Below are 134288 nucleotides of genomic sequence, written 5' to 3' on the forward strand. Positions count from 1 at the left end.
TTCTTCTTTCTTCCTTTGAAGGGATTATCTGGAAAGTACAAGAAAGTCCTTTCATATATCGCCAAATGCGAGAAATTTCGTAGAATTTTACATCTTCCAGATAACTTCTTTTTGTTCCTTTCTCTTTGTTCTTATTTCGATTCACTCGGTTCTTGTAATTAGTGAAGAAACATCGTGCTCCGAAACCTTTATAAACTCGTGGAATAGCGAAATTCATTTAAAATTCCGACAGAAGAAACGGCTTCAAATCATCTTCTTCATCTTTTTCGTCTTCCTCCTTTTTCTTAAGGCAGTTTATTACCATTCGTTCAAAGTGTGTATCACTTCAATAACTGGTATGGATAAAATATGAACTATAAGTGGAAGCAGGTAACACTGTCACTATCATGCGTCTATCGTATTAATTTATAAGCTTTATGACAACACTTGCACGTAACATAATGATCATAGATAAATGTTTAATATAAGTTAGAAAGGATAAATATAAGTTAGAATAGCAATTATAATTAAGTCATGAACTCGCAATTTTCATTTTTCTACATTTATATTCTTCTATAATGGTACCTTGTCTATCCCAATAAACCATGATAGATACCAAGCAGCATCGATATACATTTATTTTATGATATAAATGCATAAAAGATAATAAATATAATTAATACGAAAATTAATGATTACTTATCTGGTACAAAATAATATTTAATATATAAGTATACATATATACATACATACATGTGTATATTTTTTTCTATTTTTTCTTGTTTAGAAGATTAGACTAATGAATGAACGAACAAACGAACCGATGACTGACGCCTTAACTTCTTTATATATTATATACACCCATTGAGTACGCATTGGAATGAGTCATTTTCCACATGTGATGCTGTACACGTTGCTCTGTATACGCATCCACTAGCCTTGAGTGTATAGTCTTATGCTTTATTGTCATTTCCTATACGCATAGTCGATTTTGGATATGGATATGGATTTATACATATAACCTAATGCTCTATGTATCATTCTGCACGTACGTTTGCTGACCTTGGATAAAGTATATTCTGACGTTCCATGTGTCAAATTGACGCACACGTGCTTAATATAACAGTTAATTTACTAAGTTCAATAATAATTCACTATATGATTATAATAAATTCATTAAAAGTCTGTAATTTACGAGATATTTCTAAATGGAATGAAGTTAAATATACACAATTACACGACGACGTGCAATATATATTCACTAATTATTATTTTGAATTAAATAATAAAAAAAATCATGATTTTAGTCGCAAATTAGCAATTTATGTCTTAGTACTTTAATCAAAATTTGATCGAAGAAATTTTGAAAATACAATGAAATATGCAACTATTCATCCGGTAGTACATGTGTTACATGATTTATAACTAGATTTCAATATATTTCGATATACCCCTCGATATACCAGATTTTATTACGTGGAGGTTGCTGAATACGGGGACTCATGGGCTGTCGATGATTCGCGCAAGAAATGCTGTAAAATTCTTGATACCAAAGTGATATGCCATTTACCAAAAATTTTGGTCACAACTTTAATTGGAAGAGGATCAATTCTCTCTTATAGATAACAAGATTGTCACAACATCAATAACTTCATACATCACTCTTTGACACGATCGATCTTTTTATTCGAAATTTGAAATGATAGAGCATAATCCATGGTAGCGTGGGTGTCCTTGTTCTGCCCGTATAGAAGAAAAGAAGAGAAAGAGAAAGAGGGAATGAGAGATAGAGAAGGGAGAAAGAAGAAAAAAGAAAAATCTATCCAATGACTCACACCTAAGGGTTCTACTCATAGGTCTGATCCGAGAGAAAGTGAGATAATTATTCTAAAATAATTGTTTAAACTATTATATGGCTATGCGTTTCAATAAACAGAGATGGCTTATTTATTCCTGGATATACGGAAGACCGTTCCTGTTAAGTACACCCGATTTCATTACTTAATTTCCGGCCTAAGTTTGGTCCCAAACGTGCCAATCCACGCGAGTATCTTACCTAGTCTATCCAAACGTGCGAAGAGAATCATGTCAAGGTTGTTCATCACCTTTCGTTTGAAGTATGTGTCACTGCAACGATAGGTATGGACAAAACATGAACTATGAAACGAACGGTGAACATTATTCTTACTATACGTTTATCGTATTGGTGTATAAGCTTGTGTTGATTATTCTCCTCTCACGCGTACATAACAACTGGTTTTGTGTGGGCTAGAATAAGTAGTGTTAGTAGACTGTGAACTTACACTTTTCATATGTATATTTTTCTCATATGTATATCATTTTTTGATAATACCGTGCATCTCGCAGTGATTCGTGCTGAATACGACTTCAGTAGGCATTTATATCATAATAAATGCATAGAAAATAATGAATATAATTGACGCATATAAGAACTAGTATATAAATTTGCCACAAAAATAAGATTTTGCAGAATGTTTTCTTAAAAATAATTAGTAAATACTTATATATTATTTTAATAAACATTAAAACAAGTTTATTTCCATACTACCTATGAAGTAAAACTCCTAGTGCTTTTTTTTACGTGGTTTCCCCTGCTATCATTTTATTTCTAGTGATAACAATTACTACTACTGACTGTAATAATAATAATAATAATAATAATAATAATAATATAATATAACATAGTAATAATAAAAACGTACTTAAATATTATATACATATGTATTTTATATTATAATAATAAAGACAATAATGGCATGTTACTAGGTTTAATCATCATAAGCACCTTGTATTTCTAAAATATACGCTAATTCTCGAATCGAAAGATTACGAGCTTTACGGGAATCAATAATTTCAGGTCAAAAGGCTTTCGTTATAAAAAGCCGTAAGCTACTCTTCCATTTTATAAGACCAAAAGCGATCATCTTTTTTTATTTTATCAACAATCATTCCTTGTAGTGTCCAAAGAACAAAATAACATCATTGTTTTTGAATAACATGTAAAAGACCCTACACTTGATACATGTACTTGTCAGAGTATTTTAATTTCGGCGCTCCATTTCAAAGGTGCATGAACGTAATCTTTTTACTTTCAATACCTTCCATTGGTGTTAAATTCTTCATTGAAACTGGGAATTTGACTTCAATGAGAGTATTAGTATTAATTAGCCTGTAGGGAGAAGCTGCTAAGAATGATTGATATTTATCAATAGTCAGGCTCGAAATTTCAATATCGAGTCTGTATTCAGTAGAGAATTGTCTAATTATCAATAGCTCTTTGTCAATTTCCCATCTGGTATTATTATTTCCTTTGAAGCAGGGATAGATTTTACTAATTTTGATCAAAGAGAAAGTCAGGCTTTCTTTTATATATTACACCGAATATTGATATAGTTAGTCGTTTAGATGCTGCTCAATACACTCAAAAGAAGTTACTTGTCCATGAGTATCGCGTTCGATTTTTTTTAAAAGGTCTTTTTTTTTTAAATTCTATAAATCTATTTTTGGTATGCTTTAAGTCCTCATAACATAAATTGGATGGTTGAGAACAAGCCGCATAGTTCGTATTTACCGTCGACATTTTGAATACGAATTTTTTTCGTGGGACGTTGAAGCTTTCTTTCTTTTTGCGAATCACGAATTCAACGGTTTTTATTGACTTATTTCAAAGTAAAGTTGCCTATATCTTTAGTTAACAATTTATTTATTTCACGATCGGTATTTATACTAATAACAGTACCTTTGCGTCTAGTTTAATATGAGCCGCATAGGATAAAATTGATTTGTTTGCTACCTATCAGTTTTGCTATATAGGAATTATACAACTAAGCCACATTATTGTCGACATCCCATATCAAATTAGACGCGTTAACTGCAACATGGTACATTGCCGATAGTATTTCGTTAAAAATACCAATAATTTGCGTTCCCTGTAAATGATTTATCTCACTAGGTTTTCTTTCATCTCTGCAATAATATTCGCTACATTTTCGCGATGAGCAAAAACATGGTACAGCCCGTTGCAAATATCTTCTTGCAATTCCTTCATGTTTCTAGACACAGGCTGATTGTTTTACCTTTTACAATATTTCATAGCGGTCGTAACAGCAATTCGCAAATGTTTCAGATTTTGCTGCAAGATACTTCGTTGTATGACGGTGCCGTGATTTTTATTTATGCAAAGAGTCTACAAAGGGCTACTGTAATTGCATAATAAATGATTACGACATTCAATATTTTTTATTAGTAATTCTAATTCGTATAGCAATGCATATATGAGTTTTCGATGTATGCTGTTATCCCCATTCCCGATTAATATTGTATATTTCAAACCGTGCATTTTGATACTACAAAAAAAAAAGAAAACAAAAAGAAAACCCTTTCCTACTGCATCTGACTCTATTCGAGTTGTCGGCCCATAAAAAATTTTAAAGCGTATATGATCGCGAGAAGTTACTTTTATCGATCACAGATAGAACAATATTTATTATGGATCTCAATATATAAAATCTATTTTGTTATAAAATCGACGATTGCGAATTACTACGCCCGATAACGAATTATATTGATTATTATACGATCTTTTGGTCCATGATCCATACGCGATGAAGGCGATATAGCAAATACTATCGTAATCGAATTTTCCTTGTTCCTTTTATGAGATTAATCACTTCCTGCTTTGCAGCTTTAGTAGTCTGTATGTCGTATAATGGAAAGCTTCAAATAAATATCATGACATAAAATAACAAAATTTCCTTCATTTGTTATCATAAATTACCATCATCGTATGTGTTATAATGTACATAATATAAATATATTCTTCTATTTCTTTTTTTTATTATTGTTCTTATTACTATATTATTATATTACATATTACTATTATAGTAATAGTAGTAGTAATAGTTATAATATGAACTGAATTTTATTACTGTTTTTATCATTATATTGTTATATTACATATTATAATTATAGTATAGTAATATATGATTATATTAGTAATAGTAGTAGTAATAGTTATAACATGAAATGAACTCGTACAAAAAAAATCATAACAAAATGAGAGAAAAATCTCATAGATAATATAGAAAAATCTCATAGATAATATAGAAACAAATTCGTGTTTTGATTTTTATTAAAAATAATATATAATGTATATGATCATTAATTATTAATTCTGAAAAAATAATCGATAAATGTATATATTTTATACGCATTTGTTATGAAACAAAATTATACTGTTATTGTGTACTATCTAGCAAATCACCGCGAAAATCACGTTAGCCATCAGTGGAGGAAATAAATATAAAAGTCTGGATAGTAACACTTTACTATACTATTCCTTTTTACTATACTATTAAATAAGGAAAAAAGGAATAAATTGGTTCATTATTTTTGTTTACGTCGATACAGTAAAAAAACAAAAAAAAGAAAACCGGAATAATTTAACCTCGAACTTATGATTTCTAAATTACGAATCTAGATGCTTGCCAATATGCTACACATTGCTTATATAATATCTATCTTTTTAATTTATAAATTCTAAAAGAAATTACAAATTTTCCAAAAGTTGAACAATATTTTAGAGATTTTGATCCATTGACATGAACGATTGGGCATGTATTTCCTTATTTTTGCCATAGAATTGTTTCTCCAAAGCTCATTAAAATGACCGAGTGAATTACTATAGCTTCTCGGTGCGAGTATCGTGAAACGCATTTCTTTGCGTTTGGATGCGTTCAGAAAATCTGAATATCAGTTATTTACCAACAAGGAGTACGAGCTTCTCTTTGCTGTAAATTTCGAGGAACATCACAGTACTTTGAGACAAATGTCGAAAATAACATTTATGCCAACGATGAAAACAGGCGCAATTCTTCACCGATTTTTATGAAGGTCTCATTCTAAAGACGAAGGTTTACTTTATCAGTTCTACTTATCAAATTTTTGAAACAGTTTTATATTTGTGAATAAACTATTTTCGAAAAAATATCATTTTTTAAGATGATTTTTTTCCAAGAAAAGACAGCTTTTCTTTCTGCTTTCTAAAGGCAAGAAAAAGAAACAAGCAAGAGAAAACTAGTAATTTTTTGTTGATGTCGTAAATAAGTAAGTAAGTTCTATTTAAATACTAATTTAATTTTATTTTATATTTAATCCGTGCTTCAAATCATGAAATGTTTAAATATGCTATTATTTAAATATTAGTTTAAATATTAGCTTATACTATTTTGATTTAGGTATTTTTAATTAAGATTTTTGTGATGTTTATTGCGTATTACGAGCTATGTATTGTTTAAACGAATATACTTTCGTTTAAATATTAGCTTATTACACTCTGTGTACTTATACATTGTTTAAATAATTAGAAAATTAGTGGAATTATAAATTTTCTATACTTGCCTTATAGAGAGGAAGAATTTTAATATTTACTCATCGGAGTGTAAAAGAAACAACCAAAGTCAGTTGAATGTTCGTTTCAGTTGATATTGATATTAAATCAGTCAAAATTTAACTGTACTGTAATATTAAATTAAAATTATTTTACGTTGAACGCATGCTATGATATATTATTTATGCGAACGTATTATTGCTTTAATAGAGAAATTCGAGGTTCATTCGTTGGATGCAAAAGAAAATTATTTCAATTACTACCAAAGTTAGACGAATGTTTGTTTCTCTTAATATTACATGTAAGCAACGACCTCGTATTTGAAATAAAAGTGAATTGAAACATTGAATTAAAATTATTCTGCTAAATGTATCTTATAAGTTTTTTATGTCTTTAATCTATAAAATATAACGAAAACCAATCTTTTTTCTAAAATTTAACAATATCTCAAAAACTAAGACCCATTGACATGAATGGCTGAAGACGTAGTTCAATATTTTTACCATCGAATTATCTTTCGAAAGCTCATTAAAATGCTGAAGCATCAAATATGAATATATGCATATTAATTTTACAAAGCTCTACGACCTACGATAAGTCACGTAAGCTACTATGTGGAGCATTATGGCGTATGGTTCAACATAGTAGATGGTAATACAATGGACGCTATATTTTTGTTACTCTCATTAGATTAAGTCGGTAAATCCAGTTTCGGAGGAATCGGATAAGACTCACTTTTCATGACTGATGGCCGCAGATACAAAAACAGACGTAAAGCGACACAAAAGGATCTTCAAAATCTCGAATCTGTTTCAATCAAGATTTTTTTCTTATGTAATTCAATCTACAGAATTGATTGGTAATATTTCCAGAACTGTAGTATAATTTTTGTCGGAGTTATTGCGATCTTTAGTGACTTAATCCAGAATCGCATGGGTTTGTGAAACATCGTAAATTCTCCTGTCGCAATTCAAATAATGTTTTCGCAAGAATATTATATTTCTGTTAATCTCGTTATGTTAGGGGTCTCAAAAATATATATTTTCACAAGAAATTTGTATACAATGTGGCGATAATACGACGGAGTTGATTCTTTTTACCTGCGCGTCGTGTTTTTGGCATGGAAATAAAAAAGAACCCTTATTGTAATGAAACGATGAAAAGCGTCTGAATTACAAGCAAATATTGAAGTATCACTCGTGTAGGCAGTCCTCACTGATTCCCTTTGCATGATCTTTACAATGGATATTGGTCGGGTGTACTACGAATATGTAAGCAGTCCTCACTGGACGCAGTAATAACACATGCAATAGTTATATTCCGTGAATTGATTATATTTGTGCGCTTTGTGCTTGTAGTTCTCATTGAAATGCATAAAATAAGTTGAATTCACAGATTCGCTCACGATTAAATAGTATTAGGAAAATTGTAGAGTTATGACAAAGATTTCATAGAGAAAATGCTAGATTAAATAACAATAATCATACACACACACACATTCTATACAGTTTTTATACAGGTGAGTTACAGGAATATATCTTAAAACTCGAAAAGTTAGATTTAGGATTACAAGTAGTAGATTTTAGAGAATGCAATAGTTTTTGATATGAGACAATCACGAATGAATTAATAATTACGTCTGTATTAGATTTTATAATAAAGATTTGACGAGTAGATTTTGATTGAATCTATGAGATCGGGCTGTCTTTAATCGCCTTGTAACAACAATTGGCTAGCGATCATACTAACTACTGACACAGGTTACCTGTAACTGACTCAAAGAGCGTTGTGCTGCTACTTATAAAGGGCTTGGCCCCATTTCGATCCCTATGTGAAGACGTTGATCCTAGCGTTCGTTCTTCCGTATTTATTATGTATATTCTACTAGATGACGCTTGAACTATGCACCGTGATGATCTCATCTAATGGCCTATGTTACTTATTGTAAATCGTGGAGGGTTATAGGCTGCGTAGTATGTGCATCCATGTATACGTGACTGGCTGCATATGTGGAACGTCGTATGAGTTGCGTATCATGTGCGTTGGCTGCGTTGCTGATAGGTTTGAGCAAAGCTACTTTCGATGTTTATATTCTATGTACAATATTTAAAAAATTATATATATTATATATATGTTCTTTATTAATTACAATAATATCTTCTTACGTTTATAATAATAGATTATTTGTATAGTGGATACCGGGTGAATGTATAATAGTGTTAGTTATTAATAAATGACTTATAGGATGGGTACAGGATAATTACTTTATAATGTTATTTAAATATGTGTGATAGTGGTGGAAGGCGTAACATCAGTCAAAATGTGAAGGATTGAAATTTCATTTGATTCTTCCAAAATGGGATTTTATCGACACAGTTTAACGAGAATAACAAAAATATAATTTTTTTGCGAAAATATTATTCACATTGCAATGGAGAATTGGAGCCGTTTCATAAATCTGTGCCAGTTGCTAAAGATCATAATAACTCCGACAGTAGTAATGCTGCACTTCTGGAAATATTACCAGTCAATTCGACGGAACCAATTACACATGAAAAAGTGTAGGTTTTGAAAATTGTTTCATATCACAACGATTTTTGCATGTGTGGCCGACGATCGAAAACATTACGTATTAAAATATAGCTCAATTCTATCGACGCAGTTTCACGAGAATGACAAGAATGGCGTGTTCTTGCATGGATCATTTTTTAATTGCAATGGAGAATTGGTCTCATTTTGCAGATCCATATGATTCTCGACCGTCTCGTTAAAGTCTCAATAGCTCTTACAGAAATTATGCCACAGCTCTGGAAATGTTATTAATCAATTCGTCTAATCGAATTACAGCAGAAACAAACCTTGGTTACAACAGTTTAGAGATTTTGAAGATTCTTTTATTTGGTTCTACCGACATAGTTTAATGAGAGGAATAAGAATATAAGATATTTACGGATACTCTTTGAATAGCAAAGAATAATTGGCATTTTTTTATAGACTAGGTCTATTATCTATCGTTACGATATCGATGGTAATAACTCCTACATAATTTGTATTACATTCCTAGAAATGTTACCAATCAATTCATCGAACCGAAGTACATAGGAAACAAGCCTTGGTTAAAACGAATAGAAGTTTTGAATATTCTTTTATCTCGGTTCGTCAGTTTTTGCGTACGCTGCCGTTTGATCAAAACACGAAAACTTGAAATCTCGTTCGATTCTTTCGAAATCGGTTTCAATCGAAGGAATTTAATGAGAATAACAAAAATGTAAAGTATTTTTTAGATATCTTTTAAATTGCAAAGATGAATTGGCACCGTTTCTCAGATACATGACTTTCTATTATTTCGCTATCAATGGCAATAATTCCTACAGATTTCACCAGATTTTATCAAATTTTACCGGATTTCATCAGATTTCCCCACATTTTTCGAAAATTTTCTAAAATTTTACCATATTTCCTCGGTTTCACATAGATTTTAGAATACTTTCAAAGATTTCCAAGATTTTTCCAGATTTTGCCAAATTTCACCAACTTTGGTAGATTTCCCCATATTTCACTAGATTCCTACAGATTTTTCCCAGATTTTCACAGATTTCACCATATTCCCATGATTTTACTCAGATTTCAATATATTGCATAAAATTTCTCTTCCCTAATTTTCGCTACATTTTACTAAATTCCACTTGATTTTTATAGGTTCCTCTCTGATATCTTCAGATTATTTCAGATTTCATATAGATTTCCGCAAATTTTCGTAGATTTCCCCAGGTTCTACCATATTTCATCTGATTTCACTATATATCATCATATTTATCTAAGGTTACCCAGATTACACTAGATTTTATCATATCTTCCGAAATTTCTTAGAATTTTTCCTGACTGCATCAGATTTCTCTTAATTTCCCTTAATGTCAATAGACATCAACAAAGTTCTCCATATTTCATCAAATTTCATTATAATTCACCAGATTTCCTCAAATTTCACCAGGATTCATTAAAGTTCTCCAGATTTTTCCCAGATTACACTAGATTTCAATAAATTTTTCCAAATTTCCTAAAATTCCCCAGATTTGATCAGATTCCCACAGATTTTACTTATAAATATCATTATAGATACTTACTAATATCAACACATTTATAAGTATCTTTCTTATTCTTCTTAATACTAGTATAAGATACTTACTAAATCAATACATTAATTTAGATTTCCATATATTTCACAATCATCAGATTCACATAAAATCTCCCATAGTTTCATCAAATTTCAACAAATTATCTAGATTTCCTTTTATTTCTCCTCATTTTTCAGATCTCATAAGATTTCATTAGGTTTCTTAAAATATCTCAAAATTTTCCTCTGATCCCAAGATTTGGGTAAATTTTACCAGATCTACAAAGATTTCATCTGATTGCATCAGATTGCATCTGATTTCGCTTGATTTTCACTGATTTCATCAGATATTAGAGGAGTTTTCGTTAGATTTCGTTAGATGTAACCAGATTTCACAAGATTCTTCCCAGATTTTATCAGATTTCATCAGACTTCGCCAGAATTCTCTATATATCCTCAGATTTAACTAAACTTCACCAGAATACCCCATATATCTTCAGATTTCTTCGAAATTCACCATTTTTCTCGAAATTTTAACAACTGATATCCATAGTTTTCACCAGATTTTTTTAGATTTTTCCAAATTACCAAAGATTTTACCGGATTTCCCCAGATATCTCCAGATTTTTAACTGGTATTCATAGATTTTCACAAATTGTCCTAAATTTCTTCAGATTTCACTCGATTTCATTAGTTTTTACCAAATTTCTCCATGTTTCTTTGATTTCCATTATGTTCCCTAGAATTTACAAGATTTTAACGAATATCGGTAGATTTTTCCAGATTACAGCAGGATTCACCATATATCACATTTCACCGGATACTACCATATTCTATTAGATATTATCATATTTCAGTAAATTTCACCATATTCCACAAAATTTCCTAAGATTTCATCAGATTTCTCCAGATTCCATCCAGATTTCTACAGGTTTCACGAGATAATACCCAGATTTTATCCAGTTTACTCATATTTTCTCTGATTGCATTAAATTTTACCAGATATCCAAATTTCCGCGGATATTATTAATTTTGACCATATATTCCAAGATTTGTATAGATATGCTCAGATTTCGTAAAATTTACGTCAATAAAATAGAATTTGCTCGAATTTGCCTGAATTTGAATAGATATTTCCAGATTTCGCCAAATTTATACGGATTTGTACGTATTTGTATACATTTGACTAGAGTAGCTCGAATTTGCTGAGATATTTCCATATTTTGCTAAATTTGCCCGTATTTGTTTAGATTCGTCGGAATTTGCCCAGATTTGCTCGAATTTTTTGAAATTTGTTTAAATAATCTCAGATTACATTAAATTTGTCTGAATTTACTCGAATTTACTTAGATATTCCCAGATTTAGCCAAATTTGCCCAAATTTGTATGAATTTGAGCTAATTTGACAGATGTTGCTGAATTAGCCAGGAGGTATTTAAATTTGCCCTGATTTACGCGAATTTACACGAATTTATCAGAATTTGCTTGAAAGTGTTTAAATTTGTCCGAATTTGTCCGAATTTAACTGAATTTACACGAATTTACCCAAATTTGTGAAAATTTACTCGAATTTATCGAAATTTGCTCGAATTTATACGAATTTAACCAAATTTACGAAGATTTACTGGAATTTATCTAAATTTGCCCGAATTTGTCTGAATTTCTTAAATACGCCTGGATTCAATTGAATTTAATCTAATTTATCAGAATTTGTTTGAAATTGCTTTAATTTGCCAGGACTTACCTGAAAATCCGTAAAATGCCCGGATTTACCCGAATCTAACCGAATATACCCGAATTTGTACGAAATTATATACACTTGCCTGGATTTACCTGTATTTACCTGAATTTTCTAGAATTTATCTCAAATAGCTGAAATACCCCCGGATTCAACCGAATTCATTGAAATTTGACTAAAATTTTTAAATGTGTACAGATTTAACAGTGTTTATCTGAATTTGTTTACAATCCTTAAATCTGCGTGGTTTCAAACGGATTCAATCAAATGTACCCGAATTCGTTCGAAATTGTTTAAATTTGCCAGATTCACCCGAAAATATTTAAATTTGCCAAAATTTAATCTAATTTAACTGAATTTGCTCGAAATTCTTAAAACTGCCCGGATTCATGTGAATTTATCTGAATCTGTCTGAATTTGTTAAGGAATGACTAGATTTCGTTAAATTTGCCCGGATTTGCCCGCATTTTTGAATATGTCCGGATTAAGTCATATTTAGTCGAATTTACCCGAATTTGTCCGAAATGTTTAAATATGCTCTTATTTAATTAAATTTATCCGAAAGTGTTTGAATTTGTCAGGATTCAACTGAAAATGCTTAAAACTGTATGAATTCTCCCGAATTTAACCGAATTAACCTGAATTTGCCCGAAATTTTTTAATACTCTCGGATTTAACAAAATTTACCTGAATTTGCTTGAAATTTTTAAATACGCCCGAATATTCCCGAATTTAACAGATTTTATCTGAATTTGTCTAAAAGACGTTAGATTTACCAGGATTCACAGTAATTAAAACTATCGGAATATATTCGCATTATACTGAGTTGAACATAATTTGCCCAAAACAAATAAATACGTTCAAATTTCATTAAAATAATCAAATTTACTCTAACTTTATCCAAATTGCTTAAATTTGATCGGATATAGCCGAAAATGAATAAAAGCACCAGAATAAAACCGAATTTAATCGAATTTATCCGAATTTGCGAGAAAGACTTTAAATTCGGTCAGATAAATCCGAAAATGCATAAAAATATTCGGATAAACCGGAATTTAATTGAATTTACCCGAATAAATACCAAATTAATAAATAAGCCAAGATAAAATCGAATTTAATAGAAATTTATCTGTTTCTGCCAGAAATTGTTTCATTTCGATCGAATATATCTGAAAATGCTCAAAACCACCGGGATATATACGAATTTAGTCGAATTTACCCAAACCTATCCGAAATTAATAAAGAAGCTTGGACACAGCCATATTTAACAGTATATACCCGAATGTTTCCGAAATTGATTAAATTCATTCGGATACACCCGAAAATGCTTAAAACCAACCGGATATACACAAATTTAGCCATGAATGTCCGAAATTAATAAATAAACTAGAAGACTATTGAATTTAATCGAATATTCCCAAACTAGACTTAAATTGTTTTAATTCAGACGTTTAAAACCACCTTAAAATGTTTAAAACCACTCGTATACGATCGAAATTAGTCTAGTTTACTCAAAAATGTCCGAAATGAATAAAAGAGTCCGGAAACAACCGAATTTATCCGACTGTACCTGAATCTGTCCAAAATTTAAATTCGATCGGATATACTCGAAAATGTTAAAAACCATTAGGAAGCACACGAATTTAACTGACTTTACTTCAACCTGTCCGAAATTAACGAAAAAGCCTGTATGCAACCGAGTATAATTAAATGTAACCGAACTTATGCGTAATTAATGAATAAAACTGGGCACAAGCGAATTTCACCAGGAAACACCCCATCTCTCGAAAATCACTCGAACGTAATCACTCGAAAATGTCCGGAATTAATAAATAAGAACGGATAAACTCAAATTTATCCTATTGTATACGATCTTATCTGAAATTAATAAATTAGACAGATAATATCTGAATTTAACAGAATTTACCCGAACTTGTCCGAAATTGCTTAAAGCCATTCGGATAAACACGAAGTTACCCGAATTTACCCTAACATCTCCGCAATTAATAAATATGTATCGAGAATTTTGGCTGAATTGAGCCAGACTCTCCGAAATATTTAACTTAGATCGGATATTCCCGAAAATGCACAAAACCATCCGGAAACATCCGAACTTAGCTGAATTTACTCGGACTTGTCTAGAATTAGTAAATTTGCCTGGAAGAACTCGAATCTAGTTGAATTGAGCCGAAATGTTTTAATTAGATTGGGTACACCGAAAATGGATAAAACCACCCAGGAACATGCGAACTTGTGCGAAATTTACTCGAACTTGTCCTGTATCAATAAATATTCGTGAAAACTTTCGAATTTTAACCGAATTGAGCAACATCTGTCGGAAATTGTTAAATTACTTCGGATATACCCGAAAATACATAAAATTACCTAAAAATATTCGAACATAGCTGGATTTACACGAATTTATCCAAATGTATAGATTTGCTTGAAATTACCCGCTTTGAATTACCGGAAATGAGACGACTTGTCCGAAATTTTTAAATTAGATCACGTAAACGTGAAAATGCAAACCAACCCAGAAACACTCGAACTTAACCGTAATTTCCTGAACTTTTCTGGAAATAATAAATTTATTTGGAAGCATCTGAATTTTGGCCGAATATAACTAGCCTTTTCTGAAATTTTTTAATTAGAACTAGTATACCAGAAAATGCATCAAACCACATGGAAAAAGTCGAACTTAGCCCTATGTACGTGAACTTTCCAGCATTAGTAAATATGACTAAAACTACTTGAATTTAGCCGAATTGAGCTGAGTCTACCCGAAATGTTTAAATTCCATCACGTACAACCGAAAATGTATAAAACCACTCGGGCATAGCCGAATTTACCAGGATTTGTTCTGAGTTAAAAAATACGTATAGTAGGAAAACCAGCTATTAGAAGCAAAAAGGAGAATTTACGAAAAGGAAAAGAATATAGAAAAAATTCCGGAGGAAGAGACGAAACAGATAGAACAAAGCTTCTTAAAAAGAATCATCAAGATGTTTTTATAAAATCTTTTGATATAGGGAGACGTAATGTTAGGTAGACGCAGGTGACCTTCTGCCATTAAACATATACCTAGAAGATTACAAATTCATTAGCAGTAGGAGAAACAGCACTTAATATTGATATAAAGGTATAAGAAGTTTTAGAAAAAACTACAGGGTCAAGCATTTTGATTTCGAAGAAGGATAGATCAACGAGATTTTCTGGGGGCTAATAAAAAGTTGAACAGCATTACAAAGAAGCATTCTTATCTGTTTTTTTATTAAATAAATTTGTTATTATTAGTATATGATTAAAAGAAATACAATATTATTAAAAAATTAGTTATAATAAATCATTTACAATAATAATTGTATTATTACCAGTTTATGATTATTGTTAGCATGACATTTTAATTTAGAAAACATGAATTTATAAAAATTAATATTTTGTTACAAATCGTTAACAAAAATGATAAAACTGTATAATGGTTTTTATATATACATATACATACATACATATATATATATATATATATATATATATATATATATGTATGTATACTATCATTTTCTTTTTATTAAATTATACTTTTTTAAAGAATATGTAATGCAGGTGTGTATTTATTTTAGTTTCTATGGGAACTACATTGTTAGAAATATTTTGTTTATTTATATTAAATATTATTAAAAAATAATTAAAAGTTCACTTGATTATGATATTTGAAACATGGCACGGCGCGTAATCATCTTTGAATTATTTGAAATATTTTCACCTTGAAAATATGCAACAGTAATTTGTTTCTTCTTTATCTTTTTAAGAGATAAGAATTTGTTCAGTGAATATAATGCTACGGATCCATTTAACACTCGTTTGCGTATAAAATTATCGGTAAAGAGGACTCGTCAAACAAATATTAGATCTATTTATAAAGTATTATACGTTACATGGTTAATCGAAAATTGAATTTCAATCGGAAGATCGATTTCTACAAGCAGATTCGTTCATCACGTAAGTAATAATTAATGATTGGATAAATACCGATACTATTAATATAATTGATATACTTCAATAAATCGATATCAAATCGAAAAGTGTTTCGATCAATCAATCTCCGATCGGATCAGTCTCCGATCGGATCAATCTCCGTTTGATGATACTTAATAATTTTGAATCAATTTCTGTTTGATGATACCTAATGAAAGTATTGATACTCGTTTGATACTTTTGGTTAGGTATCGATACAGAAACAAACGAATAGCGACTTTTTGAACTGATGATTGAAAATCTGAAAGACGAAAGACAGAAAGACAAATCGTGTTTATATTTTCATAGAAGTATTGATACTTCTACAGATGTATCAATACCCGTATAAATATTGTTTCCAAAAGTATACAAACTTTCTCTCGTCTGTACAATATCAATACTCGGTCATATTCAACTATTCTATTATACTCTCTTGTATTTTCTACTTTGTTCTCTATTCTCTGTTCTGAGCTCTTGTACTCTCTGCTCTCTCTGCACTGATGCCTAGTTCCTTATCCCCCGGTTATCGCTTCTTTTTTTGTTCCCTCATTATCACTTTCTTCCATTCAGGTATATTTTTTAGAACTTTTCAGACAAAGTCCTAGACATCGTGTAATCTTTTCACGTGCATAAACATTGATCTCTATCGCTCATATACTCTCGCTCACATATCGCTTATATCATTTATATTACTAAGTTACGTTCTATCTTATAAACACTATTCCTAGACTCTTTCGACATACACACACGCGCGCGCGTATACGTGAATATTTTCGTAACTTACAATACTTACGACTTAGAATTAGTATTCGATGCATCATATTGTAATTTGTAAGCTGGTATCGATAGTATTGATTTGTTATCGATCTAATCGCTAGTGACATTAATCGATGGATTGATTTTTAAACTATCCTTGGAGATTAATTGACAGAAATGAATGGGTTAATCGAAAGATTATCACGAATAGGAATTTGATATTTTCGTGCAATCAATATAAATGCAAATTAGAATATGCGACGTGCCCTGACAGGCTTCTTCATTAAAAAATGTAATGAAGGAAAAAGGGAAGAAAGGAAAGAAGCAGTGGATAAATGATAATTGACGGGAGGTGATACAGTGCGTGCTGAAGTCTTGCAGTAAATCTCCTTTCAACGAAGCCAACGACGATGATGTACAAAAGGATTTATATTCAGAATAAGCTGTTTAGTTGATGATAAAAAGCTTCGTCTTGTGTTATGAAATATTAATTACGTATCGTAACATACCGTAAATCGTTCGAATCGAATAAATTAAATCATCCATCCGTTCTCATTATTATCGACTTCACTTTTGAGAAATACAAAATGTTAAGGCTATTCATCACTTTTCCCTAGACACGTATGAGACTTTAGCGACAGATATATACGTAACATTAGATGTAATAAATTACAAACGCAAACGAGGAATACACTGTCGATGTATCGGTTTATAAGCTTGAGTAGATTATACCCTTTTTACACGTAACGAAAAAATTAGGTTCATATGGCTTAGAATAGTTAGTATTAGTAGACTGAGAGCTTATATTTTTTAGTTTCTCATATTTTTATCTTCCTTCCATAGCGACGTATATTTCGTAGTAATTCCTGCTAGATACGACATTGATATATATATATTTTGTTTATTAATATATAGAAAGTAATACAAAAAGCAAGATCTTATGAATGTTCTGTAAAGAATAATTAGTAAATATTTATACATTACATTTTTATAATATAAATTAAAACATGAAACGTATATATTGATGAATGGTGGTCATACGTCAATATTATCAAGAATACAATTTATTGATAGTTGCAAATAATGCTATAATGTACTTATAAAATCTTTGCGTCTCTAGTGTACAAATATAAAAGGAATTACATATTGTTCTGTATAAAAACTTTATTTTTATACATAAATTATTCTCGAAAAAATACCATTATTTAACATGATTTTTTGCAAAGGAAGTAATGATTTCTCAATAATTCGATAATTCGTGGTCTTATCTTAAATCTTCGTCTTTAAAATGAGAGCTTATTCATCAATATTGAACAAGAATGTTTCATCGTTGTTACAAACCATTATAGAATTCCTATCATTATTATAATATTAATTATAAATATCCTAAATTCCTATATTTATATTGGATTCGTCCTTACATTTTGTAATAAGAATAACACAATAAAATCTACAAATCTACAAACGTAATGTATTTATTCCAATATGAACACGTAGCATAAAGGATCGGTGGTATAGAGAATGGTATAGAATGTTTATATTAACGAACAGTTTTGGAAAATACACTCTAATATCAGTACTGTTTTCTCGTTTTCAAGCACAGATAGAATTCACTTTTCGAAGTGCCCGACTGCTACTTCGTCGCATTATGTTTAGAAGAAATATTATGTTAATGACTTCCGACATTTACTGAACCGCGCACTGAATTAACAAAATATTTTTACGCTTTTGAAATTGGAAAAATGTTTATAACCAACAACTTTTGAAATAAAGTATAAAAAGTAAGAAGTGTTTATTTTAATCTGATAAATATAATTCTCAAATTATCTCCATACTATTGATTACGAAACAGAAAGTCTTTAAGTATCGTCTGTATTATTTATTACATCAAATGCAAATGTTAGTACATATAGGGGGAACGTGAAGATTAGAGCGTATTAATAAATTGGTCTAAAAAAATTGCTAACGATTGACGATTGTAAGTTTCTTTGAATATTTTTTATCCTGCATTCTCCACATAAACTGTGAGATAAACTAAAAACTGTGAGATATTTTGTTAAATATCTTGGAAAATTCTACATGAATAGAAAGATATCTCAGGCAAAAGTTATTATATTTTATGTAAAATAAACTGTTTCTCGTTATGTAAAATATGCGCAAAGAGTAAGGGCGAATGAGTCTTGAACATGTAAAGTGAGTGGTGAGGTTGGAGCGAAATAGGCAATTAGCAAGCGTTAGATGGAAGCCTCAACGTACATATATATGAAAGAAATGAATTTATGAATTCGGAGGAGCACATAAGAAAACAAAAGAAAACAAAATTTGTAATTTTGTGAGTGAACTGTGGAAATGTTTAGTTCATATTGTTTTCTAATATATTATAAAAAATGTAGGATCTTTTTTTATGCAAAAAAAAGTTGAGCTTTAAATGACTAAAATTTCACAAAAAAAAAAACAATAAATTCGATTGTTATATCTATTGGATTCGTAAGAAATATTTCGTCAAAGAAAAGATTTTTTGTTAAGAAAAGAAATCTATTGTCGAGAAATGACTCTTGTGTGTTTTTCTCTGTTCCATTACAATCAGTTAAATATCGGATAAAAGCAATGAAAATTATATAATATTAATAATTTATAACTTCTATAAGTAATACATAGTCACACATACACACACATACATGTACAAATTGATAAAAATAGGATATACATATCTATAAAAATATATATATGTACGTACGTACACACACACACACACACACACACACACACATTTAATTGTAATAATATATGAATTTACTGTGGATAGAATGGAATTTTCAAATTTCTTTAGTGCAACCAATATTGTAAAAAAGTTCTTCAACAAAAAAATATCAGAGAACGGTGACGGAATTAATTTGGCCAGAAGTATCCTCAAATGAAATTTACTCGACTTCGGATCTTTGATGGTTTGTATCTTTCTGTCTATTTTGGCCCTATTGTTTTGTCAACAGGACCATGACAGTCATCTATATGTATATTTTACTAGTATAACTAAGCAAAATTTTCCAATTAATTACTTCTAATAATTATTATAAGTAAAATATAAACAAAATTAAAAACTTTTCAATAACAGAAAGAACTACATAACAGTGCAAAATAAAGATCGTGGCCAATAATTAATTGTTGCTATTAATAATTTTCGTTTCTATTAACAAACAGAATAAATAAACTTTATATAGAGAAGATTTATATTAATTCATTTCTATGTATATGTTAATTATTATATCGAATATTATCGATGAGTTCATTTGTTTTCGTTGGTTTCGAAATTAACAAATAGAATATTAGATAAAAATTAAATTTTCTGAGATACTGTTTTAAAACAGCATGAAGAAAAGTAAGACTTATTATCGCAGTCCCTACAATTTTCTATTATTATTTTGTACAATTTTCATACCGAAAACATCGCTGAAACATAACCGACTAGCGAGTTGTTCCATAAGCAATTGAATATTTAATTCGAGGCTGTATATTCATACAAAGCCGTAATAATTTACCATTGTAAGCTAATACGAATCAATTATTATTCAATTATTATTCAATTCAATTATTATTCCTAGGATAAAATTTATAAAAGTCCTATACATTTCAATAAAAGTGTTAGAAATAAATAATACATTTAGAAGTTATTCGTGAAAATAAATCGAAATATTTCGAAAGAAATTCTCTCTTCTTCATTTTTTCTCTTCTCTTCATTTTCTCTCCCTTCTTTCTCTCGATTACGTATGTATACTATTCACATATCCACGTACATATATGTATATATGTTACTCATAAGTGAATTCTTGTTATCTTTGCAGAAATAAATAGAAACTTGTATTATACTTTGAAGACTTTCGCAAAAATAGTACTGGACTGTAAAAGGAATGTCTTCTCCGCTGCATAAATGATAGCAAACGTGTTAAAAATTTTCAAGCGACCTGTTTAAGATTTTAATTTGAATCCGTCTTCCTCCCAATATCTCTAATAATATCCTATACGATATTCTTGGATATCTTTAAAAGATTCGCGACTTCCTGTATTGCCTTTTTTTCATAATAAAACATTTTGTATAATAAAACATTATTTTTTCATAATAAAACATTAATGTATGTTGAATCATGTACTATTTTTATTTCCATAATTAATTTCGTGTCAGATGCCGACTAAGTCTAATTATGAGAAATATTCAACACATATTTCTATAATTTAATATCCTGGATGTTAACCTAGGATATTTATAAATATACTACAGTTATCATATACTACATTTTAATTTTACAATACTGATAAAATCATTGCTGGATTTTAAAACTGCTACATATCCGCGATTGCACAAGAAAAAGAAACATTCACTTCTATTTAAATAATACTGTTTATTGAGTATAAAATGTGTTACTCGATGCCCTGACAATTGAAATGAATTTTTATCTAAGAGAAGATGGAAAGAAATTAAAAATATACGTGCTTATCTATAAAGATTCAAAAATATATTCTGTGAATTTCCACTTCGTGTGTCCGACGAACTGCATAGATCTCCTATTTTTTTTCTTGAAATACTGATATTTCTCTTTTCTTCTTCCTCTAATATTTTTTTAAGGCTAATGTATTGCCCTTATTTTTTCTTCTTGTCATATTACTTTCCCTTGCTGGCATTTTTAAATCATTCACCAGACAAAATTATTAAGCCTACAAACCGTGATGCTTTGACTGATCGTGAGTAAGAAATAATATAAAAACAAATGTTACGAATAAGTACGATCACGAGATGGAAAGACAAAGTAAAACGATGAAAAAAAAGGCAAACATTTCGTACTTATCATAGATCGTTAATATTATATGTATCTATCGACGGGTAGTTATGTGTTGAGATAATAAAAAACAAGATTTGTTGAGAGTTCCGCGAAAAGCCATCAGGTGAAATGATCACATGGTTCTTTTTTTGTTACCATAAATTACCATCATATATGTACATGATGCATATAGGCATATTCTTCTACTTCTTCTTTTTATTATTGTTCTTATTACTATATTATTATATTATATATTATTATTATAGTAATAGTAGTAGTAATAATAGTAGTACGATGTAAAATGAATGAATAATAGAAGTTATATGAAGCTGTAAAATAGCGCTAGAAAAAACAGTAGGTAATGTTTTTATTTTTAGGTCATGTTTTAATTTTTATCAAAATGGTATATAATATATATATATATATAATATATATATATATATATATATATATATATATATATATATATATATTATATAAGTGTATAATCACTAATTTTTATTTTTGAAAAAAATGTCTATACTTTATAAGGATTTGTCAACAAACCAAATCATATGGCTACTATATCTTATCTATTACAAAACGCCACAAAATTTACATCAACCATCATTGGAGAAAATAAATATAAGAGATTCAATCGTAATACTTCACTAAATTATTAGATAAGGAAAGAAAAAGAATACATTATTTGATTATTTTATATAATAACAATGAAAAAACGCAAGAGATCATTAAGCTTCTGATTCCTATATTATGAATCTTTTTTTTTATAAAAATATAAATAATCTTTGTTTGAAAACATACAATAGTAGAAAAATCTATGTAACGGAATTACGAAGCTAGTATGCCTGCCTATGTGCTACGCACTTCTTCTAAGAAGTTCGCATTTTTATATAAAATCTAGAAGAAAAATACAAATTTTTCTAAATTTTAATAATATCTTAGAAATAGATGTATTGACATGAACTACTGGACTCATATATTTTTATTTTTGTCTTTAGAAAAAAAATTATTTATTAATTTATGTAAACAATGATAATAGGCGTAGTTCCTGACTGATTTTGCTGAACAAGACCTTATTTTAAAGACGAACGTTTAATAAAAGATCGCGCTATTTTGAAATTTCGAGAAGGCTTTATATTTCTGTATGATATATTCTCGAAGACACATTATTTTATAGTGAGATTAGTTTTCTGTTCGTGTTTAATAGAAATGAAAAATAAAGTTTAAAAGTACTTGTAATTGGAAATCTTGAAAATCTTGAAAAAATAATTTATATTATTCCATAATAATATTTAATATATACTTGATTGAATTTTAATAGCAATGACGATCAGTACAATTTTTATGATGTTATTATTAGTACATATAAAACATTTTTTCATGAACCAGGATTTTAGAGTAATAATACAGAGTTCAATCTCTATCATTTAAACTTATTCTTGAAAATGTTCAATATTTTAGAATTTAAGCAGCTTTTTCAGTTTTAATATTTTCAGAATTTTTCAAACATGGAACTTTTTAAAAAAACCTTTCTAATAAATGATTATAATTAGGATATCAAGAAGCAATACCTTTTATATTCACAGATATTTAAATAGTCTGACCTGCGATACTGAACTACAAGTTTTTAGAAATTATATGCGGTATCCAGCTAAGCGTCTTATTTGACGAATATCGACGTGTCTGTGTTAAAGAATCTGGAAAAAAAGAGGAGACACGAGAAGAAAAAGAAACAGCACTACTGTGGATTTCTGATAAACTAAGATCTCTGTTGTAATGATGCTGGCCAAATAATTCTTCTGTTTGTTAATATTAAATCATATCATTTTAACATGAAAAGAACTTGGAAGCGCCAGAACTTAACCGATTTTACACGAAATTTAGGAAAATAATAAATTTCTTTTTAAGCATCCTAATTCACTTCATATTAAACTGGACTTGACCGAAATTTTTATAAGAGATCCGGTACTCCATAAAATTAAAAAAACAACCTGAAAAACCCTGAACTAACCCCATTTAATTGAAATATTAAAAATTAAATAATTTTCTTCTATAAGTCCTAAATCACTTCTAACTGAAGCAGACCTGTTCAAAATTTTTATAATAGATCTGCTACATCCTAAAATTAATAAAACCTCCCTAAAAACCCCGAACTTATCCGATTTTAATTGAACTATTTACAACTAAGGAATTTCTTTAAACACTCCAAATCACCCCAAACTGAGCGGGACATGTCCGAAATATTTTTAATATATCCGGTACCTCCTCAAATTAATAAAACCACCCTGAAACTTGTAACTTAGCTTATTTAAGTTGAAATATTAAAATTAAAAAAATTTTCTTTTAAACACTCCAAATATCCCTTTATTGTGCCGAACCTATACGACATTTTTGTAATAGATTCTAAATTAATAAAACCATCTTAAAAACCCAGAATTTAGTATATTATAATTGAAATATTAAAAAAAATTTTTTTTTCACTCTGAATAACCACTAATTCAGACGGAACTGATCTATATTTTTATAATAGATCCGGTATATCCTAAAATTAATAAAACCACCCTGATACCTCCAACTTACTCTCTCTTAGCTGAAATAATAAAAATTAAAAAAATTTCTTTTAGCACAATAAATCACCACCAATTGAGTCGGATCTCTCCGCAATTTTTATAATAAACCCGCTATACCATAAAATTAATAAAACCACCCTGGAACCCATATATTTAGCTGATTTCAATTGAAATATTAAAAATTAAATAATTTTCTTTAAGCAAAAATTTTATAATAGATTTTATACGCCGTAAAATTAATGAAACCAGTCAGAAACCATAATGCTTTACCGATTTTAATTAAAATATTAAAAATAAAGAAATTTTTATTAAGCATTCTAAATCACGTATAATTGAGCCGGACCTCTCCGAAACTTTTGCAATAAATTCTGTGCACCGTAAAATTAATAAATTCTGAAACCCCGGGACTTGGCCGATTTTAATTGAAATATTAAAAATTCAGAAGTTTTTCTTCAAGTAACAAAATTCAACTTTAATTAAGCCGGATCTGTCCGAAGTTTTTATGATAGATTCTGTATACCATAAAATTAATAAATCTACCTAGGAACATTGGTATTTTGCTGATTTTAATTGTGACATTAATATTTAAGAAACATTTTATTAAGCATCCTAAATCGCTCTTAATTTATTTGTCCGATTTGTCCGAAACTTTTATAATAGATCCTGTGCACCGTAAAATTAATAAAAGCACCCTTAAATTCCAGAGCTTTGCTGAATTTAATTGAAATATTAAAATATAAATAATTTTTTTATTAAACACCCTAAATCGTCCTTAATTGAGCCGACCCTCTCCTAAACTGTGACAATAATTCTATGCACCGTAAAATTAATAAAACCATCCTTAAACCCTGGTGCTTTTCTGAATTTAGTTGGAACATTAAAATTCATTGTAATTTAAGGTGTTTAATAAATAATTTTATTAGGCACTTTAAATCGCGCCTAATTGAGTTAGCCCTGTCTGAAGCTTGTATAATAAATTCTGTGCAACATAAAATTAATAAAACGACCCTTAGACATCGATGATTTGCCGAATTTAATTGAAATATTAAAATTTAAAGATATTTTCATTAAGCACCCTAAATCGTCCTTAATTGAGCCGATCCTTTTCGAAATATTTATAATAAATTCTGGGCACTGTAAAATTAATAAAGCCAACCTTAAACCCCGGCGCTTTTGAAATATTGAAGTTTAAAGAATTTTTTATTAAGTATCCTAAATCCCCTCTAATCGAGCCAACCAACAAGCATTTATTTATTACAGATTCCGAACAACGTAATGTTAATAAAGACAATCTTAAACCTCGCAACTTTGCCGAATTTTTTGAAATATTAAAATTTAAATAATTTTATATTAATTACTCTAAATCGAATTTAATTGAGCCAGCCTACACACTATTGATCCTGTCTTACACAAATTTTTTTCACATATAGAGCGCAATAAAGCTACTTAATGCCACCCTTAAGCCCTGGCTGAAGGTCACAGTTCAGTAGGAAAAATTTTTTTTAATTTTACAAAATGCATCCTATATCGTCTCCTATTGAACTGATCCTGTCCAAACTATTGTCACATATAGAACGCAAAGAGAGCTATCTAATGCCACCCTTAGGCCAGATCTGAAGGATATAGTTTAGAAGAAAAAAATTTCTCATAAATATTATATAGAGCTTCAACAATCGGTCCCTATAGAACGACCCTGCCCGAACTTTTTTCACATATAGATCGCAACGAGAGCTTTGCAATGCCAACCTTAGGACCAATCTCAAATACATAATTTAGGAGAAAAGAATTTATTAAGAATTTTACAAAAATCACCCTTTTTCGCCATTCATTTATTCAGACCTGCATAAACTTTTTCTACATATAGATCACAACAATAGCTATCTAATGACACCCTAAGGCCCTGGTTCAAGGTTTAGTTTACGAAAGGTAATAGTTTACGAAATAAAAAATTTTAAATAATTTTACAAAAAGCAAACCTAATTCGCCCTTTATTGATCCGACCCTGCTTTCACTTTTTTCCATATATAGAACTCAGCGAAAGGTATCTAATAACATGCTTAGGCCCTGGCTCAAAGTCATAGTTTAGGTGAAGAAAATTTTTTCAGAATTTTACTCAAAGCACCCTATTTTGCCTCTTATTTATTCGGCCCAGCCGAAACTTTTTTCAGATATGAAGCGGAACGAGAGCTATCTAATGACTCACTTAGGTCTTGGCTAAAGGTCATAGTTTAGGGGATAAAAAATTCTAAATAATTTGTTAAAGAATTTTACAAAAACTGCTCTATCTCGCCCCCTGATCTGCTCAAGTTTTTTTCACACATAGAGGGCAGCGAGAGCTATCTATTGATTCCCTTAGGTCCTAGCTCACGGTCATAGTTTAGGAGATAATTTTTTTTTAATTTTTAGTAATTTTACAGAAAGCACACTCTCTTGCCCCCTATTGTTTCGCCCCTGCCTCACGTATAGAACAAAGTGAGAACTATCTAATGCACTCTTAAGCCCCGGTTCAAGGTCTTTATAAGAATTGTTCGAAATTGTTTGCTATAATATCAACAACATGTACTAATAAAATATTCGTAATGTTTAATAATATTATAAATATTCATAATATTAATGTTTAATATAAGTATAATTATTCAAAAATATAGGAACTTATACTGATTAATTCGCAGCGTACCGCGAATTCCGTTGTCAATAAGTTCGAATAGGGATTCAATGAAATTTCGTATGTGTGATATATATTGTGGTACCCTATGTATTGCCGGATACTTTTATTAGTTATCATTCATTTTGTTATAATCCTTCTCCCTCTACGTATGCATTTGTACGTGTATGTATGCGCCCTGTCTAGCATTGCGGGACGAGACTGTGTGCGCACACGTGTGCGCGCGTCTGTGTATATTGCCTGTTTTGATAATGAGAAAGGTATTTTTTCACTCGTTTTCCTCCTATTAAACCATAGCAGACAACTGGATAATACGACTGGTTTTATCTAATTATTTAATTACCCGTTCGTTTCTTTCTCAGTTACAGTTTTTACCACGTTATCGCTAATTTACTTCTTTCGTACGAACGACTACATTTTCCTAAATATTTACTCCCCATTGGAGAATTTAAAAAAATGATCGAACCATACTTCCAGTTCATTAATAATTGATACTGTACTAGTTCAAATCTAACTAGTTAGTTCCTAGGAAATACTATTTTTTATCTAAACGTTTATTTCTTATTTTCATTATGCGCACAGCATGGATTTTATTATATCTCTAGCGGTATAACATTTGGGATTACATTGTATGAATGATTAAATGTTCTCAAAAAGCAGTCGAATAAAACTTCCCCTATCATTTACTTATGATTATTCCTCAAGGTAATGGTAGATATTTATTACGCTATTTTCTCGATCCACTTTTTTCTTTATCCGATCAACCGATCAACTCAGACTCAAAATGTAAGTCATGAATGGGGTAGAAAGATAGATTTTCCATGAAATAACCAACGTTCCTTTCTAAATATAATCCTTTAAATTCTATTTTCTATACAAGGTCGATGTTCACTTCGTGAAAAATAAATACATATGAAAAAAAAAAAAATTCCCTCCCCGGAAAGAAGATAAATGAAATCCAGTTCTTAAATAGTAAAATGATCAAAGGGTTACGGATATGGGAAACGATCGATAGGGAGAATCAAAGGGAGGAGAGATAATCAAAAAGAGAGAATGAAGTTGAAAAGAAAAGAAAATTTCCCCTAATAACTGTACCGATCGAAACTCGTTTGAAACATTTTGATGAGATTTTATCTCGGGAATCTCGGGGATATGCTCATTAGGATGTGAATAACAGCAGGGGGAACTGGATAGCACATGATCGACTGGATTGCGTCTGGGTGTTGGAGGTTGTCTGGCTCTTGACGAAAGTTCTACCAGCGAGGGGTATTCCAAATCGAGACACCAATGTGACCAGTGCTAACAAGTTCCAAAAGAGGAAAGACGATCTAAAGAGGAAGACGAGCGTATAAACGGAAGTACGAAGATGAGAAATATCCAAAAATTTGAAATTGATTTGTTGTTGAGAATCGCCGATGTTCTACGCTTCATGGTCTCGATAAGATAAATTATGTTTAAATATTATACCAACGTTTAATACCCAATGCAACGATTTATTTTCATAGACTTTTAAATTCTTCATACGCCATGCTATAGAGAATTGCATAATTCTATATACGTATCCGTGAGTTATATCAGAGACGCTACGTTATACACCATTTTATATTTTGTGTCCAATACTACAATATACCGTATTATAACGTACTATAGAAGATCGCATAGTCCTTTATTATTATTTTACATTATATTTTTACATTTTATATTATATTTCACGTGTAATTTGCCTTTGACGTATTATTGTATAATATTAAACAGAAGGGAAAATATAATTAGAGTTATCTGAATTAGGATGTCTCTGTTTAGACATTTATATGTCGTATTAGAATAATCGTAGATAGGATCAACTGTTGCGTAACTCTATCCTGTTCCGTAATCCACGATGAAAATATCCGTTGTGGAGTCCACGATACTAGTTAATTTGCTTGTTTGACGCAAGTTGAATCGTCTCTTCGGATTTGTGATTAAATCTTTTAATTTTGGTGGTTTCAATTATTAAACGGATATTTTGTAACGTTTGCACGATACGAAAAAGTTCCTGCAATTTTGAAAAAGTTTCAAAGAGATTCTGACATTTTCTTTATATAAAGTTAAAATAAAATTCTGAATGTTGGCCCAAATTTTTTAATAAATAATTGGAACGTTTAGAAAGTATATCGAAAGATTGATTGAACATTTCGAAAGACTTCGAAGTATTTTTAATGAAGATAAAACACCGAAATGATCAATATCTTTTAACAGAGTTTTTTATACATGCTCTGTCAACGATTAGATCGTTTAATTGGAATAATTACCAACTATTCGGAACGAGTAATCTAAAAGTGTTCGACCATTTTAATATGTCCTATTAATATTATTAATTTTTTTAAGTGACGCGTCTTACATCGAAATACAATTTATAAGAAACTTATTATTTATTATTTATTATTTATTCTCAGGAAAATTAATGAGCCAGATCGATTGAAATAATAATATTGATATTCATTTGTATATGTAAATACGTATTTATTTATAATTTTTCTTCCTAGACGACTGTGTTAATGGTGTCTCACACGATCGTGCCGATGGGAGAAACTATTAAAAGTTTTCATAACAACTAAAACACGGAATAAAGACCTAACACGAAATAAAAATGTTTGATAGAGCATTAAAAGTATCTTTCCTCGACTACCGTGAGCATCCTTGATTGATCCACATAGTAAAGAATAATAATGTTTTATTTTCAATGAAACCAATTTTTAAGGAAAGAAATGAAATTAAGTAAGAAGTTAATATTTCGTTTAATGCCCAGAACGTAACGCGATGCTCATGTTTAAACACATATGTAATATAAGCAAGAACGAGCATGGATTCCTGGCAATACCATAAGTAATTTTTAATTTTTTCCTTTAGTAACAACGAGTGATGACGATAGCGAAGAAATTTGTAAAGATTCTGCTATAAATTCCTATTTTTATCATATTATAATTTCGTTGCTGCGGAAGCAATAACTATACATATTAGTTTTCGGCAAATCTATCCCACATTCCTGTTATATCAAGTTGCACAAAATCAGAAAATCGTAACACTTTTGAACCTAACGATATATACATTAGGGTATTCTTAAGGAAATTTAGTAAAATATTTATAATAATATAAGAATACCTTGCAATGGTAATAATTAACAGTCTCCTTTTGCAATTAATTAGAGTAGTTACAAAAGTAAATTTCATTCGATCAATCGTGATATAATATTAATAGCTAAAATTTATTTTGAATACCATTCTGCAAAATTATTATTAAATGATAACTTGCTTAATTACAATTATTAATAGAACGAGAGATAATTATTTTCGCTAACTCGTCCTAAGATCACTACATTTTATTTACAATCAGCTCAAAGATAAAATTATGCAATATTTTTCCTTACACATATGTACCTCAATGTAATTTTCTTTATTCTTTTCAGAGGACACCAAGATTAAATAAAAATAAATACTCAATTATATCTAAAATTACGTCTAAATCATTACGCTTTATCGTTTAACGACGCGAATGTGTCTACATAAAGGAATGTACATTTGTATCTTCACCTTCTATTTCTATTTATCTTTATACCTGTGAATGTGTGAATCAGATTAATTAACCCTATATATACACACATACATACGTATATATACATATATATGTATATATATACACATACAGAACATTCGTTGATATTTTTTAACGATTATCATTGTTTAAACGAAAAACCTCTCTATATGTAGGATATATATAGGGTTAATACATGTATATATGTATAAGTGTGTATAATCATAAAAATACATATACACACACACGTGTGTGTGTGTGTGTGTGTGTGTGTGTGTGTGTGTGTGTGTGTGTGTGTGTGTGTGTGTGTGTGTGTGTGTGCGTACGTACGTACGTACGTACGTACGTACGTATTAATATTTATGTATAACTATAATTTGCCTGTATCCATCTGAACATATGTAGATATTTAGAAAAAGTTAAAATTAACCCCTTGCTTTCGGTGTCCTCTCGAACGTTCAGAGCTTCAATTGATTTATTTATATTTGATTTAGACGAATTTGCAAACATTGAAGAAATATTCTTTTGCAAAAAAATCAATATTTTGTTCCTTATAATATTCTCGGTAGTACGATAAGTTTTGAAGGAATTCGATTACGTCAGTTTCATTGATATCTTGTGTTACTTGTAAGAATTTCTGTTTTTCTGATGGGGAGCTCTGTGGGGACGTCTGGGTGCGAAGGGATAAAGAAAGATTAAAAAATAAATTAAAATAAAAAGAAAAGGAAGAAAAATTAGAATTGAAAAAGAAAAAAAAGAAATTAATACTAAAAAGGAGAAAACGCAAAAAATTAAAAAAGAAATTAGAATCGAAAAAAAGATTAAAATTCAAAAAAAGGAAAAAAGGTGGAAAAAGAATTAGAATAATCAAATAAGGAAAATCAGAAAAAAGGATTAAAATGGAGAAAAGAATTCAAGGAAAAAAAAATGAAGAAGACAAAAAAGAAAAATATTACAAACAAATGCGTATTGGAAAATTGTACGGATATATTTCATATTTATATCGAGTGATATCTGTATCTAATTTCTGTGAGTCGTTGTAATAACGATGTCGCAAATGTAAATTCAACTTTTAACCGAATATTTGCTATTTCTTTAATTATTCACAATATTTGAATATTTTTAATCGGCTGTACGATTTGATTTTAATTTCATTAGCTTGATTAAAAAACTTGATTGAGAATGCGAATTAATGGAATATTTCAGGTTAATTCTCTAAGCAGTACGAGGCACAAAAATATAGAATCGAGTAAATTTGTTAGAAATTCGACTAAAAATTCGAGTAAAATTTATTAAATCATATATCGAAATATACTTATTACTATTATATTGTTTAATCAGATATAGTTGATTAGGTGTAAGATAATTTTTATATGATATAACAATCAAATTAGTAATGTTAATCATTCGTTAAACGTGATACATTTAATTACATCATTGTAATAAATAGAGTTAATTTTCATAAAAGAGTGATATTAATTATCGACATTACTGATTAAGATATTAAGTCAGGGAAAAAAGTTTCTTTTTATTTTCCTATTTTGCATTTTAATGCAAAAGCGGTTACGATTTACGATTGTTTAGAGTATAGATCATAATTAATAGTTTGAACGGACAGCAACGGTTGAATCTCCCCTTCCATAGGTCATGATCAATTTCACCCAGAATTGTGCTTCATGGATCCTTTCAAGAATGCTTCAGTTCCGTTCCGTTCCGTTTTAGTAACGATTCGCAAATAAAAATATGATCCATTAAATGTTTCATTAATTAATCATGCGGCACACAAACATTGGATTTTTATTCTTCTTCAATGATTTATGTCTGTTTTGTGTACAGTTGGTTCCTTGACAGCATCATTTGCATCACTTACATGATACCATCTATATTGGAAACGTTTGATACAGCTTTGTGCAACGTCCATTGATAACGGATTGGTCAATAAATGTCAGAAATTTCTTTAAGAGCCGGAGTGGCATCATTATCTCTCTTGTAATAAAATATTCAAATGTATCTTCTTCGTTCTTCGATTCGACCTTGCTCGAAATACTTGATGGAAGCTCGCCTTTCGATAATCGCGCGGCACTATTGCCAAATTAATTGTTTAACATTAACAAAATTATATCGGATGTCATTATTCATTAGCCGGTAGAATGCTAGGAAACATTTGAATAAGGAATGTGACGCAAAAGGGTAGAAGAACTAGGTTTCAACAATTATTGTCAGTTATAATCTTACATAACTGGGATGGTTGCTTTTGTACTGATTTCTACTGTTAATTTTATTATTGTTTTTTCTCGCGACTATTATTTATGTATATAATTTAAGATTAGAAACTAGTGCGATTTAATGTTAATATTGTCATCTGCCGACAAGTTGAAAGATATGGAAGATAAGTGTAACTCCGGGGAATCGCACGGTGCAAAAACCAAAGAACTGGACTTTCTTTTAACAAGCAACACTTACAAATCTATTAAAGGTTAGTTAATTTTTATATTATTACACATTACTTTACATATTTATAACCTCTATTAATTTCTTTTTATTATAAAAGGAAAAGTTGCTACTGAGAATTTGGGATAATTCTGAAGAATAAGAAAGTCTTCCTGATATCTGTTATTATATTTTGTTACAGACAGTTATTAAACAAGGAAGAAAAAGAAGCTATAGGCGAAGCGTATATACGCACCGAAAGAATAAAAAAATGATGATGCTGTGACAGATGAATATCTAGAAAGTAGAGCGTCTTTTGTAGGACCAAGTCTTTCTGTAACAATTAGAGTATCTAAGCCTCCAAAAATTATCGGTATTTTTCCTTCGAATTTATTTCCATTTTAAACTATTCATTAACTTTTGTAAATCAAATATACCTACGTTACTTGTTAGGTGTTGCCGGAGGTTTGACAAACTTGCTTTTTCAAAAGTGACGAACACAATCAACCACTTGTACGGCAATGGTGTAATGTATATTCGCAATTGAATTATTTCAGGATTTACAAAGAGAAACGGCAAGACTTGCCAAAGATGCATCAACTCCTGTAGTGATATCGATGCTTCTCAGAAAGGTACGAATGATAACATTGATATAATATTGAATAAAGAACCAGGGGAACAATTATTAGAAATGTTCCAACTATTAGAGAAAGATGTATAAAAGCTACAAAAGCAACTCTACTTTCTAGATATTAATTATTTCAGATTCTCCATTTTTTTTTATTCCTCTGGCACATCACGCGTTTCGCATATAGCTTCTTTTCTTCTACGCATAATAACTCCGCTAGTGAGCATATATAATGACAAAATGAAATAGATGATAACCTTGAATTGTATACACGAGGAATAGTCCCGCGTAGACACAGTAATAACCGTAAGAGTAGAGTAGTCGGTGGAAAAGCAACGATGTCAGATACGCATAATTGTAATTTAAAAAAATGGGTGAAACCTAATTGTCATTCCATTTTATATGTTCCTACCTTATTTAGGTCGAGTTAATTCGGGAAAAATGTTTCTTCGTATTCCTATATTGGCTGATGACATTATTCCGGGTCCATAACTTTAGTAATGTCCAACAATCAATTTGGTAATCAAACGCCGCGCGTTTGAAAGTTGAGTTTTTGTGGAATATTTTTCGAGAGGTTTTTTCGAATTCGTGTATTTGTTTAAAAGTTATCACGCCTTATAAGTGAGATAGAACAAAGAAGTTGTATTTTGAAATTTTATTACGAGGAAAAGAATAATGCCACTCCAACTCTTGAAAAAATTTAGAATCAATGCGTTATAAATGGACATCGCACATGGTTACATCAAAGGTTTCCAATATGGAAAATATGATGTAGTGGTGGAAGACATAGACTAGGAACCAACCATCGGTCACAAAACAGTTCTACATCATTTGAAGAATGCTGGATGTAAAAAGATATCCAATGTTCATGTTCCATATGATCAAATAGTGAAGCGTTTAATGGATTTCTGTCTGCGAATCGTTATTAGGACCTAACGAAACCGATGCACTCTTGAAACGGGCCATTATGTACGATAATCTATGAAAAGGATCATGATCCATGGAAGGAGAATCAACCGTTGTCGCGCCGTTCAAACTATTGATCATAATCTCTTCTCTAAACAATCGGAAAATGATTTGCTTTTGCATTGAAATACGAAGAAACCTTTTCCTCTAACTTAATATCTTGATTAGTAATGTCATTGATTGATATCATTCCTTTATGGAAATTAACTCGAATTATTTCAGTAATATAGTCAAAGGTATTTATCTTGCTTAACAATGTGAATGAATGACATTACTGATAGGATCATTATATTACATATAGATTATACACGTATATCATACACGTAATTAATTATATCTAATTAAATGTTATAATAATAATAAATATATTTCAATATACGATTTATCGATATTCTGTGTAGCAAAACTGACTAGAGAATTAACCTGAGGTATCAGGTTAATTCGAGCTTTTAATCAAGATTTTTGAGTCAATAAAATTAAGATCAAATTCTGTGGCAGATTGAAAATATTCAAATGTCGTTGATAATTGAAGGAATAGCAAATATCAACTAACATTTCAGTTTGCAGTTATAACATCGACATCGCGTAGATTTACGCCCGTTACAGACAGATATCACTCACTCGGAATAAATATGAAATGGATCGTTACAATTTCCCAATGCATGTTTATTTGTTTTTTCCTTCTTTGTCTTTTTTCTCCCTTTAATCTCTTTCTTTTAATTCTTTTTCTGTTTTCCTTTGTTCTGATTTTAATTTTTTTTAATTTTCTTTTCCTCTTTTAGATTTTAATCTTTCTTTTGATTCTAATTTATTTTATAATCTTTTTCGTTTTTTTCTTTTTGGTAGTAATTTCTTTTTCTTCTTCTTCAATTCTAACTTTTCTTTCTTTTCTTTTTATTTTAATTTATTTTTTAATTTTTCTTTAACCCTTCGCACTCGGATGATGCAACCCAGAACGATCAGAAAACGAGGAATTTTTATAAATAACGATATCAATGTAAATGATATAAACAAATTCCTTCAAAACTTATCGTATTATCGAGAATATTATAAGGAACAAAATATTGATTTTTTTGCAAAAGAATATGTTCTACAACGTTTGCAAATTCGTCTAAATTAAATATGAGTAAATCATTCGAAACTCCGAATGTCCGAGTGGGCGCCGAATGCAAAGGGTTAATTTAAACTTTTTGCTAAATATTTACATCTGTATTATAGACGTTATGGGTACAGGCCCGTTATAGTTATTCATTAATATTAATACATACAAACATATACAACTACATGTACATATGTATGACCATCCAATGTAGCCAAACTTTATAATGTCGAAACTAAAGGTGCTAATTTTGTTTCTTACGTATCCACTTATATGTGAGTACTTACACGTAATTTAAAAAATGTTTTAAACCAAACTCCTTCAACATGTGAGTAAGGGTCGAAGTGAAACAAAAATAAAATGAAAGAAAAAAACGAATACGAGAAAGTATACGGAAATAGTATGAGAATAAGTGAGATGGATCGTTAACTTCACTTATTTCATTACGTTTTCGTTCTTCCAGTTCATAGAAGAAAAAGAAAGAGCGAAAGAGATACAGCAGAGTATAGAGAAAATCAAAATTAATAGTATTCAATAAATGTTTTCATTAGTATTTGTAGTTAAATATCAGTACGTGGTATAAATGGTTAATATATAATAAATAGTAAAATGTCGTGTCAGTGTTGCGTCAGGATTTATTGTAAATTCTCATCTACCTTTTTAGAATAATAATAAATTATTACGCCCACAATTGTTTCAATTAAAATTCTTATAGTTTTTGTATCAATCGGTTTAATACCTACCACTTATACCACGTATTGATAATTCATTATTAATGATGACCATTAATTTATTTAAATTACCGATTAAAAATGTTGAAAAATATTCATCTAATAATTAGAAACTTTAATTAAAATAGAAATAGAACTTTGCTTTTGTCGTGTGATATCGTGTGATACGCACGATCAGGTTTATTTTCTTTTTTGTGAAATGAATGAACGTCTTTTGATTTTTTAATTACCTACCTCCTGCTCTAGAAATATCACATATTTCGTTTGAATCGTAAACGATACAATATCATGAATTCTTTTGATATCAATATTTAACGTGAAACCGTAAAGTACTGATACAAGCGACGATTAATTCCATAAATGCTTGTAGGTGTCGTTATCTGATTGTTTGCGTCTTTGAACTTATGCGTAAAGAAAGCAGTGCTTTTGTATAAAAACAATTTTGCAAATATGGAGAGAAAAGGAATAGAAAGCTTCTTGCGGAAAGGACGATATTTTAAAATCTTGTTTAATCCCTTCGATCATTTCGAGACTATACGAATTTGTAGATATTAGAGTTTAGTCGTTCAGTAAATCCTCCGACCAACTTAAAACGTCATACGTCGAGTTTGTGATGTATCAGACGATTCGTAGGACACGTAGGATACGAGGTAATTCGCGCTTTATCAATGGTTAAGCTAACTCGAAATGATTTTCCGCGTAACAAAAGAAAAAATCTTTTGCGTTTGATTTCTGAAGAAAGGAAGATAAGGCTACGCCACGCGGAGATGACATATCGTTTGACAAAAACAAACGAACGAATACGTATCAGGAAATTCTACCGACCTGGTTTGTATTCATTCTCAGTGATATCTGCGTGTGATGTCCGTAAATCTATGTGATGGTGTTACAAGTGTAAACTGAAATTATAGTTGACATTTCCCATTCCTTCAATTCACAACATTTGAATATTTTTAGTGCGCCACAGGATTTCAAATTAATTTCGTTAACTTAAAAATCTTGATTAAAAGTACGAATTAACCTGATACCTCAGGTTAATTCTCCATTCAGTATTAAGACACATAAATATACATTCCAGGCAAATTTATTAAAAGTTCGACTAAAATTTTGTGTAAAATTTATTATATCGAATATTGAAATATATTTATTATTGTATTCTTTAATTGCTAATAGTTAATTGCGTATAACTCAATTTTTAGATAATATAATAATCATATCAGTAATGTCATTCACTCGTTAAACGATATACTTTACTGGCTACATTATCGCAATAATTCGAGTCAATTTCCGTAAAAGATTGATATTAATCAATGACATTACTAATCGAGATGTTAAGTTAGGGGAAAAGGTTTCTTCGTATTTCAATGCAAAAGCGAATCATTGTCCGATTGTATAGAGTAGAGATTATGATCAATAGTTGGAACGGGTGGCAACGATCGATTCTGGTTCCATCGATCATGATACTTTCCGTACATTATTGAACATAATTGGCGGTTTCAAGGATGCTTTGGTTTCGTCAGGTGTTGGTAATGATTCGCTGACAGAGATACGATCCATTAAATGCTTCACGATTTAATCACGCGAAACACAAACATTGGATCGTTTTTATATCCAACCTTCTTCAAACGATATAAAACTGTTTTGTGATCGATGGTTAGTTCCTTGTCGACATCAGTCGCACCACTTACATCATACCTTCCATATAGAAAACGTTTGATGTAGCTATGTACGACGTCCATTGTTAACGCATCGGTCGATAAATATTACAAATATTTTTAATAGCTGGAGCGGCATTATTATCCTCCTTGTAATAAAATTTCAAAATATGTCTACTTTATTCTACCTTATTTATAAGGCATAATAACTTTTAAACATATAAACACATACAAATCATGACCTTTCTAAAGATATGAAAACTCTATGAAAACTCTATGAAAATTCAACTTTCGAACGCGCGGTACGATCGACAAATGGATTGTTTGACATTGCTAAAGTTATGGGGCCGATAGAAAACGAAGAAACATTTTTACCTCGATCTAAATATGAAAGTGATACGTAAAATGGAATGACAACTACGTTTCACCGATTTTTGTAAATTACAATTTTACGTATCTGAAATTGTTGCCTTTCTACTGACCTCTACCATTAACTTTATTACTGCGTTTTCGTGTAACTCTTATTTGTCTATACAATTTAAAGTTAAAAATTAGTAATGTTTAATATTAATATTGTCACCAGCCGACGAGTTCGAAGATTTAGAACATAAGTTCAACTACAATCGGATGGTGGAAGAACCAGAGAACCGGACTTTCCTTCATCAAACACTTCCAAATCTTACATTGTAATGTATATCTAGCTTGTGATATAGTATAATATAGTATTGTATATACATATATGTATATATATATGTCTATAATACATTTATTATTTAATCAAAAAAAGAATACAACAGTATCGAAGAAAGAAGATAAAAAATGATGAATTAAACCAAATAATAAATTCGACTTTAAAATCTGTTCATTAAACTTGTTAACAAATATTTATAACGACATTGATCCATAAATCACGAAGATACGAAAATATAGTTGTTTAGTGATTATAAATGCACATATGTTGCCAATATCTTGATCCTTTAACAAGATTATGAAAAATATTTGAACGTACAGTTGAACACTATCGAGTTAGATAACGATCGATTAGTTGGATTATCGATGATCACAAAATTTATCAAAAATTATATCACAAACGACGTTAGAATAAAAATTGGATGACAATCGAGAGGAATATTTTCGAACGTTAAATTCGGCATTCATTGGATCCTACATGGGTGTTCGTTTTCAACGAATATGGAATCGAACGGTACTCATGACAGGGCATTTAATTAAAAGGCCGATAGCCAGGATCTCCTCTCATACATATACATATACATATATATATATATATATATATATATATATATATTTGCATATGCATTTAATGTTTGCGTTTGGAATTTGATGTTTTCTGTGTTTCTCTTTTTACTCATTACATTCTATTGATGTATTCACCGGCAATCACCTGAAAAGTTTTATCGAGAGCTGTCAACAGTATAGCGACAACATGCTGTTCTCTAGATACTCGAGTATGTTCGTAGCATGGTATATCCGGTTCATAAAAAACAGCGATGCGTTTTGCTTCCCCTTGTCGTGTAAACTGAACTTCCCATTGCAAATAAAGAAAGAGAAAAAGAGAGAGAAAGAGAGAGAGAGAGAGAGAGAGAAAGAGAGAAAAAGAGAGAGAAAAGAAGATAGGAAATATGTATTTTCAAGCAAAATGAATCTAATATTTTCTCTTTTTCTTTCTTGTTTTTTCTTTTCTTTTTTTAAAAATATTTTATTTATCTTTTTCTTTTTCTCAAAAGAATAAAACAATCATGAACGAATAACTCTCATGTTATTAATAATTAATTGCTGATTTTAAGCGACGACTACTGAGTTCTCTTTTGAATCATCGCCAAAGATGACGGAACAACGAGTAACGATGCATTTAATCGAAGATTTATGGTTGTCGACGTCGAGAAATGATTCTACGAAATCGTCGGGCACGATTCTCCATTTCTGATCTATACATATATAAACGCATATATATGTACGTGAGTATATATATATATACATATATCATCTATATATATATATATATATATATATATATATATATATATATATTCAAATTGGCTTTTCACTGCGACTTTTGCGTTACGTTGATAAAAGAGAAGATTCAGAATGAACAAGCACTCTACGATTTATTTACATATATACAAAGACTTATATAGTATATAGGTATACACACACACACATACGCACACATGTATATATTGGGATAAATGATATTAATTTGCATCGTTACTATTGTTTCTACTTTTTTAACAATTTTATTTACTAAACTTCAATTTTATTAAAAAATAGATATACATTGACACGAATTGAAAATCATTCTCATATACATATATACATACACACATAAATACACATACACAATGAGAAACGAATTTAATTTGTATCGTTACTATTGTAATTACTTTTGTAAAGATTTTATTTAATGAAATATATATATATTGCCACGAATCGAAGATCGTTTTCTATATATATATATATATATATACACACACAATAATATATATACATACAATAAGAAACAAAGTAAATTCGTATCATTATTAATATTACTACTTTTCTTTTAAATAATACTTAAAATCGTATAACGTGAATTGTTATACACATATTTTATTTATTGAGATAACACAGAAAAAATGTTTTATAAAAGAGAGAATAAACTTTATTATTCCCACTCGCTATGAACAATTATAATTCTATTTCACATTGATCTTTAATTTCTTAGACTATATTGTACCATCATTAAAACGTTTGAAATCATCGTGGACTATGACAAATTTTTTCAACTCGAATTTGTTAGATCGAGGAGAAAACTATTGGAACAAGAACTACGTATATTGTTATTATAACTTTAACCTCGTTTGACCCGGAAAACGAGGTTCACAGAGTGAGAGCTCTTCTGTCTCTGGTTTGACATCATAGAGGAAGTATAACAGGATGGAGCACCGACCGAAACCATTTACAACCCTCTCTTTTAATTTAACGCCATTCTCAGACATAGACACATATATACACAATACATGTATGTAATAAAGATATGTTGGTTCCATGTAACAATAGAGAATTTTTTAATAAATTTTCCATCGAGAGAAAAAAAAAGAAATAACTCTCATAGATTTTTAATCTACAAAACGTTGCATTGAAATTAATGTGCGATTTATTTTATCATTTCTTTTTTTTCTTTATTGTATTATTAAGAATTAATGATTAATTAATTTGTTGATTCATCGTCGTTGTAAAAATTTAACAATAAATCAAGCCAAATTTATGAACACTTTCGAATTTCTATGTTTTTATTAGAATAAATTGCGTGACATGCTTTCTCAAGTAAAAAAAATATTAAGATACAAGTTTTAGATGAACAGTATTAAAAAAAATACGAAAAGATAAATAAAAAATAATATAAAGAATAAAATGCAAAAGGATAAATATGTACGTGTAAATAAAGAATTATCTTTCAAAAAATAATCACAGTAAAAGAAAACAAGAAAAAAGGAAATTTTTATAATTTTATTTTTTTAAAGAGAATCATTAAAGTTTTAGTTTGTCGAATGTTTAATCTTTATCGGGAGTTTTATCTTTATCGCGACGAGCTTTAAATCATTTCGCTTATAATTCCTATTAGTTGAACGATATAGAGAACGAGAAAGACAGAGAGCGAGCTATATCGTGCCAATTCTCAACGGGATCGTTATACCTCTTTGCAATATGTATATTCCGAAATTATTTCGAATATACACGAAGGACGGTCGAGATAAGCTTACAAAAGCTATTGTCTTTAAGGTTAAAGCCACTTCGAATTTCCTTTCAGCGATCGTAATGAACATGCGAGTTTGTCTATCGATAACTTAGTATAACGGATTAGTTAATTATCCTCAGTGATGATCATAATTAATTATTTCTACAATTAGAACACGAGATTAAAGGCATTATTAACTATTGATAAGTATCGAATATCGATATCGATGAATATTTTCAATTGAATGAGAATTAAATGTATTTTTATCTTTTATTGTTTTGTTTTCTTTCATTCCTGTTTTCTCTTTTTCTTTCTTTCTTTCTTTTTTTTTTTTAATTTAATGGAATTTGAGAATTCGTAAGATTTGTTTATACGTATATCTTTGTAAAGGATTATTATATATATAATAATACTAGTAATAGTACTAGTAATAATACATTCTGTATATTCTTATATAGTTATAATTATATATATTATATAATTATAATTATATATCATAATTATATATAATATAAATGTATATACTATATAATAGTATCGTTATTTCTCAAATACATATACTTCATACTATATAGATATATTGAGTGTACATACATACAAACATATATATATAATATCCATATATGTACGTGTGTGTACATGTGTTTATTGAGGGAGAGGTGGAGAGGGTGAAAGCAGGGAGAATAATCGATATACGAATGAGAATTGGAGAAATCGATGGAAATTATGTGTACTAAAGGATTTCCAAATTATATAAATCGTGTGTAGACTGCACTCGTTATTTTTATTGGTCCGATCTGGACGAAAAAAATATGCGTGTAGAGGGCGCAACGAGAGCTCACTAATGACCCCAGTCGCGTTCTTCTAGGTGCTATAGTTTCAGTAACCCGCTGTAACGTCCGTAAGAGTGTCGTAACCTCACTCGACCATCCGTAACGTCCATAAGGGTGCCGTAACGACCGTAACACGCCGTAACGTCTGTAAGGATGCAGTAATGACCGTAACCCGCTGTAACGTCCGTAAGAGTGCCGTAACCTTATTCGAACATCCGTAACGTCTGTCGAACGTCCGTCGAACGTCCGTAACGTCCGTAACATCGCCGTAACGACCGTAACAAGCCGTAAGGTCCATAAGGGTACCGTAACGACCGTAACACGCCGCAACGTCCGTAACGTCCGTAACATCGCCGTAACGACCGTAACAAGCCGTAAGGTCCATAAGGGTGCCGTAACAACCGTAACAAGCCATAAGGTCCATAAGGGTGCAGTAACGACCGTAACACGCCGTAACGTCCGTAAGAGTGCCATAACCTCACTCGACATCCGTAACGTCTGTCGAACGATTGGTCCGATCTGGACGAAAAATATGCGCGTAGAGGGCGCAACGAGAGCTCACCAATGACCCCGGACCCGTTCTTCTTGGTGCTATAGTTTCAGTAACCCGCTATAGGAATGCATTTCCTTGGAATTTCAATTTGTGGTAATTGCAACGGTATAATTTTCCTCTGTGTTATACGATCAATATAAATCGGCTTGTGCAGTATTAAACTTAGCTAAATTTTATGGATGATAACTATCGTTATTATAAAGTTGAATCGTATGAATCATGCGAATTTTCCATAAAGATTTTCAAAATTAACAACGAGTAGAAATGTTCGAAACTTCATTTAGTCAAATTTTGATACAATTGATAATAATTCTTCTTGTACGATCAATCACAATTGAATTATCTGTTTTCGCTATTTTTGTGAAGTATTGTTCTTCAAGATATATCTAAATGTTTTATCATTAAGTTGTAGACATAGTTACAAATTTTCCAATCGATGAAAATACACGATATTATTTATTTAAATATAAAGAAAGGAAGATACTTTACCGATATTACTTATTAGCCAATACGGTATAGATAAGGGATATTTTAACATAATTAATGACAATATTTTCTAATGATTTTATAATACTTAAAACTAAAAAAAGATACATATTTATTTAAATATAAATATTCTATATTACCTATTCATTAACATAAATATATGTATACATATTAGTACATAATATACATGTACAAACAATGCCAAGATTACCTTAAAAATATTCGTTATAAAATCAATCATTATTAAAATAATTAATTAACTAATTAAATTAAAAAAATTTAAATATATATATATAATATTATTACCCTGAAAGAAAAAGAGAATGTTTATAGCATTTACTAGCGGACTTATACAAAGCAAATCTTATTACAATGTTTATATGTTTCTATATAAGCTGAAGTATCTAAATACACCTTATGTTATTTACTTTTTGTCGAATATCGTATGAGATCAGTCTTTCCGCAACCACCGAGTTGGAAACTTCAAAGATCCTATATAAACATACGTTTGTAAACAGATAGATATGTATATATGTACATATGTACATAACTAGACACAATATACACACCCACACACTCATACACAAAGTATATAGTAGTCTTTCTCTTGGGTATTGCTTGAGATTTTATTATATTGTATAGACAGTAACGAGCAACCTTTGTTCTGCAATGAGCCAAAATTAAATATCTGATATTGTTATTGCTGGAATTCATTATGAACTAAAAATGCTTATATTGATTAAAAAAGGAATTAATGCTTGATAGAAAAAGAAAAAATTACACATTATTGAAGGGTATTTGTTATTTTCGGCATCAATTTACAATGAAATGTTTTCTATAATTCCATTGATTTTTTATTAGCAATACTTTTAATGTTTACGCATAAATGTATGTATATATATTTTTGTAATGGAACGAAATCTATTAGTTGTTTATTTTTAATTAGATATATGATTCTACTTCTCGTTAATAAACTTTACATTATTATATTGGAAGATACAATGGAAGATACTGAATTAAACTATAATACAATCTTCTACTCGTTTGTCGTTAACGTTAAGAATTTGATAAAAGATTTCAATACTTCGGTTAATAGTTAAAATGCCTTTCAACTGGCCGTAGATAACAAAGCTCTTCACAAATGTATCAACGTAAGATGTAATACCAGTGATTAAGAAATTCACTAATTAGAGTCGACTATTGTCATTTTTCGATGCAAAATGTAAGTTGTAATTGCATTGATACGTACATGAATACGTATATGATAATGTTTTTTTATAAACCCTGAGTTACTCATTTCTGATACAGATTCAGATATATACAGATATATATATGTATTATATATTATATATAATATGTATATATATATATACAGAGAGAGAGAGAGAGAGAGAGAGAGAGAGAGAGAGAGAGAAAGAAAGGGTAAACGAATCGAGAATTTGAATGAAACAAAGAACGATATCTAGATTAAATTGAAAAGAAACTTTGTTAGCTCTTGACAAAAAGGCATTCGATAAGGAAGCATTAGCCGTCCAAAGTACAATTATATCAAAGACCTATTCAAATGAAAGACGATTACATAGGTATCCTATTATGATACCTTATACTTCTTATTATTCATATAAAAGAAAAGAAGAAGAAAAAAACAGTTAAGAAGATTAAGAAAGAAATTTCATGTTTATTTCCCAATATCTTCAATTATGATTGATTTATAAAGACAATAAGAATAATAATAACAATAATAATAACAACAATAATATGAAGAAGAAGAAGAAGAACAAAGTATCTTGGTATATTCAATTTTGCTTTCTTGTTCTTATGTGGTATATGTAGCTAGTACAATGTAAATTTTAATGTGGGATTTTATTTAAACGTGTCATTTAATGCGTATTATGATTAATATGCATTATTCATACACATATCAATGTATGTGTATTTAAATGAATATAGAATTTATACCTCGTTGACAAATTAAATTTACAATATTGAAATAAGGGTGTCACGATCAGATACACGCATCACGTTCGATCGTCGACGATCTTTCAATATATAAAATATATCGATACCAAACGATATTACATTTGTTAAAAGGCATATACGTATTACGTACATACGCGTACACGTGCATACAGAAAAATTGAGAAAAAAATAGCAAAATAGAGCGAGGAAGAGAGAGAGAGAGAGAGAGATGAAAGTTCATTGTTTACGAGGAAGGACATCTGTCCTAACAAACGGAGTTTTCGATGAGGTCTCGTATTTTTCTATTCCTGTTGCTTTCTTTTATTTTTTGATTTTGATTATTTAACTAATTAAATTATTAAAATTTTAATATATATATATATATATATATATATACATATATATATATATATATATACATATATATATATATATATAATATTATCACACTGAAAGAAAAAGAGAATGTTTATACCATTTACTAGCTGACGTATACAAAGCAAATCTTATTACAATGTTTATATGTTTCTATATAAGCTGAAATATCTAAATACAACTTATGTTATTTACTTTCTGTCGAATATCGTATGAGATCAGTCTTTCGGCAACCACCGAGTTGGAAACTTGAAAGATCCCGTTTAAACATACGTTTGTAAATAGATAGATATGTATATATGTACATATGTACATAACTAGACACAATATACACACCCTCACACTCATACACAAAGTATATAGTAGTCTTTCTCTTGGGTATTGCTTGAGATTTTATTATATTGTATAGACAGTAACGAGCAACCTTTGTTCTGCAATGAGCCAAAATTAAATATCTGATATTGTTATTTATAGAATTCAGTATGAACTAAAAATGCTTATATTGATTAAAAAAGGAATTAATGCTTGATAGAAAAAGAAAAATTACACATTATTGAAGGGTATTTGTTATTTTCGGCATCAATTTACAATGAAATGTTTTCTATAATTCCATTGATTTTTTATTAGCTATACTTTTAATGTGTACGCATAAATGTATGTATATATATTTTTGTAATGCAACGAAATCTATTAGTTGTTTATTTTTAATTAGATATATGATTCTACTTCTCGTTAATAAACTTTACATTATTATATTGGAAGATACATTGGAAGATATTGAAATAAACTCTAATACAATCTTTTATTCGTTTGTCGTTAAAGTTACGAGTTTTGATAAATGATTTCGATACTTCGGTTAATAGTTAAAATGCGTTTCAACTGGCCGTAGATAACAAAGCTCTTCACAAATGTATCAACGTAAGATGTAATACCAGTGATTAAGAAATTCACTAATTAGAGTCGACTATTGTCATTTTTCGATGCAAAATGTAAGTTGTAATTGCATTGATACGTACATGAATACGTATATGATAATGTTTTTTTATAAACCCTGAGTTACTCATTTCTGATACAGATTCAGATATATACAGATATATATATGTATTATATATTATATATAATATGTATATATATATACAGAGAGAGAGAGAGAGAGAGAGAGAGAGAGAGAGAGAGAGAGAGAGAGAGAGAGAGAGAGAAAGAAAGGGTAAACGAATCGAGAATTGAATGAAACAAAGAACGATATCGAGATTAAATTGAAAAGAAACTTTGTTAGCTCTTGACAAAAAGGCATTCGATAAGGAAGCATTAGCCGTCCAAAGTACAATTATATCAAAGACCTATTCAAATGAAAGACGATTACATAGGTATCCTATTATGATACCTTATACTTCTTATTATTCATATAAAAGAAAAGAAGAAGAAAAAAAACAGTTAAGAAGATTAAGAAAGAAATTTCATGTTTATTTCCCAATATCTCCAATTATGATTGATTTATAAAGACAATAAGAATAATAATAACAATAATAATAACAACAATAATATGAAGAAGAAGAAGAAGAACAAAGTATCTTGGTATATTCAATTTTGCTTTCTTGTTCTTATGTGGTATATGTAGCTAGTACAATGTAAATTTTAATGTGGGATTTTATTTAAACGTGTCATTTAATGCGTATTATGATTAATATGCATTATTCATACACATATCAATGTATGTGTATTTAAAGGAATATAGAATTTATACCTCGTTGACAAATTAAATTTACAATATTGAAATAAGAGTGTCACGATCAGGTACACGCATCACGTTCGATCGTCGACGATCTTTCAATATATAAAATATATCGATAGCAAACGATATTACATTTGTTAAAAGGCATATACGTATTACGTACATACGCGTACACGTGCATACAGAAAAATTGAGAGAAAAATAGCAAAATAGAGCGAGGAAGAGAGAGACAGAGAGATGAAAGTTCATTGTTTACGAGGAAGGACATCTGTCCTAACAAACGGAGTTTTAGATGAGGTCTCGTATTTTTCTATTCCTGTTGCTTTCTTTTATTTTTTGATTTTGATTATTTAACTAATTAAATTATAAAAATTTTAATATATATATATATATATATATATATATATATATAATATTATTACCCTGAAAGAAAAAGAGAATGTTTATAGCATTTACTAGCGGGCGTATACAAAACAAATCTTATTACAATGTTTATATGTTTCTTTATCAGCTGATGTATCTAAATACACCTTATCTTATTTACTTTTGGTCGAATATCGTATGATATCAGTCTTTCCGCAACCACCGAGTTGGAAACTTGAAAGATCCCGTTTAAACATACGTTTGTAAATAGATAGATATGTATATATGTACATATGTACATAACTAGACACAATATACACACCCACACACTCATACACAAAGTATATAGTAGTCTTTCTCTTGGGTATTGCTTGAGATTTTATTATATTGTATAGACAGTAACGAGCAACCTTTGTTCTGCAATGAGCCAAAATTAAATATCTGATATTGTTATTTATAGAATTCATTATGAACTAAAAATGCTTATATTGATTAAAAAAGGAATTAATGCTTGATAGAAAAAGAAAAAATTACACATTATTGAAGGGTATTTGTTATTTTCGGCATCAATTTACAATGAAATGTTTTCTATAATTCCATTGATTTTTTATTAGCAATACTTTTAATGTGTACGCATAAATGTATGTATATATATTTTTGTAATGGAACGCAATCTATTAGTTGTTTATTTTTAATTAGATATATGATTCTACTTCTCGTTAATAAACTTTACATTATTATATTGGAAGATACATTGGAAGATATTGAAATAAACTCTAATACAATCTTTTATTCGTTTGTCGTTAAAGTTACGAGTTTTGATAAATGATTTCGATACTTCCGTTAATAGTTAAAATGCGTTTCAACTGGCCGTAGATAACAAAGCTCTTCACAAATGTATCAACGTAAGATGTAATACCAGTGATTAAGAAATTCACTAATTAGAGTCGACTATTGTCATTTCTCGATGCAAAATGTAAGTTGTAATTGCATTGATACGTACATGAATACGTATATGATAATGTTTTTTTATAAACCCTGAGTTACTCATTTCTGATACAGATTCAGATATATACAGATATATATATGTATTATATATTATATATAATATGTATATATATATACAGAGAGAGAGTGAGAGAGAGAGAGAAAGAAATGGTAAACGAATCGAGAATTTGAATGAAACAAAGAACGATATCGAGATTAAATTGAAAAGAAACTTTGTTAGCTCTTGACAAAAAGGCATTCGATAAGGAAGCATTAGCCGTCCAAAGTACAATTATATCAAAGACCTATTCAAATGAAAGACGATACATAGGTATCCTATTATGATACCTTATACTTCTTATTATTCATATAAAAGAAAAGAAGAAGAAAAAAAACAGTTAAGAAGATTAAGAAAGAAATTTCATGTTTATTTCCCAATATCTTCAATTATGATTGTTTTATAAAGACAATAAGAATAATAATAACAATAATAATAACAACAATAATATGAAGAAGAAGAAGAAGAACAAAGTATCTTGGTATATTCAATTTTGCTTTCTTGTTCTTATGTAGGATATGTATCTAGTACAATGTAAATTTTAATGTGGGATTTCATTTAAACGTGTCATTTAATGCGTATTATGATTAATATTTATTATTCATACACATATGAATGTATGTATATTTAAATGAATATAGAATTCATACCTCGTTGACAAATTAAATTTACAAGATTGAAATAAGGGTGTCACGATCAGGTACACGCATCACGTTCGATCGTCGACGATCTTTCTATATATAAAATATATCGATACCAAACGATATTACATTTGTTAAAAGGCATATACGTATTACGTACATACGCGTACACGTGCATACAGAAAAATTAAGAAAAAAATAGCAAAATAGAGCGAGGAAGAGAGAGAGAGAGAGATGAAAGTTCATTGTTTACGAGGAAGGACGTCTGTCCTAACAAACGGAGTTTTCGATGAGGTCTCGTATTTTTCTATTCCTGTTGTTTTCTTTTATTTTTTGATTTTGATTAATTAACTAATTAAATTATAAAAATTTTAATATATATATATATATATAATATTATTACACTGAAAGAAAAAGATAATGTTTATACCATTTACTAGCTGACGTATACAAAGCAAATCATATTACATTGTTTATTTGTTTCTATATAAGCTGAAATATCTAAATACACTTTACGTTATTTACTTTCTGTCGAATATCGTATGAGATCAGTCTTTCGGCAACCACCGAGCTGGAAAATTGGAAATAAATTCTAATACAATCTTTTATTCGTTTGTCGTTAACGTTAAGAATTTTGATAAAAGATTTCAATTCTTCGGTTAATAGTTAAAATGCCTTTCAAATGGCCGTAGATAACAACGCTCTTCACAAATGTATCAACGTAAGATGTAATACCACTGATTAAGAAATTCACTAATTATAGTCGACTATTGTCATTTTTCGATGCAAGGTGTAAGTCGTATTTGCATTGATACGCAGATGAATACGTATATGATAATGTTTTTTTATAAACCCTGAGTTACTCATTTCTGATACAGATTGAGATATATACAGATATATATATATATATATATATATATATATATATATATATATTATATATTATATATTATGTATATATAAATACAGAGAGAGAGAGAGAGAGAGAGAGAGAGAAAGAGGAAGGGTAAACAAATCGAGAATTTTGAATAAAACATAGAACGATATCGAGATTAAATTGAAAGGAAACTTTGTTAGCTTCTTGACAAAAAGGCACTCTATAAGGGAAACATCAGCCATCCAAAGTACAATTATATCAAAAACCCATTCAAATTAAAGACGATTACATATGTATCCGATTATGATACCATATATTTCTTATTATTCCTATAAAAGAAAAGAAAAAGAAAAAAAAACAGTTAAGAAAAATAAGAAAGAAATCTCATCTTTATTTCCCAATATCTTCAATTATGATTGATTTATAAAGACAATAAGAATAATAATAACAATAATAATAACAACAAAAATATGAAGAAGAAGAAGAAGAAGACGAATAAAGTATCTTGGTATATTCAATTTTGCTTTCTTGTTCTTATGTAGTATATGTATCTAGTACAATGTAAATTTTAATGTGGGATTTCATTTAAACGTGTCATTTAATTCGTATTATGATTAATATGCATTATTCATACACATATCAATGTTTGTGTATTTAAATGAATATAGAGTTTATACCTCGTTGACAAATTAAATTTACAATATTGAAATAAGGGTGTCACGATCAGGTACACGCATCACGTTCGATCGTCGACGATCTTTCTATATATAAAATATATCGATACCAAACGATATTACATTTGTTAAAAGGCATATACGTATTACGTACATACGCGTACACGTGCATACAGAAAAATTAAGAAAAAAATAGCAAAATAGAGCGAGGAAGAGAGAGAAAGAGAGAGATGAAAGTTCATTGTTTACGAGGAAGGACGTCTGTCCTAACAAACGGAGTTTTCGATGAGGTCTCGTATTTTTCTATTCCTGTTGCTTTCTTTTATTTTTTGATTTTGATTAATTAACTAATTAAATTATAAAAATTTTAATATATATATATATATATATATATATATATATATATATATATATATAAAATATTATTACCCTGAAAGAAAAAGATAATGTTTATACCATTTACTAGCTGACGTATACAAAGCAAATCTTATTACAATGTTTATATGTTTCTATATAAGCTGAAATATCTAAATACAACTTATGTTATTTACTTTCTATCGAATATCGTATGAGATCAGTCTTTCGGCAACCACCGAGGTGGAATGTTGGAAGATCCCGTATAAACATATGTTTGTAAGTAGATACATATGTACATAACTAGATACAGAATATACACACCCACGCACACATACACAAAGTATATAGTAGTCTTTCCTTGGGTATTGCTTGAGATTTATTATATTGTACAGACAGTAACGAGCAACCTTTCTTCTGCAATGAGCCAAAATTAAATATCTGATATTGTTATTGATACATTATGAACTAAAAATGTTTAAGTTGATTAAAAAGAAATTAATACTTGGTAGAAAAAGAAAAAATTACACATTATTGAAGGGTATTTGTTATTTTCGGCATCAATTTACAATGAAATGTTTTCTATAATTCCATTGATTTTCTATTAGCAATACTTTTAATGTGTACGCATAAGTGTATGTATATATATTTTTGTAATGGAACGAAATCTATTAGTTGTTTATTTTTAATTAGATATATGATTCTACTTCTCGTTAATAAACTTTACATTATTATATTGGAAGATACAATGGAAGATATCGAATTAAACTCTAATACAATGTTTTATTCGTTTGTCGTTAACGTTAAGACTTTTGATAAAAGATTTCAGTACTTCGGTTAATAGTTAAAATGCCTTTCAACTGGCCGTAGATAACAAAGCTCTTCACTAATGTATCAACGTAAGATGTAATACCACTGATTAAGAAATTCACTAATTATAGTCGACTATTGTCATTCTTCGATGCAAAATGTAAGTGGTAATTGCATTGATACGTACATGAATACGTATATGATAATGTTTTTTTATAAACCCTGAGTTACTCATTTCTGATACAGATTGAGATATATACAGATATATATATATATATTATATATTATATATTATGTATATATAAATACAGAGAGAGAGAGAGAGAGAGAGAGAGAGAGAAAGTGGAAGGGTAAACGAATCGAGAATTTTGAATAAAACATAGAACGATATCGAGATTAAATTGAAAGGAAACTTTGTTAGCTTCTTGACAAAAAGGCACTCTATAAGGGAAACATCAGCCATCCAAAGTACAATTATATCAAAGACCTATTCAAAGGAAAGACGATTACATAGGTATCCTATTATGATACCTTATACTTCTTATTATTCATATAAAAGAAAAGAAGAAGAAAAAAAACAGTTAAGAAGATTAAGAAAGAAATTTCATGTTTATTTCCCAATATCTTCAATTATGATTGATTTATAAAGACAATAAGAATAATAATAACAATAATAATAACAACAATAATATGAAAAAGAAGAAGAAGAACAAAGTATCTTGGTATATTCAATTTTGCTTTCTTGTTCTTATGTGGTATATGTAGCTAGTACAATGTAAATTTTAATGTGGGATTTTATTTAAACGTGTCATTTAATGCGTATTATGATTAATATGCATTATTCATACACATATCAATGTATGTGTATTTAAATGAATATAGAATTTATACCTCGTTGACAAATTAAATTTACAATATTGAAATAAGGGTGTCACGATCAGGTACACGCATCACGTTCGATCGTCGACGATCTTTCAATATATAAAATATATCGATACCAAACGATATTACATTTGTTAAAAGGCATATACGTATTACGTACATACGCGTACACGTGCATACAGAAAAATTGAGAAAAAAATAGCAAAATAGAGCGAGGAAGAGAGAGAGAGAGAGAGAGATTAAAGTTCATTGTTTACGAGGAAGGACATCTGTCCTAACAAACGGAGTTTTCGATGAGGTCTCGTATTTTTCTATTCCTGTTGCTTTCTTTTATTTTTTGATTTTGATTATTTAACTAATTAAATTATTAAAATTTTAATATATATATATATATATATATATATATATACATATATATATATATATATAATATTATCACACTGAAAGAAAAAGAGAATGTTTATAGCATTTACTAGCGGGCGTATACAAAACAAATCTTATTACAATGTTTATATGTTTCTTTATCAGCTGATGTATCTAAATACACCTTATCTTATTTACTTTTGGTCGAATATCGTATGATATCAGTCTTTCCGCAACCACCGAGTTGGACACTTGAAAGATCCCGTTTAAACATACGTTTGTAAATAGATAGATATGTATATATGTACATATGTACATAACTAGATACATAATATACACACCCACACACACATACACAAAGTTTATAGTAGTCTTTCTCTTGGGTATTACTTGAGATTTTATTATATTGTATAGACAGTAACGAGCAACCTTTGTGCTGCAAGGAGCCAAAATTACATGTCTGATATTGTTATTGATACAATTCATTATGAACTAAAAATGTTTAAATTGATTAGAAAAGAAATTAAAACTTGATAGAAAAAGAAAAAATTTTACATTATTGAAGGGTATTTGTTATTTTCGGCATCAATTTACAATGAAATGTTTTCTATAATTCCATTGATTTTCTATTAGCAATACTTTTAATGTGTACGCATAAGTGTATGTATATATATTTTTGTAATGGAACGAAATCTATTAGTTGTTTATTTTTAATTAGATATATGATTCTACTTCTGGTTAATAAACTTTACATTATTATATCGGAAGATACAATGGAAGATATCGAATTAAACTCTAATACAATGTTTTATTCGTTTGTCGTTAACGTTAAGACTTTTGATAAAAGATTTCAGTACTTCGGTTAATAGTTAAGATGCCTTTCAACTGGCCGTAGATAACAAAGCTCTTCACTAATGTATCAACGTAAGATGTAATACCACTGATTAAGAAATTCACTAATTATAGTCGACTATTGTCATTCTTCGATGCAAGATGTAAGTCGTATTTGCATTGATACGCAGATGAATACGTATATGATAATGTTTTTTTTATAAAACCTGAGTTACTCATTCCTGATACAGATTGAGATATATACAGATATATATATATATATTATATATTATATATTATGTATATATAAATACAGAGAGAGAGAGAGAGAGTGAGAGAAAGAGGAAGGGTAAACGAATCGAGAATTTTGAATAAAACATAGAACGATATCGAGATCAAATTGAAAGGAAACTTTGTTAGCTTCTTGACAAAAAGGCACTCTATAAGGGAAACGTCAGCCATCCAAAGTACAATTATATCAAAGACCTATTCAAAGGAAAAACGATTACATAGGTATCCTATTATGATACCTTATACTTCTTATTATTCATATAAAAGAAAAGAAGAAGAAAAAAAACAGTTAAGAAGATTAAGAAAGAAATTTCATGTTTATTTCCCAATATCTTCAATTATGATTGATTTCTAAATACAATAAGGATAATAATAACAATAATAACAACAACAATAATATGAAGAAGAAGAAGAAGAAGAATAAAGTATCTTGGTATATTCAATTTTGCTTTCTTGTTCTTATGTAGTATATGTATCTAGTACAATGTAAATTTTAATGTGGGATTTCATTTAAACGTGTCATTTAATGCGTATTATGATTAATATTTATTATTCATACACATATGAATGTATGTATATTTAAATGAATATAGAATTCATACCTCGTTGACAAATTAAATTTACAAGATTGAAATAAGGGTGTCACGATCAGGTACACGCATCACGTTCGATCGTCGACGATCTTTCTATATATAAAATATATCGATACCAAACGATATTACATTTGTTAAAAGGCATATACGTATTACGTTCATACGCGTACACGTGCATACAGAAAAATTAAGAAAAAAATAGCAAAATAGAGCGAGGAAGAGAGAGAGAGAGAGAGAGATGAAAGTTCATTGTTTACGAGGAAGGATGTCTGTCCTAACAAACGGAGTTTTCGATGAGGTCTCGTATTTTTCTATTCCTGTTGCTTTCTTTTATTTTTTGATTTTGATTATTTAACTAATTAAATTATTAAAATTTTAATATATATATATATATATATATATATATATACATATATATATATATAATATTATCACACTGAAAGAAAAAGAGAATGTTTATACCATTTACTAGCTGACGTATACAAAGCAAATCTTATTACAATGTTTATATGTTTCTATATAAGCTGAAATATCTAAATACAACTTATGTTATTTACTTTCTGTCGAATATCGTATGAGATCAGTCTTTCGGCAACCACCGAGTTGGAAACTTGAAAGATCCCGTTTAAACATACGTTTGTAAATAGATAGATATGTATATATGTACATATGTACATAACTAGACACAATATACACACCCACACACTCATACACAAAGTATATAGTAGTCTTTCTCTTGGGTATTGCTTGAGATTTTATTATATTGTATAGACAGTAACGAGCAACCTTTGTTCTGCAATGAGCCAAAATTAAATATCTGATATTGTTATTTATAGAATTCATTATGAACTAAAAATGCTTATATTGATTAAAAAAGGAATTAATGCTTGATAGAAAAAGAAAAAATTACACATTATTGAAGGGTATTTGTTATTTTCGGCATCAATTTACAATGAAATGTTTTCTATAATTCCATTGATTTTTTATTAGCAATACTTTTAATGTGTACGCATAAATGTATGTATATATATTTTTGTAATGGAACGCAATCTATTAGTTGTTTATTTTTAATTAGATATATGATTCTACTTCTCGTTAATAAACTTTACATTATTATATTGGAAGATACATTGGAAGATATTGAAATAAACTCTAATACAATCTTTTATTCGTTTGTCGTTAAAGTTACGAGTTTTGATAAATGATTTCGATACTTCCGTTAATAGTTAAAATGCGTTTCAACTGGCCGTAGATAACAAAGCTCTTCACAAATGTATCAACGTAAGATGTAATACCAGTGATTAAGAAATTCACTAATTAGAGTCGACTATTGTCATTTCTCGATGCAAAATGTAAGTTGTAATTGCATTGATACGTACATGAATACGTATATGATAATGTTTTTTTATAAACCCTGAGTTACTCATTTCTGATACAGATTCAGATATATACAGATATATATATGTATTATATATTATATATAATATGTATATATATATACAGAGAGAGAGTGAGAGAGAGAGAGAAAGAAATGGTAAACGAATCGAGAATTTGAATGAAACAAAGAACGATATCGAGATTAAATTGAAAAGAAACTTTGTTAGCTCTTGACAAAAAGGCATTCGATAAGGAAGCATTAGCCGTCCAAAGTACAATTATATCAAAGACCTATTCAAATGAAAGACGATACATAGGTATCCTATTATGATACCTTATACTTCTTATTATTCATATAAAAGAAAAGAAGAAGAAAAAAAACAGTTAAGAAGATTAAGAAAGAAATTTCATGTTTATTTCCCAATATCTTCAATTATGATTGTTTTATAAAGACAATAAGAATAATAATAACAATAATAATAACAACAATAATATGAAGAAGAAGAAGAAGAACAAAGTATCTTGGTATATTCAATTTTGCTTTCTTGTTCTTATGTAGGATATGTATCTAGTACAATGTAAATTTTAATGTGGGATTTCATTTAAACGTGTCATTTAATGCGTATTATGATTAATATTTATTATTCATACACATATGAATGTATGTATATTTAAATGAATATAGAATTCATACCTCGTTGACAAATTAAATTTACAAGATTGAAATAAGGGTGTCACGATCAGGTACACGCATCACGTTCGATCGTCGACGATCTTTCTATATATAAAATATATCGATACCAAACGATATTACATTTGTTAAAAGGCATATACGTATTACGTACATACGCGTACACGTGCATACAGAAAAATTAAGAAAAAAATAGCAAAATAGAGCGAGGAAGAGAGAGAGAGAGAGATGAAAGTTCATTGTTTACGAGGAAGGACGTCTGTCCTAACAAACGGAGTTTTCGATGAGGTCTCGTATTTTTCTATTCCTGTTGTTTTCTTTTATTTTTTGATTTTGATTAATTAACTAATTAAATTATAAAAATTTTAATATATATATATATATATAATATTATTACACTGAAAGAAAAAGATAATGTTTATACCATTTACTAGCTGACGTATACAAAGCAAATCATATTACATTGTTTATTTGTTTCTATATAAGCTGAAATATCTAAATACACTTTACGTTATTTACTTTCTGTCGAATATCGTATGAGATCAGTCTTTCGGCAACCACCGAGCTGGAAAATTGGAAATAAATTCTAATACAATCTTTTATTCGTTTGTCGTTAACGTTAAGAATTTTGATAAAAGATTTCAATTCTTCGGTTAATAGTTAAAATGCCTTTCAAATGGCCGTAGATAACAACGCTCTTCACAAATGTATCAACGTAAGATGTAATACCACTGATTAAGAAATTCACTAATTATAGTCGACTATTGTCATTTTTCGATGCAAGGTGTAAGTCGTATTTGCATTGATACGCAGATGAATACGTATATGATAATGTTTTTTTATAAACCCTGAGTTACTCATTTCTGATACAGATTGAGATATATACAGATATATATATATATATATATATATATATATATATATATATATATTATATATTATATATTATGTATATATAAATACAGAGAGAGAGAGAGAGAGAGAGAGAGAGAAAGAGGAAGGGTAAACAAATCGAGAATTTTGAATAAAACATAGAACGATATCGAGATTAAATTGAAAGGAAACTTTGTTAGCTTCTTGACAAAAAGGCACTCTATAAGGGAAACATCAGCCATCCAAAGTACAATTATATCAAAAACCCATTCAAATTAAAGACGATTACATATGTATCCGATTATGATACCATATATTTCTTATTATTCCTATAAAAGAAAAGAAAAAGAAAAAAAAACAGTTAAGAAAAATAAGAAAGAAATCTCATCTTTATTTCCCAATATCTTCAATTATGATTGATTTATAAAGACAATAAGAATAATAATAACAATAATAATAACAACAAAAATATGAAGAAGAAGAAGAAGAAGACGAATAAAGTATCTTGGTATATTCAATTTTGCTTTCTTGTTCTTATGTAGTATATGTATCTAGTACAATGTAAATTTTAATGTGGGATTTCATTTAAACGTGTCATTTAATTCGTATTATGATTAATATGCATTATTCATACACATATCAATGTTTGTGTATTTAAATGAATATAGAGTTTATACCTCGTTGACAAATTAAATTTACAATATTGAAATAAGGGTGTCACGATCAGGTACACGCATCACGTTCGATCGTCGACGATCTTTCTATATATAAAATATATCGATACCAAACGATATTACATTTGTTAAAAGGCATATACGTATTACGTACATACGCGTACACGTGCATACAGAAAAATTAAGAAAAAAATAGCAAAATAGAGCGAGGAAGAGAGAGAAAGAGAGAGATGAAAGTTCATTGTTTACGAGGAAGGACGTCTGTCCTAACAAACGGAGTTTTCGATGAGGTCTCGTATTTTTCTATTCCTGTTGCTTTCTTTTATTTTTTGATTTTGATTAATTAACTAATTAAATTATAAAAATTTTAATATATATATATATATATATATATATATATATATATATATATATAAAATATTATTACCCTGAAAGAAAAAGATAATGTTTATACCATTTACTAGCTGACGTATACAAAGCAAATCTTATTACAATGTTTATATGTTTCTATATAAGCTGAAATATCTAAATACAACTTATGTTATTTACTTTCTATCGAATATCGTATGAGATCAGTCTTTCGGCAACCACCGAGGTGGAATGTTGGAAGATCCCGTATAAACATATGTTTGTAAGTAGATACATATGTACATAACTAGATACAGAATATACACACCCACGCACACATACACAAAGTATATAGTAGTCTTTCCTTGGGTATTGCTTGAGATTTATTATATTGTACAGACAGTAACGAGCAACCTTTCTTCTGCAATGAGCCAAAATTAAATATCTGATATTGTTATTGATACATTATGAACTAAAAATGTTTAAGTTGATTAAAAAGAAATTAATACTTGGTAGAAAAAGAAAAAATTACACATTATTGAAGGGTATTTGTTATTTTCGGCATCAATTTACAATGAAATGTTTTCTATAATTCCATTGATTTTCTATTAGCAATACTTTTAATGTGTACGCATAAGTGTATGTATATATATTTTTGTAATGGAACGAAATCTATTAGTTGTTTATTTTTAATTAGATATATGATTCTACTTCTCGTTAATAAACTTTACATTATTATATTGGAAGATACAATGGAAGATATCGAATTAAACTCTAATACAATGTTTTATTCGTTTGTCGTTAACGTTAAGACTTTTGATAAAAGATTTCAGTACTTCGGTTAATAGTTAAAATGCCTTTCAACTGGCCGTAGATAACAAAGCTCTTCACTAATGTATCAACGTAAGATGTAATACCACTGATTAAGAAATTCACTAATTATAGTCGACTATTGTCATTCTTCGATGCAAAATGTAAGTGGTAATTGCATTGATACGTACATGAATACGTATATGATAATGTTTTTTTATAAACCCTGAGTTACTCATTTCTGATACAGATTGAGATATATACAGATATATATATATATATTATATATTATATATTATGTATATATAAATACAGAGAGAGAGAGAGAGAGAGAGAGAGAGAGAAAGTGGAAGGGTAAACGAATCGAGAATTTTGAATAAAACATAGAACGATATCGAGATTAAATTGAAAGGAAACTTTGTTAGCTTCTTGACAAAAAGGCACTCTATAAGGGAAACATCAGCCATCCAAAGTACAATTATATCAAAGACCTATTCAAAGGAAAGACGATTACATAGGTATCCTATTATGATACCTTATACTTCTTATTATTCATATAAAAGAAAAGAAGAAGAAAAAAAACAGTTAAGAAGATTAAGAAAGAAATTTCATGTTTATTTCCCAATATCTTCAATTATGATTGATTTATAAAGACAATAAGAATAATAATAACAATAATAATAACAACAATAATATGAAAAAGAAGAAGAAGAACAAAGTATCTTGGTATATTCAATTTTGCTTTCTTGTTCTTATGTGGTATATGTAGCTAGTACAATGTAAATTTTAATGTGGGATTTTATTTAAACGTGTCATTTAATGCGTATTATGATTAATATGCATTATTCATACACATATCAATGTATGTGTATTTAAATGAATATAGAATTTATACCTCGTTGACAAATTAAATTTACAATATTGAAATAAGGGTGTCACGATCAGGTACACGCATCACGTTCGATCGTCGACGATCTTTCAATATATAAAATATATCGATACCAAACGATATTACATTTGTTAAAAGGCATATACGTATTACGTACATACGCGTACACGTGCATACAGAAAAATTGAGAAAAAAATAGCAAAATAGAGCGAGGAAGAGAGAGAGAGAGAGAGAGATTAAAGTTCATTGTTTACGAGGAAGGACATCTGTCCTAACAAACGGAGTTTTCGATGAGGTCTCGTATTTTTCTATTCCTGTTGCTTTCTTTTATTTTTTGATTTTGATTATTTAACTAATTAAATTATTAAAATTTTAATATATATATATATATATATATATACATATATATATATATATATAATATTATCACACTGAAAGAAAAAGAGAATGTTTATAGCATTTACTAGCGGGCGTATACAAAACAAATCTTATTACAATGTTTATATGTTTCTTTATCAGCTGATGTATCTAAATACACCTTATCTTATTTACTTTTGGTCGAATATCGTATGATATCAGTCTTTCCGCAACCACCGAGTTGGACACTTGAAAGATCCCGTTTAAACATACGTTTGTAAATAGATAGATATGTATATATGTACATATGTACATAACTAGATACATAATATACACACCCACACACACATACACAAAGTTTATAGTAGTCTTTCTCTTGGGTATTACTTGAGATTTTATTATATTGTATAGACAGTAACGAGCAACCTTTGTGCTGCAAGGAGCCAAAATTACATGTCTGATATTGTTATTGATACAATTCATTATGAACTAAAAATGTTTAAATTGATTAGAAAAGAAATTAAAACTTGATAGAAAAAGAAAAAATTTTACATTATTGAAGGGTATTTGTTATTTTCGGCATCAATTTACAATGAAATGTTTTCTATAATTCCATTGATTTTCTATTAGCAATACTTTTAATGTGTACGCATAAGTGTATGTATATATATTTTTGTAATGGAACGAAATCTATTAGTTGTTTATTTTTAATTAGATATATGATTCTACTTCTGGTTAATAAACTTTACATTATTATATCGGAAGATACAATGGAAGATATCGAATTAAACTCTAATACAATGTTTTATTCGTTTGTCGTTAACGTTAAGACTTTTGATAAAAGATTTCAGTACTTCGGTTAATAGTTAAGATGCCTTTCAACTGGCCGTAGATAACAAAGCTCTTCACTAATGTATCAACGTAAGATGTAATACCACTGATTAAGAAATTCACTAATTATAGTCGACTATTGTCATTCTTCGATGCAAGATGTAAGTCGTATTTGCATTGATACGCAGATGAATACGTATATGATAATGTTTTTTTTATAAAACCTGAGTTACTCATTCCTGATACAGATTGAGATATATACAGATATATATATATATATTATATATTATATATTATGTATATATAAATACAGAGAGAGAGAGAGAGAGTGAGAGAAAGAGGAAGGGTAAACGAATCGAGAATTTTGAATAAAACATAGAACGATATCGAGATCAAATTGAAAGGAAACTTTGTTAGCTTCTTGACAAAAAGGCACTCTATAAGGGAAACGTCAGCCATCCAAAGTACAATTATATCAAAGACCTATTCAAAGGAAAAACGATTACATAGGTATCCTATTATGATACCTTATACTTCTTATTATTCATATAAAAGAAAAGAAGAAGAAAAAAAACAGTTAAGAAGATTAAGAAAGAAATTTCATGTTTATTTCCCAATATCTTCAATTATGATTGATTTCTAAATACAATAAGGATAATAATAACAATAATAACAACAACAATAATATGAAGAAGAAGAAGAAGAAGAATAAAGTATCTTGGTATATTCAATTTTGCTTTCTTGTTCTTATGTAGTATATGTATCTAGTACAATGTAAATTTTAATGTGGGATTTCATTTAAACGTGTCATTTAATGCGTATTATGATTAATATTTATTATTCATACACATATGAATGTATGTATATTTAAATGAATATAGAATTCATACCTCGTTGACAAATTAAATTTACAAGATTGAAATAAGGGTGTCACGATCAGGTACACGCATCACGTTCGATCGTCGACGATCTTTCTATATATAAAATATATCGATACCAAACGATATTACATTTGTTAAAAGGCATATACGTATTACGTTCATACGCGTACACGTGCATACAGAAAAATTAAGAAAAAAATAGCAAAATAGAGCGAGGAAGAGAGAGAGAGAGAGAGAGATGAAAGTTCATTGTTTACGAGGAAGGATGTCTGTCCTAACAAACGGAGTTTTCGATGAGGTCTCGTATTTTTCTATTCCTGTTGCTTTCTTTTATTTTTTGATTTTGATTATTTAACTAATTAAATTATTAAAATTTTAATATATATATATATATATATATATATATATACATATATATATATATAATATTATCACACTGAAAGAAAAAGAGAATGTTTATACCATTTACTAGCTGACGTATACAAAGCAAATCTTATTACAATGTTTATATGTTTCTATATAAGCTGAAATATCTAAATACAACTTATGTTATTTACTTTCTGTCGAATATCGTATGAGATCAGTCTTTCGGCAACCACCGAGTTGGAAACTTGAAAGATCCCGTTTAAACATACGTTTGTAAATAGATAGATATGTATATATGTACATATGTACATAACTAGACACAATATACACACCCACACACTCATACACAAAGTATATAGTAGTCTTTCTCTTGGGTATTGCTTGAGATTTTATTATATTGTATAGACAGTAACGAGCAACCTTTGTTCTGCAATGAGCCAAAATTAAATATCTGATATTGTTATTTATAGAATTCATTATGAACTAAAAATGCTTATATTGATTAAAAAAGGAATTAATGCTTGATAGAAAAAGAAAAAATTACACATTATTGAAGGGTATTTGTTATTTTCGGCATCAATTTACAATGAAATGTTTTCTATAATTCCATTGATTTTTTATTAGCAATACTTTTAATGTGTACGCATAAATGTATGTATATATATTTTTGTAATGGAACGCAATCTATTAGTTGTTTATTTTTAATTAGATATATGATTCTACTTCTCGTTAATAAACTTTACATTATTATATTGGAAGATACATTGGAAGATATTGAAATAAACTCTAATACAATCTTTTATTCGTTTGTCGTTAAAGTTACGAGTTTTGATAAATGATTTCGATACTTCCGTTAATAGTTAAAATGCGTTTCAACTGGCCGTAGATAACAAAGCTCTTCACAAATGTATCAACGTAAGATGTAATACCAGTGATTAAGAAATTCACTAATTAGAGTCGACTATTGTCATTTCTCGATGCAAAATGTAAGTTGTAATTGCATTGATACGTACATGAATACGTATATGATAATGTTTTTTTATAAACCCTGAGTTACTCATTTCTGATACAGATTCAGATATATACAGATATATATATGTATTATATATTATATATAATATGTATATATATATACAGAGAGAGAGTGAGAGAGAGAGAGAAAGAAATGGTAAACGAATCGAGAATTTGAATGAAACAAAGAACGATATCGAGATTAAATTGAAAAGAAACTTTGTTAGCTCTTGACAAAAAGGCATTCGATAAGGAAGCATTAGCCGTCCAAAGTACAATTATATCAAAGACCTATTCAAATGAAAGACGATACATAGGTATCCTATTATGATACCTTATACTTCTTATTATTCATATAAAAGAAAAGAAGAAGAAAAAAAACAGTTAAGAAGATTAAGAAAGAAATTTCATGTTTATTTCCCAATATCTTCAATTATGATTGATTTATAAAGACAATAAGAATAATAATAACAATAATAATAACAACAATAATATGAAGAAGAAGAAGAAGAACAAAGTATCTTGGTATATTCAATTTTGCTTTCTTGTTCTTATGTGGTATATGTAGCTAGTACAATGTAAATTTTAATGTGGGATTTTATTTAAACGTGTCATTTAATGCGTATTATGATTTATATGCATTATTCATACACATATCAATGTATGTGTATTTAAATGAATATAGAATTTATACCTCGTTGACAAATTAAATTTACAAGATTGAAATAAGGGTGTCACGATCAGGTACACGCATCACGTTCGATCGTCGACGATCTTTCTATATATAAAATATATCGATACCAAACGATATTACATTTGTTAAAAGGCATATACGTATTACGTACATACGCGTACACGTGCATACAGAAAAATTAAGAAAAAAATAGCAAAATAGAGCGAGGAAGAGAGAGAGAGAGATATGAAAGTTCATTGTTTACGAGGAAGGACGTCTGTCCTAACAAACGGAGTTTTCGATGAGGTTTCGTATTTTTCTATTCCTGTTCCTTTCTTTTTTTTTTTGATTTTGATTAATTAACTAATTAAATTATAAAAATTTAAATATATATATATATATATAATATTATTACACTGAAAGAAAAAGAGAATGTTTATACCATTTACTAGCTGACGTATACAAAGCAAATCTTATTACAATGTTTATATGTTTCTATATAAGCTGAAATATCTAAATACAACTTATGTTATTTACTTTCTATCGAATATCGTATGAGATCAGTCTTTCGGCAACCACCGAGCTGGAAAATTGGAAATAAACTCTAATACAATCTTTTATTCGTTTGTCGTTAACGTTACGACTTTTGATAAAAGATTTCAATACTTCGGTTAATAGTTAAAATGCCTTTCAACTGGCCGTAGATAACAAAGCTCTTCACAAATGTATCAACATAAGATGTAATACCACTGATTAAGAAATTCACTAATTATAGTCGGCTATTGTCATTTTTCAATGCAAGATGTAAGTCGTATTTGCATTGATACGGGGATAAATACGTATATGATAATGTTTTTTTATAAACCCTGAGTTACTCATTTCTGATACAGATTCAGATATATACGTATATAAAAATATATATATATATATATATATATATATATATATATATATATATTAATGTATATACAGAGAGTGAGAGTGTGTGAGAGAGAGAAAGAAAAAGGGTAAAGGAATCGAGAATTTGAATAGAACAAAGAACGATATCGAGATTAAATTGAAAAGAAACTTTGTTAGATCTTGACAAAGAGGCACTGGATTAGGAAAGATCAACTATCCAAAGTACAATTATATCAAAGACCCATTCAAATGAAAGACGATTACATAGGTTTCCGATTATGATACCTTAATCTTCTTATTATTCATATAAAAGAAAAGAAGAAGAAAAAAAACAGTTAAGAAGATTAAGAAAGAAATCTCATCTTTATTTTCCAATATCTTCAATTATGATTGATTTCTAAAGACAATAAGAATAATAATAACAATAATAAGAACAACAATAACAACAATAATATGAAAAAGAAGAAGAAGAATAAAGTATCTTGGTATATTCAATTTTGCTTTCTTGTTCTTATGTGGTATATGTATCTAGTACAATGTAAATTTTAATGTGGGATTTCAATTAAACGTGTCATTTAATTCGTATTATGATTAATATGCATTATTCATACACATATCAATGTATGTGTATTTAAATGAATATAGAGTTTATACCTCGTTGACAAATTAAATTTACAATATTGAAATAAGGGTGTCACGATCAGGTACACGCATCACGTTCGATCGTCGACGATCTTTCTATATATAAAATATATCGATACCAAACGATATTATATTTGTTAAAAGGCATATACGTATTACGTACATACGCGTACACGTGCATACAGAAAAATTAAGAAAAAAATAGCAAAATAGAGCGAGGAAGAGAGAGAAAGAGAGAGATGAAAGTTCATTGTTTACGAGGAAGGACGTCTGTCCTAACAAACGGAGTTTTCGATGAGGTTTCGTATTTTTCTATTCCTGTTCCTTTCTTTTTTTTTTTGATTTTGATTAATTAACTAATTAAATTATAAAAATTAAATATATATATATATATATATATATATATATATATAATATTATTACACTGAAAGAAAAAGAGAATGTTTATACCATTTACTAGCTGACGTATACAAAGCAAATCTTATTACAATGTTTATATGTTTCTATATAAGCTGAAATATCTAAATACAACTTATGTTATTTAATTTCTATCGAATATCGTATGAGATCAGTCTTTCGGCAACCACCGAGCTGGAAAATTGGAAATAAACTCTAATACAATCTTTTATTCGTTTGTCGTTAACGTTACGACTTTTGATAAAAGATTTCAATACTTCGGTTAATAGTTAAAATGCCTTTCAACTGGCCGTAGATAACAAAGCTCTTCACAAATGTATCAACATAAGATGTAATACCACTGATTAAGAAATTCACTAATTATAGTCGGCTATTGTCATTTTTCAATGCAAGATGTAAGTCGTATTTGCATTGATACGGGGATAAATACGTATATGATAATGTTTTTTTATAAACACTGAGTTACTCATTTCTGATACAGATTCAGATATATACGTATAAAATAATATATATATATATATATATATATATATATATATATATATTAATGTATATACAGAGAGTGAGAGTGTGTGAGAGAGAGAAAGAAAAAGGGTAAAGGAATCGAGAATTTGAATAGAACAAAGAACGATATCGAGATTAAATTGAAAAGAAACTTTGTTAGATCTTGACAAAGAGGCACTGGATTAGGAAAGATCAGCTATCCAAAGTACAATTATATCAAAGACCCATTCAAATGAAAGACGATTACATAGGTTTCCGATTATGATACCTTATACTTCTTATTATTCATATAAAAGAAAAAAAGAAGAAAAAAAACAGTTAAGAAGATTAAGAAAGAAATCTCATCTTTATTTCCCAATATCTTCAATTATGATTGATTTCTAAAGACAATAAGAATAATAATAACAATAATAAGAACAACAATAACAACAATAATATGAAAAAGAAGAAGAAGAATAAAGTATCTTGGTATATTCAATTTTGCTTTCTTGTTCTTATGTGGTATATGTATCTAGTACAATGTAAATTTTAATGTGGGATTTCAATTAAACGTGTCATTTAATTCGTATTATGATTAATATGCATTATTCATACACATATCAATGTATGTGTATTTAAATGAATATAGAGTTTATACCTCGTTGACAAATTAAATTTACAATATTGAAATAAGGGTGTCACGATCAGGTACACGCATCACGTTCGATCGTCGACGATCTTTCTATATATAAAATATATCGATACCAAACGATATTACATTTGTTAAAAGGCATATACGTATTACGTACATACGCGTACACGTGCATACAGAAAAATTAAGAAAAAAATAGCAAAATAGAGCGAGGAAGAGAGAGAAAGAGAGAGATGAAAGTTCATTGTTTACGAGGAAGGACGTCTGTCCTAACAAACGGAGTTTTCGATGAGGTCTCGTATTTTTCTATTCCTGTTGCTTTCTTTTATTTTTTGATTTTGATTAATTAACTAATTAAATTATAAAAATTTTAATATATATATATATATATATATATATATATATATATATATATATTATTACCCTGAAAGAAAAAGATAATGTTTATACCATTTACTAGCTGACGTATACAAAGCAAATCTTATTACAATGTTTATATGTTTCTATATAAGCTGAAATATCTAAATACAACTTATGTTATTTACTTTCTATCGAATATCGTATGAGATCAGTCTTTCGGCAACCACCGAGGTGGAATGTTGGAAGATCCCGTATAAACATACGTTTGTAAGTAGATACATATGTACATAACTAGATACAGAATATACACACCCACGCACACATACACAAAGTATATAGTAGTCTTTCCTTGGGTATTGCTTGAGATTTATTATATTGTACAGACAGTAACGAGCAACCTTTCTTCTGCAATGAGCCAAAATTAAATATCTGATATTGTTATTGATACATTATGAACTAAAAATGTTTAAGTTGATTAAAAAGAAATTAATACTTGGTAGAAAAAGAAAAAATTACACATTATTGAAGGGTATTTGTTATATTCGGCATCAATTTACAATGAAATGTTTTCTATAATACCATTGATTTTTTATTAGCAATACTTTTAATGTGTACGCATAAATGTATGTATATATATTTTTGTAATGGACCGAAATCTATTAGTTGTTTATTTTTAATTAGATATATGATTCTACTTCTCGATAATAAACTTTTCATTATTATATTGGAAGACACAATGGAAGATATCGAATTAAACTCTAATACAATCTTTTATTCGTTTGTCGTTAACGTTAAGAATTTTGATAAAAGATTTCAATTCTTCGGTTAATAGTTAAAATGCCTTTCAAATGGCCGTAGATAACAACGCTCTTCACAAATGTATCAACGTAAGATGTAATACCACTGATTAAGAAATTCACTAATTATAGTCGACTATTGTCATTTTTCGATGCAAGGTGTAAGTCGTATTTGCATTGATACGCAGATGAATACGTATATGATAATGTTTTTTTATAAACCCTGAGTTACTCATTTCTGATACAGATTGAGATATATACAGATATATCTATATATATATATATATATATATATATATATATATATTATATATTATATATTATGTATATATAAATACAGAGAGAGAGAGAGAGAGAGAGAAAGAGGAAGGGTAAACAAATCGAGAATTTTGAATAAAACATAGAACGATATCGAGATTAAATTGAAAGGAAACTTTGTTAGCTTCTTGACAAAAAGGCACTCTATAAGGGAAACATCAGCCATCCAAAGTACAATTATATCAAAAACCCATTCAAATTAAAGACGATTACATATGTATCCGATTATGATACCATATATTTCTTATTATTCCTATAAAAGAAAAGAAAAAAAAAAAAAAACAGTTAAGAAAAATAAGAAAGAAATCTCATCTTTATTTCCCAATATCTTCAAATATGATTGATTTATAAAGACAATAAGAATAATAATAACAATAATAATAACAACAAAAATATGAAGAAGAAGAAGAAGAAGAAGAATAAAGTATCTTGGTATATTCAATTTTGCTTTCTTGTTCTTATGTAGTATATGTATCTAGTACAATGTAAATTTTAATGTGGGATTTCATTTAAACGTGTCATTTAATGCGTATTATGATTTATATGCATTATTCATACACATATCAATGTATGTGTATTTAAATGAATATAGAGTTTATACCTCGTTGACAAATTAAATTTACAATATTGAAATAAGGGTGTCACGATCAGGTACACGCATCACGTTCGATCGTCGACGATCTTTCTATATATAAAATATATCGATACCAAACGATATTACATTTGTTAAAAGGCATATACGTATTACGTACATACGCGTACTCGTGCATACAGAAAAATTAAGAAAAAAATAGCAAAACAGAGCGAGGAAGAGACAAAGAGAGAGAGAGAGATGAAAGTACATTGTTTTCAAGGAAGGGCGTCTGTCCTAACGAACGGAGTATTCGATGAGGTCTCGTATTTTTCTATTCCTGTTGCTTTCTTTTATTTTTTGATTTTGATTAATTGACTAATTAAATTATAAAAATTTTAATATATATATATATTACACTGAAAGAAAAAGAGAATGTTTATACCATTTATTAGCTGACGTATAGAAAGCAAATCTTATTACAATGTTTATTTGTTTCTATATAAGCTGAAATATCTAAATACACTTTACGTTATTTACTTTCTGTCGAATATCATATGAGATCAGTCTTTCGGCAACCACCAAGCTGGAAAATTGGAAATAAACTCTAATACAATCTTTTATTCGTTTGTCGTTAACGTTAAGACTTCTGATAAAAGATTTCAATACTTCGGTTAATAGTTAATATGCCTTTCAACTGGCCGTAGATAACAAAGCCCTTCACAAATGTATCAACGTTAGATGTAATACCACTGATTAAGAAATTCACTAATTATAGTCGACTATTGTCATTTTTCGATGCAAGATGTAAGTCGTATTTGCATTGATACGCAGATGAATACGTATATGATAATGTTTTTTTATAAACCGTGAGTTTATTTCTGATACAGATTGAGATATATACAGATATATATATATATATATATATATATATATATATATATATACACATATATATTATATATTATATATAATATGTATATATATATACAGAGAGAGAGAGAGAGAGAGAGAGAGAGAGAGAGAGAGAGAGAAAGAAAGGGTAAACGAATCGAGAATTTGAATAAAACAAAGAACGATATCGAGATTAAATTGAAAAGAAACTTTGTTAGCTCTTGACAAAAAGGCATTCGATAAGGAAGCATTAGGCGTCCAAAGTACAATTATATCAAAAACCCATTCAAATTAAAGAAGATTACATATGTCTCTGATTATGATACCTTATATTTCTTATTATTCATATAAAAGAAAAGAAAAAGAAAAAAAAAACAGTTAAGAAGAATAAGAAAGAAATCTCATCTTTATTTCCCAATATCTTCAATTATGATAGATTTCTAAATACAATAAGGATAATAATAACAATAATAACAACAACAATAATATGCAGAAGAAGAAGAAGAAGAAGAATAAAGTATCTTGGTATATTCAATTTTGCTTTCTTGTTCTTATGTAGTATATGTATCTAGTACAATGTAAATTTTAATGTGGGATTTCATTTAAACGTGTCATTTAATGCGTATTATGATTAATATGCATTATTCATACACATATCAAGGTATGTGTATTTAAATGAATATAGAATTTATACCTCGTTGACAAATTAAATTTACAATATTGAAATAAGGGTGTCACGATCAGGTACACGCATCACGTTCGATCGTCGACGATCTTTCTATATATAAAATATATCGATACCAAACGATATTACATTTGTTGAAAGGCATATACGTATTACGTACATACGCGTACACGTGCATACAGAAAAATTAAAAAAAAATAGCAAAATAGAGCGAGGAAGAGAGAGAGAGAGAGAGAGATGAAAGTTCATTGTTTACGAGGAAGGACGTCTGTCCTAACATACGGAGTTTTCGATGAGGTCTCGTATTTTTGTATTCCTGTTGCTTTCTTTTATTTTTTGATTTTGATTAATTAACTAATTAAATTATAAAAATTTTAATATATATATATATATATATATATATATATAATATTATTACACTGAAAGAAAAAGAGAATGTTTATACCATTTACTAGCTGACGTATACAAAGCAAATCTTATTACAATGTTTATATGTTTCTATATAAGCTGAAATATCTAAATACAACTTATGTTATTTACTTTCTGTCGAATATCGTATGAGATCAGTCTTTCGGCAACCACCGAGGTGGAATGTTGGAAGATCCCATACTAACATACATTTGTAAATAGATACATATGTGTATATGTACATATGTACGTAACTAGATACATAATATACACACCCACACACACATACACAAAGTATACAGTAGTCTTTCTCTTGGGTATTGCTTGAGATTTTCTTATATTGTATGGACAGTAACGAGCAACCTTTGTTCTGCAATGAGCCAAAATTAAATATCTGATATTGTTATTGATACATTATGAACTAAAAATGTTTAAATTGTTTAAAAAGAAATTAATACTTGATAGAAAAAGAAAAAATTACACATTATTGAAGGGTATTTGTTATTTTCGGCATCAATTTACAATGAAATGTTTTCTATAATTCCATTGATTTTCTATTAGCAATACTTTTAATGTGTACGCATAAGTGTATGTATATATATTTTTGTAATGGAACGAAATCTATTAGTTGTTTATTTTTAATTAGATATATGATTCTACTTCTCGTTAATAAACTTTACATTATTATATTGGAAGATACAATGGAAGATATCGAATTAAACTCTAATACAATGTTTCATTCGTTTGTCGTTAACGTTAAGACTTTTGATAAAAGATTTCAGTACTTCGGTTAATAGTTAAAATGCCTTTCAACTGGCCGTAGATAACAAAGCTCTTCACTAATGTATCAACGTAAGATGTAATACCACTGATTAAGAAATTCACTAATTATAGTCGACTATTGTCATTCTTCGATGCAAAATGTAAGTGGTAATTGCATTGATACGTACATGAATACGTATATGATAATGTTTTTTTATAAACCCTGAGTTACTCATTTCTGATACAGATTGAGATATATACAGATATATATATATATATTATATATTATATATTATGTATATATAAATACAGAGAGAGAGAGAGAGAGAGAGAGAGAGAAAGTGGAAGGGTAAACGAATCGAGAATTTTGAATAAAACATAGAACGATATCGAGATTAAATTGAAAGGAAACTTTGTTAGCTTCTTGACAAAAAGGCACTCTATAAGGGAAACATCAGCCATCCAAAGTACAATTATATCAAAGACCTATTCAAAGGAAAGACGATTACATAGGTATCCTATTATGATACCTTATACTTCTTATTATTCATATAAAAGAAAAGAAGAAGAAAAAAAACAGTTAAGAAGATTAAGAAAGAAATTTCATGTTTATTTCCCAATATCTTCAATTATGATTGATTTATAAAGACAATAAGAATAATAATAACAATAATAATAACAACAATAATATGAAAAAGAAGAAGAAGAACAAAGTATCTTGGTATATTCAATTTTGCTTTCTTGTTCTTATGTGGTATATGTAGCTAGTACAATGTAAATTTTAATGTGGGATTTTATTTAAACGTGTCATTTAATGCGTATTATGATTAATATGCATTATTCATACACATATCAATGTATGTGTATTTAAATGAATATAGAATTTATACCTCGTTGACAAATTAAATTTACAATATTGAAATAAGGGTGTCACGATCACGTACACGCATCACGTTCGATCGTCGACGATCTTTCAATATATAAAATATATCGATACCAAACGATATTACATTTGTTAAAAGGCATATACGTATTACGTACATACGCGTACACGTGCATACAGAAAAATTGAGAAAAAAATAGCAAAATAGAGCGAGGAAGAGAGAGAGAGAGAGAGAGATTAAAGTTCATTGTTTACGAGGAAGGACATCTGTCCTAACAAACGGAGTTTTCGATGAGGTCTCGTATTTTTCTATTCCTGTTGCTTTCTTTTATTTTTTGATTTTGATTATTTAACTAATTAAATTATTAAAATTTTAATATATATATATATATATATATACATATATATATATATATAATATTATCACACTGAAAGAAAAAGAGAATGTTTATAGCATTTACTAGCGGGCGTATACAAAACAAATCTTATTACAATGTTTATATGTTTCTTTATCAGCTGATGTATCTAAATACACCTTATCTTATTTACTTTTGGTCGAATATCGTATGATATCAGTCTTTCCGCAACCACCGAGTTGGACACTTGAAAGATCCCGTTTAAACATACGTTTGTAAATAGATAGATATGTATATATGTACATATGTACATAACTAGATACATAATATACACACCCACACACACATACACAAAGTTTATAGTAGTCTTTCTCTTGGGTATTACTTGAGATTTTATTATATTGTATAGACAGTAACGAGCAACCTTTGTGCTGCAAGGAGCCAAAATTACATGTCTGATATTGTTATTGATACAATTCATTATGAACTAAAAATGTTTAAATTGATTAGAAAAGAAATTAAAACTTGATAGAAAAAGAAAAAATTTTACATTATTGAAGGGTATTTGTTATTTTCGGCATCAATTTACAATGAAATGTTTTCTATAATTCCATTGATTTTCTATTAGCAATACTTTTAATGTGTACGCATAAGTGTATGTATATATATTTTTGTAATGGAACGAAATCTATTAGTTGTTTATTTTTAATTAGATATATGATTCTACTTCTGGTTAATAAACTTTACATTATTATATCGGAAGATACAATGGAAGATATCGAATTAAACTCTAATACAATGTTTTATTCGTTTGTCGTTAACGTTAAGACTTTTGATAAAAGATTTCAGTACTTCGGTTAATAGTTAAGATGCCTTTCAACTGGCCGTAGATAACAAAGCTCTTCACTAATGTATCAACGTAAGATGTAATACCACTGATTAAGAAATTCACTAATTATAGTCGACTATTGTCATTCTTCGATGCAAGATGTAAGTCGTATTTGCATTGATACGCAGATGAATACGTATATGATAATGTTTTTTTTATAAAACCTGAGTTACTCATTCCTGATACAGATTGAGATATATACAGATATATATATATATATTATATATTATATATTATGTATATATAAATACAGAGAGAGAGAGAGAGAGTGAGAGAAAGAGGAAGGGTAAACGAATCGAGAATTTTGAATAAAACATAGAACGATATCGAGATCAAATTGAAAGGAAACTTTGTTAGCTTCTTGACAAAAAGGCACTCTATAAGGGAAACGTCAGCCATCCAAAGTACAATTATATCAAAGACCTATTCAAAGGAAAAACGATTACATAGGTATCCTATTATGATACCTTATACTTCTTATTATTCATATAAAAGAAAAGAAGAAGAAAAAAAACAGTTAAGAAGATTAAGAAAGAAATTTCATGTTTATTTCCCAATATCTTCAATTATGATTGATTTCTAAATACAATAAGGATAATAATAACAATAATAACAACAACAATAATATGAAGAAGAAGAAGAAGAAGAATAAAGTATCTTGGTATATTCAATTTTGCTTTCTTGTTCTTATGTAGTATATGTATCTAGTACAATGTAAATTTTAATGTGGGATTTCATTTAAACGTGTCATTTAATGCGTATTATGATTAATATTTATTATTCATACACATATGAATGTATGTATATTTAAATGAATATAGAATTCATACCTCGTTGACAAATTAAATTTACAAGATTGAAATAAGGGTGTCACGATCAGGTACACGCATCACGTTCGATCGTCGACGATCTTTCTATATATAAAATATATCGATACCAAACGATATTACATTTGTTAAAAGGCATATACGTATTACGTTCATACGTGTACACGTGCATACAGAAAAATTAAGAAAAAAATAGCAAAATAGAGCGAGGAAGAGAGAGAGAGAGAGAGAGATGAAAGTTCATTGTTTACGAGGAAGGATGTCTGTCCTAACAAACGGAGTTTTCGATGAGGTCTCGTATTTTTCTATTCCTGTTGCTTTCTTTTATTTTTTGATTTTGATTATTTAACTAATTAAATTATTAAAATTTTAATATATATATATATATATATATATATATATATACATATATATATATATAATATTATCACACTGAAAGAAAAAGAGAATGTTTATACCATTTACTAGCTGACGTATACAAAGCAAATCTTATTACAATGTTTATATGTTTCTATATAAGCTGAAATATCTAAATACAACTTATGTTATTTACTTTCTGTCGAATATCGTATGAGATCAGTCTTTCGGCAACCACCGAGTTGGAAACTTGAAAGATCCCGTTTAAACATACGTTTGTAAATAGATAGATATGTATATATGTACATATGTACATAACTAGACACAATATACACACCCACACACTCATACACAAAGTATATAGTAGTCTTTCTCTTGGGTATTGCTTGAGATTTTATTATATTGTATAGACAGTAACGAGCAACCTTTGTTCTGCAATGAGCCAAAATTAAATATCTGATATTGTTATTTATAGAATTCATTATGAACTAAAAATGCTTATATTGATTAAAAAAGGAATTAATGCTTGATAGAAAAAGAAAAAATTACACATTATTGAAGGGTATTTGTTATTTTCGGCATCAATTTACAATGAAATGTTTTCTATAATTCCATTGATTTTTTATTAGCAATACTTTTAATGTGTACGCATAAATGTATGTATATATATTTTTGTAATGGAACGCAATCTATTAGTTGTTTATTTTTAATTAGATATATGATTCTACTTCTCGTTAATAAACTTTACATTATTATATTGGAAGATACATTGGAAGATATTGAAATAAACTCTAATACAATCTTTTATTCGTTTGTCGTTAAAGTTACGAGTTTTGATAAATGATTTCGATACTTCCGTTAATAGTTAAAATGCGTTTCAACTGGCCGTAGATAACAAAGCTCTTCACAAATGTATCAACGTAAGATGTAATACCAGTGATTAAGAAATTCACTAATTAGAGTCGACTATTGTCATTTCTCGATGCAAAATGTAAGTTGTAATTGCATTGATACGTACATGAATACGTATATGATAATGTTTTTTTATAAACCCTGAGTTACTCATTTCTGATACAGATTCAGATATATACAGATATATATATGTATTATATATTATATATAATATGTATATATATATACAGAGAGAGAGTGAGAGAGAGAGAGAAAGAAATGGTAAACGAATCGAGAATTTGAATGAAACAAAGAACGATATCGAGATTAAATTGAAAAGAAACTTTGTTAGCTCTTGACAAAAAGGCATTCGATAAGGAAGCATTAGCCGTCCAAAGTACAATTATATCAAAGACCTATTCAAATGAAAGACGATACATAGGTATCCTATTATGATACCTTATACTTCTTATTATTCATATAAAAGAAAAGAAGAAGAAAAAAAACAGTTAAGAAGATTAAGAAAGAAATTTCATGTTTATTTCCCAATATCTTCAATTATGATTGATTTATAAAGACAATAAGAATAATAATAACAATAATAATAACAACAATAATATGAAGAAGAAGAAGAAGAACAAAGTATCTTGGTATATTCAATTTTGCTTTCTTGTTCTTATGTGGTATATGTAGCTAGTACAATGTAAATTTTAATGTGGGATTTTATTTAAACGTGTCATTTAATGCGTATTATGATTTATATGCATTATTCATACACATATCAATGTATGTGTATTTAAATGAATATAGAATTTATACCTCGTTGACAAATTAAATTTACAAGATTGAAATAAGGGTGTCACGATCAGGTACACGCATCACGTTCGATCGTCGACGATCTTTCTATATATAAAATATATCGATACCAAACGATATTACATTTGTTAAAAGGCATATACGTATTACGTACATACGCGTACACGTGCATACAGAAAAATTAAGAAAAAAATAGCAAAATAGAGCGAGGAAGAGAGAGAGAGAGATATGAAAGTTCATTGTTTACGAGGAAGGACGTCTGTCCTAACAAACGGAGTTTTCGATGAGGTTTCGTATTTTTCTATTCCTGTTCCTTTCTTTTTTTTTTTGATTTTGATTAATTAACTAATTAAATTATAAAAATTTAAATATATATATATATATATAATATTATTACACTGAAAGAAAAAGAGAATGTTTATACCATTTACTAGCTGACGTATACAAAGCAAATCTTATTACAATGTTTATATGTTTCTATATAAGCTGAAATATCTAAATACAACTTATGTTATTTACTTTCTATCGAATATCGTATGAGATCAGTCTTTCGGCAACCACCGAGCTGGAAAATTGGAAATAAACTCTAATACAATCTTTTATTCGTTTGTCGTTAACGTTACGACTTTTGATAAAAGATTTCAATACTTCGGTTAATAGTTAAAATGCCTTTCAACTGGCCGTAGATAACAAAGCTCTTCACAAATGTATCAACATAAGATGTAATACCACTGATTAAGAAATTCACTAATTATAGTCGGCTATTGTCATTTTTCAATGCAAGATGTAAGTCGTATTTGCATTGATACGGGGATAAATACGTATATGATAATGTTTTTTTATAAACCCTGAGTTACTCATTTCTGATACAGATTCAGATATATACGTATAAAATAATATATATATATATATATATATATATATATATATATATTAATGTATATACAGAGAGTGAGAGTGTGTGAGAGAGAGAAAGAAAAAGGGTAAAGGAATCGAGAATTTGAATAGAACAAAGAACGATATCGAGATTAAATTGAAAAGAAACTTTGTTAGATCTTGACAAAGAGGCACTGGATTAGGAAAGATCAGCTATCCAAAGTACAATTATATCAAAGACCCATTCAAATGAAAGACGATTACATAGGTTTCCGATTATGATACCTTAATCTTCTTATTATTCATATAAAAGAAAAGAAGAAGAAAAAAAACAGTTAAGAAGATTAAGAAAGAAATCTCATCTTTATTTTCCAATATCTTCAATTATGATTGATTTCTAAAGACAATAAGAATAATAATAACAATAATAAGAACAACAATAACAACAATAATATGAAAAAGAAGAAGAAGAATAAAGTATCTTGGTATATTCAATTTTGCTTTCTTGTTCTTATGTGGTATATGTATCTAGTACAATGTAAATTTTAATGTGGGATTTCAATTAAACGTGTCATTTAATTCGTATTATGATTAATATGCATTATTCATACACATATCAATGTATGTGTATTTAAATGAATATAGAGTTTATACCTCGTTGACAAATTAAATTTACAATATTGAAATAAGGGTGTCACGATCAGGTACACGCATCACGTTCGATCGTCGACGATCTTTCTATATATAAAATATATCGATACCAAACGATATTATATTTGTTAAAAGGCATATACGTATTACGTACATACGCGTACACGTGCATACAGAAAAATTAAGAAAAAAATAGCAAAATAGAGCGAGGAAGAGAGAGAAAGAGAGAGATGAAAGTTCATTGTTTACGAGGAAGGACGTCTGTCCTAACAAACGGAGTTTTCGATGAGGTTTCGTATTTTTCTATTCCTGTTCCTTTCTTTTTTTTTTTGATTTTGATTAATTAACTAATTAAATTATAAAAATTTAAATATATATATATATATATATATAATATTATTACACTGAAAGAAAAAGAGAATGTTTATACCATTTACTAGCTGACGTATACAAAGCAAATCTTATTACAATGTTTATATGTTTCTATATAAGCTGAAATATCTAAATACAACTTATGTTATTTAATTTCTATCGAATATCGTATGAGATCAGTCTTTCGGCAACCACCGAGCTGGAAAATTGGAAATAAACTCTAATACAATCTTTTATTCGTTTGTCGTTAACGTTACGACTTTTGATAAAAGATTTCAATACTTCGGTTAATAGTTAAAATGCCTTTCAACTGGCCGTAGATAACAAAGCTCTTCACAAATGTATCAACATAAGATGTAATACCACTGATTAAGAAATTCACTAATTATAGTCGGCTATTGTCATTTTTCAATGCAAGATGTAAGTCGTATTTGCATTGATACGGGGATAAATACGTATATGATAATGTTTTTTTATAAACACTGAGTTACTCATTTCTGATACAGATTCAGATATATACGTATAAAATAATATATATATATATATATATATATATATATATATTAATGTATATACAGAGAGTGAGAGTGTGTGAGAGAGAGAAAGAAAAAGGGTAAAGGAATCGAGAATTTGAATAGAACAAAGAACGATATCGAGATTAAATTGAAAAGAAACTTTGTTAGATCTTGACAAAGAGGCACTGGATTAGGAAAGATCAGCTATCCAAAGTACAATTATATCAAAGACCCATTCAAATGAAAGACGATTACATAGGTTTCCGATTATGATACCTTATACTTCTTATTATTCATATAAAAGAAAAAAAGAAGAAAAAAAACAGTTAAGAAGATTAAGAAAGAAATCTCATCTTTATTTCCCAATATCTTCAATTATGATTGATTTCTAAAGACAATAAGAATAATAATAACAATAATAAGAACAACAATAACAACAATAATATGAAAAAGAAGAAGAAGAATAAAGTATCTTGGTATATTCAATTTTGCTTTCTTGTTCTTATGTGGTATATGTATCTAGTACAATGTAAATTTTAATGTGGGATTTCAATTAAACGTGTCATTTAATTCGTATTATGATTAATATGCATTATTCATACACATATCAATGTATGTGTATTTAAATGAATATAGAGTTTATACCTCGTTGACAAATTAAATTTACAATATTGAAATAAGGGTGTCACGATCAGGTACACGCATCACGTTCGATCGTCGACGATCTTTCTATATATAAAATATATCGATACCAAACGATATTACATTTGTTAAAAGGCATATACGTATTACGTACATACGCGTACACGTGCATACAGAAAAATTAAGAAAAAAATAGCAAAATAGAGCGAGGAAGAGAGAGAAAGAGAGAGATGAAAGTTCATTGTTTACGAGGAAGGACGTCTGTCCTAACAAACGGAGTTTTCGATGAGGTCTCGTATTTTTCTATTCCTGTTGCTTTCTTTTATTTTTTGATTTTGATTAATTAACTAATTAAATTATAAAAATTTTAATATATATATATATATATATATATATATATATATAATATTATTACCCTGAAAGAAAAAGATAATGTTTATACCATTTACTAGCTGACGTATACAAAGCAAATCTTATTACAATGTTTATATGTTTCTATATAAGCTGAAGTATCTAAATACACCTTATCTTATTTAATTTTGGTCGAATATCGTATGAGATCAGTCTTTCGGCAACCACTGAGTTGGAAACTTGAAAGATCCCGTATGAACATACGTTTGTAAATAGATAGATATGTATATATGTACATATGTACATAACTAGACACAATATACACACCCTCACACTCATACACAAAGTATATAGTAGTCTTTCTCTTGGGTATTGCTTGAGATTTTATTATATTGTATAGACAGTAACGAGCAACCTTTGTTCTGCAATGAGCCAAAATTAAATATCTGATATTGTTATTGATAGAATTCATTATGAAATAAAAATGCTTATATTGATTAAAAAAGGAATTAATGCTTGATAGAAAAAGAAAAAATTACACATTATTGAAGGGTATTTGTTATTTTCGGCATCAATTTACAATGAAATGTTTTCTATAATTCCATTGATTTTTTATTAGCAATACTTTTAATGTGTACGCATAAATGTATGTATATATATTTTTGTAATGGAACGAAATCTATTAGTTGTTCATTTTTAATTAGATATATGATTCTACTTCTCGTTAATAAACTTTACATTATTATATTGGAAGATACATTGGAAGATATTGAAATAAACTCTAATACAATCTTTTAATCGTTTGTCGTTAAAGTTACGAGTTTTGATAAATGATTTCGATACTTCGGTTAATAGTTAAAATGCGTTTCAACTGGCCGTAGATAACAAAGCTCTTCACAAATGTATCAACGTAAGATGTAATACCAGTGATTAAGAAATTCACTAATTAGAGTCGACTATTGTCATTTTTCGATGCAAAATGTAAGTTGTAATTGCATTGATACGTACATGAATACGTATATGATAATGTTTTTTTATAAACCCTGAGTTACTCATTTCTGATACAGATTCAGATATATACAGATATATATATGTATTATATATTATATATAATATGTATATATATATACAGAGAGAGAGAGAGAGAGAGAGAGAAAGAAAGGGTAAACGAATCGAGAATTTGAATGAAACAAAGAACGATATCGAGATTAAATTGAAAAGAAACTTTGTTAGCTCTTGACAAAAAGGCATTCGATAAGGAAGCATTAGCCCTCCAAAGTACAATTATATCAAAAACCCATTCAAATTAAAGAAGATTACATATGTATCTGATTATGATATCTTATATTTCTTATTATTCATATAAAATAAAAGAAAAAGAAAAAAAAACAGTTATGAAGAATAAGAAAGAAATCTCATCTTTATTTCCCAATATCTTCAATTATGATAGATTTCTAAATACAATAAGGATAATAATAACAATAATAACAACAACAAAAATATGAAGAAGAAGAAGAAGAAGAAGAATAAAGTATCTTGGTATATTCAATTTGGCTTTCTTGTTCTTATGTAGTATATGTATCTAGTACAATGTAAATTTTAATGTGGGATTTCATTTAAACGTGTCATTTAATGCGTATTATGATTAATATGCATTATTCATACACATATCAATGTATGTGTATTTAAATGAATATAGAGTTTATACCTCGTTGACAAATTAAATTTACAATATTGAAATAAGGGTGTCACGATCAGGTACACGCATCACGTTCGATCGTCGACGATCTTTCTATATATAAAATATATCGATACCAAACGATATTACATTTGTTAAAAGGCATATACGTATTACGTACATACGCGTACACGTGCATACAGAAAAATTAAGAAAAAAATAGCAAAATAGAGCGAGGAAGAGAGAGAGAGAGAGAGAGATGGAAGTTCATTGTTTACGAGGAAGGACGTCTGTCCTAACAAACGGAGTTTTCGATGAGGTCTCGTATTTTTATATTCCTGTTGCTTTCTTTTATTTTTTGATTTTGATTAATTAACTAATTAAATTATAAAAATTTTAATATATATATATATTCATATATATATATATATATAATATTATTACACTGAAAGAAACAGAGAATGTTTATACCATATACTAGCTGACGTATACAAAGCAAATCTTATTACAATGTTTATATGTTTCTCTATAAGCTGAAATATCTAAATCCACCTTATGTTATTTACTTTCTGTCGAATATCGTATGAGATCAGTCTTTCGGCAACCACCAAGGTGGAATGTTGGAAGATCCCATATAAACATACGTTTGTAAATAGATACATATGTACATAACTAGATACATAATATACACACCCACGCACACATACACAAAGTATATAGTAGTCTTTCCTTGGGTATTGCTTGAGATTTATTATATTGTGTAGACAGTAACGAGCAACCTTTCTTCTGCAATGAGCCAAACTTAAATATCTGATATTGTTATTGATAGAATTCATTATGAACTAAAAATGTTTAAATTGATTAAATAGAAATTAATACTTGATAGAAAAAGAAAAAATTACACATTATTGAAGGGTATTTGTTATTTTCGGCATCAATTTACAATGAAATGTTTTCTATAATCCTATTGATTTTTTATTAGCAATACTTTTAATGTGTACGCATAAATGTATGTATATATATCTTTGTAATGGAACGAAATCTATTAGTTGTTTATTTTTAATTAGATATATGATTCTACTTCTCGTTAATAAACTTTACATTATTATATTGGAAGATACAATGGAAGATATCGAATTAAACTCTAATACAATCTTTTATTCGTTTGTCGGTAACGTTAAGACTTTTCATAAAAGATTTCAATACCTCGGTTAATAGTTAAAGTGCCTTTCAACTGGCCGTAGATAACAAAGCTCTTCACAAATGTATCAACGTAAGATGTAATACCACTGATTAAGAAATTCACTAATTATAGTCGACTATTGTCATTTTTCGATGCAAGATGTAAGTCGTATTTGCATTGATACGCAGATGAATACGTATATGATAATGTTTTTTTATAAACCCTGAGTTTATTTCTGATACAGATTGAGATATATACAGATATATATATATATATATATTATATATAATATGTATATATATATACAGAGAGAGAGAGAGAGAGAGAGAAAGAAAGGGTAAACGAATCGAGAATTTGAATAAAACAAAGAACGATATCGAGATTAAATTGAAAAGAAACTTTGTTAGCTCTTGACAAAAAGGTATTCGATAAGGAAGCATTAGGCGTCCAAAGTACAATTATATCAAAAACCCATTCAAATTAAAGAAGATTACATATGTATCTGATTATGATACCTTATATTTCTTATTATTCATATAAAAGAAAAGAAAAAGAAAAAAAAAAACAGTTAAGAAGAATAAGAAAGAAATCTCATCTTTATTTCCCAATATCTTCAATTATGATAGATTTCTAAATACAATAAGGATAATAATAACAATAATAACAACAACAATAATAGTCAGAAGAAGAAGAAGAAGAAGAATAAAGTATCTTGGTATATTCAATTTTGCTTTCTTGTTCTTATGTAGTATATGTATCTAGTACAATGTAAATTTTAATGTGGGATTTTATTTAAATGTGTCATTTAATGCGTATTATGATTAATATGCATTATTCATACACATATCAATGTATGTGTATTTAAATGAATATAGAATTTATACCTCGTTGACAAATTAAATTTACAATATTGAAATAAGGGTGTCACGATCAGGTACACGCATCACGTTCGATCGTCGACGATCTTTCTATATATAAAATATATCGATACCAAACGATATTACATTTGTTGAAAGGCATATACGTATTACGTACATACGCGTACACGTGCATACAAAAAAATTAAGAAAAAAATAGCAAAATAGAGCGAGGAAGAGAGAGAGAGAGAGAGAGATGAAAGTTCATTGTTTACGAGGAAGGACGTCTGTCCTAACGAACGGAGTATTCGATGAGGTCTCGTATTTTTCTATTCCTGTTGCTTTCTTTTATTTTTTGATTTTGATTAATTGACTAATTAAATTATAAAAATTTTAATATATATATATATATATATATATATATATATATATATATTTATATATTACACTGAAAGAAAAAGAGAATGTTTATAGCATTTATTACCTGACGTATAGAAAGCAAATCTTATTACAATGTCTATTTGTTTCTATATAAGCTGAAATATCTAAATACAACTTATGTTATTTACTTTCTGTCGAATATCGTATGAGATCAGTCTTTCGGCAACCACCGAGGTGGAATGTTGGAAGATCCCATACAAACATACATTTGTAAATAGATACATATGTGTATATGTACATATGTACGTAACTAGATACATAATATACACACCCACACACACATACACAAAGTATACAGTAGTCTTTCTCTTGGGTATTGCTTGAGATTTTCTTATATTGTATGGACAGTAACGAGCAACCTTTGTTCTGCAATGAGCCAAAATTAAATATCTGATATTGTTATTGATACATTATGAACTAAAAATGTTTAAATTGATTAAAAAGAAATTAATACTTGATAGAAAAAGAAAAAATTACACATTATTGAAGGGTATTTGTTATTTTCGGCATCAATTTACAATGAAATGTTTTCTATAATCCTATTGATTTTTTATTAGCAATACTTTTAATGTGTACGCATAAATGTATGTATATATATCTTTGTAATGGAACGAAATCTATTAGTTGTTTATTTTTAATTATATATATGATTCTACTTCTCGTTAATAAACTTTACATTATTATATTGGAAGATACAATGGAAGATATCGAATTAAACTCTAATACAATCTTTTATTCGTTTGTCGTTAACGTTAAGACTTTTGATAAAAGATTTCAATACTTCGGTTAATAGTTAAAATGCCTTTCAACTGGCCGTAGATAACAAAGCTCTTCACAAATGTATCAACGTAAGATGTAATACCACTGATTAAGAAATTCACTAATTATAGTCGACTATTGTCATTTTTCGATGCAAGATGTAAGTCGTATTTGCATTGATACGCAGATGAATACGTATATGATAATGTTTTTTTATAAACCCTGAGTTTATTTCTGATACAGATTGAGATATATACAGATATATATATATATATATATATATTATATATAATATGTATATATATATACAGAGAGAGAGAGAGAGAGAGAGAAAGAAAGGGTAAACGAATCGAGAATTTGAATAAAACAAAGAACGATATCGAGATTAAATTGAAAAGAAACTTTGTTAGCTCTTGACAAAAAGGCATTCGATAAGGAAGCATTAGGCGTCCAAAGTACAATTATATCAAAAACCCATTCAAATTAAAGAAGATTACATATGTATCTGATTATGATACCTTATATTTCTTATTATTCATATAAAAGAAAAGAAAAAGAAAAAAAAAACAGATAAGAAGAATAAGAAAGAAATCTCATCTTTATTTCCCAATATCTTCAATTATGATAGATTTCTAAATACAATAAGGATAATAATAACAATAATAACAACAACAATAATATGCAGAAGAAGAAGAAGAAGAAGAATAAAGTATCTTGGTATATTCAATTTTGCTTTCTTGTTCTTATGTAGTATATGTATCTAGTACAATGTAAATTTTAATGTGGGATTTCATTTAAACGTGTCATTTAATGCGTATTATGATTAATATGCATTATTCATACACATATCAAGGTATGTGTATTTAAATGAATATAGAATTTATACCTCGTTGACAAATTAAATTTACAATATTGAAATAAGGGTGTCACGATCAGGTACACGCATCACGTTCGATCGTCGACGATCTTTCTATATATAAAATATATCGATACCAAACGATATTACATTTGTTAAAATGCATATACGTATTACGTACATACGCGTACACGTGCATACAGAAAAATTAAGAAAAAAATAGCAAAACAGAGCGAGGAAGAGAGAGAGAGAGAGAGAGAGAGATGAAAGTACATTGTTTTCTAACAAACGGAGTTTTCGATGAGGTCTCGTATTTTTCTATTCCTGTTGCTTTCTTTTATTTTTTGATTTTGATTAATTAACTAATTAAATTATAAAAATTTTAATATATATATATATATATATATATATATATAATATTATTACACTGAAAGAAAAAGAGAATGTTTATACCATTTACTAGCTGACATATACAAAGCAAAAATTATTACAATGTTTATATGTTTTTATATAAGGTGAAATATCTAAATACACCTTATGTTATGTACTTTCTGTCGAATATCGTATGAGATCAGTCTTTCGGCAACCACCAAGGTGGAATGTTGGAAGATCCCATATAAACATACGTTTGTAAATAGATACATATGTACATAACTAGATACATAATATACACACCCACGCACACATACACAAAGTATATAGTAGTCTTTCCTTGGGTATTGCTTGAGGTTTATTATATTGTGTAGACAGTAATGAGCAACCTTTCTTCTGCAATGAGCCAAAATTAAATATCTGATATTGTTATTGATAGAATTCATTATGAACTAAAAATGTTTAAATTGATTAACAAAGAAATTAATACTTAATAGAAAAAGAAAAAATTACACATTATTGAAGGGTATTTGTTATTGTCGGCATCAATTTACAATGAAATGTTTTCTATAATTCCATTGATTTTTTATTAGCAATACTTTTAATGTGTACGCATAAATGTATGTATATACATTTGTGTAATGGAACGAAATCTATTAGTTGTTTATTTTTAATTAGATATATGATTCTACTTCTCGTTAATAAACTTTACATTATTATATTGGAAGATACAATGGAAGATATCGAATTAAACTCTAATACAATCTTTTATTCGTTTGTCGTTAACGTTAAGACTTTTGATAAAAGATTTCAATACTTCGGTTAATAGTTAAAATGCCTTTCAACTGGCCGTAGATAACAAAACTCTTCACAAATGTATCAACGTAAGATGTAATACCACTGATTAAGAAATTCACTAATTATAGTCGACTATTGTCATTTTTCGATGCAAGATGTAAGTCGTAATTGCATTGAGGCGTATATGAATATGTATATGATAATGTTTTTTTATAAACCCTGAGTTTATTTCTGATACAGATTGAGATATATACAGATATATATATATATATATATATTATATATAATATGTATATATATATACAGAGAGAGAGAGAGAGAGAGAGAAAGAAAGGGTAAACGAATCGAGAATTTGAATAAAACAAAGAACGATATCGAGATTAAATTGAAAAGAAACTTTGTTAGCTCTTGACAAAAAGGCATTCGATAAGGAAGCATTAGACGTCCAAAGTACAATTATATCAAAAACCCATTCAAATTAAAGAAGATTACATATGTATCTGATTATGATACCTTATATTTCTTATTACTCATATAAAAGAAAAGAAAAAGAAAAAAAAAACAGATAAGAAGAATAAGAAAGAAATCTCATCTTTATTTCCCAATATCTTCAATTATGATAGATTTCTAAATACAATAAGGATAATAATAACAATAATAACAACAACAATAATATGCAGAAGAAGAAGAAGAAGAAGAATAAAGTATCTTGGTATATTCAATTTTGCTTTCTTGTTCTTATGTAGTATATGTATCTAGTACAATGTAAATTTTAATGTGGGATTTCATTTAAACGTGTCATTTAATGCGTATTATGATTAATATGCATTATTCATACACATATCAAGGTATGTGTATTTAAATGAATATAGAATTTATACCTCGTTGACAAATTAAATTTACAATATTGAAATAAGGGTGTCACGATCAGGTACACGCATCACGTTCGATCGTCGACGATCTTTCTATATATAAAATATATCGATACCAAACGATATTACTTTTGTTAAAAGGCATATACGTATTACGTACATACGCGTACACGTGCATACAGAAAAATTAAGAAAAAAATAGCAAAATAGAGCGAGGAAGAGAGAGAGAGAGAGAGAGATGGAAGTTCATTGTTTACGAGGAAGGACGTCTGTCCTAACAAACGGAGTTTTCGATGAGGTCTCGTATTTTTATATTCCTGTTGCTTTCTTTTATTTTTTGATTTTGATTAATTAACTAATTAAATTATAAAAATTTTAATATATATATATATTCATATATATATATATATATAATATTATTACACTGAAAGAAAAAGAGAATGTTTATACCATATACTAGCTGACGTATACAAAGCAAATCTTATTACAATGTTTATATGTTTCTCTATAAGCTGAAATATCTAAATCCACCTTATGTTATTTACTTTCTGTCGAATATCGTATGAGATCAGTCTTTCGGCAACCACCAAGGTGGAATGTTGGAAGATCCCATATAAACATACGTTTGTAAATAGATACATATGTACATAACTAGATACTTAATATACACACCCACGCACACATACACAAAGTATATAGTAGTCTTTCCTTGGGTATTGCTTGAGATTTATTATATTGTGTAGACAGTAACGAGCAACCTTTCTTCTGCAATGAGCCAAAATTAAATATCTGATATTGTTATTGATACATTATGAACTAAAAATGTTTAAGTTGATTAAAAAGAAATTAATACTTGGTAGAAAAAGAAAAAATTACACATTATTGAAGGGTATTTGTTATATTCGGCATCAATTTACAATGAAATGTTTTCTATAATACCATTGATTTTTTATTAGCAATACTTTTAATGTGTACGCATAAATGTATGTATATATATTTTTGTAATGGACCGAAATCTATTAGTTGTTTATTTTTAATTAGATATATGATTCTACTTCTCGATAATAGACTTTTCATTATTATATTGGAAGACACAATGGAAGATATCGAATTAAACTCTAATACAATCTTTTATTCGTTTGTCGTTAACGTTAAGAATTTTGATAAAAGATTTCAATTCTTCGGTTAATAGTTAAAATGCCTTTCAAATGGCCGTAGATAACAACGCTCTTCACAAATGTATCAACGTAAGATGTAATACCACTGATTAAGAAATTCACTAATTATAGTCGACTATTGTCATTTTTCGATGCAAGGTGTAAGTCGTATTTGCATTGATACGCAGATGAATACGTATATGATAATGTTTTTTTATAAACCCTGAGTTACTCATTTCTGATACAGATTGAGATATATACAGATATATATATATATATATATATATATATATATATATATATATATATATATATATATATATGTATATATAAATACAGAGAGAGAGAGAGAGAGAGAGAGAGAAAGAGGAAGGGTAAACAAATCGAGAATTTTGAATAAAACATAGAACGATATCGAGATTAAATTGAAAGGAAACTTTGTTAGCTTCTTGACAAAAAGGCACTCTATAAGGGAAACACCAGCCATCCAAAGTACAATTATATCAAAAACCCATTCAAATTAAAGACGATTACATATGTATCCGATTATGATACCATATATTTCTTATTATTCCTATAAAAGAAAAGAAAAAGAAAAAAAAACAGTCAAGAAAAATAAGAAAGAAATCTCATCTTTATTTCCCAATATCTTCAATTATGATAGATTTCTAAATACTATAAGGATAATAATAACAATAATAACAACAACAATAATATGAAGAAGAAGAAGAAGAAGAAGAATAAAGTATCTTGTTATATTCAATTTTGCTTTCTTGTTCTTATGTAGTATATGTATCTACTACAATGTAAATTTTAATGTGGGATTTTATTTAAACGTGTCATTTAATGCGTATTATGATTAATATGCATTATTCATACACATATCAATGTATGTGTATTTAAATGAATATAGAATTTATACCTCGTTGACAAATTAAATTTACAATATTGAAATAAGGGTGTCACGATCAGGTACACGCATCACGTTCGATCGTCGACGATCATTCTATATATAAAATATATCGATACCAAACGATATTACATTTGTTAAAATGCATATACGTATTACGTACATACGCGTACACGTGCATACAGAAAAATTAAGAAAAAAATAGCAAAACAGTGCGAGGAAGAGACAAAGAGAGAGAGAGAGGTGAAAGTACATTGTTTTCAAGGAAGGGCGTCTGTCCTAACGAACGGAGTTTTCGATGAGGTCTCGTATTTTTCTATTCCTGTTGCTTTCTTTTATTTTTTGATTTTGATTAATTGACTAATTAAATTATAAAAATTTTAATATATATATATATATATATATATATGTATATATATATATATATTACACTGAAAGAAAAAGAGAATGTTTATACCATTTATTAGCTGACGTATACAAAGCAAATCTTATTACAATGTTTATTTGTTTCTATATAAGCTGAAATATCTAAATACACTTTACGTTATTTACTTTCTGTCGAATATCGTATGAGATCAGTCTTTCGGCAACCACCGTGCTGGAAAATTGGAAATAAACTCTAATACAATCTTTTATTCGTTTGTCGTTAACGTTACGACTTTTGATAAAAGATTTCAATACTTCGGATAATAGTTAAAATGCCTTTCAACTGGCCGTAGATAACAAAGCTCTTAACAAATGTATCAACGTAAGATGTAATACCACTGACTAAGAAATTCATTAATTATAGTCGACTATTGTCATTTTTCGATGCAAGGTGTAAGTCGTATTTGCATTGATAGGCAGATGAATACGTATATGATAATGTTTTTTTATAAACCCTGAGTTACTCATTTCTGATACAGATTCAGATATATACAGATATCTATATATATTATATATTATATATTATATATATATAAATATATATACAGAGAGAGAAAGAGAGAGAGAGAGAAAGAAAACGGGGAAAGGAATCGAGAATTTGAATAAAACAAAGAACGATATCGAGATTAAATTGAAAAGAAACTTTGTTAGCTCTTGACAAAAAGGCATTCGATAAGGAAGCATTAGCCCTCCAAAGTACAATTATATCAAAAACCCATTCAAATTAAAGAAGATTACATATGTATCTGATTATGATACCTTATATTTCTTATTATTCATATAAAATAAAAGAAAAAGAAAAAAAAACAGTTATGAAGAATAAGAAAGAAATCTCATCTTTATTTCCCAATATCTTCAATTATGATAGATTTCTAAATACAATAAGGATGATAATAACAATAATAACAACAACAAAAATATGAAGAAGAAGAAGAAGAAGAAGAATAAAGTATCTTGGTATATTCAATTTTGCTTTCTTGTTCTTATGTGGTATATGTATCTAGTACAATGTAAATTTTAATGTGGGATTTCAATTAAACGTGTCATTTAATTCGTATTATGATTAATATGCATTATTCATACACATATCAATGTATGTGTATTTAAATGAATATAGAGTTTATACCTCGTTGACAAATTAAATCTACAATATTGAAATAAGGGTGTCACGATCAGGTACACGCATTACGTTCGATCGTCGACGATCTTTCTATATATAAAATATATCGATACCAAACGATATTACTTTTGTTAAAAGGCATATACGTATTACGTACATACGCGTACACGTGCATACAGAAAAATTAAGAAAAAAATAGCAAAATAGAGCGAGGAAGAGACAGAAAGAGAGAGATGAAAGTTCATTGTTTACGAGGAAGGACGTCTGTCCTAACGAACGAAGTTTTCGATGAGGTCTCGTATTTTTCTATTCCTGTTGCTTTCTTTTATTTTTTTGATTTTGATTAATTAACTAATTAAATTATAAAAATTTAAATATATATATATATATATATATATATATATATATATATATATATATATATATAATATTATTACCCTGAAAGAAAAAGAGAATGTTTATAGCATTTACTAGCGGGCGTATACAAAGCAAATCTTATTACAATGTTTATATGTTTCTTTATAAGCTGATGTATCTAAATACACCTTATCTTATTTACTTTTGGTCGAATATCGTATGATATCAGTCTTTCCGCAACCACCGAGGTGGAATGTTGGAAGATCCCATATAAACATACGTTTGTAAATAGATACATATGTATATATGTACATATGTACATAACTAGATACATAATATACACACCCACACACACATACACAAAGTATATAGTAGTCTTTCTCTTGGGTATTACTTGAGATTTTATTATATTGTATAGACAGTAACGAGCAACCTTTGTGCTGCAAGGAGCCAAAATTACATGTCTGATATTGTTATTGATACAATTCATTATGAACTAAAAATGTTTAAATTGATTAGAAAAGAAATTAAAACTTGATAGAAAAAGAAAAAATTTTACATTATTGAAGGGTATTTGTTATTTTCTGCATCAATTTACAATGAAATGTTTTCTATAATTCCATTGATTTTCTATTAGCAATACTTTTAATGTGTACGCATAAGTGTATGTATATATATTTTTGTAATGGAACGAAATCTATTAGTTGTTTATTTTTAATTAGATATATGATTCTACTTCTGGTTAATAAACTTTACATTATTATATTGGAAGATACAATGGAAGATATCGAATTAAACTCTAATACAATGTTTTATTCGTTTGTCGTTAACGTTAAGACTTTTGATAAAAGATTTCAGTACTTTGGTTAATAGTTAAAATGCCTTTCAACTGGCCGTAGATAACAAAGCTCTTCACTAATGTATCAACGTAAGATGTAATACCACTGATTAAGAAATTCACTAATTATAGTCGACTATTGTCATTCTTCGATGCAAAATGTAAGTTGTAATTGCATTGATACGTACATGAATACGTATATGATAATGTTTTTTTATAAACCCTGAGTTACTCATTTCTGATACAGATTGAGATATATACAGATGTATATATATATTATATATTATATATTATATATATATAAATATATATACAGAGAGAGAAAGAGAGAGAGAGAGAAAGAAAAAGGGTAAAGGAATCGAGAATTTGAATAAAACAAAGAACGATATCGAGATTAAATTGAAAAGAAACTTTGTTAGCTCTTGACAAAAAGGCATTCGATAAGGAAGCATTAGGCGTCCAAAGTACAATTATATCAAAAACCCATTCAAATTAAAGAAGATTACATATGTATCTGATTATGATACCTTATATTTCTTATTATTCATATAAAAGAAAAGAAAAAGAAAAAAAAAAACAGTTAAGAAGAATAAGAAAGAAATCTCATCTTTATTTCCCAATATCTTCAATTATGATAGATTTCTAAATACAATAAGGATAATAATAACAATAATAACAACAACAATAATATGCAGAAGAAGAAGAAGAAGAAGAATAAAGTATCTTGGTATATTCAATTTTGCTTTCTTGTTCTTATGTAGTATATGTATCTAGTACAATGTAAATTTTAATGTGGGATTTTATTTAAACGTGTCATTTAATGCGTATTATGATTAATATGCATTATTCATACACATATCAATGTATGTGTATTTAAATGAATATAGAATTTATACCTCGTTGACAAATTAAATTTACAATATTGAAATAAGGGTGTCACGATCAGGTACACGCATCACGTTCGATCGTCGACGATCTTTCTATATATAAAATATATCGATACCAAACGATATTACATTTGTTGAAAGGCATATACGTATTACGTACATACGCGTACACGTGCATACAGAAAAATTAAGAAAAAAATAGCAAAATAGAGCGAGGAAGAGAGAGAGAGAGAGAGAGAGATGAAAGTTCATTGTTTACGAGGAAGGACGTCTGTCCTAACAAACGGAGTTTTCGATGAGGTCTCGTATTTTTCTATTCCTGTTGCTTTCTTTTATTTTTTGATTTTGATTAATTAACTAATTAAATTATAAAAATTTTAATATATATATATATATATATATATATATAATATTATTACACTGAAAGAAAAAGAGAATGTTTATACCATTTACTAGCTGACATATACAAAGCAAAAATTATTACAATGTTTATATGTTTTTATATAAGGTGAAATATCTAAATACACCTTATGTTATGTACTTTCTGTCGAATATCGTATGAGATCAGTCTTTCGGCAACCACCAAGGTGGAATGTTGGAAGATCCCATATAAACATACGTTTGTAAATAGATACATATGTACATAACTAGATACATAATATACACACCCACGCACACATACACAAAGTATATAGTAGTCTTTCCTTGGGTATTGCTTGAGGTTTATTATATTGTGTAGACAGTAATGAGCAACCTTTCTTCTGCAATGAGCCAAAATTAAATATCTGATATTGTTATTGATAGAATTCATTATGAACTAAAAATGTTTAAATTGATTAACAAAGAAATTAATACTTAATAGAAAAAGAAAAAATTACACATTATTGAAGGGTATTTGTTATTGTCGGCATCAATTTACAATGAAATGTTTTCTATAATTCCATTGATTTTTTATTAGCAATACTTTTAATGTGTACGCATAAATGTATGTATATACATTTGTGTAATGGAACGAAATCTATTAGTTGTTTATTTTTAATTAGATATATGATTCTACTTCTCGTTAATAAACTTTACATTATTATATTGGAAGATACAATGGAAGATATCGAATTAAACTCTAATACAATCTTTTATTCGTTTGTCGTTAACGTTAAGACTTTTGATAAAAGATTTCAATACTTCGGTTAATAGTTAAAATGCCTTTCAACTGGCCGTAGATAACAAAACTCTTCACAAATGTATCAACGTAAGATGTAATACCACTGATTAAGAAATTCACTAATTATAGTCGACTATTGTCATTTTTCGATGCAAGATGTAAGTCGTAATTGCATTGAGGCGTATATGAATATGTATATGATAATGTTTTTTTATAAACCCTGAGTTTATTTCTGATACAGATTGAGATATATACAGATATATATATATATATATATATTATATATAATATGTATATATATATACAGAGAGAGAGAGAGAGAGAGAGAAAGAAAGGGTAAACGAATCGAGAATTTGAATAAAACAAAGAACGATATCGAGATTAAATTGAAAAGAAACTTTGTTAGCTCTTGACAAAAAGGCATTCGATAAGGAAGCATTAGACGTCCAAAGTACAATTATATCAAAAACCCATTCAAATTAAAGAAGATTACATATGTATCTGATTATGATACCTTATATTTCTTATTACTCATATAAAAGAAAAGAAAAAGAAAAAAAAAACAGATAAGAAGAATAAGAAAGAAATCTCATCTTTATTTCCCAATATCTTCAATTATGATAGATTTCTAAATACAATAAGGATAATAATAACAATAATAACAACAACAATAATATGCAGAAGAAGAAGAAGAAGAAGAATAAAGTATCTTGGTATATTCAATTTTGCTTTCTTGTTCTTATGTAGTATATGTATCTAGTACAATGTAAATTTTAATGTGGGATTTCATTTAAACGTGTCATTTAATGCGTATTATGATTAATATGCATTATTCATACACATATCAAGGTATGTGTATTTAAATGAATATAGAATTTATACCTCGTTGACAAATTAAATTTACAATATTGAAATAAGGGTGTCACGATCAGGTACACGCATCACGTTCGATCGTCGACGATCTTTCTATATATAAAATATATCGATACCAAACGATATTACTTTTGTTAAAAGGCATATACGTATTACGTACATACGCGTACACGTGCATACAGAAAAATTAAGAAAAAAATAGCAAAATAGAGCGAGGAAGAGAGAGAGAGAGAGAGAGATGGAAGTTCATTGTTTACGAGGAAGGACGTCTGTCCTAACAAACGGAGTTTTCGATGAGGTCTCGTATTTTTATATTCCTGTTGCTTTCTTTTATTTTTTGATTTTGATTAATTAACTAATTAAATTATAAAAATTTTAATATATATATATATTCATATATATATATATATATAATATTATTACACTGAAAGAAAAAGAGAATGTTTATACCATATACTAGCTGACGTATACAAAGCAAATCTTATTACAATGTTTATATGTTTCTCTATAAGCTGAAATATCTAAATCCACCTTATGTTATTTACTTTCTGTCGAATATCGTATGAGATCAGTCTTTCGGCAACCACCAAGGTGGAATGTTGGAAGATCCCATATAAACATACGTTTGTAAATAGATACATATGTACATAACTAGATACTTAATATACACACCCACGCACACATACACAAAGTATATAGTAGTCTTTCCTTGGGTATTGCTTGAGATTTATTATATTGTGTAGACAGTAACGAGCAACCTTTCTTCTGCAATGAGCCAAAATTAAATATCTGATATTGTTATTGATACATTATGAACTAAAAATGTTTAAGTTGATTAAAAAGAAATTAATACTTGGTAGAAAAAGAAAAAATTACACATTATTGAAGGGTATTTGTTATATTCGGCATCAATTTACAATGAAATGTTTTCTATAATACCATTGATTTTTTATTAGCAATACTTTTAATGTGTACGCATAAATGTATGTATATATATTTTTGTAATGGACCGAAATCTATTAGTTGTTTATTTTTAATTAGATATATGATTCTACTTCTCGATAATAGACTTTTCATTATTATATTGGAAGACACAATGGAAGATATCGAATTAAACTCTAATACAATCTTTTATTCGTTTGTCGTTAACGTTAAGAATTTTGATAAAAGATTTCAATTCTTCGGTTAATAGTTAAAATGCCTTTCAAATGGCCGTAGATAACAACGCTCTTCACAAATGTATCAACGTAAGATGTAATACCACTGATTAAGAAATTCACTAATTATAGTCGACTATTGTCATTTTTCGATGCAAGGTGTAAGTCGTATTTGCATTGATACGCAGATGAATACGTATATGATAATGTTTTTTTATAAACCCTGAGTTACTCATTTCTGATACAGATTGAGATATATACAGATATATATATATATATATATATATATATATATATATATATTATATATTATATATTATGTATATATAAATACAGAGAGAGAGAGAGAGAGAGAGAGAGAAAGAGGAAGGGTAAACAAATCGAGAATTTTGAATAAAACATAGAACGATATCGAGATTAAATTGAAAGGAAACTTTGTTAGCTTCTTGACAAAAAGGCACTCTATAAGGGAAACACCAGCCATCCAAAGTACAATTATATCAAAAACCCATTCAAATTAAAGACGATTACATATGTATCCGATTATGATACCATATATTTCTTATTATTCCTATAAAAGAAAAGAAAAAGAAAAAAAAACAGTCAAGAAAAATAAGAAAGAAATCTCATCTTTATTTCCCAATATCTTCAATTATGATAGATTTCTAAATACTATAAGGATAATAATAACAATAATAACAACAACAATAATATGAAGAAGAAGAAGAAGAAGAAGAATAAAGTATCTTGTTATATTCAATTTTGCTTTCTTGTTCTTATGTAGTATATGTATCTACTACAATGTAAATTTTAATGTGGGATTTTATTTAAACGTGTCATTTAATGCGTATTATGATTAATATGCATTATTCATACACATATCAATGTATGTGTATTTAAATGAATATAGAATTTATACCTCGTTGACAAATTAAATTTACAATATTGAAATAAGGGTGTCACGATCAGGTACACGCATCACGTTCGATCGTCGACGATCATTCTATATATAAAATATATCGATACCAAACGATATTACATTTGTTAAAATGCATATACGTATTACGTACATACGCGTACACGTGCATACAGAAAAATTAAGAAAAAAATAGCAAAACAGTGCGAGGAAGAGACAAAGAGAGAGAGAGAGGTGAAAGTACATTGTTTTCAAGGAAGGGCGTCTGTCCTAACGAACGGAGTTTTCGATGAGGTCTCGTATTTTTCTATTCCTGTTGCTTTCTTTTATTTTTTGATTTTGATTAATTGACTAATTAAATTATAAAAATTTTAATATATATATATATATATATATATATGTATATATATATATATATTACACTGAAAGAAAAAGAGAATGTTTATACCATTTATTAGCTGACGTATACAAAGCAAATCTTATTACAATGTTTATTTGTTTCTATATAAGCTGAAATATCTAAATACACTTTACGTTATTTACTTTCTGTCGAATATCGTATGAGATCAGTCTTTCGGCAACCACCGTGCTGGAAAATTGGAAATAAACTCTAATACAATCTTTTATTCGTTTGTCGTTAACGTTACGACTTTTGATAAAAGATTTCAATACTTCGGATAATAGTTAAAATGCCTTTCAACTGGCCGTAGATAACAAAGCTCTTAACAAATGTATCAACGTAAGATGTAATACCACTGACTAAGAAATTCATTAATTATAGTCGACTATTGTCATTTTTCGATGCAAGGTGTAAGTCGTATTTGCATTGATAGGCAGATGAATACGTATATGATAATGTTTTTTTATAAACCCTGAGTTACTCATTTCTGATACAGATTCAGATATATACAGATATCTATATATATTATATATTATATATTATATATATATAAATATATATACAGAGAGAGAAAGAGAGAGAGAGAGAAAGAAAACGGGGAAAGGAATCGAGAATTTGAATAAAACAAAGAACGATATCGAGATTAAATTGAAAAGAAACTTTGTTAGCTCTTGACAAAAAGGCATTCGATAAGGAAGCATTAGCCCTCCAAAGTACAATTATATCAAAAACCCATTCAAATTAAAGAAGATTACATATGTATCTGATTATGATACCTTATATTTCTTATTATTCATATAAAATAAAAGAAAAAGAAAAAAAAACAGTTATGAAGAATAAGAAAGAAATCTCATCTTTATTTCCCAATATCTTCAATTATGATAGATTTCTAAATACAATAAGGATGATAATAACAATAATAACAACAACAAAAATATGAAGAAGAAGAAGAAGAAGAAGAATAAAGTATCTTGGTATATTCAATTTTGCTTTCTTGTTCTTATGTGGTATATGTATCTAGTACAATGTAAATTTTAATGTGGGATTTCAATTAAACGTGTCATTTAATTCGTATTATGATTAATATGCATTATTCATACACATATCAATGTATGTGTATTTAAATGAATATAGAGTTTATACCTCGTTGACAAATTAAATCTACAATATTGAAATAAGGGTGTCACGATCAGGTACACGCATTACGTTCGATCGTCGACGATCTTTCTATATATAAAATATATCGATACCAAACGATATTACTTTTGTTAAAAGGCATATACGTATTACGTACATACGCGTACACGTGCATACAGAAAAATTAAGAAAAAAATAGCAAAATAGAGCGAGGAAGAGACAGAAAGAGAGAGATGAAAGTTCATTGTTTACGAGGAAGGACGTCTGTCCTAACGAACGAAGTTTTCGATGAGGTCTCGTATTTTTCTATTCCTGTTGCTTTCTTTTATTTTTTTGATTTTGATTAATTAACTAATTAAATTATAAAAATTTAAATATATATATATATATATATATATATATATATATATGTATATATAATATTATTACCCTGAAAGAAAAAGAGAATGTTTATAGCATTTACTAGCGGGCGTATACAAAGCAAATCTTATTACAATGTTTATATGTTTCTTTATAAGCTGATGTATCTAAATACACCTTATCTTATTTACTTTTGGTCGAATATCGTATGATATCAGTCTTTCCGCAACCACCGAGGTGGAATGTTGGAAGATCCCATATAAACATACGTTTGTAAATAGATACATATGTATATATGTACATATGTACATAACTAGATACATAATATACACACCCACACACACATACACAAAGTATATAGTAGTCTTTCTCTTGGGTATTACTTGAGATTTTATTATATTGTATAGACAGTAACGAGCAACCTTTGTGCTGCAAGGAGCCAAAATTACATGTCTGATATTGTTATTGATACAATTCATTATGAACTAAAAATGTTTAAATTGATTAGAAAAGAAATTAAAACTTGATAGAAAAAGAAAAAATTTTACATTATTGAAGGGTATTTGTTATTTTCTGCATCAATTTACAATGAAATGTTTTCTATAATTCCATTGATTTTCTATTAGCAATACTTTTAATGTGTACGCATAAGTGTATGTATATATATTTTTGTAATGGAACGAAATCTATTAGTTGTTTATTTTTAATTAGATATATGATTCTACTTCTGGTTAATAAACTTTACATTATTATATTGGAAGATACAATGGAAGATATCGAATTAAACTCTAATACAATGTTTTATTCGTTTGTCGTTAACGTTAAGACTTTTGATAAAAGATTTCAGTACTTTGGTTAATAGTTAAAATGCCTTTCAACTGGCCGTAGATAACAAAGCTCTTCACTAATGTATCAACGTAAGATGTAATACCACTGATTAAGAAATTCACTAATTATAGTCGACTATTGTCATTCTTCGATGCAAAATGTAAGTTGTAATTGCATTGATACGTACATGAATACGTATATGATAATGTTTTTTTATAAACCCTGAGTTACTCATTTCTGATACAGATTGAGATATATACAGATGTATATATATATTATATATTATATATTATATATATATAAATATATATACAGAGAGAGAAAGAGAGAGAGAGAGAAAGAAAAAGGGTAAAGGAATCGAGAATTTGAATAAAACAAAGAACGATATCGAGATTAAATTGAAAAGAAACTTTGTTAGCTCTTGACAAAAAGGCATTCGATAAGGAAGCATTAGGCGTCCAAAGTACAATTATATCAAAAACCCATTCAAATTAAAGAAGATTACATATGTATCTGATTATGATACCTTATATTTCTTATTATTCATATAAAAGAAAAGAAAAAGAAAAAAAAAAACAGTTAAGAAGAATAAGAAAGAAATCTCATCTTTATTTCCCAATATCTTCAATTATGATAGATTTCTAAATACAATAAGGATAATAATAACAATAATAACAACAACAATAATATGCAGAAGAAGAAGAAGAAGAAGAATAAAGTATCTTGGTATATTCAATTTTGCTTTCTTGTTCTTATGTAGTATATGTATCTAGTACAATGTAAATTTTAATGTGGGATTTTATTTAAACGTGTCATTTAATGCGTATTATGATTAATATGCATTATTCATACACATATCAATGTATGTGTATTTAAATGAATATAGAATTTATACCTCGTTGACAAATTAAATTTACAATATTGAAATAAGGGTGTCACGATCAGGTACACGCATCACGTTCGATCGTCGACGATCTTTCTATATATAAAATATATCGATACCAAACGATATTACATTTGTTGAAAGGCATATACGTATTACGTACATACGCGTACACGTGCATACAGAAAAATTAAGAAAAAAATAGCAAAATAGAGCGAGGAAGAGAGAGAGAGAGAGAGAGAGATGAAAGTTCATTGTTTACGAGGAAGGACGTCTGTCCTAACAAACGGAGTTTTCGATGAGGTCTCGTATTTTTCTATTCCTGTTGCTTTCTTTTATTTTTTGATTTTGATTAATTAACTAATTAAATTATAAAAATTTTAATATATATATATATATATATATATTACACTGAAAGAAAAAGAGAATGTTTATACCATTTATTAGCTGACGTATACAAAGCAAATCTTATTACAATGTTTATTTGTTTCTATATAAGCTGAAATATCTAAATACACTTTACGTTATTTACTTTCTGTCGAATATCGTATGAGATCAGTCTTTCGGCAACCACCGAGCTGGAAAATTGGAAATAAACTCTAATACAATCTTTTATTCGTTTGTCGTTAACGTTACGACTTTTGATAAAAGATTTCAATACTTCGGATAATAGTTAAAATGCCTTTCAACTGGCCGTAGATAACAAAGCTCTTAACAAATGTATCAACGTAAGATGTAATACCACTGACTAAGAAATTTATTAATTATAGTCGACTATTGTCATTTTTCGATGCAAGGTGTAAGTCGTATTTGCATTGATAGGCAGATGAATACGTATATGATAATGTTTTTTTATAAACCCTGAGTTACTCATTTCTGATACAGATTCAGATATATACAGATATCTATATATATTATATATTATATATTATATATATATATAAATATATATACAGAGAGAGAAAGAGAGAGAGAGAGAAAGAAAACGGGGAAAGGAATCGAGAATTTGAATAAAACAAAGAACGATATCGATATTAAATTGAAAAGAAACTTTGTTAGCTCTTGACAAAAAGGCATTCGATAAGGAAGCATTAGCCCTCCAAAGTACAATTATATCAAAAACCCATTCAAATTAAAGAAGATTACATATGTATCTGATTATGATACCTTATATTTCTTATTATTCATATAAAATAAAAGAAAAAGAAAAAAAAACAGTTATGAAGAATAAGAAAGAAATCTCATCTTTATTTCCCAATATCTTCAATTATGATAGATTTCTAAAGACAATAAGAATAATAATAACAATAATAAGAACAACAATAACATCAATAATATGAAAAAGAAGAAGAAGAATAAAGTATCTTGGTATATTCAATTTTGCTTTCTTGTTCTTATGTGGTATATGTATCTAGTACAATGTAAATTTTAATGTGGGATTTCAATTAAACGTGTCATTTAATTCGTATTATGATTAATATGCATTATTCATACACATATCAATGTATGTGTATTTAAATGAATATAGAGTTTATACCTCGTTGACAAATTAAATTTACAATATTGAAATAAGGGTGTCACGATCAGGTACACGCCTCACGTTCGTTCGTCGACGATCTTTCTATATATAAAATATATCGATACCAAACGATATTACATTTGTTAAAAGGCATATACGTATTACGTACATACGCATACACGTGCATACAGAAAAATTGAGAAAAAAATAGCAAAATAGAGCGAGGAAGAGAGAGAAAGAGAGAGATGAAAGTTCATTGTTTACGAGGAAGGACGTCTGTCCTAACAAACGGAGTTTTCGATGAGGTCTCGTATTTTTCTATTCCTGTTGCTTTCTTTTATTTTTTGATTTTGATTAATTAACTAATTAAATTATAAAAATTTTAATATATATATATATATATATATATATATAATATTATTACCCTGAAAGAAAAAGATAATGTTTATACCATTTACTAGCTGACGTATACAAAGCAAATCTTATTACAATGTTTATATGCTTCTCTATAAGCTGAAATATCTAAATCCACCTTATGTTATTTACTTTCTATCGAATATCGTATGAGATCAGTCTTTCGGCAACCACCGAGGTGGAATGTTGGAAGATCCCGTATAAACATACGTTTGTAAGTAGATACATATGTACATAACTAGATACAGAATATACACACCCACGCACACATACACAAAGTATATAGTAGTCTTTCCTTGGGTATTGCTTGAGATTTATTATATTGTACAGACAGTAACGAGCAACCTTTCTTCTGCAATGAGCCAAAATTAAATATCTGATATTGTTATTGATACATTATGAACTAAAAATGTTTAAGTTGATTAAAAAGAAATTAATACTTGGTAGAAAAAGAAAAAATTACACATTATTGAAGGGTATTTGTTATATTCGGCATCAATTTTCAATGAAATGTTTTCTATAATACCATTGATTTTTTATTAGCAATACTTTTAATGTGTACGCATAAATGTATGTATATATATTTTTGTAATGGACCGAAATCTATTAGTTGTTTATTTTTAATTAGATATATGATTCTACTTCTCGATAATAAACTTTTCATTATTATATTGGAAGACACAATGGAAGATATCGAATTAAACTCTAATACAATCTTTTATTCGTTTGTCGTTAACGTTAAGAATTTTGATAAAAGATTTCAATTCTTCGGTTAATAGTTAAAATGCCTTTCAAATGGCCGTAGATAACAACGCTCTTCACAAATGTATCAACGTAAGATGTAATACCACTGATTAAGAAATTCACTAATTATAGTCGACTATTGTCATTTTTCGATGCAAGGTGTAAGTCGTATTTGCATTGATACGCAGATGAATACGTATATGATAATGTTTTTTTATAAACCCTGAGTTACTCATTTCTGATACAGATTGAGATATATACAGATATATATATATATATATATATATATATATATATATATATTATATATTATATATTATGTATATATAAATACAGAGAGAGAGAGAGAGAGAGAGAAAGAAAAAGGGTAAAGGAATCGAGAATTTGAATAAAACAAAGAACGATATCGAGATTAAATTGAAAAGAAACTTTGTTAGCTCTTGACAAAAAGGCATTCGATAAGGAAGCATTAGCCCTCCAAAGTACAATTATATCAAAAACCCATTCAAATTAAAGAAGATTACATATGTATCTGATTATGATACCTTATATTTCTTATTATTCATATAAAATAAAAGAAAAAGAAAAAAAAACAGTTATGAAGAATAAGAAAGAAATCTCATCTTTATTTCCCAATATCTTCAATTATGATAGATTTCTAAATACAATAAGGATAATAATAACAATAATAACAACAACAAAAATATGAAGAAGAAGAAGAAGAAGAAGAAGAATAAAGTATCTTGGTATATTCAATTTTGCTTTCTTGTTCTTATGTAGTATATGTATCTAGTACAATGTAAATTTTAATGTGGGATTTCATTTAAACGTGTCATTTAATGCGTATTATGATTAATATGCATTATTCATACACATATCAATGTATGTGTATTTAAATGAATATAGAGTTTATACCTCGTTGACAAATTAAATTTACAATATTGAAATAAGGGTGTCACGATCAGGTACACGCATCACGTTCGATCGTCGACGATCTTTCTATATATAAAATATATCGATACCAAACGATATTACATTTGTTAAAATGCATATACGTATTACGTACATACGCGTACACGTGCATACAGAAAAATTAAGAAAAAAATAGCAAAATAGAGCGAGGAAGAGAGAGAGAGAGAGAGAGATGGAAGTTCATTGTTTACGAGGATGGACGTCTGTCCTAACGAACGGAGTATTCGATGAGGTCTCGTATTTTTCTATTCCTGTTGCTTTCTTTTATTTTTTGATTTTGATTAATTGACTAATTAAATTATAAAAATTTTAATATATATATATATATATATATATATATATATATATTACACTGAAAGAAAAAGAGAATGTTTATAGCATTTATTACCTGACGTATAGAAAGCAAATCTTATTACAATGTTTATTTGTTTCTATATAAGCTGAAATATCTAAATACAACTTATGTTATTTACTTTCTGTCGAATATCGTATGAGATCAGTCTTTCGGCAACCACCAAGGTGGAATGTTGGAAGATCCCATATAAACATACGTTTGTAAATAGATACATATGTACATAACTAGATACATAATATACACACCCACGCACACATACACAAAGTATATAGTAGTCTTTCCTTGGGTATTGCTTGAGATTTATTATATTGTGTAGACAGTAACGAGCAACCTATCTTCTGCAATGAGCCAAACTTAAATATCTGATATTGTTATTGATAGAATTCATTATGAACTAAAAATGTTTAAATTGATTAAATAGAAATTAATACTTGATAGAAAAAGAAAAAATTACACATTATTGAAGGGTATTTGTTATTTTCGGCATCAACTTACAATGAAATGTTTTCTATAATCCTATTGATTTTTTATTAGCAATACTTTTAATGTGTACGCATAAATGTATGTATATATATCTTTGTAATGGAACGAAATCTATTAGTTGTTTATTTTTAATTAGATATATGATTCTACTTCTCGTTAATAAACTTTACATTATTATATTGGAAGATACAATGGAAGATATCGAATTAAACTCTAATACAATCTTTTATTCGTTTGTCGTTAACGTTAAGACTTTTGATAAAAGATTTCAATACCTCCGTTAATAGTTAAAGTGCCTTTCAACTGGCCGTAGATAACAAAGCTCTTCACAAATGTATCAACGTAAGATGTAATACCACTGATTAAGAAATTCACTAATTATAGTCGACTATTGTCATTTTTCGATGCAAGATGTAAGTCGTATTTGCATTGATACGCAGATGAATACGTATATGATAATGTTTTTTTATAAACCCTGAGTTTATTTCTGATACAGATTGAGATATATACAGATATATATATATATATATATATATATATATATATATATATATATATATATATATTATATATAATATGTATATATATATATACAGAGAGAGAAAGAGAGAGAGAGAGAGAGAGAGAGAGAGAAAGAAAGGGTAAACGAATCGAGAATTTGAATAAAACAAAGAACGATATCGAGATTAAATTGAAAAGAAACTTTGTTAGCTCTTGACAAAAAGGCATTCGATAAGGAAGCATTAGGCGTCCAAAGTATAATTATATCAAAAACCCATTCAAATTAAAGAAGATTACATATGTATCTGATTATGATACCTTATATTTCTTATTATTCATATAAAAGAAAAGAAAAAGAAAAAAAAAACAGTTAAGAAGAATAAGAAAGAAATCTCATCTTTATTTCCCAATATCTTCAATTATGATAGATTTCTAAATACAATAAGGATAATAATAACAATAATAACAACAACAATAATATGCAGAAGAAGAAGAAGAAGAAGAATAAAGTATCTTGGTATATTCAATTTTGCTTTCTTGTTCTTATGTAGTATATGTATCTAGTACAATGTAAATTTTAATGTGGGATTTCATTTAAACGTGTCATTTAATGCGTATTATGATTAATATGCATTATTCATACACATATCAAGGTATGTGTATTTAAATGAATATAGAATTTATACCTCGTTGACAAATTAAATTTACAATATTGAAATAAGGGTGTCACGATCAGGTATACGCATCACGTTCGATCGTCGACGATCTTTCTATATATAAAATATATCGATACCAAACGATATTACATTTGTTGAAAGGCATATACGTATTACGTACATACGCGTACACGTGCATACAGAAAAATTAAGAAAAAAATAGCAAAATAGAGCGAGGAAGAGAGAGAGAGAGAGAGAGATGGAAGTTCATTGTTTACGAGGAAGGACGTCTGTCCTAACAAACGGAGTTTTCGATGAGGTCTCGTATTTTTGTATTCCTGTTGCTTTCTTTTATTTTTTGATTTTGATTAATTAACTAATTAAATTATAAAAATTTTAATATATATATATATATTCATATATATATATATATATATATATATATATATATATTACACTGAAAGAAAAAGAGAATGTTTATAGCATTTATTACCTGACGTATAGAAAGCAAATCTTATTACAATGTTTATTTGTTTCTATATAAGCTGAAATATCTAAATACACTTTACGTTATTTACTTTCTGTCGAATATCGTATGAGATCAGTCTTTCGGCAACCACCAAGGTGGAATGTTAGAAGATCCCATATAAACATACGTTTGTAAATAGATACATATGTACATAACTAGATACATAATATACACACCCACGCACACATACACAAAGTATATAGTAGTCTTTCCTTGGGTATTGCTTGAGATTTATTATATTGTGTAGACAGTAACGAGCAACCTTTCTTCTGCAATGAGCCAAACTTAAATATCTGATATTGTTATTGATAGAATTCATTATGAACTAAAAATGTTTAAATTGATTAAATAGAAATTAATACTTGATAGAAAAAGAAAAAATTACACATTATTGAAGGGTATTTGTTATTTTCGGCATCAATTTACAATGAAATGTTTTCTATAATCCTATTGATTTTTTATTAGCAATACTTTTAATGTGTACGCATAAATGTATGTATATATATCTTTGTAATGGAACGAAATCTATTAGTTGTTTATTTTTAATTAGATATATGATTCTACTTCTCGTTAATAAACTTTACATTATTATATTGGAAGATACAATGGAAGATATCGAATTAAACTCTAATACAATCTTTTATTCGTTTGTCGTTAACGTTAAGACTTTTGATAAAAGATTTCAATACCTCGGTTAATAGTTAAAGTGCCTTTCAACTGGCCGTAGATAACAAAGCTCTTCACAAATGTATCAACGTAAGATGTAATACCACTGATTAAGAAATTCACTAATTATAGTCGATTATTGTCATTTTTCGATGCAAGATGTAAGTCGTATTTGCATTGATACGCAGATGAATACGTATATGATAATGTTTTTTTATAAACCCTGAGTTTATTTCTGATACAGATTGAGATATATACAGATATATATATATATATATATATATATATATATATATATATATATATATATAATATGTATATATATATATACAGAGAGAGAAAGAGAGAGAGAGAGAGAGAGAGAGAGAGAGAGAGAGAGAAAGAAAGGGTAAACGAATCGAGAATTTGAATAAAACAAAGAACGATATCGAGATTAAATTGAAAAGAAACTTTGTTAGCTCTTGACAAAAAGGCATTCGATAAGGAAGCATTAGGCGTCCAAAGTACAATTATATCAAAAACCCATTCAAATTAAAGAAGATTACATATGTATCTGATTATGATACCTTATATTTCTTATTATTCATATAAACGAAAAGAAAAAGAAAAAAAAAAACAGTTAAGAAGAATAAGAAAGAAATCTCATCTTTATTTCCCAATATCTTCAATTATGATAGATTTCTAAATACAATAAGGATAATAATAACAATAATAACAACAACAATAATAGTCAGAAGAAGAAGAAGAAGAAGAATAAAGTATCTTGGTATATTCAATTTTGCTTTCTTGTTCTTATGTAGGATATGTATCTAGTACAATGTAAATTTTAATGTGGGATTTTATTTAAACGTGTCATTTAATGCGTATTATGATTAATATGCATTATTCATACACATATCAATGTATGTGTATTTAAATGAATATAGAATTTATACCTCGTTGACAAATTAAATTTACAATATTGAAATAAGGGTGTCACGATCAGGTACACGCATCACGTTCGATCGTCGACGATCTTTCTATATATAAAATATATCGATACCAAACGATATTACATTTGTTGAAAGGCATATACGTATTACGTACATACGCGTACACGTGCATACAAAAAAATTAAGAAAAAAATAGCAAAATAGAGCGAGGAAGAGAGAGAGAGAGAGAGAGATGAAAGTTCATTGTTTACGAGGAAGGACGTCTGTCCTAACGAACGGAGTATTCGATGAGGTCTCGTATTTTTCTATTCCTGTTGCTTTCTTTTATTTTTTGATTTTGATTAATTGACTAATTAAATTATAAAAATTTTAATATATATATATATATATATATATATATATATATATATATATTACACTGAAAGAAAAAGAGAATGTTTATAGCATTTATTACCTGACGTATAGAAAGCAAATCTTATTACAATGTTTATTTGTTTCTATATAAGCTGAAATATCTAAATACAACTTATGTTATTTACTTTCTGTCGAATATCGTATGAGATCAGTCTTTCGGCAACCACCAAGGTGGAATGTTGGAAGATCCCATATAAACATACGTTTGTAAATAGATACATATGTACATAACTAGATACATAATATACACACCCACGCACACATACACAAAGTATATAGTAGTCTTTCCTTGGGTATTGCTTGAGATTTATTATATTGTGTAGACAGTAACGAGCAACCTATCTTCTGCAATGAGCCAAACTTAAATATCTGATATTGTTATTGATAGAATTCATTATGAACTAAAAATGTTTAAATTGATTAAATAGAAATTAATACTTGATAGAAAAAGAAAAAATTACACATTATTGAAGGGTATTTGTTATTTTCGGCATCAATTTACAATGAAATGTTTTCTATAATCCTATTGATTTTTTATTAGCAATACTTTTAATGTGTACGCATAAATGTATGTATATATATCTTTGTAATGGAACGAAATCTATTAGTTGTTTATTTTTAATTAGATATATGATTCTACTTCTCGTTAATAAACTTTACATTATTATATTGGAAGATACAATGGAAGATATCGAATTAAACTCTAATACAATCTTTTATTCGTTTGTCGTTAACGTTAAGACTTTTGATAAAAGATTTCAATACCTCCGTTAATAGTTAAAGTGCCTTTCAACTGGCCGTAGATAACAAAGCTCTTCACAAATGTATCAACGTAAGATGTAATACCACTGATTAAGAAATTCACATTTATAGTCGACTATTGTCATTTTTCGATGCAAGATGTAAGTCGTATTTGCATTGATACGCAGATGAATACGTATATGATAATGTTTTTTTATAAACCCTGAGTTTATTTCTGATACAGATTGAGATATATACAGATATATATATATATATATATATATATATATATATATATATATATATATGTATATATATATATACAGAGAGAGAAAGAGAGAGAGAGAGAGAGAGAGAGAGAGAAAGAAAGGGTAAACGAATCGAGAATTTGAATAAAACAAAGAACGATATCGAGATTAAATTGAAAAGAAACTTTGTTAGCTCTTGACAAAAAGGCATTCGATAAGGAAGCATTAGGCGTCCAAAGTATAATTATATCAAAAACCCATTCAAATTAAAGAAGATTACATATGTATCTGATTATGATACCTTATATTTCTTATTATTCATATAAAAGAAAAGAAAAAGAAAAAAAAAACAGTTAAGAAGAATAAGAAAGAAATCTCATCTTTATTTCCCAATATCTTCAATTATGATAGATTTCTAAATACAATAAGGATAATAATAACAATAATAACAACAACAATAATATGCAGAAGAAGAAGAAGAAGAAGAATAAAGTATCTTGGTATATTCAATTTTGCTTTCTTGTTCTTATGTAGTATATGTATCTAGTACAATGTAAATTTTAATGTGGGATTTCATTTAAACGTGTCATTTAATGCGTATTATGATTAATATGCATTATTCATACACATATCAAGGTATGTGTATTTAAATGAATATAGAATTTATACCTCGTTGACAAATTAAATTTACAATATTGAAATAAGGGTGTCACGATCAGGTATACGCATCACGTTCGATCGTCGACGATCTTTCTATATATAAAATATATCGATACCAAACGATATTACATTTGTTGAAAGGCATATACGTATTACGTACATACGCGTACACGTGCATACAGAAAAATTAAGAAAAAAATAGCAAAATAGAGCGAGGAAGAGAGAGAGAGAGAGAGAGATGGAAGTTCATTGTTTACGAGGAAGGACGTCTGTCCTAACAAACGGAGTTTTCGATGAGGTCTCGTATTTTTGTATTCCTGTTGCTTTCTTTTATTTTTTGATTTTGATTAATTAACTAATTAAATTATAAAAATTTTAATATATATATATATTCATATATATATATATATATATATATATATATATATATATTACACTGAAAGAAAAAGAGAATGTTTATAGCATTTATTACCTGACGTATAGAAAGCAAATCTTATTACAATGTTTATTTGTTTCTATATAAGCTGAAATATCTAAATACACTTTACGTTATTTACTTTCTGTCGAATATCGTATGAGATCAGTCTTTCGGCAACCACCAAGGTGGAATGTTAGAAGATCCCATATAAACATACGTTTGTAAATAGATACATATGTACATAACTAGATACATAATATACACACCCACGCACACATACACAAAGTATATAGTAGTCTTTCCTTGGGTATTGCTTGAGATTTATTATATTGTGTAGACAGTAACGAGCAACCTTTCTTCTGCAATGAGCCAAACTTAAATATCTGATATTGTTATTGATAGAATTCATTATGAACTAAAAATGTTTAAATTGATTAAATAGAAATTAATACTTGATAGAAAAAGAAAAAATTACACATTATTGAAGGGTATTTGTTATTTTCGGCATCAATTTACAATGAAATGTTTTCTATAATCCTATTGATTTTTTATTAGCAATACTTTTAATGTGTACGCATAAATGTATGTATATATATCTTTGTAATGGAACGAAATCTATTAGTTGTTTATTTTTAATTAGATATATGATTCTACTTCTCGTTAATAAACTTTACATTATTATATTGGAAGATACAATGGAAGATATCGAATTAAACTCTAATACAATCTTTTATTCGTTTGTCGTTAACGTTAAGACTTTTGATAAAAGATTTCAATACCTCGGTTAATAGTTAAAGTGCCTTTCAACTGGCCGTAGATAACAAAGCTCTTCACAAATGTATCAACGTAAGATGTAATACCACTGATTAAGAAATTCACTAATTATAGTCGATTATTGTCATTTTTCGATGCAAGATGTAAGTCGTATTTGCATTGATACGCAGATGAATACGTATATGATAATGTTTTTTTATAAACCCTGAGTTTATTTCTGATACAGATTGAGATATATACAGATATATATATATATATATATATATATATATATATATATATATATATATATATATAATATGTATATATATATATACAGAGAGAGAAAGAGAGAGAGAGAGAGAGAGAGAGAGAGAGAGAAAGAAAGGGTAAACGAATCGAGAATTTGAATAAAACAAAGAACGATATCGAGATTAAATTGAAAAGAAACTTTGTTAGCTCTTGACAAAAAGGCATTCGATAAGGAAGCATTAGGCGTCCAAAGTACAATTATATCAAAAACCCATTCAAATTAAAGAAGATTACATATGTATCTGATTATGATACCTTATATTTCTTATTATTCATATAAACGAAAAGAAAAAGAAAAAAAAAAACAGTTAAGAAGAATAAGAAAGAAATCTCATCTTTATTTCCCAATATCTTCAATTATGATAGATTTCTAAATACAATAAGGATAATAATAACAATAATAACAACAACAATAATAGTCAGAAGAAGAAGAAGAAGAAGAATAAAGTATCTTGGTATATTCAATTTTGCTTTCTTGTTCTTATGTAGTATATGTATCTAGTACAATGTAAATTTTAATGTGGGATTTTATTTAAACGTGTCATTTAATGCGTATTATGATTAATATGCATTATTCATACACATATCAATGTATGTGTATTTAAATGAATATAGAATTTATACCTCGTTGACAAATTAAATTTACAATATTGAAATAAGGGTGTCACGATCAGGTACACGCATCACGTTCGATCGTCGACGATCTTTCTATATATAAAATATATCGATACCAAACGATATTACATTTGTTGAAAGGCATATACGTATTACGTACATACGCGTACACGTGCATACAAAAAAATTAAGAAAAAAATAGCAAAATAGAGCGAGGAAGAGAGAGAGAGAGAGAGAGAGATGAAAGTTCATTGTTTACGAGGAAGGACGTCTGTCCTAACGAACGGAGTATACGATGAGGTCTCGTATTTTTCTATTCCTGTTGCTTTCTTTTATTTTTTGATTTTGATTAATTGACTAATTAAATTATAAAAATTTTAATATATATATATATATATATATATATATATATATATATATTACACTGAAAGAAAAAGAGAATGTTTATAGCATTTATTACCTGACGTATAGAAAGCAAATCTTATTACAATGTTTATTTGTTTCTATATAAGCTGAAATATCTAAATACAACTTATGTTATTTACTTTCTGTCGAATATCGTATGAGATCAGTCTTTCGGCAACCACCGAGGTGGAATGTTGGAAGATCCCATACAAACATACATTTGTAAATAGATACATATGTGTATATGTACATATGTACGTAACTAGATACATAATATACACACCCACACACACATACACAAAGTATACAGTAGTCTTTCTCTTGGGTATTGCTTGAGATTTTCTTATATTGTATGGACAGTAACGAGCAACCTTTGTTCTGCAATGAGCCAAAATTAAATATCTGATATTGTTATTGATACATTATGAACTAAAAATGTTTAAATTGATTAAAAAGAAATTAATACTTGATAGAAAAAGAAAAAATTACACATTATTGAAGGGTATTTGTTATTTTCGGCATCAATTTACAATGAAATGTTTTCTATAATCCTATTGATTTTTTATTAGCAATACTTTTAATGTGTACGCATAAATGTATGTATATATATCTTTGTAATGGAACGAAATCTATTAGTTGTTTATTTTTAATTAGATATATGATTCTACTTCTCGTTAATAAACTTTACATTATTATATTGGAAGATACAATGGAAGATATCGAATTAAACTCTAATACAATCTTTTATTCGTTTGTCGTTAACGTTAAGACTTTTGATAAAAGATTTCAATACTTCGGTTAATAGTTAAAATGCCTTTCAACTGGCCGTAGATATCAAAGCTCTTCACAAATGTATCAACGTAAGATGTAATACCACTGATTAAGAAATTCACTAATTATAGTCGACTATTGTCATTTTTCGATGCAAGATGTAAGTCGTATTTGCATTGATACGCAGATGAATACGTATATGATAATGTTTTTTTATAAACCCTGAGTTTATTTCTGATACAGATTGAGATATATACAGATATATATATATATATATTATATATAATATGTATATATATATACAGAGAGAGAGAGAGAGAGAGAGAGAGAAAGAAAGGGTAAACGAATCGAGAATTTGAATAAAACAAAGAACGATATCGAGATTAAATTGAAAAGAAACTTTGTTAGCTCTTGACAAAAAGGCATTCGATAAGGAAGCATTAGGCGTCCAAAGTACAATTATATCAAAAACCCATTCAAATTAAAGAAGATTACATATGTATCTGATTATGATACCTTATATTTCTTATTATTCATATAAAAGAAAAGAAAAAGAAAAAAAAAACAAATAAGAAGAATAAGAAAGAAATCTCATCTTTATTTCCCAATATCTTCAATTATGATAGATTTCTAAATACAATAAGGATAATAATAACAATAATAACAACAACAATAATATGCAGAAGAAGAAGAAGAAGAAGAATAAAGTATCTTGGTATATTCAATTTTGCTTTCTTGTTCTTATGTAGTATATGTATCTAGTACAATGTAAATTTTAATGTGGGATTTCATTTAAACGTGTCATTTAATGCGTATTATGATTAATATGCATTATTCATACACATATCAAGGTATGTGTATTTAAATGAATATAGAATTTATACCTCGTTGACAAATTAAATTTACAATATTGAAATAAGGGTGTCACGATCAGGTACACGCATCACGTTCGATCGTCGACGATCTTTCTATATATAAAATATATCGATACCAAACGATATTACATTTGTTAAAAGGCATATACGTATTACGTACATACGCGTACACGTGCATACAGAAAAATTAAGAAAAAAATAGCAAAACAGAGCGAGGAAGAGAGAGAGAGAGAGAGAGAGAGAGATGAAAGTACATTGTTTTCTAACAAACGGAGTTTTCGATGAGGTCTCGTATTTTTCTATTCCTGTTGCTTTCTTTTATTTTTTGATTTTGATTAATTAACTAATTAAATTATAAAAATTATAATATATATATATATATATATATATATATATATATATATATATAATATTATTACACTGAAAGAAAAAGAGAATGTTTATACCATTTACTAGCTGACATATACAAAGCAAAAATTATTACAATGTTTATATGTTTCTATATAAGGTGAAATATCTAAATACACCTTATGTTATGTACTTTCTGTCGAATATCGTATGAGATCAGTCTTTCGGCAACCACCAAGGTGGAATGTTGGAAGATCCCATATAAACATACGTTTGTAAATAGATACATATGTACATAACTAGATACATAATATACACACCCACGCACACATACACAAAGTATATAGTAGTCTTTCCTTGGGTATTGCTTGAGGTTTATTATATTGTGTAGACAGTAATGAGCAACCTTTCTTCTGCAATGAGCCAAAATTAAATATCTGATATTGTTATTGATAGAATTCATTATGAACTAAAAATGTTTAAATTGATTAACAAAGAAATTAATACTTAATAGAAAAAGAAAAAATTACACATTATTGAAGGGTATTTGTTATTGTCGGCATCAATTTACAATGAAATGTTTTCTATAATTCCATTGATTTTTTATTAGCAATACTTTTAATGTGTATGCATAAATGTATGTATATACATTTGTGTAATGGAACGAAATCTATTAGTTGTTTATTTTTAATTAGATATATGATTCTACTTCTCGTTAATAAACTTTACATTATTATATTGGAAGATACAATGGAAGATATCGAATTAAACTCTAATACAATCTTTTATTCGTTTGTCGTTAACGTTAAGACTTTTGATAAAAGATTTCAATACTTCGGTTAATAGTTAAAATGCCTTTCAACTGGCCGTAGATAACAAAACTCTTCACAAATGTATCAACGTAAGATGTAATACCACTGATTAAGAAATTCACTAATTATAGTCGACTATTGTCATTTTTCGATGCAAGATGTAAGTCGTAACTGCATTGAGGCGTATATGAATATGTATATGATAATGTTTTTTTATAAACCCTGAGTTTATTTCTGATACAGATTGAGATATATACAGATATATATATATATATATTATATATAATATGTATATATATATACAGAGAGAGAGAGAGAGAGAGAGAAAGAAAGGGTAAACGAATCGAGAATTTGAATAAAACAAAGAACGATATCGAGATTAAATTGAAATGAAACTTTGTTAGCTCTTGACAAAGAGGCACTCGATAAGGAAGCATGAGCCGTCCAAAGTACAATTATATCAAAAACCCATTCATATTAAAGACGATTACACATATATCCGATTATGATACCTTTCTAAGTCCTGAAATAATTCCATTCAAATTTATATTACACTACTGCCATGTATGGTAAGTAATTGATTGTAAAGACTTTTAATAGACTCAGAAGTGGCGCATTCCAAGGATTTCTATATAATATAATATATAAGTTCTGTGTACCGTAGACTCTTCATTTTTGAGGAAACAAGTTTTTTCAAACCTCTGGGAATACCTAATAAGTAACGTAGCTATTTCTGGTTTTTGAAAGTTAATGCATAGTTTAAAATGGAAATATATACGATGGAAACATACCGACAATTTTTGCGGGTTTAAATGCTCCAATTATTACAGAAAGATTTGGTCCTATAAAAGATTATTTTTTGGACATTCATCTGTCACAGCTTCACAATTCTTTTCTTCATACTGTACGTCACACGCTTCGCGTATAATCTCTTTTTTTATCGATCAAGAACTATCTCCAACAAAATACGATAACAGAAATTAAGAAGTTTCGTAATTCTTTCATAGAAGTAACTTTGACTTCTACAATAAAAAGAAATTAATAAAAGTTATAGCTATGTGTGTCATGCAACGTGAAATAAAAACTGACCTTTTTCAATGCATACAAAAATGTTTTGGTGAAAAAAATCTGATCCATTGGTTCTTGATTGTCCAGGATGATGATTCTTTCTTTTGCGAAGCTATAAAAGCGGTTGATATACTTTTGGCTGCGGCAAGTCTTGCTGTTTTTCTTTGTAAATCCAGAAATAATTCAATTCCAATTATACATTACGCCATTAGCGTACAAGTAGTTGATTGGAAAGATTTTCCATTGACTCATAGATGGCGTTGACTGAAGAATTTCCAAACTATATATAGATCGTTTGTAGACTTCACTCGTACATGATTGGTCCGATCTGGACAAAAAAAAATCCGCCTAGAGGGCGCAACGAGAGCTCACCCATGAGTCCGGTCCCGTTCTTCTAGGTGCTATAGTTTCAGTAAACCGCTGTAACGTCCGTAAGAGTGCTCTAACCTCACTCGAACTTCCATAACGTCCGTAATATCGCCGCAACTACCTAACGTCCGTAAAAGTGCCGTAACATCACTCGAACATCCATAACGTCTGTCTTACGTCCGTAAGAGTGCCGTAACCTCACTCGAACATCCGAAACGTCTGTCGAACATCCGTAACGTCCGTAACATCGCCGTAACGTCTGTCACAGCTCCGTGACATCACAGATGATCGAAATAACGCCGTAACGTCTGTCACACGTCCGTGACGACCGTAACAACGCCGTAATGTCCGTCTGAAGTCCCTGACGTCCATAACAACACCTTAACGTCTGTCACAGGTCCGTGACGTCACAGATGCTGGAAACAACGCCGTAACGTCCGTAAAAACGCCGTAACGTCTGTCACAGGTCCGTGACGTCACAGATGATCGAAACAACGCCGTAACGTCTGTCACAGGTCCGCGACGTCACATATGATGGAAACAACGCCGTAAAGTCTGTCACAGGTCCGTGACGTCACAGATGATCGAAACAAGGCCGTAACTTCTGTCACAGGACCGTGACGTCATAGATGATCGAAACAACGCTGTAACGTCTCTCAGAGATCTGTGACGTCACAGATGATAGAAAAACAACGCCGTAACTCCTGTCACAGGTCCGTGACGTCACAGATGATCGAAACAAGGCCGTAACTTCTGTAACAGGTCCGTGACGTCACAGATGATAGAAAAACAACGCCGTAACGTCTCTAATAGATCTGTGACGTCACAGATGATATAAACAACGCCGTAACTTCTGTCACAGGTCCGTGACGTCACAGATGATAGAAACAACGCCGTAATTTCTGTCACAGGTCCGTGACGTCACAGATGATAGAAAAACAACGCCGTAACGTCTCAAATAGATCGGTGACGTCACAGATGATAGAAACAACGCCGTAATTTCTGTCACAGGTCCGTGACGTCACAGATGATAGGAACAACGCCGTAATTTCTTTTACAGGTCCGTGACGTCACAGATGATAGAAAAACAATGCCGTAATTTCTGTCACAGGTCCGTGACGTCACAGATGATAGGAACAACGCCGTAATTTCTTTTACAGGTCCGTGACGTCACAGATGATAGAAAAACAATGCCGTAACGGCTCTAATAGATCTGTGACGTCACAGATGATAGAAACAACGCCGTAATTCCTGTCAAAGGTCCGTGACGTCACAGATGATAGAAAAACAACACCGTAACGTCTCTAATGGATCGGTGACGTCACAGATGATAGAAACAACGCCGTAATTTCTGTCACAGGTCCGTGACGTCACAGATGATAGAAAAACAACGCCGTCACGTCTCTAATGGATCGGTGACGTCACAGATGATAGAAACAACGCCGTAATTTCTGTCACAGGTCCGTGACGTCACAGATGATAGAAAAACAACGCCGTCACGTCTCTAATAGATCCGTGACGTCACAGATGACAGAAAAACAACGCCGTAACGTCTCTAATAGATCTGTGACGTCACAGATGATAGAAACAATGCCGTAATTTCTGTCACAAGTCCGTGACGTCACAGATGATAGAAACAACGCCGTAACTTCTGTCACAGGTCCGTGACGTCACAGATGATAGAAACAACGCCGTAATTTCTGTCACAGGACCGTGACGTCACAGATGATAGGAACAACGCCGTAATTTCTTTTACAGGTCCGTGACGTCACAGATGATAGAAAAACAATGCCGTAATTTCTGTCACAGGTCCGTGACGTCACAGATGATAGGAACAACGCCGTAATTTCTTTTACAGGTCCGTGACGTCACAGATGATAGAAAAACAATGCCGTAACGGCTCTAATAGATCTGTGACGTCACAGATGATAGAAACAACGCCGTAATTCCTGTCAAAGGTCCGTGACGTCACAGATGATAGAAAAACAACACCGTAACGTCTCTAATGGATCGGTGACGTCACAGATGATAGAAACAACGCCGTAATTTCTGTCACAGGTCCGTGACGTCACAGATGATAGAAAAACAACGCCGTCACGTCTCTAATGGATCGGTGACGTCACAGATGATAGAAACAACGCCGTAATTTCTGTCACAGGTCCGTGACGTCACAGATGATAGAAAAACAACGCCGTCACGTCTCTAATAGATCCGTGACGTCACAGATGACAGAAAAACAACGCCGTAACGTCTCTAATAGATCTGTGACGTCACAGATGATAGAAACAATGCCGTAATTTCTGTCACAAGTCCGTGACGTCACAGATGATAGAAACAACGCCGTAACTTCTGTCACAGGTCCGTGACGTCACAGATGATAGAAACAAGGCCGTAACGTCTCTCAGAGATCTGTGACGTCACAGATGATAGAAAAACAACGCCGTAACTCCTGACACAGGTCCGTGACGTCATAGATGATCGAAACAAGGCCGTAACTTCTGTAACAGGTCCGTGACGTCACAGATGATAGAAAAACAACGCCGTCACGTCTCTAATGGATCGGTGACGTCACAGATGGTAGAAATAACGCCGTAATTTCTGTCACAGGTCCGTGACGTCACAGATGATAGAAAAACAACGCCGTCACGTCTCTAATAGATCCGTGACGTCACAGATGATAGAAACAACGCCGTAATTTCTGTCACAGGTCCGTGACGTCACAGATGATAGAAACAACGCCGTAATTTCTGTCACAGGTCCGTGACGTCACAGATGACAGAAAAACAACGCCGTAACGTCTCTAATAGATCTGTGATGTCACAGATGATAGAAACAACGCCGTAATTTCTGTCACAGGTCCGTGACGTCACAGATGATAGAAACAACGCCGTAATTTCTGTCACAGGTCCGTGACGTCACAGATGACAGAAAAACAACGCCGTAACGTCTCTAATAGATCTGTGACGTCACAGATGATAGAAACAACGCCGTAATTTCTGTCACAGGTCCGTGACGTCACAGATGATAGAAACAACGCCGTAACTTCTGTCACAGGTCCGTGACGTCACAGATGATAGAAAAACAACGCCGTCACGTCTCTAATGGATCGGTGACGTCACAGATGATAGAAATAACGCCGTAATTTCTGTCACAGGTCCGTGACGTCACAGATGATAGAAAAACAACGCCGTCACGTCTCTAATAGATCCGTGACGTCACAGATGATAGAAAGAACGCCGTAATTTCTGTCACAGGTCCGTGACGTCACAGATGATAGAAACAACGCCGTAATTTCTGTCACAGGTCCGTGACGTCACAGATGACAGAAAAACAACGCCGTAACGTCTCTAATAGATCTGTGACGTCACAGATGATAGAAACAACGCCGTAATTTCTGTCACAGGTCCGTGACGTCACAGATGATAGAAACAACGCCGTAACTTCTGTCACAGGTCCGTGACGTCACAGATGATAGAAACAAGGCCGTAACGTCTCTCAGAGATCTGTGACGTCACAGATGATAGAAAAACAACGCCGTAACTCCTGACACAGGTCCGTGACGTCAGAGATGATCGAAACAAGGCCGTAACTTCTGTAACAGGTCCGTGACGTCACAGATGATAGAAAAACAACGCCGTAACGTCTCTAATAGATCTGTGACGTCACAGATGATATAAACAACGCCGTAACTTCTGTCACAGGTCCGTGACGTCACAGATGGTCGAAACAACGCCGTAATTTCTGTCACAGGTCCGTGACGTCACAGATGATAGAAACAACGCCGTAATTTCTGTCACAGGTCCGTGACGTCACAGATGATAGAAAAACAACGCCGTAACGTCTCTAATAGATCTGTGACGTCACAGATGATAGAAAAAACGCCGTAATTTCTGTCACATGTCCGTGACGTCACAGAAGATAGATACAACGCCGTAATTTCTGTCACAAGTCCGTGACGTCACAGATGATAGAAAAACAACGCCGTAACGTCTCTAATAGATCTGTGACGTCACAGATGATAGAAAAAACGCCGTAATTTCTGTCACATGTCCGTGACGTCACAGAAGATAGATACAACGCCGTAATTTCTGTCACAAGTCCGTGACGTCACAGATGATAGAAACAACGCCGTAATTTCTGTCACAAGTCCGTGACGTCACAGATGATAGAAACAACGCCGTAATTTCTGTCACAGGTCCGTGACGTCACAGATGGTCGAAACAACGCCGTAATTTCTGTCACAGGTCCGTGACGTCACAGATGATAGAAACAACGCCGTAATTTCTGTCACAGGTCCGTGACGTCACAGATGATAGAAAAACCACGCCGTAACGTCTCTAATAGATCTGTGACGTCACAGATGATAGAAAAAACGCCGTAATTTCTGTCACATGTCCGTGACGTCACAGATGATAGAAAAAACGCCGTAATTTCTGTCACATGTCCGTGACGTCACAGATGATAGAAAAACGACGCAGTAACGGCTCTAATAGATCTGTGACGTCACAGATGGTCGAAACAACGCCGTAATTTCTGTCACAGGTCCGTGACGTCACAAATGGTAGAAACAACGCCGTAACATCTCTAATAGATCTGTGACGTCACAGATGATAGAAAAAACCCCGTAATTTCTGTCACAGGTCCGTGACGTCACAGATGATAGAAACAACGCCGTAATTTCTGTCACAGGTCCGTGACGTCACAGATGATAGAAACAACGCCGCAATTTCTGTCACATGTCCGTGACGTCACAGATGATAGAAACAACGCCGTAATTTCTGTCACAAGTCCGTGACGTCACAGATGATAGAAACAACACCGTAATTTCTGTCACAGGTCCGTGACGTCACAGATGGTCGAAACAACGCCGTAATTTCTGTCACAGGTCCGTGACGTCACAGATGATAGGAACAACACCGTAACTTCTGTCACAGGTCCGTGACGTCACAGATGGTAGAAACAACGCCGTAACATCTCTAATAGATCTGTGACGTCACAGATGATAGAAAAAACCCCGTAATTTCTGTCACATGTCCGTGACGTCACAGATGATAGAAAAAACGCCGTAATTTCTGTCACATGTCCGTGACGTCACAGATGATAGAAACAACGCCGTAATTTCTGTCACAAGTCCGTGACGTCACAGATGATAGGAACAACACCGTAACTTCTGTCACAGGTCCGTGACGTCACAGATGGTCGAAACAACGCCGTTATTTCTGTCACAGGTCCGTGACGTCACAGATGATAGAAACAACGCCGTAATTTCTGTCACAGGTCCGTGACGTCACAGATGATAGAAAAACAACGCAGTAACGGCTCTAATAGATCTGTGACGTCACAGATGGTCGAAACAACGCCGTTATTTCTGTCACAGGTCCGTGACGTCACAGATGGTAGAAACAACGCCGTAACATCTCTAATAGATCTGTGACGTCACAGATGATAGAAAAAACCCCGTAATTTCTGTCACAGGTCCGTGACGTCACAGATGATAGAAAAACAACGCCGTAACGGCTCTAATAGATCTGTGACGTCACAGATGGTCGAAACAACGCCGTTATTTCTGTCACAGGTCCGTGACGTCACAGATGATAGAAACAACGCCGTAATTTCTGTCACAGGTCCGTGACGTCACAGATGATAGAAAAACAACGCAGTAACGGCTCTAATAGATCTGTGACGTCACAGATGATAGAAAAAACCCCGTAATTTCTGTCACAGGTCCGTGACGTCACAGATGATAGAAAAACAACGCCGTAACGGCTCTAATAGATCTGTGACGTCACAGATGGTCGAAACAACGCCGTAATTTCTGTCACAGGTCCGTGACGTCACAGATGATAGAAACAACCCCGTAATTTCTGTTACAGGTCCGTGACGTCACAGTTGATAGAAACAACGCCGTAATTTCTGTCACAGGTCCGTGACGTCACAGATGATAGAAAAACAACGCCGTAACGTCTCTAATGGATCGGTGACGTCACAGATGATAGAAACAACGCAGTAATTTCTGTCACAGGTCCGTGACGTCACAGATGATATAAAAACAACGCCGTAACGTATCTAATTGATCTGTGACGTCACAGATGATAGAAACAACACCGTAATTTCTGTCATAGGTCCGTGACGTCACAGATGATAGAAAAACCACGCCGTAACGTCTCTAATAGATCTGTGACGTCACAGATGATAGAAAAAACGCCGTAATTTCTGTCACATGTCCGTGACGTCACAGATGATAGAAAAAACGCCGTAATTTCTGTCACATGTCCGTGACGTCACAGATGATAGAAACAACGCCGTAATTTCTGTCACAGGTCCGTGACGTCACAGATGATAGAAACAACGCCGTAATTTCTGTCACAGGTCCGTGACGTCACAGATGATAGAAAAACAACGCAGTAACGGCTCTAATAGATCTGTGACGTCACAGATGGTCGAAACAACGCCGTAATTTCTGTCACAGGTCCGTGACGTCACAGATGGTAGAAACAACGCCGTAACATCTCTAATAGATCTGTGACGTCACAGATGATAGAAACAACGCCGTAATTTCTGTCACAGGTCCGTGACGTCACAGATGATAGAAAAACAACGCCGTAACGGCTCTAATAGATCTGTGACGTCACAGATGGTCGAAACAACGCCGTAATTTCTGTCACAGGTCCGTGACGTCACAGATGATAGAAACAACGCCGTAATTTCTGTCACAAGTCCGTGACGTCACAGATGATAGGAACAACACCGTAGCTTCTGTCACAGGTCCGTGACGTCACAGATGGTCGAAACAACGCCGTAATTTCTGTCACAGGTCCGTGACGTCACAGATGATAGAAACAACGCCGTAATTTCTGTCACAGGTCCGTGACGTCACAGATGATAGAAAAACAACGCCGTAACGTCTCTAATAGATCTGTGACGTCACAGATGATAGAAAAAACGCCGTAATTTCTGTCACATGTCCGTGACGTCACAGAAGATAGATACAACGCCGTAATTTCTGTCACAAGTCCGTGACGTCACAGATGATAGAAACAACGCCGTAATTTCTGTCACAAGTCCGTGACGTCACAGATGATAGAAACAACGCCGTAATTTCTGTCACAGGTCCGTGACGTCACAGATGGTCGAAACAACGCCGTAATTTCTGTCACAGGTCCGTGACGTCACAGATGATAGAAACAACGCCGTAATTTCTGTCACAGGTCCGTGACGTCACAGATGATAGAAAAACCACGCCGTAACGTCTCTAATAGATCTGTGACGTCACAGATGATAGAAAAAACGCCGTAATTTCTGTCACATGTCCGTGACGTCACAGATGATAGAAAAAACGCCGTAATTTCTGTCACATGTCCGTGACGTCACAGATGATAGAAAAACGACGCAGTAACGGCTCTAATAGATCTGTGACGTCACAGATGGTCGAAACAACGCCGTAATTTCTGTCACAGGTCCGTGACGTCACAAATGGTAGAAACAACGCCGTAACATCTCTAATAGATCTGTGACGTCACAGATGATAGAAAAAACCCCGTAATTTCTGTCACAGGTCCGTGACGTCACAGATGATAGAAACAACGCCGTAATTTCTGTCACAGGTCCGTGACGTCACAGATGATAGAAACAACGCCGCAATTTCTGTCACATGTCCGTGACGTCACAGATGATAGAAACAACGCCGTAATTTCTGTCACAAGTCCGTGACGTCACAGATGATAGAAACAACACCGTAATTTCTGTCACAGGTCCGTGACGTCACAGATGGTCGAAACAACGCCGTAATTTCTGTCACAGGTCCGTGACGTCACAGATGATAGGAACAACACCGTAACTTCTGTCACAGGTCCGTGACGTCACAGATGGTAGAAACAACGCCGTAACATCTCTAATAGATCTGTGACGTCACAGATGATAGAAAAAACCCCGTAATTTCTGTCACATGTCCGTGACGTCACAGATGATAGAAAAAACGCCGTAATTTCTGTCACATGTCCGTGACGTCACAGATGATAGAAACAACGCCGTAATTTCTGTCACAAGTCCGTGACGTCACAGATGATAGGAACAACACCGTAACTTCTGTCACAGGTCCGTGACGTCACAGATGGTCGAAACAACGCCGTTATTTCTGTCACAGGTCCGTGACGTCACAGATGATAGAAACAACGCCGTAATTTCTGTCACAGGTCCGTGACGTCACAGATGATAGAAAAACAACGCAGTAACGGCTCTAATAGATCTGTGACGTCACAGATGGTCGAAACAACGCCGTTATTTCTGTCACAGGTCCGTGACGTCACAGATGGTAGAAACAACGCCGTAACATCTCTAATAGATCTGTGACGTCACAGATGATAGAAAAAACCCCGTAATTTCTGTCACAGGTCCGTGACGTCACAGATGATAGAAAAACAACGCCGTAACGGCTCTAATAGATCTGTGACGTCACAGATGGTCGAAACAACGCCGTTATTTCTGTCACAGGTCCGTGACGTCACAGATGATAGAAACAACGCCGTAATTTCTGTCACAGGTCCGTGACGTCACAGATGATAGAAAAACAACGCAGTAACGGCTCTAATAGATCTGTGACGTCACAGATGATAGAAAAAACCCCGTAATTTCTGTCACAGGTCCGTGACGTCACAGATGATAGAAAAACAACGCCGTAACGGCTCTAATAGATCTGTGACGTCACAGATGGTCGAAACAACGCCGTAATTTCTGTCACAGGTCCGTGACGTCACAGATGATAGAAACAACCCCGTAATTTCTGTTACAGGTCCGTGACGTCACAGTTGATAGAAACAACGCCGTAATTTCTGTCACAGGTCCGTGACGTCACAGATGATAGAAAAACAACGCCGTAACGTCTCTAATGGATCGGTGACGTCACAGATGATAGAAACAACGCAGTAATTTCTGTCACAGGTCCGTGACGTCACAGATGATATAAAAACAACGCCGTAACGTATCTAATTGATCTGTGACGTCACAGATGATAGAAACAACACCGTAATTTCTGTCATAGGTCCGTGACGTCACAGATGATAGAAAAACCACGCCGTAACGTCTCTAATAGATCTGTGACGTCACAGATGATAGAAAAAACGCCGTAATTTCTGTCACATGTCCGTGACGTCACAGATGATAGAAAAAACGCCGTAATTTCTGTCACATGTCCGTGACGTCACAGATGATAGAAACAACGCCGTAATTTCTGTCACAGGTCCGTGACGTCACAGATGATAGAAACAACGCCGTAATTTCTGTCACAGGTCCGTGACGTCACAGATGATAGAAAAACAACGCAGTAACGGCTCTAATAGATCTGTGACGTCACAGATGGTCGAAACAACGCCGTTATTTCTGTCACAGGTCCGTGACGTCACAGATGGTAGAAACAACGCCGTAACATCTCTAATAGATCTGTGACGTCACAGATGATAGAAAAAACCCCGTAATTTCTGTCACAGGTCCGTGACGTCACAGATGATAGAAAAACAACGCCGTAACGGCTCTAATAGATCTGTGACGTCACAGATGGTCGAAACAACGCCGTTATTTCTGTCACAGGTCCGTGACGTCACAGATGATAGAAACAACGCCGTAATTTCTGTCACAGGTCCGTGACGTCACAGATGATAGAAAAACAACGCAGTAACGGCTCTAATAGATCTGTGACGTCACAGATGATAGAAAAAACCCCGTAATTTCTGTCACAGGTCCGTGACGTCACAGATGATAGAAAAACAACGCCGTAACGGCTCTAATAGATCTGTGACGTCACAGATGGTCGAAACAACGCCGTAATTTCTGTCACAGGTCCGTGACGTCACAGATGATAGAAACAACCCCGTAATTTCTGTTACAGGTCCGTGACGTCACAGTTGATAGAAACAACGCCGTAATTTCTGTCACAGGTCCGTGACGTCACAGATGATAGAAAAACAACGCCGTAACGTCTCTAATGGATCGGTGACGTCACAGATGATAGAAACAACGCAGTAATTTCTGTCACAGGTCCGTGACGTCACAGATGATATAAAAACAACGCCGTAACGTATCTAATTGATCTGTGACGTCACAGATGATAGAAACAACACCGTAATTTCTGTCATAGGTCCGTGACGTCACAGATGATAGAAAAACCACGCCGTAACGTCTCTAATAGATCTGTGACGTCACAGATGATAGAAAAAACGCCGTAATTTCTGTCACATGTCCGTGACGTCACAGATGATAGAAAAAACGCCGTAATTTCTGTCACATGTCCGTGACGTCACAGATGATAGAAACAACGCCGTAATTTCTGTCACAGGTCCGTGACGTCACAGATGATAGAAACAACGCCGTAATTTCTGTCACAGGTCCGTGACGTCACAGATGATAGAAAAACAACGCAGTAACGGCTCTAATAGATCTGTGACGTCACAGATGGTCGAAACAACGCCGTTATTTCTGTCACAGGTCCGTGACGTCACAGATGGTAGAAACAACGCCGTAACATCTCTAATAGATCTGTGACGTCACAGATGATAGAAAAAACCCCGTAATTTCTGTCACAGGTCCGTGACGTCACAGATGATAGAAAAACAACGCCGTAACGGCTCTAATAGATCTGTGACGTCACAGATGGTCGAAACAACGCCGTAATTTCTGTCACAGGTCCGTGACGTCACAGATGATAGAAACAACGCCGTAATTTCTGTCACAAGTCCGTGACGTCACAGATGATAGGAACAACACCGTAGCTTCTGTCACAGGTCCGTGACGTCACAGATGGTCGAAACAACGCCGTAATTTCTGTCACAGGTCCGTGACGTCACAGATGATAGAAACAACCCCGTAATTTCTGTTACAGGTCCGTGACGTCACAGATGATAGAAACAACGCCGTAATTTCTGTCACAGGTCCGTGACGTCACAGATGATAGAAAAACAACGCCGTAACGTCTCTAATGGATCGGTGACGTCACAGATGATAGAAACAACGCAGTAATTTCTGTCACAGGTCCGTGACGTCACAGATGATATAAAAACAACGCCGTAACGTATCTAATTGATCTGTGACGTCACAGATGATAGAAACAACACCGTAATTTCTGTCATAGGTCCGTGACGTCACAGATGATAGAAAAACCACGCCGTAACGTCTCTAATAGATCTGTGACGTCACAGATGATAGAAAAAACGCCGTAATTTCTGTCACATGTCCGTGACGTCACAGATGATAGAAAAAACGCCGTAATTTCTGTCACATGTCCGTGACGTCACAGATGATAGAAACAACGCCGTAATTTCTGTCACAGGTCCGTGACGTCACAGATGATAGAAACAACGCCGTAATTTCTGTCACAGGTCCGTGACGTCACAGATGATAGAAACAACGCCGTAATTTCTGTCACAGGTCCGTGACGTCACAGATGATAGGAACAACACCGTAACTTCTGTCACAGGTCCGTGACGTCACAGATGATAGAAACAACGCCGTAATTTCTGTCACAGGTCCGTGACGTCACAGATGATAGAAACAACGCCGTAATTTCTGTCACATGTCCGTGACGTCACAGATGATAGAAAAAACGCCGTAATTTCTGTCACATGTCCGTGACGTCACAGATGATAGAAACAACGCCGTAATTTCTGTCACAGGTCCGTGACGTCACAGATGATAGAAACAACGCCGTAATTTCTGTCACAGGTCCGTGACGTCACAGATGATAGAAAAACAACGCAGTAACGGCTCTAATAGATCTGTGACGTCACAGATGGTCGAAACAACGCCGTTATTTCTGTCACAGGTCCGTGACGTCACAGATGGTAGAAACAACGCCGTAACATCTCTAATAGATCTGTGACGTCACAGATGATAGAAAAAACCCCGTAATTTCTGTCACAGGTCCGTGACGTCACAGATGATAGAAAAACAACGCCGTAACGGCTCTAATAGATCTGTGACGTCACAGATGGTCGAAACAACGCCGTAATTTCTGTCACAGGTCCGTGACGTCACAGATGATAGAAACAACGCCGTAATTTCTGTCACAAGTCCGTGACGTCACAGATGATAGGAACAACACCGTAGCTTCTGTCACAGGTCCGTGACGTCACAGATGGTCGAAACAACGCCGTAATTTCTGTCACAGGTCCGTGACGTCACAGATGATAGAAACAACCCCGTAATTTCTGTTACAGGTCCGTGACGTCACAGATGATAGAAACAACGCCGTAATTTCTGTCACAGGTCCGTGACGTCACAGATGATAGAAAAACAACGCCGTAACGTCTCTAATGGATCGGTGACGTCACAGATGATAGAAACAACGCAGTAATTTCTGTCACAGGTCCGTGACGTCACAGATGATATAAAAACAACGCCGTAACGTATCTAATTGATCTGTGACGTCACAGATGATAGAAACAACACCGTAATTTCTGTCATAGGTCCGTGACGTCACAGATGATAGAAAAACCACGCCGTAACGTCTCTAATAGATCTGTGACGTCACAGATGATAGAAAAAACGCCGTAATTTCTGTCACATGTCCGTGACGTCACAGATGATAGAAAAAACGCCGTAATTTCTGTCACATGTCCGTGACGTCACAGATGATAGAAACAACGCCGTAATTTCTGTCACAGGTCCGTGACGTCACAGATGATAGAAACAACGCCGTAATTTCTGTCACAGGTCCGTGACGTCACAGATGATAGAAACAACGCCGTAATTTCTGTCACAGGTCCGTGACGTCACAGATGATAGGAACAACACCGTAACTTCTGTCACAGGTCCGTGACGTCACAGATGATAGAAACAACGCCGTAATTTCTGTCACAGGTCCGTGACGTCACAGATGATAGAAACAACGCCGTAATTTCTGTCACAGGTCCGTGACGTCACAGATGATAGAAACAACGCCGTAATTTCTGTCACAGGTCCGCGACGTCACATATGATAGAAACAACGCCGTAACTTCTGTCACATGTCCGTGACGTCACAAATGATAGAAAAAACGCCGTTATTTCTGTCAGTTCCGTGACGTCACAGATGATAGAAACAACGCCGTAATGTCACTCAGAGATTTGTGACGTCACAGATGATAGAAACGACGCCTTAATTTCTGTCACAGGTCCGTGATGTCACTGATGACCGTATCAACGCCGTGACGTCCGTCTGGCGTCCCTGACGTCCGCAACGTCCGTCTGATGTCCCTGACTTGCCGTCAATTCCCAAGTTTTTCGTCAATCCTAGAACGTATCTAGGTGGTCTCCTAGTGTCAGGTGAAACGTCATAGTGTCCGCATAAGCGAATAAATATGTTTTTACGTAATGCTTGTCAAAATTTTGTTAATTTTGCATCATTCGTTGATGTTCGTGTAATTTCCAGGGTATCTTATTCCATCAACTTACTAATCCTAAATATTAACGTGATTATTTGATAAAAAGCATGTACCGTGTGGCGTATGCGTTATTATCGAAAAATCGGCGGAACCATCAGCATTTCCATAAAGCTCGTCTCTATGTACCCTAGCAAATTTTGCAAAAATTGTAGTTCGTATTACGTTGGTTTACAGTGGATCAACGTAATTCCACACAAATGGTGTCGAATCCATCCAGTGACGTAGAGTAATTATTTTTCTTATGTTCCTCTCTCTTAGGTAATTAATAGGTATTTCATATCTCCTAGCAAGCACGCATAATTTCCTGTTTATCTGTAATGCCCAGCTTATTTTTCTTAATATTACTTGGAATCGAAAAATGACAACATATTTGCATAATCCTAGGGGCACCGCCATATGCCTGTGAACGTGTGTACGTAAAAATGAGAGCGTAGAGTACATCTATCGGCCGGTTTCTGAAACAGGTAGTGGGACTCCGTAATTTCCGAGAAATCAGTGTTAGTCTGATTCTACAGTATAATATTTGTCTGACTTTATTGTATACTATTTGCCGATTTTATTGTATAATATTTGTTTTATTTTAATATATAATATTTGTCTAATTTTTTGCATGATATTTGTCTGATTTTATTATATAATATTAAACACAGGAGAAGCTATAAGTAGACATCAGAATAGGAATGTTTGTGATTGATCATTTATACGACACCTTCGAATAATCGCTTAAAGAGAAAAAGGTTACGTCAAGCCTGTGTCTTTATTGTATAAGAGAAGCGACTGAGAAGCAATGACATTCCACTTGCGTTACGTCTGATTTGCGATCAGTACTCTACCAGACTTTCTTCTGTTTCATGTTAAATTATGCGTCATAAGCTGCGGAAAGATTGTAAGAGAGACGTGTAAGAACTGTATGAGAGTTGAGAAAACGTTGTTTGAAAGAAGTCCAATATGTGTGTAAAAGTTGTGTGAGACTTATGTGAAAGATACGTACAACTTGTGAGAAAATTCTGTAGAAGTTGTGTAAAAAGTTTAGTCCGAAGGTTGTGTCCGAGGTTGTGTCTGAAGGTTGTGTCCGAGGTTGTGTCCGAGGTTGTGTCCGAGGTTGTGTCTGAAGGTTGTGTCCGAGGTTGTGTCTGAAGGTTGTGTCCGAGGTTGTGTCCGAGGTTGTGTCCGAGGTTGTGTCTGAAGGTTGTGTCCGAGGTTGTGTCTGAAGGTTGTGTCCGAGGTTGTATCTGAAGGTTGTGTCCGAGGTTGTGTCCGAGGCTGTGTCTGAAGGTTGTGTCTGAAGGTTGTGTCCGAGGTTGAGTCCGAGGTTGTGTCCGAGGTTGTGTCTGAAGGTTGTGTCCGAGGTTGTGTCTGAAGGTTGTGTCCGAGGTTGTGTCCGAGGTTGTGTCCGAGATTGTGTCCGAGGTTGTGTCTGAAGGTTGTGTCCGAGGTTGTG

At 30.1% G+C, this 134288-nt stretch overlaps 2 long non-coding RNA genes across 7 annotated transcripts; one reads left to right on the forward strand and one right to left on the reverse strand.

The window, feature by feature from the left end:
* The first annotated feature begins 60794 nt into the window (after nt 1-60794).
* On the forward strand, nt 60795-107188 carry LOC127069129 (uncharacterized). 6 transcript variants are annotated; one of them, XR_007783369.1, is made up of 6 exons: nt 60795-61171; nt 72013-72095; nt 76215-78195; nt 89425-90039; nt 95731-97769; nt 107028-107188. It is a non-coding gene; the product is annotated as an uncharacterized LOC127069129 (long non-coding RNA). The 6 variants fall into 6 exon arrangements; XR_007783367.1 differs by lacking the exon at nt 60795-61171 and adding an exon at nt 68840-70454; XR_007783366.1 differs by lacking the exons at nt 72013-72095; nt 76215-78195; nt 89425-90039; nt 95731-97769; nt 107028-107188 and adding exons at nt 65389-65623; nt 72334-72622; nt 85966-88134; nt 97904-98233 and having other exon boundaries at nt 60795-61254.
* An 11187-nt stretch (nt 107189-118375) lies between these two features.
* Nucleotides 118376-119295, reverse strand: LOC127069128 (uncharacterized). The gene is made up of 3 exons (XR_007783364.1): nt 119092-119295; nt 118794-119024; nt 118376-118713 (listed from the first exon to the last, which is right to left on the reverse strand). It is a non-coding gene; the product is annotated as an uncharacterized LOC127069128 (long non-coding RNA).
* Nucleotides 119296-134288: the final 14993 nt, after the last annotated feature.

Source organism: Vespula vulgaris, chromosome 14 (assembly GCF_905475345.1).
Source record: "Vespula vulgaris chromosome 14, iyVesVulg1.1, whole genome shotgun sequence".
In the NCBI taxonomy this organism is placed as follows: Eukaryota; Metazoa; Arthropoda; class Insecta; order Hymenoptera; family Vespidae; genus Vespula; species Vespula vulgaris.